The sequence below is a fragment of the Bradysia coprophila genome (assembly GCF_014529535.1).
Source record: "Bradysia coprophila strain Holo2 chromosome X unlocalized genomic scaffold, BU_Bcop_v1 contig_132, whole genome shotgun sequence".
Lineage (NCBI taxonomy): Eukaryota > Metazoa > Arthropoda > Insecta > Diptera > Sciaridae > Bradysia > Bradysia coprophila.
Genome location: NW_023503297.1, coordinates 258,375 through 402,553, shown reverse-complemented (window position 1 = coordinate 402,553; position 144,179 = coordinate 258,375). Strand labels below are relative to the sequence as shown.

General features: G+C 34.0%; 3 protein-coding genes and 1 long non-coding RNA gene across 15 annotated transcripts; all 4 read right to left on the bottom strand.

The window, feature by feature from the left end:
• Window positions 1-12,297: 12,297 nt before the first annotated feature.
• Window positions 12,298-14,058, bottom strand: LOC119067996 (transmembrane protein 45A-like). Its single transcript, XM_037171355.1, has 4 exons — window positions 13,959-14,058; window positions 13,664-13,895; window positions 13,203-13,589; window positions 12,298-12,689 (listed from the first exon to the last, which is right to left on the bottom strand). Exons 1-4 carry the CDS (start codon window positions 14,006-14,008, stop codon window positions 12,429-12,431), a joined length of 930 nt encoding a protein of 309 aa, XP_037027250.1. The 5' UTR covers window positions 14,009-14,058; the 3' UTR covers window positions 12,298-12,428.
• Window positions 14,059-29,385: 15,327 nt separating this feature from the next.
• On the bottom strand, window positions 29,386-136,800 carry LOC119067967 (cubilin). Of its 12 annotated transcripts, none has more exons than XM_037171299.1 (21): window positions 136,229-136,797; window positions 131,408-131,680; window positions 117,179-117,239; window positions 102,816-103,820; window positions 54,341-54,451; window positions 52,133-52,310; window positions 51,925-51,951; window positions 46,119-46,330; window positions 45,831-46,038; window positions 43,816-44,033; window positions 43,616-43,742; window positions 40,630-40,734; window positions 40,393-40,570; window positions 40,079-40,329; window positions 39,749-40,012; window positions 39,526-39,665; window positions 39,302-39,463; window positions 39,200-39,207; window positions 38,954-39,137; window positions 30,070-30,246; window positions 29,386-29,982 (listed from the first exon to the last, which is right to left on the bottom strand). In XM_037171299.1, the coding sequence occupies exons 4-21, from the start codon at window positions 103,810-103,812 to the stop codon at window positions 29,735-29,737; spliced, it is 3,795 nt and encodes a 1,264-aa protein (XP_037027194.1). In that variant the 5' UTR covers window positions 103,813-103,820; window positions 117,179-117,239; window positions 131,408-131,680; window positions 136,229-136,797; the 3' UTR covers window positions 29,386-29,734. The 12 variants fall into 12 exon arrangements, with proteins under 12 accessions (XP_037027194.1, XP_037027195.1, XP_037027196.1 ...); XM_037171300.1 differs by having other exon boundaries at window positions 136,300-136,797; XM_037171301.1 differs by having other exon boundaries at window positions 136,637-136,797.
• On the bottom strand, window positions 52,192-80,954 carry LOC119067969. Its single transcript, XM_037171312.1, has 2 exons — window positions 78,787-80,954; window positions 52,192-52,310 (listed from the first exon to the last, which is right to left on the bottom strand). The coding sequence occupies exon 1, from the start codon at window positions 80,472-80,474 to the stop codon at window positions 80,364-80,366; it is 111 nt and encodes a 36-aa protein (XP_037027207.1). The 5' UTR covers window positions 80,475-80,954; the 3' UTR covers window positions 52,192-52,310; window positions 78,787-80,363.
• LOC119067970 lies at window positions 84,768-101,465 on the bottom strand. Its single transcript, XR_005086070.1, has 3 exons — window positions 101,287-101,465; window positions 92,305-92,314; window positions 84,768-84,778 (listed from the first exon to the last, which is right to left on the bottom strand). It is a non-coding gene; the product is annotated as an uncharacterized LOC119067970 (long non-coding RNA).
• Window positions 136,801-144,179: the final 7,379 nt, after the last annotated feature.

The following is a 144,179-nucleotide window of genomic DNA, read 5'->3' as shown; positions in this document are numbered from 1 at the left end:
TTTTTTTTTACTTATACTTTGATCAGGATTTGAACTCGTTCACCTCGGTACCTCCGTATCTCCAGTCCTGTACTTTACCACTGAGCTATTGGGTTCTTAATCTTAGCAAGATTTATTTTCGAACCAATGTTGCGGAGATTTTGCTCTTTCAAAGATTGAAAAATAATCTTCTGAACGAAACTTTTGTACCAACTGAGGTAACCATCAGCGAGTTCTTAAACAAGTTCAAATTCTAATCGAAGGCAACATTTCTTTTTTTAATTTTTCTAATTATTCAATAAACTATTATCATACTTCATAAATCTGTATGAGCAACGATAAGGAAGTTGAGCCTGTCGAGCCTGGCAAAACTATTGAAAAGTACCATAAGCGTCTGGAAAATATTATAACAAAACGATATTTTGTACCCATATTTAATTGTACCATTGATTAAGAAGTATAACAGACCAGTTTGCATGGAAGTATTATTAACTTTTTTAACGATTTCTGTACTCGGAAATCAATATCCTTTAAGAAAGAAAAAAATTCAAGCATTTGTGTGTGCTGTGGCTTTTACTTTTGAATCGCTAACAGATGACATGGCAGTAGCTTCTAATCATAAACTCTAGATACCAGAACAACGAACTTTGCACAAAAACAAAACATTTTCGTGGCAAAATCTTTACTTCTCTTTGCTACTATCAATTTTAGTCATTTTAACCTGAAACGCAATCTATCGAAAGATTTAATTTTTGTAATCTTTGAAAAAAGATTGAAACGAAATCTTTCGAAATATTTAAAATATTCGTAATCTTTCTGTAGATTAAACATTTAATCCGACTTTTTTCTCTGTGTATGCACAGGGACTTGCGTCACTTTTACTCTTTTGAGTGTTTTTGACTGATATCAGTTCTTTTGGAAGGATTAGTAGATTGAAAAAATTGAAAAAAATTTAAAAAATTTGAAAATTTTGAAAAATTTAAAAAATTTGAAAATTTAAAAAATTCGAAAAATTTAAAAAATTTAAAAAAATTGAAAAATTTAAAAAATTTGAAAAATTTGAAAAAATTTTGAAAAATTTGAAAAATTTGAAAATTTTTGAAAAATTTTTAAATTTTTAAAAAATGTAAAAAAATTTGAAAAATTTAAAAAAATTTGAAATTTTTGAAAAATTTGAAAATTTTGAAAAATTTAAAAAATTTGAAAATTTTGAAAAATTTAAAAAATTTGAAAATTTAAAAAATTCGAAAAATTTAAAAAATTTAAAAAAATTGAAAAATTTAAAAAATTTGAAAAATTTGAAAAAATTTTGAAAAATTTGAAAAATTTGAAAATTTTTGAAAAATTTTTAAATTTTTAAAAAATGTAAAAAAATTTGAAAAATTTAAAAAAATTTGAAATTTTTGAAAAATTTGAAAATTTTGAAAAATTTAAAAAAAATTAAAATTTTGAAAAATTTAAAAAATTTTGAAAAATTTTAAAAATACTAAATTTAGGGGAAAAAAATGAGGCGAGCAGAGCGACCAAAAGCGAACAAATTCGTTCCCATCCACACACACACACTTAAAGGTGTTCTTATATGGGGCCTATATGGGAACTTCGAGGAGCCCTAGCTCCGAAACGAGGCCGGTTCCCCCCAATTTCTGGAATGTCTTAGAATGACGACTAGAATCTACTCCCAAAATTTCAACAAAATCTAAAGAAGACTTTAGAAGATAGGAAACACGGACGGACGGACTAACAAAGTAACGTAGGATTTTTTCATTTCGTTTAAAGTACTGAAATTGACCAAAATGTATGGAAATGGGGCTTCTTGGAAGATTTTTTGCGTGGCCAAATTTTAAGCTGCAAGAACGTGTGATAGCTCGTTGAACTCGTACGGACGCCTAGTTTTTTTTAATGGTAATTTGGAGTCATTTGTCTTTGAATTGAAGAACTTCAATATTTGCTGTATATATGGTTCTGCAGTCTACGACAAAAAAAATTTTTTTTCATTTTTTCTAGTAATAGGACTTGCGTCACGGGCGCTATGCTAACGCGGGCCATGATTTTGTAAAACAGGTTCTTTCTATCATGTGTTTCTACTCTGCTAATATTGCCGATACATCCGGGATACATATGTTAAGTTAATACGGATTGCGTAACTAGGAGTTTCTCAAAGATCGGCAGCATCGTTGGAATGTTTGGCTGAAAGTCATACGATGATTGAGATAAGCAAACGCATTCATACACTCTAATTAGTTAATAATTATGCATCAATATTGACCGACCGTTATGCAGAATATGCAGAATGTGCAATATGTTTGTTGCTCTATCGTTAATTCTGGATTTTGGATTAAATTCCCTGTTCGCTGTAGTATCGAATGACCTTATCACAAATTTTTTTTTAATTCGTTCTATTTTCGTTCTACATGTACTTCCTAACATCTGAGTTCAGCATCTCTTTTATATTTCTCAATGCAAGTATAAACCAGGTATGGTCTGTTCATGCAAACCGGAGGACATAGCGATTTCATATAAAGAAACTCACCTCTCATAAGAGACTTTGTTCAATCATTGTTTTTGGCGTCTCTAAGTAAGAATTAGTAAGTCATTTCTGCGTCTTTTCGTCGAATTCCCACCCACGGGAAAATTCTTACGTTAGTCCCTGCTTTATTAGGCTTTCCTCCGTTTGAATTCCATGCAGGACATATTTTTCACTTGTAACTCAAATTTTTTGGTATAATTTTCTTTCCAAAATTTTTTTGATATATTTTTTGTTGACAGAGCTTCGCATTTCGTTTTGTGTGCCAAAGCTGTATAAGCGTCACTCCCATCGATGTCAGTTCTTTCGTAAGTGGATAAAGGGACTTGCGTCACAATTCTATTGTAAGTGATTTTCGGTCGATACAAAATATCGAAATTTTATCGTAATTTGATTGACAGTGCAAGCAAACAATTCAATTCCTTGGACAATGGACTAACAATGAGTATACTCAATTTAAAGTTAGTAACGAGAGAGAAAATAAAAATATCACAAGTGATTTATAAGTTCATCTTACTGTGTTGTACATACGTAGGTTACATTCAATATAAAGCATAGGTGGAAAGATGGAGACAAGACACATAATAAATATTTGTTTGAAACTCTTAGGCTTTGTGTTGTGTTTTTATTTGATTTTTTTCCCGTTTGTTGTTTCGTTATTTTGTTGGATTTATTATTTGTGTACGACATGGAAAAATAAGGCAATGATTTGTGGTTCCATTATTTTTTCTCTGTTGGATTACAGTAATAATTTATCCTATAAACTGACTTATGCAAAATCAAAGATTAGCGTTGCTAGGATCACAATCGACCTGGATATAAATGTTTGTTTCTGTAGGTTATTTAGGTACGGTATTGTTCGAGCAATATTATATCCCCTTAATGGGCTACTTTCTACCTCCAGCCTAATCTTATAAAATAACAAATGCTAGTTTCCTGTATTGATTTCTACGAAATCTTGATGTGTTCTTATAAATTCTTATTGTGTCTTCTAATCACATTGGCTTTTGTGAAAGTAATTTTGTTTCATTCGAATAAAGACTCAGCTGTGTAAGAATCTCTTATTTCTCTAACAGGTTATGGGCCTAGTGACGTGTGATAGTATTTTTCGTCAGTAAAGGCTGAAAAATGTGATATAAAAATTTAAACCAAATCTGGAGACGTATTTAAATGAAGGCGAAATTATAGCAATGAGAACGTGATAAATCACTGGATTGCGACTGCACAAGTCTTTATAGACCGTTTTGATGAGAGACAAATAAAACCTAATTCGGACCAATCGATAGAGAAATGATAATCATTTGGGGGTGGATGGGGCTGACTGAGAGGTTACCATTGACTAGAATTTATGGAATTATTAGCCGGTTGAAATTCTTTAAAACAAAAATAGAATTATTTGGAATATAAATCTGTTGGCATGATAATCGATGGATACTGCATTAGATCAAAGCTTCTCATGTCCGTTTATGGAAAATACAATTCAATATTTTCAAACAATTATCGCTTCCGTTTTCCATTTAAATTGAAACTAAACAAGAGTGACCAATTCAAAAATAAATTGTTTATTTCAAAACGAATTTATAATTTAGAATTCCATTTCATCATGGTGTGCGTTTATAAAATTGAATTCAATTTTTATTTTTATTCAAATGGGAATGTGTGTAAACGTATTGCATAATTAGTGTACATTCACAAAAATAGTGGTTTTATAAAGGACTACAGCAGCAAGCTTTTCAAACTAACGGCCTTAAGCATAAGTGATTATTTATTCAAAAACAACATCCATTTTTAAAATAGTTTGCAACTCCATGTGGTATGACAAATTTTTAACTATGGGGAATATTAGTGTTTGCAGTACAAATACTTGTGATAGTAAACAAATAGGGTTATGGTTGCAATATGAAAAGTAAACTCATTTAAATGGGAAACTTCGTTTGCATTTTTTTTAATGTTTTATGTTCCGATAACGCTGTTTTCATTTGTTTTCTAGGAATAATTAATTTGCCAATTCATTAATGGTAGAATTTCTTTTTCATGTTAACAAAAATTGCATGTTCCGCTTTCGTAATTGAAATTTACACTTTCAAAGCTGACTCGCAGTTTAGTGAAGTTTTAGCAGCATTTAGCCGAAACGCAAAAATTTAGAAGACAACCCAAAAAACAAATTATCTGAAATTCTGGTGAAATTTGCACTGTGTGCTGTTGCATTGTTACACGAATTTGTGTTTTTTATGATTTGTTAATTACGCTCAGTCTGGTTGAATGTCTGTTGTGACAGACTTTTTTCGTTGATTAATTTAAAGATTTTTGATGTTTGTGACCAGGCATGAGCGCCGTCTGAAAATCGTCGGCGGCCGCTAGCCGAAAAAAAAAGTGTTGGCGGCGGCTAAAATCTCGGCTAAGCCGCGGCTTAGCCGACGGCTGAAAAATTCCTTTGAAATAAATTAAAAGAAAAAGAAAGTTGAATTTAAAAAAATCAAATAGCTTTAACTTGTGATTTATCAATTGCGCATGCAAAAACTTTGGTCTGCTCCCACTTATTTATGATTTCTTTGTGTAAAAAGTTTATTTTAAGTTTATTTTGTTCAAAAAAAAAATTAATTTTGAAAATTTTCCACCCACAATCTTTCTATCACTACCCACATTTTCAGCCGACTTTTGACCACCTCGGCGGCTGGCGGCGCGAATTACCTAAAAATGGTCGGCGTCCGGCTATAACGGCGGCTAGAACTCGGCGGCGCTCATGCCTGTTTGGGACCACCAATGTTTAAGTTTGTAGTAAGTTGACCGGTGATTAGTTTGCTAAGTTGTTATTCTAATGTGAAATTATGTATTTTAGTTTAGCATTGGAGTCACATATGACGAAGCACGCTTCTTAATTCATGTCTGAATTTATTGTATAAACATTAGTGGTATGTGTGTTGCTATACGATGTATTATGATTAAGTCCTCATGAAATTAATGTTTTCAGCCACTGATGATGGCATCTATTTGATGTCGAAGTTAATTTGGCAAAAATAAATTGATTTTGGAAAAATTGAGCGATACCAATTTTCACTACAAAAAATGAACTTATAACTTTCACTTAATACGTGGTTGACTTACAACTTATGACTTATAAACCGCTTGACTTAAAACTTCCAACTGACTCACTTATAGAGCGTAAGAAGAGAAGAAAAAAAAAACACTCATTCAACTGGTCTCGATGGGTGATACGTCAGAATTTGTATGTAAAAGTCCAGTTCACTAGGAATAAACCAGTTATCTTAACTGATCTCGATGGACATTCTCCACTATAAGTTCGGATTTATAACTTTACTTAACTTAAATACGTATAATAATATAAGGTGTTATACACGCAATGTATTGATGAACTAAAGTCTAGACCACATAGATTTTCGTTATGTATGCGTGAACTGAATAAAAATCAGTTTACGGATAATTTGACCCAGACTTATAAACATTCTAAAAACTTGTATAAATTTACATTTTTCTGAGACTGGGTCAAATCATCGTCAATTGTATTCTGTTCAGTATAATGGTGACATATTTAATTTGGGAGTCTGGTGTTACTTTTTTCAAAAATGTATTTTTTACAAAGAAAAATATTATTTCGATGTCCAAATGTGGACTATATTTAACCAATTTATGTATGTGCTGTACGTTCGTAAAAATAGAAATTATTTTTCATCCGGCTGAATTTATAATAAATTATTCGCTAGCGTTGGCACAAACAGGGATTCGGGATTGATATGCGACAATATGACGCCGCGCCGTAAGTCCGCTTAACATTCAAAATAAAATGTGTCAAACAAAACCACGACAGAGTAAAAAAAAAAAAACAGTCAGGAACGCTTGATTTGACTAGAGACCTGACTAGTAAGTCTTATATTTTGCGAATGAAATGAATTAACTTTATGTCAGTGTTCATTTGAGTTCATTTTTATTCAGTGTATTAAGGTCCCTTATTTGACATTTCAAAAATGAACCACTCCAGCCCGGTTTATTTTACTCTGCCGTAACAGAAATCAAACGCAGTTTAATTCACAATTTATTTTTAAAGGGTTATGCTCAAAACAAACGAGGCATTGAAAACGTGTTTTGGTCCCGTTTTTCATGGCGAAATTTTCGAAACTGTCAAATGAAGTTAGAACTTGTTCTATTCAAAATTGCGACTGCTGCATCTGTCAATGAAAACTAGGACCAAAACACGTTTTCAATGCCTCGTTTGTTTTCAGCATTAGCGTTAACCATGATTATTTTGTACATAAAAGTGATCATTTTGTACACAAAAGTGATCATTTTGTACACAGTAAGTTCGTTCTGTACACAGTATGTTCGTTCTGTACACAAAGAAGAATCATTTTGTACACAAATTTGATGATTTTGTGAGAGAGAGAAGAATATATTTATTCATCGACGTTATTACAATGTTGGCCTGTGGGAATCGGAATAATGCGAATTCTTATACATGTGCATTTGAATATTTAAAATTTTCAATGAGTAATCTAAATATTGTATTATTGTGTTATTAATTTAAAAAATGTTAGGTAAAAACATTGTACATGAAAAGCAGCGCCGCAGGCCGTGATTTAAAAAAAAAAAAAAAGAAGCGGGGTCGAGGGGCGGCAGCCCCCGCAGTGGGGGGTCAAGGGGGTACAGCCCCCCTTGCGGGGTCTAAGGGGCAGAGCCCCTAGCGGGGTTTGGGGCAGAGCCCCATGAACGTACGGCAGCCTGCAGGGCGTAAAGAAAAGCTCGCCGCAGGCGCGGGGGTTTGGGGCGGAGCCCCCGCACAAAGAAAATACATCATCCTACAGTAAAGAAAGTGTATGAAACAAGATGTAGTCCAATGACAAAAGATTGAATTAAGCAAATATACTTTTGAAAGACTACAGACACAAATTACACGTTCTCTTCTCTAACTGTATTACCTCTTTTTTTGGTGCCGTTGTTCTGTTAATTATTAACTTCTAGGAATGAAAGTGCTGCTCAATGCAATTTATGTTTATAATAAAAAAATCTCTCAAAATCAAAAAACACAGCCAATTGAGAACTCTCATTGTGATAAAGCTTCTTTGTTTTGTCACACTTGATAACTTATGTGCTGAGATCGCGTAAAGCTAATTCAAAAAATTGCTAGAAGCTTAACAAGATTTTGTGTACGAATAGTGTTTTCTGTGTACGTTGTTACGGTTTCCGTGTACAAAATCAGTTATGTTTGTGTACAAAATATTTTTGTTTGTGTACAAAACAGACCTTTTGTGTACAAAATAATCAATTTTGTGTACAAAATCTTTAATTTTGTGTACAAAATATTTTTTGTGTGTGTACAAAAGGGACGTTTTGTGTACAGAACGTACTTTTTGTGTACAAAATGAAATGAACCACTGATCCCTGCATTTTCTCGTTTTAATGCCATTAAGCAAGTTAGAAGTTACAAATCGTTTACTGGCTTCCCTCATTTTATGCGACAGGACACACAATGGTATTGTTTGATTTAGTTCTAAAATATAATGAGACTGTTTTTCCTTTTGTCAACGAACTGAGCAGGGTCGAACTACGTTTTTTTTAGATTTTCTCCAGATTAGAGCCAATCGAGAACAAAAATCACCAAGACGGTTCCTTGTACCCTAAACTTAAAAAATTAATTTTGGTTCTCTGCTAAATATAAATAAAGCCACGCTATTTTATCGAATTTTCTACTCCCATTCCCCCTGCGTCACGCAAAAAGGGTTAAAATTAGCTCTCTTATCAAACCTGGTCGAACCTCGAACGTTCACTTAATTATAAAAGTTCAACCCTGCACACCACGTGAGTTTCATAGTTAGTTTATTGCTAAAAAACCGTCCTCAAATGGCATTTTTAAAGCTTGAATTTCAAGCATTGAATCGACTTAAAAAAAGAAAAAATCTTACGTGCAGATGCCAAAGCTGCATATTCAGGATGTTCCAGATCCAATATTCATCTATTCCAAGAAGAAAAATGTTGTGACTATCGTCGATATTCCGATGGGTATCAACGTATATCATCTGCTTTGAAACACTGCACATGCACTTGTCCTTACTTTTGTTTACGCTTTGCTTTTACAACTATATCAACCACTTTCGTGTGTAGGCGCACATTCATCATTAACATTTAAATTCGTCATTTTTATTTACACTTTACATTTTGTAAACATTGCATTTCACTCGATTCGAGGAAATCCTTCTTAGCTGTTGCAAATAACAAATATTATCCTGTTCAATTTGTCTTAGATCTTTTTATTTAACACATAGGGTAAATGACAGTAATCAGGCTGTGCATAAAAGGTGTAATGTTAAAAGCAATCATGAAACCACATCTACCATGTTATAACTTAAAAACCATTTCCATTTTTGAAACGAGACGGATAACGAAATTTAGATTTTCAGCTAGAAAGATTTACCAAACGACAATCGTCATGTATCGAGTTCGCGAACGTACTGACAAACTGCGTTAGAATTATCTTATATCTACCGGCACCAAGAGTAAAGCATTTAACAGTAAAAAGCACCATGTGTCAAATGCACAAACGCAGAAATGAAATTTTGGATGTAGCTTTTTCCCAATTGCTGGAGAATCGGTTACAATAGCTGTGTATGTCAGCGAACGTTCGATATGAAAGCTCATCGGACTTTCTTGCTGAAAGGAGGTCGAAAGCTAATGGTAGCTGGGGAAATTGATGATTCTGCGCTCATCTCTTTTTGAGGTAAAGCGAACAATCGTAAATTTCATTGCGAATAATTAGAATAATTTCTCTGAGGATTTTCAAGTTCGTTTATAAGAAGAATTCCTATAGAATTTAGGGGGTATTTTAAAGGATTTGAGAGTCTTACTTCGAAGAGTTGTAATGTATTTCTTTTTGGTTACGCATCGGTTTTATAACGATGGTGACCAAAAAGACTGTTGTGTTGGGAGAAATGAAACCGTGTTGTTGTCTGAGTTTAAGTAGGTAACTGATGCACGTTCGGAATTAAAATTTCGATTTATTTTAAATTTATTGATAACTGAAGAAATCAGGACTTTTCATGTCAGTTCTTCAATAAAATACACAACAAACGGTTTTTCAGATGTTGTTGTTGAAATAGGGATTTGTAGATTATCAAAAAACGGTATCTGACGTTACGGTTCTCGGGCTCTTGGTTTCTGAATCGAAGTATGATCGTTTTTTATGTTCCAATATAGACACATGTCCCTTTAATTCACCTCCATTAACGACGCGTCGCTATTCCACTCGTCATAATTGGCGACGGTTGACGTTGAGGCTAAGGCAGAGAGTCCAGATAGTTTTTCGATATATTTTATTAGCTAGGCTAGAGTTCTACCGTTTAATTACCCCTAAAGCTGTTATCGAGAATTTCCAGCGAGCGTTGCAGTCTAACTTATAATAATAATAATCGACATTTATTTAGCAAAAGCTATTAAAATTCACAATTTTACATAAATACACTAACATTGAGACATTACATCAATAATCAAAAATTGTCTTTCACAAATTGTCTCAACTTATCCTTAAACGTCCGTTCACACTTTGTGTTTTTTACATCACCCGGTAACGCATTGTATTGTATCAATCCCCTATTGAATACTGAATTCCAACTTTTTACACTCCTCTTGCATTCCACCCTGAAGTCGTTCCTTGACCTTGTAGGATAATTGTGAATATCGCGGTTGTACGTCACCATTTCGCTGAGATATCGCGGTAGCTGACCATTTTTAAGTTTGCGTATGAATTTCATCGTTGTTTCGTGAACCCTTTGCCTGACGCTTAACAAGTCCAGTGCCTCCAACATACTCGCAATCGGTGTCAGTTTCTTGCAGCGGAGTATCGCCCGCATTGCTCTGTTCTGTAGTTTCTGCATACGATTGAATGATGACTCGTTGCTCAGATAAAGAATCGATGCACAATAGTCGAAGTGAGGTGCAATTACAGATTTGTAAATGCATATTCTTGCACCTATGGTCAAATTCCTAGCCAATCTTGCCAGCACTCCAACTTTCTTTGCCACTTTCTTGCACACGTAATCTACGTGGGATTTGAAACTTAATTTTTCGTCAAGCATGACACCTAGGTACTTGAATTCACGTTCAATTCCCAACACTTCTCCGTCCATCCATATAGAGTTTAACGGTGTAGTCATAGATGAGTTTCCGAGCACCATAACTTTCGTCTTACTCACGTTTAGCTTTAACTTATTTAGCTTCAACCACTGGTTAACCCTCTCGAGCTCGCTGTTCATATCATTTCGCATTGCATCAATGTCATTCCCGTGCAGATAAATTAAGGTGTCGTCAGCAAATAAGTTTATGAAAGCACTGCGCAGTTGGCTTGGCATATCATTCACATATAGCACGAACAAAATGGCGCCCAGTACGGATCCTTGAGGAACTCCCAGGTTATTTGCCATTCGGTCTGATGTGTATCCATTCACTTTAGTCTGTTGACTTCTTCCCTCCAGATAACCGGCGAACCAATTAATCACACTTTCAGAGCAACCCAGTTTTCTCAGCTTCTCCAGTAACCTTTTCCGGTCGATTGTCTCGAACGCTCTTTTCAAATCAAGGAATACCGCCAGAATTGTTTCGCCTCTTTCACCAATTTCTTTCCACTTCGCCAATACGAGGTTAAGCGCAGTCTCGCAAGAGTGATGCATTCTATAGCCTGACTGGTACCAAGATAACAGGTCATTTTCTATGATGTATTCGACCAGCTGATTCTTAACTACAGTTTCGACCAATTTTTCTAGTGTAGGCAACATGTTCACTGGACGGAATTCTTCAGCTCGTTTTGGTCTGACGGTTTTCGGGACAGGCACTACAGTTGTGATTTTCCAATCATCCGGCATTGATTCATCCAAAGACTGATTAGCTATATCCTTCACGGTCTCTCCAATTATCGGCCACGCATCCAGCAGTATCTTCGGACTTCAAGTGCGTTCTATTGCCAAACTCAATTATTTTATAATTAGAACTTTTCCTTATTTCGAATGATCGGTTGCATTACGTTTGGGCTTAGACATATGTATTCCTCATCAATGCAAATGTGGACGCCAAGTGGAGAAAAATGGAATACACGGATTGTCTTGTATATATAGTGCCGGTCGTCATGCTTGTCATAGCGATTTCAACAACATCATACACAGAGGTCTTCAATGTGCTTATTTTCCATCGAAATTAGAGCCGCCACTGTTTCGAGACAACGGAAAGAGAGCAGACGGTCTACTTTAATACCATGGAGTCATGGCAAAATGCTCGTATGGGACGCAACTATCCGTGATACACTTGCTCCTTCATATCTTCATTCTTCTTCGTTAAAGACGAGCAGTTTGGCAAATAGAGCAGCGACGGAAAAAAGAAATGATTATAAAAAATTGATATCGGACAACTACATCTTTCTGCCTTTCGCCTGCGAGACATTGGGACCATGGTGTGAAGAAGCTGTTAAATTCATCGATAAATTAGGAAAACTGATTCACGTAGTTACAGGGGAAAAAAGATCGAAGCAATACTTGAAACAGCGAATGAGTATTGCCATACAAAGAACCAACGCTGCAAGAGTAATGGGGCCGTTTGACAGTACAGCAAAGTTGGATGAAATTTTTTATATTATTTCTAATGATGTATAAATGATATTAATTGTTTGTTTGAATTCCCATTAAAAATTTCCCAACCTATCGAAATTTTTTTAAACCGGTAAACCGATATTACCGGTTTTCGCAAACACCCGTTAGATTCCCCAGTCCTAATCGTGGCGAAAATTCAATGAAAAATCCTTTATTAACTCAGATCACTACAGTAAAAAATAAATTACAAATTTCAATAAAACAAAAGATATCAGGTACTATTTGTGAAGCCGAAGCGCTGGAAGCACAAACTCTTTTTTCACTATCCATCCGTTACGGCATAATCACACGCAACTACATCGAATTCGCTTATAACCCACTTGTTCTCTACGGTTTGCTAAAATTCCAACAAATGCAGCTACACAGCCAACGAGGAGTATGTGCCAGGTGGAGATTGTTACAGCGTTCATTATCTCCATTTCCTCTACCATTATGATCATGTTTACGTCAACAATTTTTTCGATTGGTAAACTGCTTGCTCCGTTGCCTTTAATGTTGCGGTATTGATTTTCAGCAACGAATGGATTGTGGAATAGAAATGCAATCTGAAATGGAAATATAGAAATCAATGAGAATTAATCGATGGTAACAACGTACAAGGGTTTCAGATCAAAAAAATGGACGCTTTTATTTTGTGTTTCTGGTGATATCTGAGCAAAACTTTTGTTATGAGAGACAGAAATTGCGACCCTAGAGAGATCTTACTCGATTCACGGTTCAATGCATAATATTCGCATTTTGTATTCGGTACTCCACTCTCAAGATCAATGGACCTTTGTAAATTTGTAGCCTACATTTATGCGGAAAATATTCGTTTTTTGATGATTTCTCTGAACCAAAATCATTTTTTGAAAAAGTAAAACCATTAAAGCACGCAAAAATGTGTTACTTTTGAAGGATCAGTTGATTTGTGAGTGATAACTTATCCCACTTGGACAAACCTTTGCAGTTTGTGTAAATTTATGTAATTGTAGCGATAATGTCAGACATAAGTGCATGTAAGTGCCGGTGAATTCTATTGCGAATCCGACAGCAATTGATCATAAATCCAAATTTACCTGATAAAGCCAAGTGCCTGCTAGAGTGCAACTAGCGCCCCGAATTATTGCGACCACTGCATTCTTTTCGTATTTATACTGCATTAGCGTGATAACACCAATAGCTACAGCTAGTATTCCGAATTCTTGATGATAAAAGACCGAAATTTTGGTTTTGCCATGTGTATGTGAAATGAATAAAAATCCCATCGCTGACCACGCAACTGCTGATGCAACATAATCCATGCCATGAGGCATTTTGTACGGTTCCATACGGGAAATTATGTCAATGATTCCATTCAAAATGAAAAACACATACACAGTCATATGTTGCCATTCATCGACCAAGTCACCTCCATAGTATACCACTAACATATGGCCAAAAAGGTCGAAGGTAGCGTACGCTATCTGTCGACAACAAATTATTAATCGTAAGTACATCGTCCCATACTACACATAAGTAATGTACACAAGCGAGTTACCTTATAAAATCCCTCACAACAGAAAATGCTCGTTGCATTGCCATTGTATGTGGCAGGAAATGGTGTATTGCTGGCATAATCACTTTTGTCCGGACTTAACAACATATTCTCGGAATTTTCTGTGTAGTGATCGTTTTCCCTGTTGATTTTGAATGCGTTCCACATCCACCAAATTCCCATTATAATAAATGCAGTTCCGGGAAGTAGATGGCCAGGAAAGTGAAAATCGTGTCTAAGGAAGATCGGTATAAATACAAACAATGCTTTTTCTCCATGTAACTGATGCTCTACTCACCGCATTATTATTGCAGCAGCTATGATCTGAGATATAACGTGCTCAAACATTGTGTTCAATTAGTTGTGCCTCACCCGTCTTAAAGTTGTATGAATTTTAAACTGTTACTGACGGTATGTACTTCTTTATATTCAAAATATGCATCCTATATTATCGATCTTATGGGTAAATCCCACAATCAATCCAAATTATATGCGTCTTTTAGTCAGGGCACCTTAGGCATTCAACTCAATGCCTGAATGAATGATGGTGAAACGAATCGAATCGGCACAGTGTTGAAGATTGAACTTAGCATTCTCATAAATTCTAATTGAGTTAAATCAATCAAGTTGGCACTTGAGGAAAGACAGTTTTTATGTTTATTCTGTTAGAATCTCGGTTAGAATCAGCGATTGAATAAACATCACTTTTTGTATCACTGCTTTTATTCCTCACCGCAAACTGAAACCTCTAACAGGTTATGGGCCCAGATCGAGGATAGGGCAGTGAAAAGTAGAAGATGAAGATGGAAATAAAATCGAGAATGAAAGTATGCTGACATGGACTGAAAACAGAGTAGGATTTGGAATATGATTTGGAAAGGAAAGAACGTTGACGACGGGACTAAAAATGGACGAAAGAATGGATTGCGAGCAATGAAAGAACAAGAAACAAGTGTTATTTACGGCATCGACATTGGCAAAGTTTACCGGACGAAAGAAAAGAAAAAAAAAGAAAAGAAAGGAAAAGAAAGGAAAAGAAAAGAGAAGAAAGTGGAACAGAGTTTGAGCAACAGAACTTGTGCGGAGAGCAACAGAACTTGTGCGGAGAGCAACAAAGTTTGAGCAAATGAAAAAGGATACAAAAGAAGAAGAAAACTATAAGAGAAGAAGAAGACAAAAGAAGAAGAAGAAGATGGAGGAGAGGATGATAAACAGAACAAAAGAAGAAAACAGAAGGCGGAAGACGAAGACGGAAGGCAATAAGACGAAGGTGGAAGATTCATTGGGACAATGGTTGAGAAATCGGTCGCCGCAGAGTCGGTCGTTGGTGGCAAAGTTGCATGTGAAGGCTTCGATGTTCTTCGTCCGGCGGAGTGTATGGTTATGATGGAGAAGCTGGTTACGGCAGTCCATATGGTTCTGGTTAAGGAGGAAGTTAACGGAGACGAAGACTTAAGATAAAATTTGGTTTATTATGTTGTCGCTATGCAACGGAGGATGATATTTATTCAAGTGGTAGAATTTATGGGAATGAGAAGAAGTGTTGAAGATTGAACTTAGCATTCTCATAAATTCTAATTGAGTTAAATCAATCAAGTTGGCACCGCAAACTGAAACCTCTAACACACAGTATATAGACTAAACGAAATTACAGATTTCTTAAATAGATTACTGCGCCGGCTGGCCATGCTTCTGCCGTTTCAAACGGGCTAAATGATATTTCTGTTTAAAAAAATAAATAAATTGAATTTCGATTAAAAACAGTTTTTAATTAATTATGCTAGGGCCGGCAAAGTTATTCATATACAATCAATGACATCATGGTAGTCATGATCAATATTATTTATTTATCGATTTGTTGTTGTCCGTGCAATTTTACGACGTTAATGGGAGTCCCCTGAACTGCATAGATTAACGACGTTAACAGTGATAAAATGCATTGAATGCAAAGTCAACATCTTGTTTAATTATCATTTTGATTATCTTCAACGGTACTTGTTGTTTTGTTACTAATATCATGTACATGTTGGACATTTATTTCTAATCGGCCATACAAATATCCTACAATCATATGAATCTAAAAAAAAATGAGCTCACGTTCTATGTCATGTATTCCTCGTGAATCCATACATGATACCTGTTCTATATCTGATACATTGATTTCACCTGAGTGTTTTCTAAGAACTAAGACAATTCAATTGAATACGCTCACTGACTATGTCAATGAGAGTGACGTATTATATTTATCCACTGACGGATATTCCATCCGTTCACCCAATTGCACAATAAATGTTATGACGCGAAAACACGCGTCTTATAAATCTCTTCTTAGCAGACAAAATATCAACCGGTTGGTTTGCATTTCAATCATTACGTTTGGCTGTTTTTTTGTGTGTGTGTTAAAGAAATGTAAGCAGTACCGTTATGCTTTAACATTAGTCAGCGTAAATTGTCCACTTTTCTTTTCGTTTTACTCTCACGATAAATAAGACGATGATGTATGTCGGTATAAATATATACTCACATATATGTCGCGTCGCAAAGTTCTCCACCTATATATATTATAGCACACGTGCCGCGAATAAGCGTTCATAAGATCGATGGTATAATAAAGCGCTGAGAAGATCACTTACATCGAGAAATTTAACACCAGAGACTATTGGTAGTGAAATTCGGATATTCGTTTTCTTTGTCCCGTAGAGTAAATTGAATTAAAGCCAGTTAGTAAACTAAATTCAAAATAGTGACCAGGCCCGTAGCTAGAGCGAAATCTCAGGGTGGGCTCAAGCCCGATACAATTTTTCTTTGTTTGTAATTAAAAATACTTATAATGTGAAGTGCGCCGCAGGCGATTTTTTTGGAAACTACTTAATAAAACCACGGTAGATACAATTTTTTTCAGACGTCTATCCTCCAGGTGAAAATTTTTTTTGAATCGGAGGTGGTCACTTCGTAAAAGAATTTTTCCTTTAAACAAGAGGGCTCGGGCCGACCCTCGGAAAATTTGGAAATTTCAAAATCATGAATTAAAAAAAAAAATAATACACCAGAATTAAGTGACCAGGTCGATTTTGATCTACTGGTAGTTTGTAGAGAATTAGGTTCCAAACAATTTTTTTTTCTTTGGTGCAGAACATTATTATAAGATACTTTGCTTCGTATTATATGCCAAAAAAATGTTTAATTTTTTTTATAGAACACTTTGAACACGCAAAAAATCATGAAAATTCGAATCGGAATACACTCCGGAGTGTATTTCGTTTCGTCAATTCGTTTTTTTCGTTATTTTTTGGGTTTTCAAAATGGCTTATAAAAAAAAGTAAACATTTTTTTGGCATATAATACGAGGCAAAGTATCTTATAATAATGTTCTGCATCGAAGAAAAATAAAAAACAAATTTGTTTGGAACCTAATTGATGTACGTTTCTAATAAAAATATCGTCTGTTCGTAAAGGTTGTAACTGTGAGTCAGGATGAGGCATCAAAGTACAAATTTAGTGTTTTGTCAATGATCACCCTACGATTTTTCATTTTATTGGCTTAAATAAAATGAAGGCCTGCGCTACTAAATTCACATATCAAAACACTGCGATGTAGTTTTTCCAGTTTTTTCGAAAAATTAAAAAAAAAAGTTCTTTTGGGTGCCCACGTTCCAGAGATTTTTTTAAAGAAAATGTATGGAAAGTTTGATTGAAAGTTAAATTAATTAATCTACGTACTGGTGGCCTCTGATCTGGCGAACAATTATATGCAACAATTAGCACTTATTTTAACATCTTCACCTTGTTCATTTTATCACCATCGGGAAGATTCCTAGCCATGTCTACCTATCATTGGTTATAGTTTCAATTGCTACAATTGCTACTATATCTCATAGATATTCCAAAAATATCAAACTTGTCCTATTCGCTATCTGGCTTATATTCTTTACGATCTTAAATATGTGGGTAAGTCGACCTACTCAAAATGTCATTAAATGAATTTTGATGAAGTTTTAGTGCAAGGTGATATAGGTATTTAACCGAGAGTTGCGAGTGCTATCGTGAGATGCTTAAGGAAATTTACATGTTGAAAAAATTATCCCAATGACGGTCCACGAAGCCCGTAATTTGTACTATGACGTTTCCAACTATTGGTCTGTCGATTTTATATGAAATACCACAAGCCATAGACACCATAACGTAAGTCTCAATGTACTGACAACATTGAATGCAAGCAAAAATCTATTTAAAATTAATTAATTACTGTAAAAGTGATATTTGCTCTTCGAAATTGAAAATATTTCGATACTTCCAACTATCGGTCAAATACCTTATATTAAAGAAAATTCCCTGCCTGAAAAAACACGGCAGAGTAAAGTAAACCAGGCACGAGCGCTTGATTTGACTAGAGACCTGTATTATCTTTGTGTTTTGCGAATAAAATTTTTCAATTTATGTCAGTTTTCATTTGAGTTAATTTTCAAACAGTGTATTAGGTTCCTTATTAGACGTTTCAAAAATGAACTGCTCCTGCCTGGTTAATTTTACTCTGCCGTGGTAAAAATCATTTCCAAATTTTTCGTTAATGATAATTTTTGCAAACATCTAGGAATCCTAAACTAAATTTTGTGTACTAAACTTAAACTAATGGAGTATCAATTCTTCGCTTTTTGAAATGTTGATTCAACATTGTTAAATCATACATTTTAGCAGTGATTGCTATTTTGAGTATTCTACTTTTTTAGGCGACTTCATCATATTTGTTCAAAACTTTAGTATCGTACACTCGTCAAGACTAAATTTCCATCATTATTAGTTATTGAATTCAGGTAAGTTTTTGGTCTTGAGTCTTGGAGGTATTTTATGAGTTTAAAAGTACTATACTAAAGGATTTTAGCTGCTGAGGTTACGAAAGCAACAATGATAAAATCCACATTCTGTACTAAGACTGTTAACTTCTTTTAAATTTTTCCCAACTTTATTATTTTTCTCCTTCGCCAGGGTGGGCTCAGACGTAGTCCAGGGTGGGCCTAGCCCACCCCAGCCCACCCGTAGCTACGGGCCTGATAGTGACAGTGTTCATTAGAAGACTCTTGAACATAAAATTTTGAGTTTTTATACGATAGCAAAAACGCAGATAAGTGTCTGACCAGACTATACAGTTTGAAATGCACACGCACACGTCTATCGTTTAGGTCGTTTGAACAGTCCTTATACAATTCCCAAATTATTAGCAGCATCGAATGTATGTATTCTGGTTGACTGTCATCATAGCATATGAACCAAGCACTAGGACAGATTTTCCAAGAGCGGCCTGCGTATGCAACCCTACTATGTTGTCATTATAAATGATCAAAGTTGCCGGTGCACTATATTTTGGACACACATGCTCTAGTTGTTGAAAGTATTTTGGTTTCGATAAATAAATGTTTCATCGAATTGTTTATTGACAAATTGTCATTAAATAATAATATTTGTGCGAATTTCTATTAATCTGTTTGAAATGACCTACTTGTCCACGTTTTAAAATGAACTAAAAATTTTAAATTTGGGCCACTTTGGAGGCACTCATTAAATTTGTACTTGTGGCGGTTCAAAAAATGTTGTTTATTTTGTGGCAGATCATATTAGAGGGGCTAAATTTCCGTTACAAAAATCGGTTCTTGTGCTTGGTTCAGTGCTATGCTGCCATGAAAAAGTAGCATTTCACGAAAAAAAAAATGAAAATATTCATCCATGTAATGGAGCACTTCAAGGAGGGGACAAATTGCTGTGTAATAGTCAACTTTCGCATAGGACAGGCAGTAATAGTATATTACTTCCGAGGTTCCAAGTTGTGTATTTGACCCGAAGGGGAGGGCTGTATTCCCCACTTGTCAAATACACAACTTGGAACCTCGTAAGTACAATGCTTTACGTGATTAGGCAATGTAAATGAAAATGAAACATGTCGTAACACGTAAAAGTTATTACTCGTCCAAACAGTTGTAACTCATACATTTTACATGGCTTTCAACTAGACAAAATGTAAGTTTGCGCATGCATAATACAATCGAACAAGATAATTATCCAAGAAATGTACAGTACTAACATTCTAAAACCAGCCAATCTGGGAAATTTTTGATATTTCCCAGTGTCAAAGCACAAAGGGAGACGAAATTATAAACAAATTTGGCAGATTGTTTAAAGTTCTCATTCGTTATCGTTTCATTCATTACGACTGAATGTATGACCAGATTGTGTAACACTATATTATTGCGAATATTCTCGTATTATACTGGGTAATGGGTCAGATTCTTTGGCCGTTGAAGTTTTCATAACACATTTAAACATTCTTATTTTACAAGAATGGCTCAGAATGGGTTCAAAACGATTGCAAAATGAAACAATAAAATCAAAGGCAAAAGGTTATGAGATAATATCACAGGAAGTGGACAAACATTCAAAAATAATTAGCATTTTTAACTCTCCTATAAAACAGAAAGTTCTGACGTAATTATACACTCAATTAACATCTCAATTTCTGTAGTATTGATCAAGAAAAAGCACGGAACAGGTTAGATATCTGAAGGGTTGCTAGGAGTCATTCACAATGATTCACATTTTGACACATTTTGTATAAGGAAGATGTCACTTTGTGAATTATTGTGAATGACACGGCGCGAGATTCCCTAACACCATCTGAAGTCGACCTGAAAATACCTGAGTATGAACTGAACTGACCAGAATTTACCTGAAATCTGAAAAATTCGGGTAAGACTGGTCAGTGTTCAGGTATACCTAAAAAAATGCCAGATATACCTGAAATCTGATCTGATTTACCTGAATTTTTGTTGGTCTTCAGATTTCAGATATATTCAAGTCGGGTAAAAATTGTCAATTCAGGTTCAGATCTAATCCTCAATTCGGCCGTTTTGTATAAATGAAACCATGGAATGTGAAACAATTTTTCTTTAATATATAATTCACTCGTTTAGATTTACATACATTTTTCGGGTTAAAACAAATTTTTATCTTTACGTTTGATTAATATAAATGTTTTTTTTTCCTATTAATTGTTTTTTTTTTATTATTTATCAAATAAATTCCTTTTCATTTTATTTTTTATTTTTATTTCGTTAACTTGTTACAATCCTTGTTTGTATAATAATAAGTTAATATTAATAGGGTTTGCTCGTGATAAATTAAACGGAAGTTTATCATAATTCTGGTATTTACTTTGAAAAAGTCATTGCGTTTGCATGTTCGCTTTTTAGAAGACTTAGTAATGCTAAAAATTTAGATAAATTAACGGAAGATTGTGAAATCTTCTTAGAAGTTTTTTTTTTGGTTTTCTTTTGTTCATTTAAATGTTTCTATGGAGGATATTGTAGTTCTAAAAACGTAGTTCCCACATTCTATCGCTCCCCTTTATGAATGTTTACATTATCTTGTTAAAAACGCCCTCATTCGAATATCGGTATAATAAATCGTTGTTGTTCAATTTGAGGCTGTCGTTTGAAAACTGGTTTTCTTCAATAAAATATACGATTTGTGATTATCGTTTGTTATTGCTCCATTCTATAAATATTTTAAAAAGGAAAAGTGCGGGAAAAATTGGTTCTTGCCAAAAATAAACTTTTGAATTCAATTTGATTTATTGTCATTTACGTAGATGATATAGGTCAACATTTTTTGCTCTTATTTTACTTACAGTCAATCTGTTACCTTTTTTTTTGTTTGAAAGTGTGTCCTACTATATTAAACAAATTTGTAGCTGTTCAATACAGTCTTCGGCTCGTTCGGGTATTCAAGTGCACATCATAATATACAGATCATTTGATTCGAGTACACTCGCAAACATTCCGGAAGTTTAACCTGTTACGAACGGATATCATCTGTTGTCGCCAACGACTTCAGAAACAAATGCAAATGTCGAATGAGATCTGATGCAGCGAAAAGTATGTTCAACAAAAATGATGTAAAAGATTTGAAATCAAACGCTTCATAACACTTCGATCGGATAAAGTAATAGATCCGATAAACTGCTGAGATGTTTCCCATCCGTGAAAGATTAATGAAAGTTTGGTATAATTGACTTCACGAGTGCAGTTCCTGTATTGAATTATCAACGTTTAACGTAAGACACATTGTTCTCAGACAGAAAATCAGTAAATTCACGTTACCACCGCGCAACGTTTTGCCACCTTTTTTGCAACAGAAATGTTTGCACCAGATCTGTAAATGCCGTTCAGTTAGTTCAACATCGTATTTTACTTACTGAATGTTCATTTACAGGACTTATGCAGTATTAATAAACAATTTTAATTAGCCGTATTACGGAAGAGGCAACATTTCTACACGATCAATGCAGTCACGAACGATAATATCGTCCAGACAAGTTTCCATTTTAGATGTTCTTATCGTCCCAGGTGAAAATTTTTCAAAAGTAATATCGTTTTATCGTCTAGGAAACGATATTAACCGTGCATTTTGCTTTAAATGTTGTAGGAAGTAGGCACCACTGTACCCATTAGATTAAGGAATTTGTATTGCCCGTTGACAAGTGGATCGTTACCGGTTCCTGGTGGGTTTTGATTTTTATTTTTTACGTGTTACGGCATTGCCTAATCACGTAAAGCATTGTACGTACGAGGTTCCAAGTTGTTATTTAACTGAGTTGAGTTTACAGTAAAAATTCTATATCGGCCTATATCATTTACGTTATATTTGAGTAAATCAAATCAAAACAAAAAAAAATTAAATAAAATTTTGATTGAATTGATAAACGTCCGATGGAACAACATGAAAATGTATTTATAACAGAAACAATAGAATTGAAAATAAAAATATTCCGACGTCAATTCAAATAAAGAAATCAAATTCAACTTTTTGTTACACTGCAAAGGAAAATAAAGAATTTGTGTAATCGAAAATGACTCGTTTGTTTTATTATTTATTTATTTTTTTAAATATATGATAAACTTTTGCTACCGAACCATGATGTTCTCTTCACTATTATTATAACGAACTTTTTCACTCTTTTTCAGTATTTTTATGAATATAATTTTTATAACAGACATCTATTCCTAAGTTTTTTTTTCTCATTTGGTTGTTAGTTATTATTCTTCTTGCTTTTAACGTTTTTTTTGCCAATTTTTTATTTTAATTTTTTGTTTAAATTTATGATTTCGACATTTTTTGCGGTGATCATTTTTTGTTTGTTTTAATTTTAAATCAAGTTTTATAAAACATTGTGCTCATTTAAAATACATTTTTAATTATTTTTATGCCGTGAGTTGTTTTCTTTATCTTTTCTTTCATTTTTTTTTACTTTTAAATTTTAGTTTTAGTGTTATTTTGTGTATACAATTTATGAATTTCTCAATACATTTTACTTGCTTTGGTTTTCTGTTATTATTTTCTTTTTTGTGTGTTTTATATAGAATTTTTTATGTTTTTTTTTTATTAATATTTTCTTTTTAAAGATGCGCTTGCATTCGGTATTTTTACATCATTTTTAAATTGATCGGTTTCCTTTAATAAAAAAAATGTTTTTCATTTATTTACTTTTTTAGTGTTTCTCCTACATATGGTATTGTAAAAACATTTTCATTTCAACTATAAACTGGAATCAGAGAGATATTAAAAACAAATTATCGCGATGAAGACAATGAATATATTCGTTCGTACCAGGCATGAGCGCCGACGGAGAAACCTCGGCGGCGGCTAGCCGAAAAAAATTTCTCGGCGGCGGCGAAAAAGTCGGCTTGAGCCAGCTTAAAACGGCTCGGCTGGAGGTTCCTTTTAACTTTTTTTTTCAAAATAAAAACGTTTAGATAAATTCATGGAAAATGAACTAGTAAGCATGAAAATGAAATTGTACGGAAAGCGAAAATGTAGGTAGATTAGGTTGTTCAAAGTGCAAGTGGAACTGGTCTTGTTACAAGCAAGTCTCTAAGTCTAAGGTTCACTAACACGTCAAGTTTTATTGCCTCAAAACTTGAACTAAATGGAAAATCATGCTCCGGTACACTCATTTAACTCATTAAGAAATGGGTTTTCGAGAAGAAATCGAAAGCTCACGAAAATCAAGTAAAAATTGAAAAGAAAAAAAAAACGAGAAAATTCGCAAAGATCGACAAAGTTTTCTCAAATTTGTGAATTAACTGATTGTGCGCCTTCGGCTCGTTCCGCAAAGGTCATACTTGCCAAAACAACAAACTTAGAAGCGAGGACGTAATATACCATTCTGGAAAATTCATGAAAATTCAAGAAAATTCTAGAAAATTTTCTTAATTTTGAAAAAAAAATTCAAAATGTACTTGAGCTGCTTAGGATCAACAGGAATCTCGGTTTTCAAAATTATTTCACCCATTCACCTTTCGAAATCTTTATTTCATTTTCCAGCCGTTTCAAGCCGGCTTGAGCCGTGTTTTCGGCACCGGCTCGGCTGCGGCGCGGCTTGCTCAAAAATGGCCGGCGGTGGCGGCTTGATCGGCGGCTTATTTTCGGCGGCGCTCATGCCTGGTTCGTACGGAAAAATCAATAAATTAAATTGTCAAACTGAATTCGATTCAAACCATTTTCGGCAAAAGAAAATAAAATTTAAAGAAAATGCAGTCTTTTTCATCTTAACTAATTAGATTTTATCAGTGTGTATGTATGTGTGTGTCTCTTACGATACAACAGTTTTCTTTTTTCTTCTTCATCTTTTTTTTTTATTTAAACACCATCTTTTCACCAGTTAGGCCTCTTTTATTTATCTGCAAAAATGTTAACGCCAGGACGGATCGGCTCAAATTTTTTGTGTAAAATTCATACAGGCCAAACTACAATTTATGTTTTTTTTGTTTTGTTTTGCATGACAATCGTGGAATACTAATTAAAGGAAAAGAAACAAATGAGTAAAATCTTCATTACAATTTATGGGAAAATATCTCTCTAATTCCGATTTTTTAGTATAAGTGTATCACTAAAGCGCTTTGTGAAATTTATTTTATTTTTCGTTTTTCTTTTTTTTCATATTCTTCTTATTCTTCTGTTATCCTATCATTTTCTTTTTATTTCAATTTTATCTTTTAAATTCATAATTTATACAGTTCTAGAATATATTTCATTTTTTTTATTATTTTATTTAAATATATTGTTTTTTAAGCGTCGCACTTTTCGTATTCTAAGAAAACAAAACAAATTTTTTTAATTATTTTTATTTATTCATTTTTTTTTATTATTTTATTAAACAAACTATCATTTTTAAACGATTTCATCTCTGTGCCTAACAAATGTTTCGGTAAAAGGATTCAAACAAAAAAAAATGGGAAAGGCATTCATACAACGCGTCAGGTCAACCCTAGGAAAGAATTATTTTGACGGAGAGATTTGTTCCGAAACGACCTGATCTTCCTAAAATCTGAATTTCGGCTGAATCCAAGCAACGTGTGAATTTTCTGCCTCTTTCAAACTTTCACTGTTTGACTACATTTGTTTCTTTCACACTTGTGTAGTTGAGTTAATGCGCATAAATGTAATGTGGATAGCCAATATATTTTAAATTGGAAACGGAAGAAAATTTGTAATGTGCATAGAAATGCCACGACTACGATTATTGGTGTGAATGTAGTGACATGAAAATTTTTACGCCAAAGTCTCAGGTCATCCGATCATCCGTGAAATATGCCAGCTTAAAAAATTAAAAATTTTCACATTAAATCAGATCGCATTTTTCTAATACGAAATTGAGCGTTGACCTAACTTGATCAGTTGCACCTGATCAGGCTGGTAGGCCTTAGAATTATCGAATTTGCAAGCGAAAAAAACGCAACTACCTGATCGCGCGATTATAATACAGATATGTAATTGTACACGTTTACTCTCTTTATCACTAATTTTTAGTTTGTTCAATGGTATGGGTTAAAGACTCGTTTTGGTTTTCCTTGGCGTGTTTTCGTGTTGTTTTTTCTATTTTAAAAATGCTCAAAATGATCAACGATTTGAAGTATGACAACACTTCCTTGTGATTTATCTTTGATGTGAATGTTTTCGTAGAAACATTAATACCAGTTAGTGAAAATCTTTTCATCGGTCGGAAAAGATACTGAACGAATTTTTCGTCACTCCAGTCGAAGCGGCAAAAATACGAAAAAAAACACTAAAGTCGTTATATAACTAAGGAATGGCGAAGTCAATGACCCTGTCGTGAACGGATTTTCTGCCTAGTTATGTGTCACGCTGCATTAGCTAGAAGTGTCGCCAGAAGCTCTTGAACAACGCCATGAGACATTATTATTCACCGAGATGTTTTTACAAGATGTGTACGACGCAGACTGTGCACGCACAGTACAAGAGAGCTTGATCAGAAGTAAGTGGTCATAGAGTATAAAACTACTGTGAGCGGTAAGTAAATTTTACAATCCTAATTGGGAAAGTGCATTGAGAGACGAAATTTTCATCTGTAAGGCAAAACTTCGTATACCGAACCGACACAACAATTGTATGAGTGTGTTGGTTTGTCTTACAGAAGAAACAGTGGAAATTCAATGAAACCGGTCTCTTTCCTTATTGACAAATTCATAAAATCACTAGGACACACCATACGCAATCTTCATGTTTTTTAGGCTATAAATAAATCCCTAGTTTGAAAAAGGGACAATGTCCAATGGCGCCATATTTAAATAAATATTTAAAATTGTTTACCGTAAGAAATTATAGCAAATTATAGGCACAAAAAAAGACATTCAGGACTGCAGGACACACTGCCATGTCTTATTGTTTCTTCCTTTTTCAAATTCAACATTATAAAATGAAAGTTCCTATAATACACTCGGGGTCGAAATATACGTTCGCCAATTGCAAGATAAGTAAATGTGAAAGAAAATTCAAAGGAGTTTTCACGCAGGAAATTGTAAAACTAAATAACTCTTAATTTAGCATATTTCTTTTACACTCACTTAATGAGTTTATGAAACCAATAAATTTTTTTCTTTTTTTTTGTTGTTGTTGTTGGAAATTTTGACTTTAAACTAATGTTTTTCTTCTCCATGTCTATAATAATCATTAAATTATTGAATATAAATAATTGTTTATTGTTTATTTACCTTTAAATACATAATTGTAGTGATTAATTACACAGAACCTACGTTTTTTCATGTTTTTTTTTTTAATTTTCTTTTTTTTAATATTTTAACATTCATTTTTGTTTCAATTTTTTTTTATTTATTTAATTTCAATTTTTATTTTCATTTTGTTTGTTTGTTTGTTTAGACTAAGCCTAATGTGTTTTTCATTTTCATTTAATCATTTTTTTTAATGTAAATTTTGTTATTTCCTTTACTTTAACTTTTTTTTTTCAATTTTAATTTTTAATCTTTTTTTTATTCTTCGTTTTTAAATGTGGTGTTACATTTTATTCCCAGTGGTGGTTTTGTTAATCGTGACAATTGCAAGGAAGAAACCAATTTAACATAAAATATGTAACCAAAAATGGATCGGGGTTTTTCTGAGTAAATTGAACAAATTTCGATTTGTTGACGGCACTTTTCTACCGTATGATTGTCGCATAGAAGACGAAAATATGGAGTTTTCAACAATATTATGGCTCAGAGATGATATTGTCGAAAAGCGATCATTATCGCACAGAACACGATAATATAACACTCTGGGCGATATTATTGCCCAGAAATTATCACCCAGGGTGATTTTATCACACACAATTTTGTGAACGATATTATCACCTTCTAGGAAATGTTATTGTCCAGGGTGGTAATTTATGGGTAATAATATCGTCCAGTTGGTTATGGTATCGTTTCTGGGTATCGGTTTTTTCGATAGATTTGTCTCGGAGCGATTATATTGAACAGAACTGCATATTTTCGTCTTCTGGGAAATATTGTAGTTCGAGACAATAATTGCACGGTAGAAAGGGTAGCCTTCGTCGATTTCGTAATTTTTTTTTTTAACTTTATACGGAGGCCTATTTTTTGAGTGTATCAAGATGTGCTTCTTCTTTGTTCCTTTAATTGCAATAAAAGTTTTTTTTCTTTATTTTATTTTGGTTTTGTTAATTTGATTAATTTTTTCTTCTTTAAATTTTCAGTGCCGTATTGTTGTTGTATGTTTTTCCTATATTAGTGAATTTTTTTTTTAATCTTACGTGTTAATGGAAGTAGAGGTTTCATTATCCGTTCATATTATAAATTGTCTATTGTTACAAGATTATATCTCAACGGTGCTAGTCTTTTGTGTTTTCATTTGTTTGTTGATTCAAAAATAAAATTGAATAAACGCTAAGAAGTATCGCGAAAATTAATTGATCGATTAGTCAATAAGAAAATGGAAAGAATGCTTTTGGAATTGCTGTGGTTTTGCGAAAAATCATTTCAAAAGGCAGGCTAGACTTACGTGTGCACCGATTTCGAAACCATTTTTTCGAACTTCTACCACCAAGTCATATTAGGAGGTCGTTTAGTCACTCTGCTCTACGTTTCGTAATTCTACTAATGTGAACAGTAAAAACATTTTTTAAATGCTCAAACTATATCATTCCATTGGCCAGCAATAACGAAAATGTGCTAGTGTTTAGAAGGGTTTTACGACTCAATGTTGGCGTAAATGTGTCATCGACATCGACTCACGGAAAGGCGGTAAGACTTCTGAGGTTGGTTTCATTTGCACAAGTACATTTACACCATCTGAGACTCAGATGCAGCATCCGTCAAGCCCTTTCAATCTAATCACATGGACTATCATAAGTATTGGACTCACTGTATACTAGTTGTTGCTTCCGATCAGAAATTATTTGTGGTTTCTTTTCCGTACTTTTTCGATCATAATCAATTTGACTTTACCTGAAACTAATTTTTATCTGATAACGAATGAAATTACAGGTCATTCTGTGCCGATACAGATTCATCCAGGTTTGGTAAATACTACAGGTAAACGTTCAGATAACCTGAAAATTTGCGATCTAAAAATTTCAAGTGAATATGAGGTCGATCCGAACTTACCAAACCTAAATCCGGTTTCGGTCAAAGAGCTCTAACAAAAATATCGATTCGACTGGACATTGAGTGTAAACCAATAGTTGAATGCATTGTCTGTAAGACAGTGGCTGCTGTGAAGAATATTTAAAATATGGGGAAGGCATCATCGTTTAATTCGTGTTGTTATTGTTGAACTCAATCGTTTATGAATAATCTGCTGGATATTAATAATCGGACTAGTGTAGGATGAAAATGTAACGAAAAATAGGGAAAACTTAATTTTGGGGGAAAATAGGCTTTGCACTTAGCACACTGCGAGACATAGACATTAATTTCTTTCTTTTTTTTCGATATTTTGTGTTAATTTATTTTTTTGATTAATTTTAATTTTACTTTTAGAAAATGTTTCTAACAATTGTTTATTCGTTTATTACAAGTATAAAAACAACATCTCACCGTTCTATAACTTTTTAAATGTATAAATTTTATTTCATTTTTTTTATTTTACTTTAATTTTTATGTTTCTTTCGTAGGTCGATTTCTGTTTTTAAATAATTTTTTGGTTTTTTGTTAATTTTTTTTTGTATTTTTGTTAAGTTGTTTTATCAAAAACAAAACTCTTTTGTTTTACGTGTTTTAAATAGATTTTTTGTTTGTTTTTCATTAAATTTTAATTTTTAGTTTACTCATATAGCTTTGTCAATAATTTTATTACTATTTTTGTCTGCTTGTTGTTTGTTTTTTCTTTCCTTCTTGAAATAAAATAATTTTCTCATGTTTTCAAATTTATTGCGGGTTTATTTACTCAATTTTTTTTTTTAATTACTTTATTTCACATACGCCTCTTTGTTTTTTTTTTAGCATTAAACGAAATTTTGATGTCACAACAAAATTATTTCTACATTATACAACCGACCGCGTTTAAAAATGACTTTTTTTCTTTGTTTAAAAAACTTATATGAGTTTTAAAATCAATTTCTTTAACTAATCTTAAATCACACATTTTGAATGAATTGGAAAAATAAAATTTAAATTTTTTGTTCTTTTCGTTAACATTTCTTTTTGTTGCATTTTTTTTATCATTTTTTTTATTTTTAATTTTTACTATAAATTCATAATATTGTTACCACTGCTATACACTATCGCCGCTAGAAAAACGATCACCATTCATAAATAGATCTTCCTGATTATCATCGTCATCGTCATCCATCAGATCCGGTCCGATGCAAATGTGATCCGGTGGAACGCTGGTCGGTGGTAGCGGTGCCCGGGGTATTGTCATAATGTCACTGTTTATTCCGCGCAAACTGCCCGACAAACTACCACCCGCCTGCAGATGACGTCTGCTCGAACCTAAACCTGAGAATGAATTTAAAACTGCTTTTTGTACAAATTAAACTAATTCGATACGATTTTTTGCACGGTTGGTAGATGGATAGGTGAAACAATGAATTTAAAATGACCGACCTGTGGCACTTGTTGTTGAATCGTAGTGAGCGTTTCTATGCAGACCCAGTTGACGATGATGTCTGCGTTTTTTTCTGCAGTGACAAACTGTGCAGAGGAGACAAATTAGGAACGAGACGGCGGCCAGGCTTGATATTATTAGGGCGTCGTAATCTTCCTCGACTGCTTCCATTATACCTAATGGTGTTTATGTGGCCAGAGGTGGGAAAATTGAAAGAGAAGAGATTTTTAGTTGAGTACAGCTGTTGTCTAGATGTTCAATTTGGTGGTTCTCTCTTTTTGAAATTTGTATTTGCTTTTTTTTCAATCAACACGGGAGAAACTTCAACTTCGACAAGATTAAGTCAATAAATTTGAACGTAACTATGATAGTTGAGCGAAGTATGTTTTGCTATGTATTCAGAAATTACAAATGATTTCTTTTCTAATTTCTCCTGTGCTTTTTGTTGCATTTTAAAAACAAAATATTTTTTAGCTTATCGATTAGTTTGGGTCGTACACCATAGTAACTTAACTCACAATATTAAATTTTTTCCATGATTCGACAATGAAACAATGTTAAAACATAAAGAGCTCATATTATACAAACGGCAAGTGATTTACTACCGACACTGATTCTCGATATCCCTAGAGTTTTGGCTAATGTTCTTTTATACAACGGAACGGAAGGTAAAAGTATCGAAGTGATAGACTTTGTATCAAACACTGGGAGAAACGTAAACGAATGGTATAAATTGCAACGTTCCACTTCCATGTTAATGGTGATTAAATGATATAAAAGACTATTCTTATACAGTGAATTTAGTTCCTAATAAAGCGTTAATTGACAACGAAGCCTCTATCCCACATGGGGGCTCAACCGGGATCAGCATATCAAAATATATAAAACTCCCTAGCGAGCGACATGACATAGCAGCCCGGACTAGTTCAAATTCTGTTAATTATTTGATTTTTCTTTCCAAAATTTTTGATATTCAGAAATAATGTTGCAATTCGAACGCCCTGAACCAAAGAATTTGGCATTAGATTGTTTCCTTGTAAAAATATACCATTGTTCAGTTCGAATGATGGACTGTTTCGTCGTTAAATTGTATATTGTGAGACGATCTCTATTATGGCGATTCAATTTTTTGTTTCATAAAAAATATTTTATCTTTGTCTCTAGTTGTTTTTAAAGTGATGTTTCTTTAAACAAATTGATTCAGCTATTAATATTTTTGCATTAATGTTGCTAAAAGTGTAATGAATACCAGAATTGATTTACGTAAATTTTGAACATAAATTCACATGTTTAGTTGAGGACATCGTTTCAAATCGTAGCGAGAGGAACTAATAATCGATTATTAATTTTTCAATTTGCTGCATACTAAACATGTGAATACGAAAGTATAAATCGGTAGATTTAGATGAGTTTTTGTGTCTTTCAGTGAATTTGGTTGGCAATGATGTGTGTTGATTATTGAAATCGGTTTACAGGTTAGAATCATGCAACTAAAACTGACTTCTATGGGTTCAAAAAATTTTGTTTGGAAACGGCGCCGGTTCGTGCAAACATTTTTAAAATAATTTTTTACTGAAGTTGAACTTTGTAAACCGTAAGTATATTACAAGATCCTTGACAAAATAGAAAGAGGGGGATCGTTACAAAATACAACGTCTTAAAAGTGCTTTTCGAAATTGCAATTAAAAACAGAATGAACCTTTTTGACCTTCCTCGAACAACAACAAAATTCTTTGAACAATGTGAAGTATCTAATGTTCACATACTAAACAACAATGTAAAGCTTTTTACGTAAATAACATATAAAGAGGAAACTGGTGTACAATGTTAGTACAGACAACAGATCTTTCTATGTTACGATACATAACGATAGGGGAACGTAGACAAGTAACTCTAACACCGCATAGTCATTTACAAAACAACTTAGCAAACATAATCCTCAGAAGTGGTATTATTAGATGTGAGGAAAAACGTTTGCCGAAGGAATTAAAACTTCAACAAATGAATGGATCGCGAAACCTAAATGTGATGACTTTGGTTATAAAACTGGATCACTTTACTATGCAATTTTCATTCTGTTCTACACCAATCTGATGTTATCCCATAACTGTACGAAACAAGGTGTCTATGAAGAGATGATACTTGCACGCGTAATTCAGGCTGTAGAACATATAAACGGGCTCTGATATATAATTCGCACATTTAATTCACAGTAATACGTCAAAGATGGAATTACCGCACGTGAAAGGTTAAACAGAAATTGAGCGTTTTTCTTCGAAAAAATGCATTGAGTGTTCTTAATAGACTATTAACGTTTACAAAACCAGAATTAAATGAAATCTTTTCTCCTCACAGCAATAATTTCTTAGTGCCAATAGTATCTATCTGAAGCTTACAGTGAATAGCAACATTCTTGGAGCAATGGATATTCTAGTTCCTATGTTCGTAGGTTATCTGATTGAGTATTGCTTTGTGATAATGCTATCAAAACACTTCACTCAACAATTTCTAATTTTCAAATTCACTGGTACGAATGCAATCTGTTTTTTTTAGAATGGAAAAAGTTTGGAAAACAATCCCTTTTCTTGAATTTTCACACATTTTATTTATTTGTTTGTACACAAAACAAATAGTGACTTTGTACGTACACAGAAAAACTACAATTTTTTTGTACACAAAAATAAAAACTTTGTACGCAAGATAACGCGTGATAGAATCATTATTTTCCTAATCCAAGATACGGGGCGGTAGAATCAGTCTTTTCGTCGTCCAAGATACAGCGTGATGTTCATTTCATTTTGTACACAAAAGTACGTTCTGTACACAAAACGTCTCTTTTGTAAACACACAAAAAAGATTTTGTACACAAAATTAAAGATTTTGTGCACAAAATAGGGGCTCTGCCGCTTATACCCCGCAAGAGGGCTTCCGCCCCTCAACTCCGCTTTTTTTTAATTCACGACCTGCGGCGCTGCTTTTTCTATACAATGTTTTCACCTACCAGGCATGAGCGCCGCCGAAAATAAGCCGTCGATCGAGCCGCCGCCGGCCATTTTTGAGCAAGCCGCGCCGCAGCCGAGCCGGTACCAAAAACACGGCTCAAGCCGGCTTGAAACGGCTGGAAAATGAAATAAAGATTTCGAAAGGTGAATGGGTGAAATAATTTTGAAAACCGAGATTCCTGTTGATCCTAAGCCGCTCAATTACTTTTGATTTTTTTTTTAAATTAGGAAAATTTGCCAGAATGGTATATTACGTCCTCGCTTCTAATTTTGTTGTTTTGGCAAGTATGCCCTTTCGGAACGAGCCGAAGGCGCACAATCAGTTAATTCACAAATTTGAGAAAACTTTATCGATCTTTGCGAATTTTCTCGTTATTTTTTTCTTTTCAATTTTTACTTGATTTTCGTGAGCTTTCGATTTCTTCTCGAAAACCATTTTCTTAATGAGTTAAATGAGTGTACCGGAGCATGATTTTCCATTTAGTTCAAGTTTTGAGGCAATAAAACTTGACGTGTTAGTGGACCTTAGACTTAGAGACTTGCTTGTAACAAGACCAGTTCCACTTGCACTTTGAACAACCTAATCTACCTACATTTTCGCTTTCCGTACAATTTCATTTTCATGCTTACTCGTTCATTTTCCATGAATTTATCTAAACGTTTTTATTTTTAAAAAAAAAGTTAAAAGGAACCTCCAGCCGAGCCGTTTTAAGCCGGCTCAAGCCGATGTTTTCGCCGCCGCCGAGAAATTTTTTTCGGCTAGCCGCCGCCGAGGTTTCTCCGTCGGCGCTCATGCCTGTCACCTACCATTTTTTAAATTTATAACACAATATAATTAATACAATCTTGGATTACTCATTCAAAATTTTAGATATTCATATGCACACGTATTAGAATTCTCATTATTCCGATTCCTACAGGCCAACATTGTAATAACGTCGATGAATAAATATATTCTTCTCTCTATCCAAAGCACCTAGCAGGGTAATAGAGGATTTTACACGTCAAATAGAGTAGTTTTTTTTATACCAATAATACCATTATCAGCCTTAATGGTAATTTTGCAATGACATTATGAAAAAAAAAGGTATGGAAATATTCGCATACTTCGATTAATGTACTACCTAATTTTTTTCTATTACCCTGCTAGGTGCTTTGCTCTATCTCAAAATCATCAAATTTATGTACAAAATGATACTTCTTTGTGTACAGAACGAACATACTGTGTACAGAACGAACTTACTGTGTACAAAATGATCACTTTTGTGTACACAATTGACTTTTTGTGTACCAGAACGTACTTTTTGTGTATAAAAAGAAATAAACCGTGATAGAATTGGCATTTTCCTTATCCAGAACATAGGAAACCAGGAGGACATCTTTTTTGCGTACAAAAAAAAATACTTATTCGGTGTACACAAACCGTTTTTTGTGTACAAAATCGGGAAAATGTGGAAAATTGTCCAAAAACATGGAATTATGTTTTCCCAAAAATAGAAGGATGAGCTTTCAAGAAATCAAGATGAAACGAACAAGTTAAAATTTGTATTGGATGAGTGTCGTTACCGTCGATCGAAAAAAAAAATTCTATTCGAGTTGTTAAATACAAAGACTGTAAAAAGAAAAGTTCTAAAAGCAGTGATAATGCTGGTAATTTTTTTTTTGAGTGCAAACTAAAGAAGAAAAAAAAACTAAAATTCTACTATCAAACACATAGAAATTAGTTCATTTTTGTAGGTTTGTTTCATTATTCATAAATAAACTCACGTGATATAGATTTTTTTTTAAATATGGTAGTCGTCATACTGGCCTTTTCATGCAGTTTTACAGTTTTTATTTTTTCAACAGTAGAAGGGTAATTTTGAAATAAGCAAAATTGGGGGAAAACACTTAAAACTTTGTTTACAATGGGATGGGTTTTGGAGCTTACATTTTAAATTCAAAGAAAATTAATTGAACAAATCCATTTGTATTGAGAATTGCACGGTATTACATATTAAAATAGTGTTAGTCGCACATTTGATTATTGTACTATAAAACGTTAAAAAATGTTACACACCCAGTGTCGATTAGAACACATTTGCCTAATTAAAATTATTTATTAATGAAATTTGGCGACGTTGGGGACAATATGTTTTCCAACAACAATGAAAGGCATTTCCACACATCAATATTTTATCATAATGAATTAAAATAAGAAAACCATTCCACGCAGGCAGTCGCATTTATTATAGTTAATTTTGGAGCGAGCATGTATGCTGTTGATTGTGCCCATCGAAAAATCATACTGAACAGATATGTAATCGAAAATGCAGCTCTTGCGGTACACAATACCGTCTTCATAAAAAGATGCCATGTGCGGTTGTTGGTGATTATCAAGTCTTGCAATTCTCTATACAAGTTAAACTTGGTACATTTGACTAAACAGAAACAAACGGGGGGGTGGGGGGACAATAAAAACCATACGAACATAAAACAGAGAATTATGAAATAAAATCAAATAATGCGAGGAACACACTGGCCATTAACGCTATCATAAGGAGTTGATATCTTTGCATTACTGAAAGGCTATTTCCTCCACCTGATGGCGTTACAAGAAAAAAAAGAAGAAGATAATGTCAAGATGTGATCATATCATACAATAGTCGCAGGATTGTTCATAATAAATTAATTAGTTTTTTATACAAAAAAAAAGTTTACTATTATAGTGACAAAAGGTTGTTGCATTCAATAGAAATGAGTGTAAACCGTACAAACACAATATTTGGACAAGTCATTTCGACGACTTCAACTTATCAATAAGTTGTAAGTCCCATTTGTCTCGGCTTAGGGAAATATCAAATTGTGATCTAAGAGCGTACAAAAGACTATTGGATGAATCTTCGAAATTAGACATGGCCTTAAAAATGTGCGGTGATTTGCATAAAAGACTTATTGAAAATTTAAGCAAAAGAATTGTTTTGTCAAAACATTTCACTAAGCCTCTCATACAAATTACGGCGGAAATATTTTTGGTATCTTACGAGGTCCACCAGCCAAATATACGGTTGGTGGACCTCGTAAGATACCAAAAAGACCGAAGACGGAAGAGTGATAGTGATTTCAAGATAGAAGCTTCTAATTAAGATTTTACACTCGATTGGGCAAATGAGACTGTCCAGCTCACAGAAATTATTCAGAACGAACATTACTCCTGAATGAAAGCTATTGATATTCACGGTGTCCCAATGCAGAAAAACGTCGGGAAAAGTGGATTTTTTTTTAAATACAATAGCTGAGGACATATTTTGTTACATTTTTTCTTCGTAATTTTTGACTAGTCGGGAATTTTCAAAAAAAAAAAATTTAGATTTTAGAAATTCTTACTTTGACAACTTTTGTGAATTTCTAGAATTCTCAAGAATCACTTTCGCGATATGTCAGAGCTAAATGTGACACCTTGTACCCCTGATTTGATGGAATCGAAATATGTAAAAAAGGTGAAATCACAGTAAAAAGTTATGCTGAAGCTAGTTCCTGCTAGCCATCGAACTCCCACCTGCGATGTCTGGGCCAGACTTTTCTCGTGAAGAATCATTCTTAGAAGCTTTTTATTGATAGATTCAAATTTTTAATTGAAATAGCTGTTAGATGTCGTATAGAGACAAATCCCACACAAATACGTTCCCGCTTTTAACGAGATTCCTTCAACCTTTCGTCTTTTATTATGAATTATGAATGGTCTCGTCCAAATTACTATATTTTGTATGCTTTACACTCGATTTATAAAATTTGTCCAAAAATTGATTACTCAAAAATCAAACGCAATGATCAATATTTATTGTACAGGCAAAAAGTTGTTCTGGTTCCAAAAATTTATTTGGGATTATATAAATATTCAAATCTAATAGGGCTTTCAATAAAGATTGGAACAGTCCATGTATATTAATCGTGCTTCGTGCGGGTAAATAGCTTTTTTTTAAGAAAAGGAAGTTTTCATTTGATTTTCATATTGAGTTCGGGTTGGTATATCTGTTTCTAATTTATATTTTATTGTTAAATATTTAAGTTTAAGTTTTTTTTTTAATTAAATATATCAATCAATTAATCTAAATTTATTGAACGGACATTTTTGTTTTTGTTTTGATAAGTAAAGAAAAGTGGTTGCGAAACCTAGTTTCAAATGATAAATACAAATAAAAATTCGAAAGAATAAAAATTTGGAAATTAAGTTTTAACAACAAAATGTAAGAAAATAATGAAAAAAAGTGAAAAAAGAGTTAGGGTTCCCATTTGCAAATTTTGGAATAGAAGGCATTTTGGCATCAAAAAATTGACGAAAGAGGACACCTATGCTATCGAACAAGAGGACGAAAAGTACATTGCCAACGAGGAATTGCTTGGACTATGTCCAGGTCTTGTGTAATTCACACTGCAATTCATGTTGTAAGTCAAGAATTCTCATACAGTACAGTTAGACATTGAAATCGTGAAGATATTCTTTTCTTAGTCACATCACCCACCGAATATTACGCAAATATGGACTACTTTCTGCCCTATCAAATTGTCTTAAATGCTTAAATTTCTTTCCTGCGAGAATTTGGGAGTCCCTCCTGTCACACAATTTACAGTGTTTGTAAAATTTGTAACTTTGATATTCAAAGATATTAGATCAAGGTCATGTATAGTATAACGCGAGCGGAGCAAGTGGAATTTCCAGGTTATGATATTTTGGCACACAATTTGAAAATCCCTTAGCGAATTCAAATTTTACGCCACAATATCATATACTGGGAATCACCTAATTGACTGGGAACATCGATGAATTTCAAAACAAAAATTGGGTTTTCTAAAGGTGAACAAACCACAATTTTGAAACGTTCTAATCTTTGTTTCAACAGTGGCTGCCCTATTTCTCTGTTTACTATTTTTTAGAGCTAACCGTTTTTTTTAAAGACAACACACACAGTCAACGGGCTTTTTGTCTAACTGACTGAATGAAATTACCAACGAGCAATTATATAAAACACAAAGAGACGTTATCGGTACTAAAATCCAAGACGCAACCTAATAACCGATTCAATCAGATGTCATTATTGAGGACAACAACCCGATGAAACGAATTATTTTTGTTGCGGTTGGGTTTCGAACCCACAACTAGCAATTAAATAACTCAATGTTTGACTTACACACTGAGCTATTGAGTTGTTTACGGCTAACAACAAGGTTTGTCGGCTTAAAACAGCCTGTACCACCTTAACGTGACCACGCCTCGAACTGCGCAAAAACTCTCCGAGGAAAGTTAAGCATATAACTGATGTTACACCTAAATTACTGGCAGGAGATATGTATACAAATTCATCGTATTTACAGAGTGTGAAAATCGTTACATTAATATAGTCAAACGTTTCACCCGACCGATTTCACGGAACGTTTGACATATTCGTTAAAAACGACGCTGTCAGAACCTTTCCCTCAATGGTATTTTTGAGTCGACTTTGGAGCCATATTTTGATCCAATTCGTTTTAAGGTGGTACTATCCATGGCTTACTACCGGTAATTTCATTTACTAAAAATATTTTTCGGTACATTTTTGGTAAATTCAGCAAATTTGTGGTAAGTTTTGGAATTTTTCAGTTTTTCCTAGATATTATCCTCTGGAGAGTCTCTCTCGTCTGTATATTTAACTTAGAATCAGCTAGTTAAAAAAACAGTCCTCATCGGGAGCCCAAATAACCACAGTAAAAATGTGGGAAGAGTCAATCATCGGCCTTCCAATTTATCATCAACAAAAAAAGTCAAAAAGTATAAGTTAAGATGACAACCAAAAACCAAAGCAAATAAGAATTACAAAATTATAAAAAAAAATGAACTGAACCGTTCGACTCACTCACGACTCACAGTGCATTTCATCCGAATCGTCACCAGGTCCACAGTTTTTCACCTTATCACATCTTAGCTTTTCAGCTATGCAAAAGCCAGATGTTTCACACTGGAATAAAAAAGACGATTCACAGTGATGGGTTATTGAGGATGGCGGTCCCGGTTGAATATCTTGTACAGCCGTCCACACCACTCGGAATCCCTGCGTACAAAATGATCAAACAATCGAATTGGAGAACTGATTTTTATACACAACACACTTACCGGTGCACCTATTAGTTTGTTTGTGCGCGGCAGAGGAAAATATGAAAAAATTGAAAATTAAATTCTCGTGACGAAAATGAACAATTTTCGTATTTTGCGAACCTATAGTTTTGTCGGTTGTAGTGAAACTTATTCTAGAAGATTGTCCAATGGACACATAGTGCCAATTAAATCCAGCAGCTTTTTCGCCACATAGTTCAAATGGAGCTTGTTCAGTATCAGGAGCTGTCCACACACGTAGCACTGCGGCTGGACATCCTCGACCTAATCGAATCAACATCGACAGTTAAGAACCGAATTTGAATTTAGCTCCGAAATTAAGTCACCTTCTGGATCACCCTCGACGTGGAAGAACTCAAAGTGCATCAGTATTTTGTAACCATTTCGAGCACTCAAATACCAGTTACATGCTCGAGACGCAAGACCCTTACCAGGACCGTCGTATTTAGCCGGGTAATTTGGTGACCTGAATGTAAATGAGTTTCAATCTCGTACTATTGTCACGCCTAAACTGCTCAAGTCAAGTGGATATGATCGGTACACACTTACATAATAACACCCGATTCTTGACCGGAAAAATTCCCACCACAATCACCAAACACTGATTTCGCCACTTCAAATATGTAACGAGCTTTAAATCCACTGGCTACACTCTCCTGGTCAGTGTGCAACAGAATTCGTATACCGACTGCACCACGTGGACTTTCGACTGGTCCCGGTGCAGTCAAACCGCAATATCGACCAAGGAATCGTTCACTGCCATCGCGGAATATAACATACATTTCCAACCAATCTTCCACGCATACAGTCAACCTTAAGAGTAGTATATTAAAACAGTCAGCGGGAAGAGAAAGTAAAATAAAAGTTTGCTGAGCATACCCGTACGCACCGCCCGTAGTATTGGCATTATCTGCCTTTATTTTGAAATGATCGAAAACGATAGTCACTTGTTCATTCGGTGTTGCCATGAACATATACGAACAGTTCGTTTCGGAAGGGTAGTTCGATGGATATCTTGGACTGTTAAATTCACCTTTCTTTCGTGACGTACTGCGATACGTGAATGAACAAGAACCGTCAGGAGCAGCAGTTCCCGGTATTTTATATTCGGTTTCGAATGTGTATTTTGCCTGGACAGTAATTGTTTCGTTAGAAAAAATGAATTAAATTTCCAGTTCAACGAAGTATTCCACCTTAAAGCCTCTTGCTTGAAGCTCTCCCGAACTAAAAACCATAGCCAGCCGAGGTCCATCACTCACTACTGCTGGAGGAAGATCGTAACCGCACAATTCATAATCGAATTTGTCGTATGCGTCTTGCGTCTCTTGACCTTTTAGGAAGATTTTCAGATAGCCATCGGTACAATTCGTTCTGGAAATATAATGCGTGTGAATCACAATCGACGGGTACATTGACGGACTAAATCTTACTCTTTATCCTTGTCTTTGTGTTCGCCTTTTTGTATCTCAAACATTTGAAATTCTAAACGTACTCTTTCTAAATGTTGAGCATCTTGCATACCATAAACAAAGTACCTGATAATTGAATTGGATTTTAGGATCGGCTCTAGGACAAAATAACTCCGGACAAAATAACTCCGGACAAAATAACCCGGACAAAATAACTCCCGGACAAAATATCCCTCCGCAAAGTTTATGTTGACTTGCAAGGGGGGATACTCCTTCCTCGACCCCCCTCAGCGGGGGCTGCCGCTCCTCGACCCCGCTTTTTTATTTTTCATCATTCTTCACGGCCTGCGGCGCTGACACTTATGTCAAAATCATGATCGTATTCTCACTTAGGATTTTCTACTCATGTGTATTGACTGAATTCCAGTACAAAGTAGTCACAATTATAGTCGATCTGAATTCGCTCGATATACTCAATATACTCAAGAAATGTCGAGAAATACTCGACATACTCGAATGTAGTCCAGGGCTCTAGGACTTATTAACCCCGGACAAAATAACTCCGGACAAAATAACCCGGACAAAATAACCCCGGTCAAAATAACCCCGATCAGGTCAGGACAAAATAACCCCTGGACTAAATGATGACGACATTGAAGGGGGGATACTCCCCCCTTCACCCCCCTCTGCGGGGGCTGCCGCCCCTCGACCCCGCTTTTTTATTTTTTTTTTATTTTCCACGGCCTGCGGCGCAGCATATAATCTATTAAATTATATCAATTATATACTTGAGTATATTCGAACATATCGACTATATACTCAAGTACATTCTAATATATCGACTATTAATTTGAATATATTGACTCTATACTCGAATATGTCTACTATCATCGAATATATGGACTACAACTATGTACTCGACTATATTCGAATATGTTGACTATATACTAGACTATCGTCGAATATGTCGACTAAGAACTAGACTATACTCGAATATATCGACTACATACTAGACTATCATCGAACATATCGACTATATACTCGATTTCATTCGAATATACCGACTATATTCGCATATATCAAATATAAACGACTATATTCGAATATATCAACTAAGTACTCCACTCCACTATATTCAAATATATCGACTAAGAACTAGACTATATTCGAATATATCGACTACATACTAGACTATCATCGAACATATCGACTATATACCCGATTACATTCGAATATACCGACTATATTCGCATATATCAAATATAAACGACTATGTTCGAATATATCAACTAAGTACTCCACTCCACTATATTCAAATATATCGACTAAGAACTAGACTATATTCGAATATATCGACTACGTACTAGACTATCATCGAACATATCGACTATATACCCGATTACATTCGAATATACCGACTATATTCGCATATATCAAATATAAACGACTATATTCGAATATGTCAACTAAGTACTCCACTCCACTATATTCGAATATATCGACTAAGAACTAGACTATATTCGAATATATCGACTACATACTAGTATGTATGTATCGCCTATATTCGCATATAGCAAACATGATCGATTATATTCGAATATATCGACTATATTCGCATATATCAAATATATTCGACAAGATACTCGAATATATTCGAATACATCCACTATGTACTCGACTATATTCGAACATATCGACCATGTACTCATGAATATTCGAATATATTGAGTGTATTGAAAATATTCGAGTAACTATATCGTTTTTTTTATTTGGGAGTTATTCTGTCCGGAGTTATTTTGTCCGGGTTATTTTGTCCGGGGTTATTTTGTCCAGGGGACATTATGTCCGGATTTATTTCGTCCGGGGTTATTTTGTCCGAACGCCCCTCGAATATTGTCGATGTCCTAGAATATTGTCGGTGTCCTCAAATATTGTTGATGTCCTCGAATATTGTCGATGTCCTAGAATATTGTCGGTGTCCTCGAATATTATCGATGTCATCGAATATTGTCGATGTCATCGAATATTATCGATGGCATGGAATATTGTCAATGTCCTAGAATATTGTCGATGTCCTCGAATATAGTCGAGAGACACTCTAATATAGTCGAGATATACTTGAATAAAGTCGAGATATTCTCTAATATAGGCGATATACTCGATTATAGTCGATGTCATATAATATAGTGGATGTCCTCGAATATAGTCGACGTCCTCGCAAATAGTCGATGTATTCGAATATTATCGATGTCCAAGAATATTGTCGATGTCCTCAAATATAGCCGGCATCCTCGAATATAGTCGATGTCATCGAATATAGTTGATGTTCTCGAAATATAGTCGATGTCAGCGAATATAGTCGATGTTCTCGAATAGACGATGTTTTCGAATATAGTCGATGTTCTCGAATGTAGTCGATACGTACTCGAAAATATACTCGATACTCAGTATACTCGAATATGGTCGGAGATATATATTAGATCTGTGAAAGAGTTATGTACACTAGTGGTCGGAGTAAATAACATAAAAAGATTCTAAAATTTTTGTTTTCTTATAATACGACTAGTCATAGATATTCGGTGATTGGTACACTGACCCTACGCCATATATTCTGCTAGCGGGTGTTATTCACAATTTGTTTTTAAAATATGTGTTTCGTAGTTATTTTGTCCGGGGTTATTTTGTCCGGGGTTATTTTGTCCGAAAGTTATTTTGTCCGAACGCCATGTCTTCATGTGGTGCTTAGCCCACAATTTGCGGACAAAAAGTTCAATTTTTCGATTTGATTTGTACAGTCAGAGGCAGTGGTAATTTCAGATGAATTTGCTTCAGCTGATCCACACATCAAAACTTATACGTCTTTACCATTACTAGATTACCACGCTCGTGTGTTTAGCAGCTTCAATCGTATCAACATCTGAAGCAAATTCACGCTCAAAATTCACTGCCTCTGACTGTAATGCGTTCCTGAAAATATGTCTAGTTCAAGAAACGGTTGCTTCCTTACCTGCATACAGTTTTCGGCAAGTACGGATACGGATAATTGGGTGAATACACCAAACCACTGGATTCTTTTTTCGATAAAATTTTTTGATCGCATTCAGAACCTCGTATATGCATTCCATTGTTTTCACCTAAATAGAAACACACAATTCAGTCTCGACCCTTTTGCCATTTTATACAAATGGAAATACTCTGTTTACTCACGTATAAAATCTAACTTAACAAAACCCTCACTAAATTCATAAATTCCTTTGAAGCCACGATTCTGTGTGTGCGCTGTCCTTTGCAACGTAAAGAAATGTACTAAAAGGCTTGATTCACTTGAATAGAGTACGAGATTCCTTTGTTGACCGCAATATGTGCCGATTAGTGCGGATGTATTGTCCGGACCATCATATACTTTAACAAAATCAAATGGGCAACTGGAAATAGTGAAGGGAAAAAAAAACATTTTTTTTTTGTTTCATTTTGTCATTTGGTACAGAGGTCGCAATTATTACGTAAACAGCTGCAATTGAAGTCAGCTCAGGTTAAATGATTTCAAAAATGAACATCCAAAGATATATATTTGCTGCATATCACAACAAACGACAGCCATATTCTGTGCAGATGTTAAGAATCACAGGAAATGGATTTCATTTTAAACAAGAGACCGATAATTCGATGCAAATCCGTTTGAAAAGAATTCGAAATTAACATTCATCTCGGAAAATTCGTTCAACTTATCCCATCCAGTGAATTTCTACTTGAATAGCATTGCAACGTCAAGAGCCTGTTAACTGTTATCTGTTCAGAAGCGACAAACAAACAGCAACAAAATGGGAATATTGATTTCTTTCAGTTGAATGAATTTTTGAACCTTCTTATTACATTACAGTCAGCTGGCAAGTTTTCTTATCATTAAAATTTTTGATTATATTAAATTGACTTTACGATGGAACGGCAAAATGAAGAGAGCTCCTTAATGAAAGGAGTTTCAATTTCATAACATTAGATCTGCTACAGTGACTTAACGTTCACGTTATAATACCAGGCGCTTATTATCGATATATCCATCCAATTAATTTTAAGTTAAAACGCAAAACTAAAAACCATTCCACTGTAATGTTTTCGTCGTTTACAGAATTAATTGAGAGGATTTTTCATTTTTTTTTGTTGAAAATAATATTCGAACTCTCGGAGATTTTATTTAGGTTACGGGTTATATACGTATCGTATATATACACCACACTGCATCAATTTGAATAATGTCTTCTTTGATGGAAATTTAATATTTGAACGTACAGTGAAATTTTGTTAATTATTTCAATAAACTTAGATGAAATGTTGTTTCGGCTAAATTCGCCGAAAATATTGTTGCATAAATTTTCCGGATTATGAAACAGTCTGCACAAAATGTTGACATGCATTAGTTAGCAATGAAATTTAAATAATTTTCTTCATAAAAATTGTATCGAAGGAACAAGGTTTTCGAAAAAGTTTCTTGTTTTACGACGTGATAAAAATGATATTAAAATGGAAACATTTTTGGAAAATTCAGAAAAATATAGAAAAGAGTGGAACGTGGGAATGCAAAACCGGACGTGTTTTTCTTCAATACAGGTATTCGGTATTGGTAGTTTCAATACCGGTATTTTCGGTATTTTAATATAAAAACAAGCTATCAGGCACTTTCAGCAACTCGGTTTTATGTCACGCTGATTTTGAAGGTTTTCGACGAAACTTGGTTGGTACATTTGCACGGTTCTTATGTGCCCAAATATTGAAAAAACTGAAAGCGTAACGTAAACGTAAACGTAACGTAACGTAAACGTAACGTAAACGCCACGTAAACGTAACGTAAACGCCACGTAAACGTAACGTAAACGTAACGTAAACGTAACGTAAACGTAACGTAAACGTAACGTAAACGTAACGTAAACGTAACGTAAACGTAACGTAAACGTAACGTAAACGTAACGTAAACGTAACGTAAACGTAAACGTAACGTAAACGTAACGTAAACGTAACGTAAACGTAACGTAAACGTAACGTAAACGTAACGTAAAATATATGTGGTGTGCAGGTCTGTCATTGAACTGAAATACCAGTTTAAAGGAACTAAGCAACAAATGTGTTTCCCAAAAACTCTGGTATACAATTAATGTTATTCGACATTGACGCTGGTATTGCATTCCCTATACGAGACACACCAAAAAACGCGTGCTACAAATACTTACTGTGGTCCACCAAAAAATAAATCGAAATCTCGAAACTCCAGCCGAACCCGTTGATTTGATTCTCCAATGAACTGATATGTGCAAGACATATCTTTCGGATAGGCACCTGGGTACGTTGGTGAAATAAAAACGTCGGATTTATTTTTATGTGGTGTAATTGTAAATGAACACGCTGATCCAGTGACTGGTGTACCAATTTCGAATAGTGCTGAAATTGCAATGAAAAATATTTTTTTGTCGTATTTGATAGTGGTGATCGGTGGCAAAAAAAAACGGCATTTTATTTACAAGCATTGACAAATTGATACCGGCCACCGAACAAATCTGTAGATGTTTCATTTTTGCCGGTGAAAAACGATAATGCTACAGCTCTGTATAACGATATTCGACGACGTGGTGGTATGGGTCCACAATAGCGTCCTCCAAATGGTGAATTAATTAGGTCAGCTGGGTCCGATGACTGTACTTCAGCATAAATGTCCATATATTCAGCACCACAGCTGTTAATTATTTTTTATGTTTTGTTAATAAATTTCTTTCTTCTCCTCTCATTCGAAAATAAATTGTTAAGTGAATGTCTATTTCATTTCCATTGTATGAATCTGTATTATTATTCCTCTCATAAAGGGCAAATATCTATTCTGTACGTAATAGCATATTGAATATGCTCACACTCCATATACGGGGCAGAGGGAGGGGATGTGGAAAATGTATTATAATTTGCATTGTATTTAAAGAGGAGACATATAGATGAATGGATAGATAGATAGATGTAGGGATAGACGATTATGTTGAAGTAAATATTCATCAGCTCTATGATGTGATGTTATTCACATTAAATTTTAACAAAAAGAGCAGCGAAAAAAAGCTTTTTTAATTAATCAAAACTTTTTTTTTCTTCCTTCTCTCTGTTCTTAATTGGATGCCACATTACAAAAGGATTTAGTTGAAAATGTTTGAGGGAAAAAAAAGTTTTTGCGGTGGATTAAGATTTGTTAGTCTGTGTGCTCTGTTTGTAAGTTCCTAAATTTAATTTGTTTTGTTGGAAATTATTGTGCTCGCTATAAGCTTAGTGCTTTGTGGATACTTAAAATCGTTTCATGAACAACTAATTTTTCTTTTATATTTCCACTCTCTGTTGCAAACTTCGTCCACAAATTAGTTTTTAATTCCGATCTTTAAACTTTTTAGTTCTCAAATCATTTACACATGCGATACGAAGCTACTTAATAGATCATTGTACAAAGCAATTCGAAGAACTCATTCCGGAGTCCAGTATAACATTCGTGACCCTTATATTGCCAATCAATATCTTTATGAATAACACATTTTTGTAGAGGTCAAAACAGCAGATTTTTCTCAGAATTTGAAACTCCATAACTCCCAGCATCCTTACATGTAATTTATGTTAATGTAAACTATATGTAAGAGTAACATAAGTTTCGCATCTAACTATTCGCTATCATTTTCTGAATTAATAGTTAAAAAGTTTTGGTATGGAAGCACGGGAGCATATTAACACATTGTTCTAAATAACAATCGACACATTAAAATCCACGAATGAGACTTCGACAACTTTATCGGGAATTGTTCACAACATGTCTCACGTTTTAATCCTTACAAATGTTTTATTCCTTGAAAGCCGACCGTTCTTGAGCATATTAGTGTGTTTTGTCTCTTCAAAGTACCTGTCTGAACGATCCTGCGCAGATTAAAATTAGGATTAAAATTTTAGGTCCGTGTGGGATTACTTTTGATTTGTTAGCGACGGTAAGGGATTGAAGAACATGATTCAAGGGGGATTATTTTTTAACTGTAACAACGGTTCGAAATAAACGTCTGACGGTGTGACGATTTTCGGCTGAATCTTTAAAAAGATGTTAAAACAACTCCACCAAAATATTGTAAAAGATTTAGATAAATCGCTTTTAATGTTAGTAAAATTCACTTATAGCAATTGGCGAGGGGTTGCACACTTTTGGGCAAAACTTCCCATTTGTTAGGAAAACAACCATTTGAGCTCGTAGGCCTATAAATGAAAATAGATGACTACATAGACTTTTAGAGTTAGACAAATCCTTAGCATAGTTTCGTTTAGTGTATATTATGACACATACACTGCATAATATAAATATGTGGGAATAACGTCACAATTGAACTCATTTTTTTATACCAATTCGTACATCAACTAATTTGTAACGCCTCGATGATGAATTAGTCTGTCATCGCATTCCATTTAGCAAGAAATATCAACTTCGAACGGTATGAATGGTGGTACGATTTGTCATACTTTTTTTGACATTAAATTTGACAAAATACACGAAATTTCTTATGAACATTTACAGGGAGAAAAAAAAACATTTTTCTTTCGATGAGTTTATTTTGAAAACAAAATTGATCTCCATACTAACGACGAGGTTTGTAGAGTCATACACTTATAAAATACGTATCACTTTGTTCGGGCTACAAACCGCGAAATTGACTAAAATCAACCGTCCACAACAGATGCGTATACAACTTTTCATGTAAGGGGTCGAAAACCCGAGCTGAACACACCTGAACATCAGTTTTATATTGTACCTTTGTCAGTCAAAAATCCTTGGAAAATCCTTCAAAATTTTAAGAAAGAAAGTTCCCAATTCTTTAAAAAACGGAAGAAAATCCTTAAAAATTGAAAAAAAAGTCCTTTGAAAATCCATCCAGAATCTTGGAAAATGGTTGGAAAATCCTCACAGTACTGTTTTTTTGAAAATCATTGTCAATGAAATTTACAAATATCGGCCCCTCGATTGTGGTCGTTCAAACTATGTTAATTTTGCCAATAAAATCGATTAGAGTGGACGCAATGTCTTTCTAAATTAATTTTAATTCTATTTTGCTATTAAATTTTTGTTTTAATACAACTCTGTCCTAAAATCAAACTTTTCCGTTAATTAAATTCCTCTTTTTTTCACGGTACATACGAGAACGAAAAGTACCTCGTTTAAAATACAATTCAATCAACCCAATAAAAATAATTGAGCTTATAGACACATCAATAATAAATAAATTTTGTGTTCTATTTCGGCTTTCTTGATATTATAAAATCTCGTTTCCACTCGAATATTTTTGAGTTTAAATATCCATTTTAGCTTTGACGAACGAATGCTTTCTTGTGTGTATGGATGTGTGTGTATAAAATCAGGAAATTTTTCAAATAAAACGAGAAAATTTAATTTAAAAAATAAATATTTATTGGTAAGGTTTTATATAGTATGTGAAGACTGGAAGATAGGAATTTTTTTTATAGTACGTATATGTATGTGTGTGTTGGGAGTGTAACGAACGAAAGAAAAACGAAAACCCAGAAAAAGTTTTTCGCAAATTTATTTATTGAACTTGAAAATGGTTTGAATTTTATGAACATCAGAGAACGTAAAATGAAGATAAAAAAACTTAATGTGCTTAATGACAGCTGGGTGCGTAATATTATTTTTTATTATGTTGTACAGATTTAACTGACAAGTAAGATAGAGTTCAGCAACGTATAAAATTGAAACAAATAAAAACAATGGAAACGTTTACCTCAAACAGAATAAAGATTTCGTGACCATCATTTCTAAACAACTGAAATTTTCTTTACAAATTTGTCGATTGAAAAAACAATCAGCTGATAATTTCACGGATTGACACAAGGGACTGGACTATTGGTGTTGGTTGTGAAAAATTTAATAATTTCGGTTTCAACAAAGCATCGATTCATATAAAAACATTCGTCAAAACCGAAATTATGAAAAATTCATGCTGGTCAATCATGTAAACAGACAACAATATTGTCGTTTGGTGTGATGTTAGTCGCAAAAGAGATGTATTGAACATAAATTCGATCAATTATTTTACTTTTTAACGATTGCATTTTCGGAATATTGAGCCAATTATCGTATCATTTAATTACCAATTCAATTCAATTCAATTGCCAATTGCCAATGACATTTAAGCCGAACTGCGAAAAGTTAGCTGCTAAGCTTAGAACGAGAAATAATCTATTACGCAAATTAGCGGGGATCACATGGGGTGCACAGACGTACTTAGAACGACGACACTAGCATTGGTCTATTCGTATCGATGTTGCACTTAATGAAGCGCTCAGAATAGTAACGGGCACAGTAATGGCTTAATGTATTGGCCAACATCGAGCGTGGCTCGGTCCTTCTATAAGGAGGACGAAGGCGTTCGTTAAAGAGTGGGAAAAGCAACAAAGGGCGACGAGTTTGCCAATCCATGTAGACCTTCTTGACCTGCCAGATCGACGATTATTGTCTAGAAAGCCGCCATGGATAGCAATAAACGATATCCGCCTACCGTTTCAACCGGGCGGGGAATGGAAAGCGTCTTGGAACAACGGTAATGTGAGTCTCTTGAAGTAATTGTAAAAAGTAGTTGTAAAAAAAACTGAGTCTGGCAACACTGCAGGCAAGGCTAGATTGAAGGCTAGATACGTTTTTTTTTGCAACTGCTGTTGCCACTATTTCAGCTTTTTAGCAAAAATCCTGAAGTAGTTGTAAAAGAAGTTGAAAAAGGGTGGCTTTGTGACTACTTTTCCAACTATAGCTGGTTTCGCCACTACTTTTCCAACTACTTTTTATGGCAAAAGCTGGTCTCAATATTAGCCGATATTTTTGCCGCTATTTTTCCAACTACTTTTACAACTACTTTTGCATCTACTTTTCCAACTACTTTTGCAACTACTTTTCCAACTACTTTTTGTGGCAAAAGCAGCTCTCAATATTTGCCGATATTTTTGCCGCTATTTTTCCAACTACTTTTGCAACTACTTTTGCTAAAGTGGTTGCAGAAGTAGTTGCAAAAATTTAAGAACCGATTTTGTAACAGTAGTTGTAAAGTAGTTGTTCTCAAAATTTGTTTTCAGTTTTTGCTATGCGCCGCAGGCCGTGAAAATAAAAGCCCACAAAAAAAGCGGGGTCGAGGGGCGGCAGCCCCCGCAGTGGGGGGTCAAGGGGGGTACGACCCCCCATTGCGGGGTATAAGGGGCAGAGCCCCTAGCGGGGTTTGGGGCAGAGCCCCAATTATGTAAGGCTGCCTGCAGGGCGATTAAAAACTCACCGTAGGTGAATAAAAAAAGCGGGGGTCCAGGGGGCGGCAGCCCCTTGGTATATAAAAATAATTTGTTGTTGTCACATAAACACACTTCAGCCAAAGTAGTCGCAAAACTTTGAAAACTACTTTTGCCTCTACTTCGGCCAAAGTGGTTGCAAAAGTTTGAGAACTGCTTTTACCTCTACATCAGCCAAAGTAGTTGCAAAACAATTTTTTTGCCACTACTTTGGCAACTACTTCAGCTTTTTAGCCCATATCTTGAAGTAGTGGCAAAATGATTGGCAAAACGTATCTAGCCTACAATCTAGCATTGACTGCAGTGTTGCCAGACTAAGTTTTTTTTTGCAACTACTTTTACAACTACTTCAGCGGGGTGGTAATGTGAGGCATGTGGCACGTGACTGTGGCGCACCGGACCAAACTATGGATCACATAGTGAACGACTGCCCGATCAGGAAGTTTTTAGATGGCCTAGAGGGGCTAAGCCGTTTGGATGAGGGAGCGGTTGAATGGCTGTTGAATCTTGGCCCTAATGTTTGAACATTTGACGATTCTTTTTGATGATTTAGTTTATTACAACCTGTGATATGTTGTTGTGATATGTCAATTCAACAATAGACACCGACAGTGTTCTTTTGCATTTTCGTCAACTAATCGTTTTGCGCGAAAACAGAAGTTACATTCCCACACAAAACCGTATAATAAGCATTATCTCGAGCATTATTCACCTTCCACAAAACTCTTCAGTCGTTTAATACTCCGTATAAAGATACCACGGTATGCAATATAGTATATGCAATGTACAATGAATAACTAAAGTTCCATTTTAAACTGAAGAACCAATGAGGTACATACCTGATATTTCAAAGTTAAAATTGAAGGGCAGAAGAAGTGTGAAAAATGGGATAGTAAGAGTTTGGCAACAACTCTTATACATTATTTCATTACAAAAATTACACAATGAAATGAAATAGATCTGAAAAAGAAGTCTACTTACGCTGGTATCTCCCCAACAGCCGATCCACTTTAAAATGTATAAAAGAATAAATTAGTAAATTTCACAAGCACGAATTATACCAACTGCATCAAGTACCAAATTCGTTTAGTTTTTTTTTTTTTTAATATAAAGACAATGTGCTAGCATTCAATTGTGTCTTTTTGATTCAACCAAACGTGTCACTTGCAAACAATCAGTTTATACTCACTCAGGTGGAGATCCTCTCAAGTTAAATGATGTAAACTGCACTTCTACACGTTGCCCAGGGCCTGCTAGGAATATATAAAGGCATTGTCTTGAATGATTCGTTGGATTTTGTAATAATGGTGCGGTAAATGTTCCATTTTGTGGCCCACCAATTCGAGACACAAACGTTTGATCGCATTCTAGAAAGATGTAAAACACAAACGTGTTATTTTATGATGAACTATCGGTTTCACATAAATGGACATACAGTACATTTATACGACATTAATGAGTATCCTGTAAAATATAAAAAGTCCGAACGAAAGATGAATTTAAATTTGGTTTTGTTGAGCAAATGACTTCACCGCCTCAATTGAGACGAATGATGATTTTTAAGGTATTGACTGTAATGAATGGAATATAGCAATTGATGAGTAACTTAGGATTTGGATTAAGTACATGTCAGAAAAATTGAAGAGAACGAATAACATTTCATGCGATACTTGAGATGCTGCGATCTCCCAACTTAGTAGTTACGACTTTGCTTAGACATTTTCATTTTGTCCAAACAAGGACGTAATTATTATTGCTCTTGAAGTCCTTCGGAAATGAAATTTTTCGTAATTGTCATCAGGATGAATCATTTTCGTGGGATGCTAAAATTTTATTGTTTTGACGGCATCGGGGAATCTGGCACACGGTACAAAAAGAACGCACTCTTGAACTACGTGAAAGGTGAACTCACACGCGCAAATGTAATGCTGCAACTGCTTTTTAGCCCTGACATCGACTCCTGTTACAAAATATTGGTATCAAAAAATCGTGTGTGCGTTTTACGTAGTTGAAAAATGCATTGTTTTAGCACCGTGTGCCAGATTACCCCACGCCGTTCTTTAACTCGTTAATTTCTTGGTAAATGAAAATTACCGCAAATATCATCAGTCATCCATTCTCATGAGATTTGTTGAGATGCATGAATTGTGTAGACAACAAGATTGTATCAAAAATGGAAAAGGGAAGCATGCAAATCAGCTAATCGTCAATATTCTTAAAACGATGACCGTCGGTGGTTCAAACTATTTCCATTTATGATATGTTAGATAACAGCGATGGCAATAAGACTGTAAGATGTTTGCTTTATTAAACTTTCAATTCTATTGTAGCCTACAGCTTCATAAGTTTTGAAATTTACTCCCAATTTTCTTGAAAGTTTAGCCGATCTAACGGATTGTTGCCTACATTAAATTGAATCTTCTCTAAAAATCAACAATGCCGAATTAGTATAATGTACGCGGAACTTTCTGTCCTTAGTGATTCGAGATGTAATTCAGTTTGCTTGCAATGCAAACCTTGCAAAAACAACTACAGTCAGAGGCAGTGAAATTACAGCATGAATTTGCTTCAGCTGTTTTTCAAATGATCCACACATACAATCAAAGCTATTTATACTTGTTTGTTTATAAGGTTTCGCCTGCTAGATGTACAGGCGTGGTAGTGGTAAAACCATATAAAGACGTTCTAACAGTTTTGATTGTGTGTGCGGATCGGCTGAAAAAAATATGAAGCAAATTCATGCTGAAAGTTCAATGCCCTCTGACTGTATTATCAGTAGTAATTTAACACTATAGGATTTAGCCAATAAATGAAATGAAAATTTTATTGCTGTTCTATGAATAGTATTCCTTGCAATCGAAGACAAAAAAAAACCCAGAACACGAATCGCATTAAGATTAGCATCGTACTGAAGTAGTATCAAACTTTGTGAACAAACATTTTGTAATTCAACATCTATGAGATGATAAGAGTGATCGACTTATGTATGGCGAAAATATGAAAACAGTACATAAATGAAAAAAATATTAGCTACTGTACTATAAGTCTTACACTGAACTTGTAACCGCATTCTCTGACTAAAACTTTATTTCAGTCACTACTTCCAGAATTTGGAATGACAATATAATTTAGCTGAGCATTTCGTTTGTAACCATGCAAATTTCTTACGTTCTTCAATTTAAATTTTCTTTTGGGTAAAACAACAGCAACAACAACTTTTCTAATATTTACTAAAAGCTAATTAACCAATGAATTTCTACAAAGAAGCTGTATAACGGCCTAGTTACTGACCAAAAAAAAAAAATCAACGCATCAACCGCATCTATAGCTTCCGTTACGCATAATAAATAAACTACAAAAACAACATCAAGTATCTTGTACTTCTTAAACATCATACTTGGTGCCTTTGTTGGCCTCGGCAGAGGCTCCAAATATGCAACAACTGGAATCCATGGTTGGGGTTCTGGATGAGGACCCCTTACTACAGAAGCGTCGATATCGGACGCCACTGCCGAGACAAAGAGAAAATGAAAAATGAATTTCATAAAATTGTTTTTTTTCTTTTTCTAAATTAAATTCTATTTTATCAATGCAATGATCGCTTTACTGTCTATAATGGTAAACAAGATAAAAGCGTTTCCGATTGACTATGTTGAGGGCGTCCGGTAAAAACACATTAAGACCAACAATATCTATTATAACTGAAAATTCAAATGCATCACACGGTATCATCAAAATAAGAATTAAAAAAAAAAACTTTGAACGGGAATTTTTGTATTTTATAATGTTTTTGCAATGTACAATCTCTATTATTGAAAATTATTATTCAACTCTCTACCGAAGTGTTGCTTTTATTGTATTTCTGTGAGATTTAAAAGTTTCTTGATTTTCTACGTTGTCTGCATAAACGGCAATTTTAGACGTAGATCTGAAGGTCTACAAGTTAAAAATAAATATTATGCACGTATGACAAAGCGGTCGAGGCTTGCCGAGACGGCTTGTCATACGTGCATATTCTTTTTTTATCGCATAAGCGAAAACGAGACAACAAGATATGCGAATGACACTTTGACAATTTACAGAAGTGTAATGTTTGTTTATATATCCTAGGTGAATAATTTTTTCGGGGAATCACACCGCGTATGCGATAAAAATATTTTTACATAATTCTTGTTTCCCTAGGGTTGAAAACGGTGGAAAGTTGAAAGTGACTGAAAATTGAAAATGGCTGGGTTCTAAACCCCGTTCAAGATAATGCCAATTTTTGTGTTGAAAATTTTTGTGCTTGCACAAATTATTTGTGCTGTCACAAAATTTTTGAAATTCGTTCAGTTTTTCGTTGCAACACAAATATTTGTGCCATCACGAATATTAAGGCTGACCACAATTTTTTTTAGTTCGGTTCAGTTTCATCCAATATCTTACAAAATTTTCTAGTTGTGCATGTATTTCGAATTTTGTAACTTTCTTATTTCAGAGGGGTCGGAAAGTTGATTTACGAATAATCCGACGACTTTCATGTCACTTACAGGAAAGTCACTTAAAGCAGCTAAATCTGCACTCGAACCGTAAATAATCATGATGATCTCTGATGTTATCTCCTTTTCTCAACTTATTTATTTGTTTTATGTCCAGAACCCATTTTTTATCTTTCTATGGCAAACCGAACACCTACCTAATACAATTTATTGAGGGGCGAATTCAGTTGCCGTCTATAATTTGGTCCTGTAAATTTAAATTGAGTTGAGATATTGGATGAAACTGAACCGAACTAAAAAAATTGTGATCAGCCTAAATATTCGTGATGGCACAAATATTTGTGTTACAACGAAAAACTGAACGAATCTCAAAAATTTTGTGATAGCACAAATAATTTGTGCCAGCACAAAAATTTTCAACACAAAAATTGTCACTATCTTAAACGGGTTGGAACGAGGTCCTTTTTTTCTGTATAACCTACCGTTCGTCCAAATGGTTTTTCTATCCATCAACTTTGCTAAAATAGATAATAAATGTCTATATCTAGCCTTACATTCGGTATGGTTTGGAAACGTGAAAATCGGTTACTATACTTGCGCTACGAGTGTTAGATTTATATCAATCGCCACTATTTCGAAACAAAAAGTGCACTTTAATCAGTTTTATTCATTTCCAACAAGATATTGTATACTTATCGACTGTACACGATGTTCAAATTAAGACAAATGGCCAACTTATTACGACCTATATATTTATTTAAGAATGTCTCGAGGCTATAAACATAAATACCATTACGTTATATCGTGTTTAAGTGTATGTAATAAAATGAATGCTATTGTTTCTCAAGTATATATACTATATACTCTGGAAAAGGGTAGCTCGAGTTTGAGTTATAAAATGAGATATTTATTTCAGACAGAGAAGAAAATGAATCTGTAAAAAAAACCTCGACGGATTACATTCCAGGAAAAGTTTCAGAGAAATGAACCTACGATGTCGAAGTCAAAAATTATCCCCTCCCCCCACAAAAAATAAGAATACATGACCGGACAGGACACCCACTACGGTCACTTTCTTTTAATTGCGTTTAATGTCTATAAATAGCGATTCCTTTTCAACTCTAAACGTCAGAAACAGTCAGCGATTTGGTAATTGTTTTAGGATAAAAATCATTCATCGGTGACCGTCGTCCATAAAGAAGAAGTTTATTAAACTATTAGGATGAAATGTGACTGGGAAAGCGATGTTAAAATTAATTTGGGACATTCAATTTAACTCCTGCTTTTGGTGACATAAAATCCCACAAAACCTCGATGACATCCTTTTCGAACGCTCCCTTTTGTATTGATTTCGACTGGAATGAGCTGCACAAAAATTCGGTGTACGTTTTTGCAGTTATTTAAACTATGGAAATGAACACAAAATGAACCATCCACAAGATTTTTCAATTTCTACCCAATCCGGTCTACAATTTATGTAGAGTTTTTGATGTATAGTTTAGAACAATTAGAAGAAAACCCAAACCATAAATTCACTGTCTCTATTTTGTATAGATATTGTAGTACCTGTACTACGTGATATATATGAGCTTTATATCCATATATTTATACATTCACATATGTTTCAATATCTCGTCGTTTGCACACGGAACAAAAAATTATGTGGTTATATAATTTAGTCTAGTAGGTATATAACCAGCCATAAGCCTTTTCTTTGCGCATTGATTTTGATTGAGGATAAGATACCACATATTCTCATGTTTGATATAAAGTAAGGTCGACATTACCTCAGAGAGTATGTCAAGTGGGAACTGAAAAGTGGTCTTACCTACTGTTCATATATATACAAGAAACATCGCTGTGCCAATATCATCATATAATATGCTGTCGACTGTGTAATATTGTTGTTTTTTTTTCCGTAAAATTTGAAGAAAACCAGAAGGAAAAAGAAAATCATAAATATGGAAAGGATAGTTGAGGATTGTCGACTACAATATTGGCATGTGTGGAAGAGACTGCATATTTGATTATAACTTGAGTGTTTTTTTTTCTATTTTCAATTACTTGAAGAATATAATTGAAGATTGCGTATGAACAAATTGTTAAATTGGAGTGAATTTCTAACCCTATCCTTGGACTTAACGAAATTACGCCCATCCACATACTACAATAGATGGAAACTTTCAATTAGATATTGTTTGATACACCGAAATGTTCAGACTGAAAATTCAATTATTCAAGAATTTTCCTGGGTCGATGAAAGCTTTGAAGTTCGTTTAGGAGATATATGGGTAAATAGAAGTGAATACTTTGTGATTCGATTACGTTATAGAAAAAAAACGACAACAAAAGTTTGCGACTGTGGACGAGACTGTGGAACAAATCTTAACTTTGACTTTCAATAGATTAAATGGTCTCTTAACAAGCAGACGCAGTACATAAATATATTATTAAAACATTTACAGACGGAATCCAAATACGATGAATTTGTGTACATCTGTCTCTAGCCTGCATTTAGGCGTGATTATCAACTAAAAGCACCTAACTTTCCTCAAAGAGTATTTGGAACCACTAGCATCAGATCGAAGCGAAAATTCATCCGAATTATAAATTTTTCAGAAGAGCTTCATAAGTTATAATGAGTAAACGACCTATAATTTGTATACACCATTGCAGCCATCAAATAAATCTATAATAATTTAACCTTTTTTTAACAGATCTACTCCAGACGAATGATCCTATACCAATATTCAGACTAGAAAAATGAATATGAAATTTAATATGAATTCGATGACCTCTCCCGTGATGAACGACATTTCGTTTCAAAATTTCATTTCGTTTATCTCAGATCCTAGAAGTAGCGTCAAAATTCAGATGAATCCAGAATGCTCTGGATTTCGATCTATTTTGGTTACTGTTGGAGTTACAATTTGATTGTTCATCTAAGTCGGCTTTTTAAAAGAATTTGTTTTGTATAACCATCTCAGCAACTCACTTACATTAAATAATTCTTCAGTTACTCCCGACATAGGTTGCTTCACACTAATATGAACTTGAAAATATACGCTAATTCGGTGCTCAAGCGAGAAAAAAAACGTTTCCTCTTCACAGTTGCGGTTAAAATGTGACCTTTTTTTACATGCATTACACATCGCAGAGGCAACGAACTCTCAATAAATTAACCCAATTTTTCTGACTGAAAATGAGCCGTTCATATTTCAGCATGGCGTAACTTTTTATCACTTTATACCCTCATCTGTCCATTTAGCGTTTAATTGTTAAAAATTAATTACTTTTTCGGCGGATTCGTTCAAGTGTATAAACGGATTAAAAATGAAATGTAATTAATTGTTCTGATTGAACCGCAAAAACTGAACCTGCCAGAAACATATTTGACTATTTATTGTTCGTGGAATGAAAAATATGTTTTTTTTTTAAACTGACTACTTGTAATGTCCGAAAAGAGAGAGAGAGTTATTTATGATTATCATTTTTAACAACACTGTACGAAGCTTAAATTTAATTTAGTGGATTGTGAATTCGTTCATGATTTTTTTTTTATTTTTTTTTTCTTTAAAGCGGTAACTGTACGCAGGCTGTAAAGAATGTCGAAATAGAGAGGATGAACTGTTAGTAAACGTTTCTTTTTTCGTTGTTACTATTTCGACAAGAGGGTGTCTATTATTATGGCTATTAATTCTCTAGAATGATATATGCACAAATCGATATTTATCAACAAATGACACAGAATAGTGGTTAATTATAACAGAAATTATTTCTGAGTACGCTACACTGAAAGGTCTTTAATTTTTTCTAGGTGAGGTCATTTTTCAGATCAAATTATGGACCTAGACGGCAAGGTTTTAGAAGTCAAAAGCGGTGAGTCACCGCCGGTGATATTAAAATTTTATTGTTACCCCACAATCGGCTTAAAACAGTTAATTTTATGTATTACAACTTTTATATGGATAATTTCAACTGAATCGCTCAACTTTTAATGCCTCGACCATCAAGATTTGCGTCGTAGTTTTTCGTTTGGCCACAGACAAAAACGTTATAAGTTTGGTTACATGCCCATTGTTTTTTACTCTGTACAGAAAACGTCTTAAAGGAAAACGTTCTTGTTTTGTCTTAAATTTCGTTCAAAATTTCATGAATAAAGATCTAGGAATTTTTGGGAATCTTGGGAATTAATTTTCAAATGAGCAAATAATACGATGTGAAAAAGAAACGCAATTTTTTACCGTGAAAATAGCTAATAGATCAAACACCTTCTTAAAAAGTTCTGCGATGTCTATTCAATTGCTACGAACTTGTAGGGGGGGCTTCATTCAACGGCATGTCTTTAAATAATTTGTTTATTTTGAAGAATACCATCAATTTTGAAATTTATGTCGGATGTTGCATTTATTTATTGTTACACTTTAAATTTTATTTTATTTATTTTAAAATGTTTGAAACATGTCAGCAATAGTTTACGTTTTAAGAGGCCGTCATCTGCAAATGTTTAAAGTAAACAGAAAACATGCTCAAAAACTTTTATATTTTTATGTTGAACGATTAATAAAATAACGGATTATATGCATCCGACGTTGTATATCAGTCTTTGTTTTTTCTAGCTAACATTTTATTGTGCTGTAAATTATATGAGTGAGTTAAGAGAGTGGGTTGAGTGTTATTCAACAATAAATGTATTAAAATGTTTGCAGAATAAGATGATTTGCTTTCGACTTCTTATTTAAACTTGTTCTTCCAACAATGAACGAATAGAACATGATTTCTAATGAAAGAAGCTTCACATTTGAAGCTAGATTCTGAAAGAACTGGATAACCCACTTCTGACTTAATCATGAAGGCAGTGGCAGCAAAATTTTCTATTAGCTTCTCCATCGACTTAGAGGAGTTCGTTTTGTGTGCTAAGAATCCACTGAAATAATCAAATTAAGATTTACGGCAGACTTTATGTTCATTTCCACAATAAATGAATGAAATAAGTTCGAGTAAAACGCTCGTTGAATACAATTCACTCTCCCGATATTCTCACATACTTCAAACCGATTCTTATAGGAGAGAAATTCGAACTGGAAAATCTGTTTGAAAGTCCAGAAATCAGGTACAAGCATGACTCAGTGGTCGTTGCGAAGAGCGACGTTAAGTATCTTGTGCACAAAGATTTGGAATGTTGAATTTTTCAGCACTAGCCCAAATTTTCCTTATAAGACCATCCTCTGAGGTTTTTCAAGGATTTTCATATCGTTTTATAAGGATTTTTTTTCCTGATTTAAAATAGATTTTTTTTTTTTGATTTTCTTGATCTTCTTGAAGGATTTTCTATAAATTTAAGGATTTTGCTCGAGGTCTGGGGTTCAAAACCAGCGAAAAAATGACGATCCCACTGCTTGAAGGATTTTTATTTCGAGAAATACTTCGAATTACTACTTTTCAAGTAAACTGACCAAAACGGCGCGGAAAAAAAACAGAGTGGTAAAAAAGACCAGTGAGGAAAACTTACATTTCCACACTCAAATGAGTTACAAAATATGTCGCATTGTGACATTCGGTTACAGAAAATATCTATTTTGCTAACTAGTTAGTAAATGAGATGTTTTGCGCAATATGTGTGAGTATACGTAAAACCCCCAAACTTACTAACGTGTCAGAAGCTAGATTATATTTACAGCAGCGGGATCCTCATTTTTTACAAACGTCAATTTACGCACTAGTGTAACTTTTTAACTTTGTAAATGGCTTAGGTGGGCAGTCAATGTATATATATATGTCCATTATCGATATTTGAACTATTTCCATTAATTGAAATCAAATTTAAAAAATGATTTGCCATTGTACAGCTCATGTGACAAAAATGGATGAAGAAATCACTGCCAAAAGCGCATCTTAAAAGCCAACACAATCACTGCAACAGCATCGATTGCATTATTTTGTTGAAGTCGCACATCTATACCAGTTTTTTTTGGGTCAAACTTTACTTCAAATTGCTTTTGAAAATTATTATAGTGTTTCTAATCATAACTGTCAGCTTTCAATAACCTTAATTTTCAAGGTTTCATGTACTAAGAATGGAAAAAAAATCACTTGCAAGAAGCACAGAGAGAGAAAGAGAGAGTGACATGTAGCTACGGTTAAAAAATACTGCATTTCATATCATTTGACATTGTGTTTGTTTTCTGACCTAAAAAGCTTTACATGGAATATCAAAAGCGATGCTTTTTTCTTAACTTAAATAGTATCAAGGTAAGATTATATGCATGCAATGTTAAGGACTCAAAATCAAGAGATTTGCTGTTAAAAAGTGAATTGAACTTGACGTGCATGCATAATATATATATATAAAAAAGCATGGTTACATTTTATGATTACATTTTGGATTTGGAAATGAATTATTTTGCTATTTTTGAGGTTTTCGATTTGTGCCGTTTATGTATTGGAGGAGATGACGATTTATTTCTTGAGTTTATCTATGATTTTCCATCGATAATAAGTCTTTTAGTAACATTTATGAGAATCGAAAGTTAATGTGTCTGCAACCAATACGAAAAGCAAACTAAGAGGACGCGTTGCATGAAATAGACGAAGACAATTCGAAGATCTATTCGATCTAATATCTAATTCGAGCAGATTTCACAGATTATGACACTACATCAATCGAGACATCAATCTACCCAACAAAAATAAGACTCGAAACTTTTCCCAGAATTGATAAAAACGAAGAAGAAAACAGCAAAAGAGTTTATGTTCAAACGTGCCTGGATTCAGCGAAATAAAATGCATCAGTGAAATGTCTGCTCTAGTTGCCCATGCCCATCGTATCCTGCGCAACTCTTTGTGTAATATTTTGTATAAATCAAACGAGTCAAGCACACTCATCTCTCACAAATAACGTCCGCCTAATAACAAATTCTACAACACTACGCGGCATTTGAAATGCACGTGGCAAAACTCCTCTTACATTTCAAAATATTATTTGAAATCTAAGTGTATTTGAATGTAGAAACATAAAATACGAACATGAACGGACGAACAAACATTTTACGATTACACCATTGTGGCACAATGGCTTTCCCGGATAGCGCATCAATTAATCATTCCCCAAAAAATTAGCCAAGTCTTGCGTTAAAATGATATAAATTAGATTTGTCATTGTCAGTATCACGTAACATTTTGCGGTCTGATAAAGTGTCCGGCTGTATAAGTTTTGAATTTTAAAGGTATTCATTTCTGTTGTAGTAGGTATTTTAAAACGGTTCGTCCGCCAGCTAACGAAATCAACCAAAAATATCGTGTTTCATGCTTATTCTTTCTTCCGCACGGTCGTCGTAAGCGCAAAGTGTTATTGTAATCCAGGGCACTATTCAGACTATTTGAAGAAAAAAGTCCACGCAGCCGGGGGCGAAAATTGCCATAAAACTATTAGAATTGATAAGAATGGATTTGCAATACACAAAATGAACAGAAAACAATTCAAATTAACCCGACGCAACCGGATATAAGTTTTAAAAAAGTAATTTCCGAAATCCGACAAGTAGTAATTGAATCGAAAGTGCGAGTAGTAACGAGAGTGATGTTTTCAAACTTTTTTTTCGACTTGTTAAAAATTCCTTACAACCACTTAATAAAAATGTTGTGAAATTTTCGTTCGTTTTTTTTTTAGTAAGTAAGGAATTTTTATAAAGCGATTAACAAGTCGCCAAAAACTAGCAATTCTATTTGGTCAAGTAAAACGACAAAAAACTAATAACAACCAAAAATTGGTCCCTTTTCAGTTTGGCCATTCCTAAAATGATGGATGGAATAGAAACAACGGAAAATTACAGTGAACGACATCTCAAATGTCTCACTGTCATTTTTTTCAGAGAATGTCATTGTCAATTTGCAATGACACAATAAAATTCTCAGAAAAATTTGACAGTGAGACATTTGAGATGTCGTTCACTGTAGTCATTTATTTGTAAAGTGAAACTCCGGAAACGAACAACATTCAATAATTGTTTTTTTTTTTAAATGATAATAAACAAGATTTTTTACTTCCAAATAAATAACTAATTTTCGGTTGTTTTAATCCATCACTTGAGAAATGGTCAAATGGATAAATAGATGTTTTTGGTTGATTTTGATCGTTTTACTTGACCAAAAAAGAATTGAACAAGTTTTGGATGTTTTTTTCCATCCATTTTAGGAATGACCAAACACTAGGTCTTCTTCACTATTTCGAAACGACGTTAAGAAATGACTTAAAAATTTGATTAGTAAATAAATACAAGCTTACTATACGTAAAAATTTTAAATATCAAATAATATGGCTGCACAGTCCATACTGTAATAACAATGCTTCAAAACGAAAACGAATCATACCACAAGTAAAGTTAGCACATCAGTAGCATAGGTGTCAGTTAGTTTCTCAGGTTAAGCATCAATCGGCGCGATTAGTACTTAGGTGGGTGACCGCAAAAAACATGAAAGATGCCGAATTTTTTTTATTTTTTTTTATATTTACGTCAGAACATGAGATGTGTACCCATATTATAAAGCACACAGCTATATTATGTGTCTCAGGGCTATAAGAAGTAACGCTATAATATAAGTAGTACAGCCATGTATATCCGGCATACAGCCACATATATCCGGCATACAGCATTTTTCACTACAGTTTTTCCAATATGTGGCACACAGCCTCGGCCAAAATAAAGACCGTGCAAAGTCCACTTATGGGTACCACAGCTACATTATTTTTTTCCGTGTAGTAAAAAGTACGAGTAGCGAAATGAAGACTATTCGCACGAAGTCCCAATAGTCTTAATTTCACTGATTGAATACGCAAAGGTCCGGTTATATTTCGCATAGGGTTACAGATTCATTATGCATACATCTACAGTTCAACTAAGCCATTCATCAAGGCATTTGTGAACCAAAACAATTTCACTGTACTTCTTACGAGTTTTATTTGCAAGAGTCATCTAAAGGAAAATGCTACAGCAGAAATTGCGGTTTGTTTAGTACCAAAAAAACTGAACCGTTTCTAAAGATCTCGAAATATATTCGACGTACACTTCAACAATGTGTTCAAATAGATCTCAGAATTTATCAGCACACACAACCCGTATTACTTGATCCAATGGCATAATATTGTGTTGTAATGCCCAATATAAATTTTCCCATTACTTATTTTGATACATTTTGATGACAAGTGAGTTTCACACCCACTTAATCGAAATATCAATTTATAACAAATCTGTTTATGACATGTAACTGTTGTCTGAGTTGTCAACATTTCGTACCGAAAGAACGCTTCACAAAGAATGAATTTATATAATACACTTACTGCTATCGTACATGTTATACTACAGTCAGAAGATAATATTTAACCGAAGGGGGAATGAAGAAAACAAATAATGAGGCAAGGTCTATTGGTATTTGCAATCAATAAACAGTGAAAGTCAGTGAATTCGTCGTAGTTTTAATACCAATGAACCAATGACAATTTTCGGACATAAATTGTTTGTGTACTTTCCCCCTCACGTTTTACCGGATACAAGTGTTGGTAAAATATTAGATCCACTCCTCATACACTACTGTTTTATTATAAACACGTAATAATAGACATTCTTACCCCGTAATACGTTGTGAATTTGTAAGAAGACACAAATGACGACAGTGAATATATTCTTCTGAGTCGGATAAAAAAAGAGTACAGAAAGGATAATGTGAAATATAAACTGGAAAATTGTTACTATTACCCGCATGCGGGCTCTTCAATTTCCTAGAAGTTAACTGTGTTACAAAAATTATCATATTATTATATATATATATATATATATATATATATATATATATATGAAAAACGGCAGCTATCACGTGGGAGTAGATATGCCGTAACATGGGAGTAGAGTTTAGGGTTATGCAAAATTATATCCACAATTTTTTTCTTTTCTTTTTTTTTGGTTTTCACATAATTCATATACCTCGCACTGGATATACTATAGTATGTATACACACGGCAGAAATATTTTCCATTATTGATTTATTTTTTTTATGTTTTCTTGGACATTTACAGGTCCTCTAAAGGTTCTTAGATATCATCTTCAATCATTGTACTTTATCCTTTATTTATTATTATCTATACATCTTCTATGTATATACCGAGGGGCAAATCAAGCGATTACTTGGAGAAGAATTACGGCTGTCTTTCTCAACTCAATCGCAGTCTACCGTTAAAATGTCAAACATGTTTGTGCCTTTGGTAGAGAAAAACACTATGAATGTGGAGAAAGTAGGACATTTGCAATGATTTTCTCTATGAAAGGCACTAAAATGTTCGACATTTTAACGGTTGACTGCGATTGAGTTAAGAAAGAGAACCGGTAGAGAATGACAGCCGTAATTATTCTCCTGAGTTAACCGAACCCTCTGACAACTTTGAATAGCGATCAAATTAACGCAATTCACGCAAAAGTGATTCGAGTGACAGCTGTCAAATAGAGTACTATTTTATTTGAAAACATTTGCCAAATTTTTTACAGTGCCAACATTTGTATGATACACTTTCCAGTTTCAGCACTCTTATTTAGAGAATTACTTATACTTGAAGTTCGTTGATCAAATGCTTGTTTTAATTACCCCGTTGACTTTGATCCGTCAAATTTGTCAAAAGCTAGAATAATAAAAGAAAAATTAAATTTTGCTTCTTGCTCACTGATTTTTGAAAATCGTTGTAAGTGTTACTCTTTTATCGGTAGAAAGCCTATCGGTACGATTGAACTTCAGGAACGTTGATATTGGTAGTTTATTATTTCTTTATCGGTAAAGTATATTGGTAAATTATTGGAAAAAAAACGAGCAAATGAGTTGCAAATCATGTGGTTTGCCCCTCGGTCTATACCCGAAGCAGATTCTGCGGTACATATTTGTACTTCTCCTTCTAACAACCCGTGTTATATGTTCCGTTATACGTAAAGGTATGTTTATATTATGTCAGCACTACAGAACAAATTTTTATTTAAAATGTTAATGGAATTACTTCATCTACTTATTAGGATTGGAAAAGTTTTAACAAACTTTAGTTAGAAATATTTAAAGCGACCCGTTTCTCATATTTACGATAAATGCATCCGGATAATGCAATACGGATAATGGAAATTAAACTTTATTTTTCGATAATGCCGTAGGTTGATAATTAATGATATGTTGGAGTCTTTCAGACCAGCCACTGCTTTAGTAAAACTAGACTAAATTGTTAAAATTTAAAACGACAACCTCTTCAGTCTGTAAGAACTCATATAAGCTTCACTTGTAGTTCGTAACTATCTATCCATCTAAAAAAGTTTTAGACAGAAGGTTAGACGGCCCGATATAGAAACGTATTCTCAATGTAAAAATGGAAAAAGAAATTTAGAATAAAGTATTCTGAAATAGAATCATTCCCATAACACAACGAGTTTAACAGCGACCGACGCCAAAAATAAGCCTTGAGGTCTTTTACATAGCGAAATGTGCATGTTAAGTACTAATTCACTTGACTATTAAGTCAGGAGTCTTACGTCAAAAAATATGTCTTGATGTAATTCTGTACCAATTTGGAAAAATTTATTTTAATAAAATTCCTGAGCTCAATTTAGATCCCAATTGATCTGGAAATTATTCCCAAAAGAATTTTTGATGGCACAAACGCAGGCGTACTTTTTAGCCGATGGAGGAGTAGTATTACAGCAGTCATTTTCCATCCCCTTCTACTCTACAAATAGAATGTGCTTCGCTACTTCGCCAATAGATTTCGTTGCAATTAGCAATTTAGAGAAACTTAATGTCACCTCCGTTCTGGTTATTTTAAAGTTACTTGTGAACAGCGAAAATAAAGTCCAGGTGGACGACAACAAAACAAAAATTCTCGTAAAGAGATCAAGGGAAGTAATTCCTAAATATTCCCAAAATCGATTCTCAAAAATTTTCAAAAATTCTCAAATAACAGGCCCTGCATTTTAGCAAATGAGTGAATTCAACATAACAAAAAAAAAAGTTTTTTGATTATTTGATAAGCAAAAATTTCTTCGTCCCATAATAAATCCATAAAATTTTTTCATTACCTCTGTAGCCTCTGCCTCGTGTATAATATACGTACACAATTACAAAAGTAAGAGGTGAAAAATTGAACTTTTATCTGTTTAACAGTCATAAAACATACAAATATATCTAGATCTTTTGTTATACAACTACTAACTTTTGCTCCGGATACTAAAAATAGCCGAAAAACGTAGGTATTTTTCTTTCCAACATCAATATTTATTTCCCTCCTTCTTTATCAAACCAAAAGATTCGAATATTTTATATATGTTCTTTATGTACATTTCGTACAATCAGACAATGCTAGTAGCGAAAACATCTACACAGCACATAACTGAAAGAGCTTCATCGATTTATGGGACAGACGTGTTCACGTACATTTGCAGTACATATAGCAGAAACGAGGCTTTACAAATTACATAAAAAAAACAACAAAAATACAAAAACATATTAATCACTGGTGGATGGTGAATTTTCCGAATACATTCTAACTCAAAATGAATTCCATTTGAACGACGTAAATAGTTCAGTAATTACAACAGCAATTTGAACGTAAACATTTTGGATTCAAGCTATGGCAAACGTAGCTGGATGCAACGTCTTTTTGCCTTAAATGTAAAACAGAAAAAAAAACTTTATACATAACTTCAAGAACCGCACAGATTCCAACCGAAAAGTTTCTCTGAATGTTATAATGCATCTCTCGCGTGTATTTTATGTACTCCAGATGCTCGAGATCTTTTAAACTTATGGACTCGACAATTATTATCCACTCCAATAGCAAATGACTTAGTTAAACGATCTAACAATTTAATACTCAATTATGGAACTGTTCTATGGAAATCTCCATTTGACTGTAACCATGTGTTGTGTACATATATGTATGTGGCAATGCAGAAATAGCAATGAGCTTATGGGTCTATTAAGAGGGTAGAAGGAAGTCAGTAAATTGGTTTTTAAATCGATTTAATGTGAGCGATGGAAATTGATTTTCATTTACAGTGAAGATTTTTAGTGAGACACAGATTAAACAATGAAAATTACACACAAAGTTGATTGTAATGGAATGGTATAAGTCAGTTTAAATAAAGGAAAAAATGATGCTCGAGAACTCTGTTTGCGAGAATGTTTATACCAACTGGGACGTTCCTTCAACTCGGGCACACATTAAATGAAATTTTCATTTGATAAAAAAAGAGTTTTAGATATTGTCTACAATTTGTTCGAGTTCGATGCATCAACACAAAACATTAGACAGGATCTTCTTCCGCCTAATTAATTGTATTTGACATTAATAAAAAACATAGCTAACGCCGACCCGTACGAAATACCTATTCGTATCAAAAGCCTTTACTGTGAAACTCTTCATTTCTTTTACTTCATTCTCTACTGAAAAGCTATTCGCCCTTTAAAATCACTTGCATTAATGCATTATCCACTCTTTCCCTTGTTAGCATATACAAATAAATAGCCGGAGGCAATATAGACAGCCCCGTACGAAGTCAACTTTCATAAATTCCTATTTAAACAGCTATATACCGCTATATTTACCTATATTTTCCTATATTTTCCTATATTTTCCTATAAATAAACATTTCACAGATGAATATGCTATTATATAGCTCTATATGCCTGTATATAGCTCAATATAGGTGAATATAGATATATATATAGATGTCCATATATGGAATGCCTGAAACACCCACACACATAACAAATTATTTCCATGTTAACAGAAACACTCTAAGTACCATTTTTCCCAAGATATATCACTTTTATTAAAATCCAATATGGCCACCGGCAGCCATTTTGTTAGGAGACCGGATATTTTACCGACGCTTTACATTCGTTAATACCTTTCAAACAAAAAAAAATTCATGAAATTCGGTCAAAATTTACTCGAGATATTGACAAAATACTCCACGTTCACTGTACGGCCGAGTAGCCAGATAAGAGCTCACTCCAAGAGACCTAGCTCACGCTCCGGAGAACATAATTTCAAAAACTTTTTTCCCTGATTGGTACGGTCAATACCTATCTAATAAAGCTAAAACAGACGAAATATGTTGAAATGTGGCCGACCTACAAGCAAAAAATGCTTGCCGCCCTGTGCCTGTTTCACACCAAGGGGTCTAACTCACGAGTCGGTCATCCGATTTCCATAAACTTTTTTTTGTTGATCGGTATTGTAAATACCTTTTATTTGACGTATCAGTCACAAGTATAACGTTTGAATGTCTGGAGATATCTTCGAAAAACCGTAAAGCACTTATTGGGCCACAGCTCGGGAAGGGTCATTCCAAAATCACTCATCTTCGAACTAAGCCTGTCTTTTGACATTACCAAACGGGGGAAAAAAAATTCAAAATCGGATGCGTTTTACTCAAGTTATCGTGCAGACGGACAGACGGACAGACGGACATTTTTTTTCCACTGATTTGGCATCTCTAGACAACCACAATAGGTTTCCCCTTACTCAGGGAGTCCAATTCGACGTGTTACGGACGTATGCGTAAACGCATAAGACCTCAGTACTTCGTACGGGTCTAAAAACTACTTGTAAGCCATGGCATATAGTTGTTTTGCAATCAGCAAAAAAGAAATCTCTTGGTAAAGTAAAACTTAAACGTGTAAGTAAGTACCATAATTCCAAATGAGCCCATGGTTGTCAACTGAATTTTATGTAATTTAGTACGGCCTACATCCAACAGTACACATTCCATAATTTATTAATTAAATTCATAAAACAGTTCCCTAAAAAGATAGCGGTGCATTAAAACTGCATCACTGTCAGAAAGAACTCGTAGGAACAAACACGTAAAAATTGAATTAATTTCACTCTTGAAATAATTCATTAAAGAAATTTTATGCTGTTGAACTCATTGTTCTTCTTGTTAGTAGCTCGGTTGAGTAGCTTCTCACTAGTTTCAGCGTAGCTTGTGAAAGCTGTAGAGTGTGTATGATGTGCATTAATTAAAGAACGTCATAAAATCATGATATCAATCCAATTTACGCTCGGCAGGTGTTAAAGAAACTCGTGAACAGCACACAGCACAACAATGAAACAGTTCAGATAACATGAAAAATGTTCACATATTATACGATTCAATTACATGAACTATAAGCACGTTATCCATATAAGCATACTATATATGATTGGGCCCCAGTTTTCGTGAATGTACGTAGATATGACTCTTCAAATGTCTTACAAAGAAGATAAATGCATGCATAATACAAAGCAAGTGTGGAATTCCACATACAATTCAAGCACCTTTATCGCATTTCCATATTTGTATCTGGTCGAAAGGTCATTTTACGGATGTCGGAAAAAGTTTCAGTGTCCCTTTTCCCATAAGGGCACTGTGGGCAATTGCCATCTAAGCATAGAAATGTGTTTTGAATAAAATGACAACACAAGACAATAGTACATTACTGTCTCGCTGGAACATTTTTTGGTAGGGCGTGTGGTAGAGTTGTATTTCGAATCAACAAAAAATGTCCCAATGAGATAGTACGGTATTTTGTTGTCTTGCAGCCAGAAAATGCGAAAAACTGAAGGCAACAAGAGTATATAAACACTAGGGTGGGTCGATTTTAACAACTTGAAAATCCACACCTAGTGGCATGTGTAGCTTGCCAAAACTAGTAAAACTGTATCATTACTTTTTCTTTTCCGAATACTTTTGAGTACCGCACAATAGATTGAATGGGTCGGTCAGGCTTCTTTGAAATTTTCATAGAAATTTTTTTGAAAAAAGCTTTGGAAAGCCTTGCAGAGGCTGTAATAGACTGAAACAAGCAAAAACAACTTAATTTGAAAAAATCGGTGCAGTCGAGGTGAAAAAATTTACATTTTCTATGTAATATTGGGGGTCTGTCAACTTTGTACCACCATAATGTACAATAAACTTCCTCAAATTTGATTAGATCTTTCTGTTAGAGTTAGAATAGGTAAAAACGACAATTATGTATATTGTCGAAATGTCTCACATTGATTATTTCCGAAGTAATAGTTCCAGATGTCGAGCTACTCTGTTAGAAAAAAATGTTTATGTTAAAAACGTCATTTTTCGAAGTAGTAGATTCTGATGTTAGAACGAAAATGTTCCTTCGAATCTACTACTACAGACTCTACATAAATGCATTTCAGATTAGTTTGATATTTCCAAAGATCTCTTACACAAGGTGAGCAAACATCGAAAATCATGTGCGACATGTAGAGAGTATATCTGGGTTACGACGATAAACTTGCTGATGAAAACAAAAGCGAAGTGTTGGAGTTTTTTGTTCCTGATATTGTACATGAGGCTCTTCTAATTTGGAAAAAGACACGAATTCCAATTTTGTCAGAGAAAGGCGTTGAAAATTAAAAGACTGATTGAGGATTACAAAAAAAGAAAAGGAACAAGAATCGACACGGCTTTAAAATATTCTATGACGATGGCGAAAAAGTTTTTGATACTGCTCGCTGTAAATGTGTCAGAACTTCCTGAGCCAACCATGGAAATTTCTACAGATTTCCTCGCGACAGAAATAGAATCTGTAGAATGTTTTACATTTGAACACGCTCCGAAACGTATCTACAGCCGACAGAAACCTATGCCGCATTTGACGACTAAATGTGATCAGTACGGTGTATCCAATCGAGTCGCCGCAGCTTTAGTATCTGCTGCCTTTAAGGACTACGAAATTCAAGAAGCAGGCCAGCCAGTTATTATCGACCCCCAAGCAGATTTCAAACCAAATCCGCCTTCAGATGATAAAGCTCCCCGAGACGTTGATTTCTCGCTTTGTTCCCATACTATTTCGTGGTCGCACATGATTTTCGATGTTTGCTCACCTTGTGTAAGAGATCTTTGGAAATATCAAACTAATCTGAAATGCATTTATGTAGAGTCTGTAGTAGTAGATTCGAAGGAACATTTTCGTTCTAACATCAGAATCTACTACTTCGAAAAATGACGTTTTTAACATAAACATTTTTTTCTAACAGAGTAGCTCGACATCTGGAACTATTACTTCGGAAATAATCAATCTGAGACATTTCGACAATATACATAATTGTCGTTTTTACCTATTCTAACTCTAACAGAAAGATCTGATCAAATTTGAGGAAGTTTATTGTACATTATGGTGGTACAAAGTTGACAGACCCCCAATATTACATAGAAAATGTAAATTTTTTAACCTCGACTGCACCGATTTTTTCAAATTAAGTTGTTTTTGTTTGTTTCAGTCTATTACAGCCTCTGCAAGGCTTTCCAAAGCTTTTTTCAAAAAAATTTCTATGAAAATTTCAAAGAAGCCTGACCGACCCATTCAATCTATTGTGCGGTACTCAAAAGTATTCGGAAAAGAAAAAGTAATGATACAGTTTTACTAGTTTTGGCAAGCTACACATGCCACTAGGTGTGGATTTTCAAGTTGTTAAAATCGACCCACCCTAATAAACACTGTGCATTGCACAGAGGTTGCAGATAATTTTTTCGAATTTTAAATGCAGTTGCATCGTTGGATCAAAAATAATAAACAAAAATCGACCGCGGCCAGCCTGACATTTCTAAGACAGGTGACGTACTCTCACATACCTTAATGGCTTATTTCGAGTACGTTTTGCTTCTAAAATCTCAATGTGCCAGTGGAGCATCAAATTTAACGACGGCACTGACAAGTTTATTAGCTCCAATGGAGCTTTAGAGGCAACAACAATATAGTATCTTTAGAGGTTTCCATAAAATCTTAATATCTTTTGAACATATTGTACAATCTCTGAGGACTTATGCACATCCTCTCAAATGAACATTTTGCCAGACCCTCTTTTCCTTTTAATCAATTTTCACCATCCGACAGTTGAACTTTTTTTTTTGGTTTTCATTTCAGAAGAAATCTGCGATTTTTTTGAAAATAGTGAAGTCATATGAAAAGACTCAGATTCGTCCTTCATTTCAATTTTTAGCCAATAACTCACCGATAAGTGATTAGGAAAGGACGGTGATATCGAAATGAAGTGCTTTTTATTCAAATTAAGTGAATTTTGCAAAGAGTTTAACGAACACTTTAGCCAGAATCAATAAATACTTCGAAAGACATTCATGCTACAGTTAACAACAGCGATAATTTTGTGACCGCGTTCAATCGATAAAATTTATGTCTGATGCCGATCAATTGTAATATATTTAAGCACTTTAAGAAGACATGACAGACTAATAAAAATTTCCGTTCTCTGGTTCCAGAAAATAGATGTGTAGTGGTAAAAAAGTGGCAAAATTGTATACTCAAGTTTTTTTTTGTTATTGTGCAAGTGCCCTCTCTCTCCAACGAAATTAGATGAATCAGCTTTTAGGTAATAAAAGAAATTTATATCTAATATATACCGATTACGTTAGAATAATGTATCCATAAATACATTACGTAGAATGCAAAAGTATAAAATCGCTTCATCATGCAGAATGAAAAACATTTCGATGAGAAAAAAAAATACCTCACACCCTCTTTTAAATCAGATTAGAAACAAACATTTGATATTCATTAAAACGAGACTTCACGAGAATGGATATCACTTAGATTAAAGCTTACGCATGATGAAAAAAACAGGCTTTACTGCGGTTTATGACCTTTTTCAAAAGTTGATGTCTAGACTTTCGTGCAGAAGAAAAAATGTATTCGAGAACCTAAAACCATATAAGGCAGAAATTGCATTTGAAATGCTCAACGATTAATTACTTTTTTTTTTGTTGAAGAAAAACGGTTTCAACTTTTATATTCTACAATCTAATCTGTTCACGACTTATATCACCACAAAATTGGGTCAAAATATTCCCGGGCGAGATAACCGGCCGATGCTCTAAAACCCACTACCGTTAATTGAAAAGAAACACGCAGCTGCAGCTATCTGTCACATTTTTGAACACGGTTTAACGCAACAATTAAAATCATTGCAGAGCCTTTAATCGTGGTTTAAATTTGTGCTTAATTCAATAAACGCCGGTTTAAAATCTAATTGACAATGTTCATTTCATGTGGTAGAGCCAGGTGACTGTGGTTTCGAACTGGACAGATTGTTGAATGAAATTGTTTTAAATATTTATTTTTTTGTGAATAGCTAAATGAAGGGCAAGGTTACGGTAGCAAACTTAATCATTAGCGTCGATTAAATATGAAAGACATCGCTAATAGCGACGACAGTCGGAGCCAGTGAAATTTCAGCATGAATTTGCTTCAGCGGTTTTTTAGCTGATCCACACATACAATTTTAACGTTAGCGTCGCTAAAAAAATTCATTAGCAACAAAAACCTAACCAACCCAGACCCTATGACACTGAAAAATTCTTTCAAAAGGTCGAGTATGTGTACGAAATTTTACAGTTTATCCAATAATGTGAAACTAGAAAAGTCTTTCGGGTCTCTGTCAGGTGTGCAGACTTACATTTCTATTAGATTAGTGTTGCCCACCCAAATCAAGATGATTTTTTTTTTCAAATAGTCAAAGTAAAACTTTTTTTGTGGTTGTTCAAGTATCAAACATGTTTGAGATAGTGCATTGCTTAACTTAGCTGAATTTTCAACTAGTACCTTTGAGGACATTTGGATTCGGGACGCATTTTTTCACCTCTCTTAAATTACAGAAACTTGAGTGAAAACATCATCGTCAAATGTATACCTTCGTTTACCTGGAATTTTTAATTAATTGCTCGTTAATCGATATTATTTACGTAATGTATAGACGTATACACGGCATGTATAACAATATGGGTCTGTACAAGTAAAACATTAATCATAAACAAAATTTAGATATAAATTTTTGTGTTTGTATAATAAGTATTTACCTTACGGTAGATTAATTTCATTACACTTATAAAATTACTTTGATGTAATTAAGTTACGATCTTGAACGTACCTGAAAAGAGAAGAAATTTTTCTTTTGTGAATAAAAAATGTAAATTTGGAATGAATTGAATGTGGTTGTGGGTACTCTTTAAGCAATGTATTACTAGTGTACCTGTATATACTGTCTGTATGTATTTAAGTTACCTACACTTTGAACATAAAAATCAATAAAAAAAATTGTATCTCCAAACGAAATCGTCAAATAAATAATTGGAATTCGATTTTTACATTTTTTTGTCTCTGATCATAGATTTTGCAATATTGTAATTGCATCATTGCAGAAACTTTTTGCAGACAACATTTAATTGTCAACGAAAAGACGATATAAGCATATTTTGAATAAAGGTGTCCTAACGCAGAGAGTGGAAAGTTAATATTTTTACCCACGCAGCTTAAAAGGAACTTCTTGAATAGATGGCAAAATTTGACTATGTCAGATAGCCACCTCAGCCAAGGGGAAAACAGGATTTTCATGTTAATAGTTTTAGCAGGGACTGCGTTTGGGTATACACTTTCCCATATTTACTTAAGTTTTCCAATATTCTCCCAAAGAAATGTTCATGGGAAAATTTGGAAATTCTAGGAAAATGTGTGAAAATTCAAGAAAATATTGGAAAATATCGGAAAATATCTTGAGTTTTAATGAAGTGTGGAGCTCTGTACTTTGTGAGTAATTGCAGATTATTTTTAGGAAACAGATGAAGAGTTACATTTTAGCATTAGTTCACCTGGTCAGGAGAATCTATTCGAAATTCTAACTCGTCATTTGTTAAACAAACTCCCAATTTTAAACCACACAACAGAAATTGTCCCGGATTTCACTTTTCTGCGATTGTAAAGGCGAAGTTCTTGAAATTACATTCTTGACGTATTGCGTGTTTTACAAAAATTGAGATTTAGTAGTTTCAATAAGACTGAAAACTCTTTTACAACTCGTTTCTCCTCGTGCAACTCATTTAGAGCCGTAACTTATGTGTTGCATCAACATATCATATTCGTTTTCATGCTTCAAGAAGAGGTGAGGTGGGAATAATGAGACTCGGCTGATGAAGAATCGTTAAAAAAAAGCCTTCGGTGTTCGTACTACTGTAATTAAAATTGAGTAAACCAATTAAATTGTTAAAAGCATCGACAAACAGCATAAATTATTTTGAATGAACACATATTCACATTAAAATGTTTTTCCTTTGAATTAAATATTTACCGAGCCAGACAAGTCGGTGAAAGCTACGGATCTCTTGGTACATGTACACATATTTTCCATTTTTCAAAGGAAGAACCGTTATATGCGAAACGAAAACCTTGACGGTCATAAATCGTAAAAGAAAGGAACATACTCATGTAAGTCGTATAGACAAGTCGGTATCTTTCCGGTTCAAATAACAGTATTAAATATCAATAATTCAATAACTGTAAAGGAATAATACCATAAATTATTAATTATTAGTCTGCATAAGCGAAAGAATACACTGCTGCTGCTACTGCTTTATGAGATGTAAGAATACAATAAAAATTAATTTTGATTATACCGAAAGCATTATATCGGATGAAGATATATGTATCTGATTAACGTCGCTTAGTCTTCATGAAAATAAAACTTTTGTTGAAGGCTAAGCATATCTTCACATCACTATCACTTAGGGTTCATAACATGTGACACGTGTAGGCCAGATTTCATATTGTTCGGCAAAATTAGAGCACAAACGAATTTCAAGTAAGTTCAGAGTTATTATTATTTGTGGCATATAAATAATTTGATAGCATTGCATTATATTGAGTTAACCTGGTTTACTGTCAGCTCTTAACAGGGCTTAGTATTGGGAAACAAATTTTACAAATTTACAAATTTTCGGAATTTTTTAAGAATTTTCGGAGTTTTTCATCATTTTGGAATTAAATTTTGTTTTCAGAATTATGTCGGAATTTTCGGTATTTTTAATTTGAGATTTTTTTTCCGGAATTTTTCAGAATTTCTGAATTGAAATCCCTAATACTAAGCCCTGACTCTTAACATATTGTTTGTGATGATGTTGCTAAAAACTCGATAGTTGGTGAATATAAATATAAATCAATAGCAACATATTTGAGCAACATTTTTATCATAAAAAAACTTTTTCTATTTTGTGATAACATAATGTTTATGGCCATGAAAAATTAATCTGTTAATGAAGTTGTAATTGAATTACACACACTTCATATATAATATAATGTAGTTCCGTGTAAAGCGAAATGATTATTTTTTATGGAATGTCTTCCCACGCTTAGGATTTAGGATACACAAAATTATAAGGCATGAGGTGTGTTATACCCATGAGTTATTGAATGGTACAAAAAACGTACACAATGTGTACTTACTTCCCATGTCGTAGTTATATAAGGATGCTACTTACACACGAGTGCAGGAGAATACTTGTTTGAATAACAACGATGTTTGTGAAGCTGAAACAAAGTTTGAGATAGTTCGAACAAATTTACCATATTCTTAGTTAATATGTACGCTAGACTTGGAGACATTTTTTCAGCAAAAGAAGCAAAATATTCTAGGGATTTTGTGATGACACGCTTGCCGTTTGTATATTGAACATTGAACGTTAAAAATCCTGTCGCGTGGGTCTAGTGAGTAAAAAAACTTACGTAAACAAGAACGTAATCTACGATTTACATTCATGTAGCTGGCTGTATATTTTGAATATTCGGAGAAGAGTGTACGTGTCGACAAAATGTTAATTTGAATTGATCGATCATAATGATTCATTTTGCCAACTATTTGGATCACTAGTAAAGTCCTTATTATGACGTTCTTGAAAAGAAAAACGAGCATGGCCAATTAGATTCCATAATAATGATTGGTGAATAAATTGAAATATTATACAGCAATTTCCGGGGATTAAAGCTGAATCCAGAAGAAACATGAAAGTATGCGACACGATAAGCATACGTAATAGAAAAATGTTGACTTTTTCCCTTGCATAAAATAAAATGTTTCAAATAGAAATCACCCATCAAATATCGATTTTTAAAGCTAAACTTCAAAGAATGTATAAGGAGTGCGGGTGCGTAAAGAATTCCAGCAAAGTGAAATATGTTAAAAATGTTACGAATGTTAAGATGGTTAAAAACATGGTTTTGGTTGTTAGAGAAATTTTACAATACAACGTCTGTACCGCTGCATAGAGTGAACTTGTGAATGAGTGTTTGAACTTTACGGGTGAGGATGAATCATCGGCAATGCCGGACTGGCCATACGGTGACTTCGGGCGATTCCCGATGGGCCTTTTGGTTTTTGTATGAACATTTTAGATTTTTGGGCCTTTTACAAATGATATGAGGCCCTGGTTGTAAGAGCGATTTTACTAGAGTTTTTATGTATACGTGAGATTGAATATTGAATAATTTGTAAAATTACCTTCTCATAGCTTTATTATGTACGAATTAGAGACGCTTAAAAAACAATAATTCAATTGATTTTTGTGATGTTGTTGTTTTTCTTTGGTATTCAGTAAATATTTCTATATGTTATTCGTTTAAAATTTCTTTAACTAACATCATTGAAAGTCCATTTATAAGTTAAATTGTTCACTAAATTTATTAAAGATTAACAACTGCTAATATTTTAGTTATTAAAAAAAACGCGCAACACTATGTTATATTATGTAGAAAAAAACACACTTCAGTCCAGTTAATAACAATATTTGTTTTTATCTTTTCCAAATAGTTAACTACAAAATACTTTTATCTTCATTGGTATTATAATATTTTTCTTTAATTATTTAAACATCACTAAACAGCCAACAGTTATTGTTTATTTTAACTTTTTTTTTATTTATTTCTGTTTTTTTTTGTGTTTTATGTACAAAACATTACATAAATATTATGTACAACAAGTAACTAGACAATTTCATTTTATCTTTTTCTTATTTTTAAATGTTCTTGAAATAACTGTCCCTTTCTTCCACCCATAATTAGGTAGAATTAGTTATATATATATATATGCTTATATAAAAAAATGATATATTCCTTCTCTGGTAGTCACATCCTTTGCACAATGTTGTCTTTCAATTTATAAATCGTTTTAAAACTCTGTTTTATTTTTGTTTTTTTTTTCTGTTTCTGAAAATCCGTAGAGCGTGGTGTATATCTAATATGCTGTTTAGTATTCCAATCAGTATAATTTCTGCATAGATTGGTAAACTGTTTGACACTCGGCGATTCCATGCTAGTTAATTTCTGTTTCACTGAGCATATCGCAATACAAACAATTTTGGTTTACTCTCTGCTATGTTTAATTAAGAGTCCTGAAGACAGGAGCATATATATATATATGTGTGTATAATGTGGTAATAACGAACGGTATATGTATATTATATATATGTGTTTAGCATATTTTCATATATGCAAATTACCAACGAAAGGTTCTTGTGCCTCTTTTGATCAGGTAATTAATTTTACTTCAGTGAATTTTCTTACATTAAACGATACGTACAACGTTTCTGGAAGCTAAAGTCAAATTCAAACGATAGATTCTTGTTTCTTTAAATATTATCTGGCATCATAGTTAATAACATTCTTATAAATAATTCATAAAACATTCGACGATAACATTTACATTATATAACATGAAGTTTTTCAGCATCACTGTATAAGCTATCCCCCATTCTTCATTCTAGTTTTTCTTTTTTCTTCTTTCGCCTCTTTCTCATTTATAAAGTCTTTTATTATGTTTGAGAGCTTTTCGTTGAATTAAATTGCACACATTATAAAAGTCTTTCAAAAGGTTTTTAGTTGTTGTTGTTGCTGGTTTTTCTCGCTAAAATATTATACGTCGTTTTAACCGTTTAACTTTTCTATGAACACAATTTTTTTCCATTTCGAAAGAGAAAAAAAAAACAATAAATTAACTATCATAAACCACTAATGCTAGCAATTTGGGGGGGCCCTTTGCTATCCATCCGGAAATATTCCTGGGCCCAGCTGAAGCTTATCTCACTTGGGCTCACCCATCGTTTGTCCGACCACAATGATGATGACAATGAATACGGCCAATAAAACTAATATACAACAAATGGCTACCGCCACCATTGCACTATTGCTCATTTTTGCGGTAGTGTAATTGAATACGGAATATCAAAAATAAATATTTTTTAAATTCGACGGGGAATTTATGTAACACTTTGCGCTTTGCGTAACACACAGAGATTATTATTTTTTTTTTCTTAAATCACTGTACGATTTACCATGATTTGAAAATGTTTTATTTCAATTTTTTAATCGTGTTTCTACTTTTTGTTGCTGGCTCTTTTTTTATTAATTCAAATGAATTTTCAATTAAATTCTCACTGAAATTTCTATTTTTTAAATATTTGCTGCATCCGCTGCTTGCACATGGAAATTTATCAATATGATGCGAATGTGAATAGGAACACAAATCAATAACTCAAATACTTGAGCATATGCTAGAATTTATGTCAATGATGTCAATATGTCGATGTTGCTAGTTATTATATTTTTATATATATATATATATATATATACGGATGGTACGATATGGAAGCAAACTGAATCCGAACCATTTTTTTTTGTACAAAAAAAGTATTTTGTCTGATGTTTCGTTTTTTTATGCTCTATTTTTCAATGTGAATATCATTGCTGTGAAAATTGGATCACGAGGAATATACCTTTAAAGCTATCGATTTTATTTATACAATAAATGAATGTAAAAGTTTCCACTCCCGCAGTCCAGAACAAGAGCATTGATACGTAATGATGAATGAGAAACAGATTTTTTTATTTGATTTATATCATATTTCAAGTGTGAGATATATCATTGAACCAAAGTGGAGTGAAATGCCTATTCAGGTTATGACAAAAAAAAATGCACAAGGACAACCCAGAAAAGTAGTTCACGTTATAAAAAAAAGAATTTCTAAACCACTGAGGTGTGAATTAGCCAGTTGCAATCTACCCCTGATTTAATCTCTTCATGCCAAAATGCAGAATGCACATAATCTTGTTAACATTCCACAAATGGCAGATCTCCGCATACAAATTTAATGGGTTTCCTTTTTTGGTTTTAAGTATCTCATTATTGTAACAATCAAATTTTTTCTTTCACACGCAGACAGTGTGTTGAATATAGACATTTTCACTTCCGTGTAAGTTTATTTGTCTTTTATTAACCTCTGCTAATCACTTGTTTAATCATTTGTCTTATTGTTGACGTCGGTGTCTACAACAAATGATTAACAGAAGTTAATAAAAGGCAAATTAACTCAAACGAAATTAAAAAAAGACAAGCAACTGGAAATTCTTATTCTACTACTCAATATACTGTGTACATTAAAATCTATTGTTACACTCGCTGCGAAAATTTCTTCATCTCTCAGTGACATTAGTATTAGAAATAATTTTCAGAGTCGTACTTGCGTGTGTTTATAACTACATTTAACTGTTGTTAATTTGGCTGGTGGAAATATCATAATAATAAAGTTATCTTAAATTGTTCCATCGTACGTGTAGTCATCTCAATCAAACAACTTTAACTACAGATATGCCTGATATTTAGCCTTAAACCCCAGATGCACTGTAATTTCACACAACTGCTTCGCTGCAATGAAGGTTCGTACTTCGATATGGTTCCCATTAAATAATTAACCCGGGGCTAGAATTCCAAATCAATTGGAATGATGAACAAAATAAAAGTTCTCCATTGAAATGGATTTTAATTAAAATATTAGCGGAAATATTTACTTCAATTCATTTGGATTGGTATAACAATGCTCACATACATACTAACGCAAAGTGGTAATAGTACATTACAATCGAGCTCATCTAAGATCATTATGCAGCTGTAACGTTTGCGGAATGTGAATCTTGGCGAGCTGTTGGTTCCAGTTTGGGACACGTATAAAAATAATGAATTTATCCATATTTTACTGTGTAAGGAATATTAAATTTAGCCTTACGCACAATAGCAGACATATAAATTCAACCGTCACTAACTAAAATTTCAATTATTCCAAAGCGAATCTGGGGAGTGTCTCAAATTAAATTGTCGTTGCTTTCAGTGACGCTTATATGAGTACTGCATTGCAATGTGTAATTATATAGCGTCCGCTGTAACATAATATTTATACATTTTCTATTGTATTCATTGCATGCACTGCACACTATAGCTACCATTTTCAGCCCCGTACGAAGTACTGTGGGCTTATAAGATTAATATGCCGTTTGTAACATGTTGAATTGGAAGCAGACGGTAAGGGCAAAGCATTTGTCTATGTTCATAGATAACGAATCCGCAATAAAAAAAAATGTCCGTCTGTCCGTGACCCCTCTAGCTTGAGTAAATCACAACCTTTTTTCAAAATTCTTTTTTTCCCCGATTGGTATCGACAAAAGTAAGACCAAGTTCGAAAATGGACATGGTAGGGTCGGCCCTTCCAGAGCTAGGGCTCTATAGGTGTTTTTCAGTCTTTCGACGATATCTACCGAAATACGCACACAATAGCTGCTTATGATATATCAAATGAAAGGTATTGACGAGTAGAACAAAGTTGCTGAACATTTTTTTTGGGTAAGATGCAACGCGGGCTTGTTGGGAGGGCTCAAAGGTCGTTACTCGGCCCTAAGTGTTTTTTGCACATAAATCGAGTAAATCTCATCCGATTTTGCTAGTTTTTGTTTCATTTGAGAGATAAGTGAATGCCGAATAGAATGATGGCAAAAAAAGTTTCAAATTTGCGCCCTTGCACTAAGGCCGCTACTCGGCCCTAAGTGCTTTTTGCACATAAATCGAGTAAATCTCAACCGATTTTGCTAGTTTCTGTTTCATTTGAGAGGTAATTGAATACCCAATGGAAAGTTGGCAAAAAATTTTGGGTTTCTAAAATAATGTCGTAAATTGTTGGTTTTATTTGAGAGGTACTTCGTACGGGCTTTCGTAATTGCGCTATGCGCAATTTTAAAAATGAACACTTTCAGTAAATTTGAGCATGCCCAACTTGACTTGCATTCTGGTAACAGACGCATTAGAGGGTTGTAGACGTATTAGGGTTCCGGGCGTATTACGGCTACGGATGTATTATGGTTGCGGACGAAATAGGATTACGGGTTGTACGGGGCTAAGTCGCAGCAAACGCTCCGACTGTTCTGATGCCTTGTTTTTGATATGAAAATGCAATCTCTAGCGTTATTGGTAAACGAAATATTTTATGTGACACCCGCAGCCGGGACTTAATAAGTTCCAGGCATATACATCAATTTTTTATTGTTTTTTTTTTCGTCTTCAAAATAGATGACTTTGGTTTCAGTTTCAATGTATACCACTTAGTACCCACAAATATAAAAAAAACAACTGCGGGAGAAGTAAAAAAAAAATTATTAAATCCTCAATTTCTTTTCATTTCCCATTTCACTTTTTACGGTCGTCTTTTATACATTGTTCGAACCATCGAATCGCGTATAATAAAATAGAAAGTTAAAAAAAAAACAACAAATCCATAACGGAAAAGATTTATGAGTTTGTTTTGATCAATATTTACATTTTCCAGTCATTGTAACGGCTGAGACTGTATATAATAGCTGAAAAACCGAACATTTTTCCAATCTGATGCCCTGTTATTTTCGTCTTGTTTGTGGGAAAAGTCAACATAAACATCATTTATTTTATCTCAATTTTCATTTAAATATTTATGTGATAGTTGATGCGAGGGCCGTAGTTGTATACGAAAAATGAACGCTTTTTTACCCCTCACCAACCGAATATGCATCACTCTATTCACTACACGAAATATTATATGTAAGAGGCCTATAAGCCTGTGTACAATACAGTGTCGGAAAGTCGAACCACTGTGTTTTCTAACCCAGTTTTTCAAATTGATTAATAACAAGGATTTCTGATGTCGTTTCGTTTGACATTTATTAAACATATCAATTATTTAAATAGGTAATTTTGTCGAAAGTTAATCACTCAGTGTTGTGTGTTAAACACTAATTATTTAGTGTTATTTCACTGGCAACACGGTGTATTTAACACACGCTAAATGGTTTATATACATCCCGTGGAAAATTCATTTGAATACATTTTTTTGTTCGTCGTTTCATCTGAAATGATCACTCACACAGAAACCATTTAGACGGGGGAGGTTTTATAAGAAAATCCAATAAAATGGGATAATGGAAATGGAAACAGTGTTGCTTGCTGCTGCTGTTGTTTCACTTTTAGTACGATTTTTACATCAGATAAATTACATGTTCGTGAATTATTGCTATACAGGAAATTCGCGTTAAATTTGTGACTTGCAATTTTTCTCAACAGTTAGTCGAGCGAACATAAAACACGTCATACTGTCAGGGATAAACGAAATACGACATGTGTTTGGTTTCCATATAAAACTAGTCTGTGCATTGGATTTTTGATGTAAAAAGTTCATCGAATTAGAAAATAACAAGACAAAGGAAACGATTGTATGAAGCCATCGTTATTCAATGCTGGAGAATTTGCTGACTGTTCATACGACACTACCATAAAAAGGATGTACAACTTTACTTAACATTTCACAGTATTACTTCATTTGATCTGAGTATTTTCATCAGATTGGCTTTAAATATTTTACTAGCTAGGACGTATCGCCTATTAAGTAATTAGCTATTTGCCGAGGAATCAGGAACCAGGAGAATTAATATTCTCCTTTCAATTATGACAATACCCGGAAAGATACATGGGTGAACAATTCGTAATTTCGTCCAGTAATTCTTCTTCCTTTGTACCGCTCCGTTCTTAACTAAATGTAGTAAACACCAGCTGAAACACAACATTGCAAGGGAAACCAGGCAGGAACATTCAAAGCAAATACATTCCAAGAAGTGACCTACATCCCCTTAAAGTCGTTCACACATTCGTTTTATGCATTTGTATCGGTACTAGTTCCCTTGACTGTAAGTCATGGGTTTTACGAAAACAAATACACCGTAGGTAACACGTTCGCTATGATTAAAAATGTATGTAAAAATGTGATGAAAAAACGTTAAATGTTAAAATTTTGTGCCCTTTGTTAACACGATAACTTGAGTAAATCTCAACCGATTTTCAAAAATTTTCAAGAATTTTTTTTATTCGACGAAGTATTGAAATCCTCAGGTCAAGTTCGCAAAAGGGTTGTTTCGGTCCAACCATCTGGTGGTAGTTCTCGAAAGAATCCTTATCTGCTCTTTGTTGACACGATAAATGGAGCAAAGTTCAACCGATTTTCAAAAACTATTTTTAGCCCCGTACGAAGTACAAAGGGGCTTATAGGATTACGATGCCGTGTGTAATTGATGGAATTCGAAGCAGACGGTAAGGGCAAAGTGTTTGCCTATGTTCATAGATGACGAATCCGCAATAAAAATTTTGTCTATCCGTCTGTCCGTCACGTCGATATCTTGAGTAAATCAAATCCGATTTCAAAAAAAAAAAATTCCCTGAAAGATAGTCAAAATAGTGAGGCTAAGTTCGAAGATGGGCATATTTGGGTCGGCCCTTCGTGAGTTAGGGCTGCCTAAGTGCTTTAAGGTCTTTTGGGGATATTTACGGCAAAAAAAAAACGTTGGAAAAAAAAGTTTATTAAAATCGGGTGAATGGCCCGTGAGTTAGGGCCCTAGAAGTGAAAGGCTACTCGGCCCTAAGTGTATTTTGCATATAAATCGAGTAAATTTCATCCGATTTTCCTAAATTTTGTTTCATTTGAAAGGTAATCGAACACCAAATAGAATGTTGTTGGAAAAAAAAAATTTGGGTCCTTGGACTAAGCCCGCTACACGACCCTAAGTGTATTTTGCATATATCTCGAGTAAGTTTCATTCGTTTTTCGTAATTTTTGTTTCATTTGGAAGGTAATCGAAGGCCGAATATAATGATGTTGAAAAAAAATTAAATTTGGGTCGTTAGACTAAGGCCGTAACTAGGCCTTAGGCCTCTCAATAAATTAAAATTTTAGGTCAACTTGAAATTTGTGTTACATTTGAAAGGAACGTCGTACGGGGCTTCGTAATTGCGCTATGCGCAATTTGTAAGATGTACACATTTCATAATAATTTAACTTCAACTAGGGTGACAGACGCACTAGGGTCACGTGCGCAATAGATGTACGGGTTCGTACGGGGCTCAGTCGCAGCAAACGCTCCGACTGTTCTGACGGCTCGTTTATTCGACGAAGTATTGAAATCCTCAGGTCAAGTTCGAAAATGGGTGGTATCGGTCCAACCGTCTGGTGGTAGTTCTCGAAAGAAGCCTTATCTGCTCTTTGTTAACACGATAACTGGAGCAAAGTTCATCCGATTTTAAAAAAAAATGTTTGGTGGAGAATGGAATTAATTCCTGATGTTAGGTTCTAAGATATATTATGTTGGTCTAACGAACAAGCTGATATTGCTAACAGATTTTTGTATCTATTTCAATAGTATTTTTCTTGTTATGTGACTTTGCCTTGTAAAAAAAACCGAATAAACAGAACCAAAATTAAAGAGTGTGCAGTTTGAAGTGTGAGTTTAAATTTTATTGAAAACATACGTCATTTTTTACCGGGGCTTTTTATATACAGAACATTTATAAACAGAATTAAATCATAATGAGTGATTTATTAGACCGTTCTAGTAGTTCTTCTTCTAAATGCGTTTTTGTGGCCATCAACATACAAAATTACATTTCATTGAAATAGATCAATAAATCATTGCCAATAAAAATACATTTGAGAAGCTCAGACCAACAGTCAAGGGATCTGACCCACCCAACAGGTGGGACCTAGTGAATTTAGGGTACTCGTCAAATCGACTGCTGTTGCCTGGTTTACATTACTATGTCGTGACCAAAGGCATAAAAAAGAAAAGAAATTTTAATGAACAAATAATCAACATTGATTATATTTATACTCAATTGAAAATGTTATATTATGTTCAATATATGCCTTCAAGGCAGAATGGTTAGCGACAATGATTGATGGATTTTATTTTGTGGACTCGCAGTCGGGGCTCAGAATTCTACTCGCAAGATTATTTATTCATACTGGTCCCATATAGTCCCAAGACGTTCCTGCAACAATGGTTTTTGTAACTATAAAGAAGAGTTTCCTACGACAAATGTGATTAATAAACAATTTTCCTTCACTCTGGTAGTTTTGGTTGAATATTCGTTGGTCGCCTCTTCGATCCGTTTTTTCAATGAGATGAAAATGAGCAAAATGATTTTTTTACGGATTGTGTGCTACAGTCCGGAAAAAATGCTAATTTCCAACCAGGAATTACATCTTTTTCATGCACTATGTCCAGGTCTTGTGTAATTCACACTACAATTCATGTTGGAAGTCAAGAACTCTAATATCTTTTCGTATATCAACCACTGAATATTACATTTTCAGCCTCATCAAATTTTCTTAAATTTTTTCTGCTGCGAGAATTTGGGTGCCCTCGCTAAAAATGTCTTACAATTATTGCAAAAAAGAAGAACGATACGAAAAAAGGGGACATATCTTCTTAAAAGAGGACGAATGGCTAGGGTTTACGTTTGCATAAATATGTTATCGTGGATATTGAATGTAGAATGAATAACATCAATTGGATTGTAGTCGCCGACTTCTTTAATTTATGCTACCGTAATTGAGTTTCATTTCTTTCTTTTTTTCCGTTTTAGACCTGCGTCACGATCCCTCACTAAAGTCCGTCAATGTGATAAATAATTTATCAGTTGAATCTGACTAACTTTCATTCATTATTTAATATTGAAAGACAAAGTACTGGTGGACGTAAAGGCTCCTCAAAACAAATTAATGAATAAAAAATTTTCCCCGTAAAAAAAACCAGAAGAAAGAAACCGAAAATTTGAATTCGTTCAATTATTACCAACACGCACAATTCTAAATTTATTTTTCGAATTAATTTGCCCTTTTCCGTTTTTCTTCCTTTCTATCCGCTAACGCTATTCTCTACAGTCATACAGTCATACATTCGTACATAATAATAATAATTTGTCCCGCAATATAATAAAATTCGTCAACTCCATACGTTAAACGATACTCATTTTCATTTCTATAGACACTTCTAAACATGAAAAACCCTCTGAAAAATAATTCTCCGTTCCTTTATTACAATTTGATGTGAAAACTGGTGTGAAACACGTTGTGACTTGTGATATTTTATTTAAACTTTTTAATTTGAAAATTAATTGAATAGGCTTTGGCTACTTAATATGTTAAATAATACACATCGTGCGTATGGGCCTAATATACGAAATCAGAACTTTTGTGCAGAAGTTTTCATTAATATTAAATTTGATTGTAATAACATTGTTCTCAGCAAATATTTGTGAAGTAATAAACGATGCTCTTCCGCGAAGACTGAGCACTCCAATCATCAAAAGTATAATTTGAAAAAGATTTTTTTTAAGCGTTTTTATGCGTTAAGGACGCACATTCAATTTAAACGCCAAAATGATTTTTTTTTGCAGAAACTTTTGTGCTTTCTAAACCTAATTTCATAAATATTCATAAAAACTTTCTCAAAACGTCCAATATTATTGTACGAAGGCCAGCTTTCAGCACTCATGTGTTCGAATACTTAGAAGAAAATATGTAAAAAATTTGCTCTATTTTAGCATCACTAGGTGCAGTAAGCCGAACGAGAACAAAGTGTTCGCCTGAGAATAAAAATGACTGGAAAAAACAACTATGAACAATATTCGTTGTTTGTTGTTGTTTTTCTCTCATAACTGAAAATCCCGTATCTCGATCTAACACTTTTTAAATACTTTTTCATCCCATGTCAGCAGTACTTCGCATTCTGGCCGGTACAATAAAATTGCTATGTAAAATGCTGGAATACGAATGTGGGTGGAATGTGGTGGTACACACCGAACAGTTACACTTAAAATGAAGGTTTTAAGTTATTTTGTGTAGGCACCATGCTGTGTTTGTAGATAGAAGTATATATATACGTATCGTATGAGGTATGAGCTTTTCATGAAATTCGTAATGTGTGGAATGTGTAATGGAAAAACTATTTTCGTTTTGAATTGGGTCTAGTTAAAGGGTAGAGTTATTCGTGTGGAATGGGTATTAGTAGTAATATGTTTCGTATAAGAGTCAACACTCACGACAAATCTGAAATTGGGATGGTTTTTGTTTCGAATTTCTCCGTTAAACTGATTTCATTTACAAGTTATCTTAACAAATTATAACTTTACAATGGTGTACAATGGAAGGAGATGAAAAATTCGTTCGAAACTTGTTTGAGTTGTGGTAGTGACATTGCTAAAGTAATAAGCAACAATGGCTGATCAAGTTTTAAAAATGCAAATTCGGATATTAGCCAATCGACTATGATCGTTCTAAAATGAAATCTGACAATGAAATCTAGTTATCGCTGCTTTGCGTTTCCGAAAACATTTCAGCGTTTCTTGTATCAATTCTAAGTCGTTGAATATGTGTTATGAGAATGATGTCCACCGCAACCGGGAAGCGAGGTCTCGCTAAAGTGGACACGACATGTTTTAATAAATCTCGTAAAACGACAGCCATTATATATCGGAACTGGTAATTGCCAAGGATTCAATGAGTCAGAATTTGTGTTACTTTGGTGGGCTCACAAATGACGATTAGTTCTAACAATCGATGACTTGTAATTATATGGGTAATTCCAGCTAAATAGTGACTGTTCGCAATATTTTCACCAATTGATATGCGATTTCGACAAACTTTTTTTTCCTTGAAAGCTGTTGACCAGACGCGTCGTTTAAGCCCCATATTAGGTCGGTGGCCGAAAACCTCGGGGAGATACAACCATAAAAATGTATGCTTGTTTTTAGAAAATTTTTGAAAATTCTAGTTTATTTCACGAAACCTGAACCGATTTCACTAAAAAAAATTTTTGCTGAAAGCTATTGATAAGACGCGTAGTTTGACACCAATATGAGGCCATTGTAAAATGACGTCTAGGGGAGATATGACAAAAAGTGTTTTTTTGTATTCGACATTTCGAGATATTCTCAATAAATCTCAAATGATTTTTGTAAATTTGTTTTCCTGTAGATGTGAACGCTATAATTCCACAATTGCTCCAAATGACACGAAATTTTTTTTTTTTGAAGATTTTTGGTTCATTCTGCTTCGAAGTAAGGTAAAATCACTTCGACCCAAACGTTGCCGAAATTACATTTTTTCAAATAAAAACTGAAGATCGGTGTCATTCGAAAGCTACAGCATATGACTTCACGAGAAAAATAACTTTGGGTCAACCAGGTTAGTTGGGTGAGTGACGTAGGTGAAAACAGCTTCCCAGTGGTCATAAGTGTCATCCTCGAATTTTAACTGGTTGAGGTTATCTCGAAAAATTTTGTAACCATTTTTACAATTTGTTTTGAGCCAAAGCAACAGTTTCTGTGAGGTAACAACCACCAATTACGAAAAAAAAAATTGCTGGCTTTTAATGACCTCCGAGAAATATAACTTTTATTGACATATCTCCCACGAATTTTGGGCTACCAACCTCATATTGGGCTTAAACTGCGCGTCTTGACGATAGCTTTCAGGGAAAAAAAGTTTACCGAAATCAGTTTTTATTTGGTGAAAATATTTCAAAAAGTCACAAACGTGTAACGCAACTAACCGCCGACTTGTGAGATCACACAAGTCACACTTCGCAGGCTAAAAATTCCAATTCTTGTTGGTATGAAAGCACTGTGTCTCCTGAGTATTAGAAAATTTGTAGACTGATTTGTTACCGAAAAACATAGCCAACACAATTAATTTTATGACCCACAGATAACGAAATTTGTAACGCAACTAACCATGGAATTACCCATATAACAGTTGTGAGACTCTAGAAGCTTTCTGTCATTCGAGAAGGTTGATATGGAAACTGTTGGCACCGACAAACAGACACCCATCCGTTTCTATTAATAAAAATAGCTACTGCTGTTTGCTTCATAAACAGTAAAATTTAGTGTCAATTGAGGTGTTGTTTCTATTTTGTTGGTACAATAAAATCTGTGGAATTTGAAGGAAACCGAGTCAACTCTAAGCTTATTTATGTTACATCAATGCATTGCAATGGGGAATTCGAGTGTGAAAATATGAAAATATCGAAAATAATCGTTGAATCAAGGAGCGGATACACTACAACGAGATTAAATATTTACGAGATTATTTTGAAATTGAATGTGTTTCTGTTGTACAACAATAAATAAAATCAATATCAAAACTGAAGATTTTTACCCGAAAAATGTTTTGTTTCGGTGAAAATGTGCTGTGAAAACTTGCGTTCATTATCGTTCCAGTATGTGTGTGAAAAACTGATTTTTGGAATATGTCCAACATTAAAACAACAATATTTTACATTAATTCGGTTTCCATTATAAATTCAGGAAATTACATATACGATACGTGAATGGTGGGTACGTGCAGAGCGACGAAGTGTACCTAAAATGAATATAACTAAAATTATATGCATAGATTTCTGTACATCGTACACCAAAAACGGATTTTCCGCTTCAAAAACACTCCACATAATATGCCGAGTTATGTCAACGATATGAAAAGAGACGAGCAAATCAGAAGTTTTGTATCGTTGATGTAAGCAAATCAAAATAATTAAATGTACGAGAGGAGTCTGGGAGAATGAGTTTTGGAAATTAGAACACAAATTTTAAATATCGCAGATATATTAAACAGACGTTTATGCAATAAATTAGTAATTAAAATGGTAAAAGAGATAAAATTTTCGTTGAAAGTTTTGCGGTTCTTTTGAATGTATGGCAATATAATGTATGCCGTTTAGATAATTTAGAGGTAGCTAATTTTTCCTTTGAATATTCTAATTACGTTTCATTGTAAATTTTCGTTGCTAAAACATGGCGACATGTTCAATCGTAATGAAATTAGACATTGCAAAAGGTAACGAATATTTAGCTATATGACAACATAAAGCTAAGCGAAGGGTTTTCAACGGCGAGAAAATATGAAAGTGAAATTTTCAGCATAAATAGTAGGGGATTGGGCTTGCGTGACAGCTTACTTTATTCCGATAAAGGATGACTGTGCGTTATAAAGTATAAATGAATGGTTATTAAGCCATATTTCCCTTTTACAGATGCCGTACACCACTGACGTTTGCATGCAAGTACTACATTTATAGTATCACAATGGGTAAGCGGGATATCAACACAGACAGAACCTTTATTTTTCATTAAAATTGTAAGATTTGTTATCTCCCCCAAGCACGTATACTTGTAGAATGTTAGGTTGCTACAGTCGATGTTCTAAAAATAATTTATCCTTCCTTTCGCAACTGTTTCCAATTTTCTCGCAGGACCGAACATAATCTTAAGAGTCAAGAATTGTTTTGAAGTAGTCTGCACACTATACACAATCGAGAGTTCGCGTCGAATTGGCTATCAAAAGGCGCTCCTGTAAAATGTAGGAGAAGGAGCTTACTTAAAGTGAAGAAAGAGTGCCAAAAGGGCGACAGTACAGCAAATTAAATAAAATTACAAAAGACACTTCTTAGTCGCCTCATCCGGCCAGTCCGGGCCTGAAAGTATGACGAAAAGGCAAGACTGCTTATACAAAATCTTTAATTTTTGGCGTAGTTTTTTTGGCGGCCATCTATCTATCGAGGATTGTTGGTTACATGCACAAACAGTGATTGGCTTTAATAGTTCTAAGCCGGTTCATTCTGATTTGAAATACACTTGGTGACTAGTAAAGAATGTCTAGATATTGAAATATCGCGTTTGTCATACCTACGTAACTGCCGCAAGAGATGATGAACTGGATGTACAAGTGTTAATGCTTATTCGACAGCTACTGTCGACTACAGAAGAAAAATATGTTTTAGGGGGCCATTCAAATAGTACGCACGCTGTTAAGTAGCGATATTTGAGTCCCCCTCGCCCCTTGTACGCCTTTTCACGTTTTTCAAAAAACCCCATTAGAAGTGCGCACGAATTTTGTGTTTTCTGAAAGCTCAAAAATCGTTCAAAAGCAACACACTCTAATAACAGGCACAAGAACAGATTTTTTTAACTGTGGTTTGGCCTCTATTTTTGTATGGAACGTCCGTAACGCATTCTGTTCTCGAGCCTGTACTTGGAGTGCGTTGTCAAAAGTCGACCAGTAAAGCAGAAAACAAACGAGACGTTTCAATTTTCGATTCCACTGTTTCTGTGACAGTTAATTTTGCGAAGCAGCGTAAAATACATAGATATCTGAAAATATATGTATATGCCATTGAAAATGTGACATACGCATACGTACGAAATGGAAAAATTTGTAATTCGTCAGAATCGCCGTTTCCCGATGTCGATTTTCGAACTGACCAAATTTTTTTAAAGAAATTTTCAAAATCGGACAATGATACAATAATTAATCTGGAAAATACAGAGAGCGTGCAGTAATTATTTTTCGTTCAGTTAATCGTCTGGTGCTGTCAAATTTCACTGAGAGTTAACTTTTCCAAGGTTCTCCAAGAACCTTGAACTTGTCTACCCATGTCAGCGATATGAGTAAAGTTGTGAGAACTGTCACTTATGTTTTAAGAGCACGAACAGTTATTCTTCGATAACATTCACTGGTGCATTTTTGACAGTTTTAAAAAAGCTACCCATATTGCCGACATGGGTAGAGGAGAAAGATAGATAGTGAACATGACAGTTTTAACTGAACGAAAAGCAGTTACTGTACGCTCTCTCAATGTAAGAAAATTTAAGAACGAAAGTGAATTGCTGAACGGCTGAATGAAACTTGTCATTGTCGTCTTCATCTCGTTGCTCCACATTTCCACTTCAGACTAGTCTTATTTTCGCGTTTTCTGAGGTATAACGAACTTTGCAAAGTTTCTACAGCCAAAAGAAGACCTAGTCTGAAGCGGAAGAGCGGAGCTACGAGATACAGAGAGTCTCCTCTTCTTCTTCTCCGATGAAGAATAACTCAAAATTTCAAAATGAAACTAAAATCATTTTGCGCATGCTTTTTGAAACCACCCCTTCTTATTGTGCGTACGCACTATTTGAATGGCCCCTATCTAGATACCGGAACATATTGGTGAATCGAAAGAGATTAGGAGAGCCTTCCAACGATAGCCCTCATGCCATAGTTGTGGGCATATTAGATCTTCTCTTTGATCGAAAAATTTTAAGTTTTCGAAAATTGAAAAGAGAGTGATTCTGGACTATTTTGGGCCAAGGCTGTTTGACCACATTAAGGGATTCTTTTGAATTTCGACTGACCGAAATCGGCGCTATTTTTTCCGGGACTTTTTTATATATGCCTAGTTAGGCCTTGGTGCCTAGGCCCCAAAACCAGTCTCAGATATTTTTGATCTTCCATACCTGGCTGGTTGTAAGTGGGCAAAAGTCGAAAAATGGGGTTTCATGGTCCGGATTTCATTTCCGAAAGGTGGCGAGGACATGGGCGTGTGTGGGTTCGTTGGAAAGCTAAGGTCAAGTACTCCTGGGGCAAATATTAACTTCATAAAATTTGATGATAATCGGCCGAAAATATGACTTCCGCAAAATTTCTCAAAATCGATGTAACCTCGGTGAACTTTGATGAGAGCTGTGACCTCACTAATGCAATTATTTGATTAAATTATTACTTATTATGAATGTGGAGGACCTCAGCTTTACACCGATACCCATATTTAGTAGTTAGGCACTTGACTTACGCAAGAGATGAAAACTTTGTGTTTCACTCCGCCAAACTACTAAATACGGGTAGCTGAGGTCCTCCACATTCATAATAAGTAATAATTTAATCAAATAATTGCATTAGTGAGGTCACAGCTCTCATCAAAGTTCACCGAGGTTACATCGATTTTGAGAAATTTTACGGAAGTTATATTTTCGGCCGATTATCATCAAATTTTATGAAGTTAATATTTGCCCCAGGAGTACTTGACCTCAGCTTTCCAACGAACCCACACACGCCCGTGTCCTCGCCACCTTCTGGAAATGAAATGCCGACTATGAAACCCCATTTTTCGACTTTTGACCACTTACAACCAGCCAGGTATGGAAGATCAAAAATATCTGAGACTGGTTTTGGGGCCTAGGCACCAAGGCCTAACTAGGCATATATAAAAAAGTCCCGGAAAAAATAGCGCCGATTTCGGTCAGTCGAAATTCAAAAGAATCCCTCATTACCTTTTATGCAGCAGGAAAACATCTCCGACGGGGGAAACTCTGGCTTCAAGAATATCACTCTACGCAATTTTCCATTCTAATGAGAATCAGTCGCAGCGTTTACATAAAATAACTTTTAAGTCTTCCATTAAAATTGAAATTTTAACTTAAGAATCAATTTGCTCTTTCGCTTTCTCTTTGCCTAATTGATTTACGGTAATTTTGAATTTGTTGGTATTTTTACTTGGGTGTATCGGCAGAAAAACCAAAGAAAAAACGAAGTTTATTGTCGCAATATTTCGCTCATTTATTGAGAGCTTCTTCAGGCTGTAACAATATAGAAAAGTAGAATTCTAACTACTCTAATAACTAATTTTGAATAATCGCGATTAAAAAAATGGGTAAAATATATAGCATTTCGAGCCAGTAAATCACTGCAATCGATTAAAATGATTTATCCGCTGGACTCTCTCAAATATCACTAAGAATACGACCTGTGTATGTCTTACATATCCAATCAATTAAGTGTTAACATCCATCCATAAATTCCTCCCTCACCATAGGCTAAAAACATTAGCGAATTATTGCCTGTGCTTGCTTAATTATTTAAAAATGAAGCTACGAATGGTAGCACAAAACAAACGAACAAAAAAAAACGCGAAAGTGTTGAGCTGGCTAAATCCAGTTCATTCTCAAACCAACGCACAGGTCATCACATAAACCGCGTTCCGTTCTGAATGGTGGGAATTCAATTTTCTCCAACATCGTATTACATTCTCGGAAAACAAAGTCTCATTCACTTTTGGAAAAATTTAGTTTTTTTTATTTATCAGTTGATGAATGAACGTTACCAAAGATTGTAACCAGCTTTGCTATGAATTTTTAATGGATTTTCATTACATTTTCATTCGTATAACCGAAACGAATTTTGCCTACATAATTGATTTGATTTTTGTTGTGATATGTGAAAATGTGTGACAAGCTGTCCGTTTCATAAACTGTTTGCACATTTCTGATCAATTTTACAGTGCAAATATTCAGAGTTTTGATATTTTCATCATTTTAATGAATTTTCCGTTAATGACCGTCGAATCAGGAGTGAGTAGATGGTTGAGCGTGTCAGAAATGGCATACATCAAAACTATATAATACATATCATGACCAGCCACATCGGGGGGATGAATATATGATTTAAAATTTTCAAGACTAGCAATATTATTCTCCAAAATTCTCTCCTAATTCCTTGGGAAAATATTTACTTTTAGTTTGGGTACATTAATTCGAGCTAATGTTTGCTTCCATTTCAATAAAATTTGAATCGACATATCGACAGAACATTGACAGAATCTATCCAAACCAAAGAAGAATGAAAAAAAAACCTTTTTCTTTATCTCTCTCTCTCTCTCTGTTTTTTTGATGGATTAGAATTTAATTCAAAAATCCTTTCATCAATTTCTTTTTTGGCACAATTAGCATTAGCGATAAAATGTATATGTAATATCACACAGAGCACTACACCACCTTAACAGATTAATTTCGTGCACTTTCGGTGTTTAAATTTATGTGCAACTCATTTACATAAAACACCAAACAGATCTTCACACACATCACAAACATATATTTTTATGGGTATGCATATATATCGCACAATAGTAAGCAAGCACCACGTGGTAACATAAGTATTCTTGTTTACAATGCTTTTAGCTCGGCCGACACGGATCGACTGAACATGGTAAACTGGTAAAATGTGGGGTAAACTAAAACGCCATCCGAAATATACGAAAACTTTTTGAAGGACATTTTCGATGAGTTGAAGCGATGTGGTGGGTGGTATACGATGTTAGATTGGGGAAAATTGCTAGGAACCGAAGAGATGATCTGTATAAATATGAATGTGTATGGCACGATGATGGTACGGCGCAAAGCTGGATGGATAGATGGATGGTATGAATGCTCTTGAATAGAAGTTTGTATTTTATATATATATGTTTGGGGGTAGTTGTATGCACATATATCGCTCGCAGGAAAATGATATAAGAAAATAAAATATCGAGAGAAAAAAATGGCAGTCGCACGTATATTCCCAGTATCGTACATATGTACTTACCGTTTTATGTAGTATTTTTCTACGAAATGAAGCGTCTGAATGTATGATAATCGAAGTAAACGTAAAAGGTGTATGGAGTTGTAGATTAGATAGGGGGAAAGTATGCCCAGCATTCATACAGAATATATATGAATATGAGAAATGGTTACTATGCAACAACAACAACAAAAAATTTATCGAAACTGAGTGAGATTTGCTTAAATGTCCGTTTCTGCTCAATGAAAAAAGTCGTCGAACGGAAAATACCTATAAACGTGGCATAAACTCTTCACAAACGATTCTTGATTTTACTCTTGGATATGTGAGTCGTATTATAAAAGCCAGAAATGAAATAAATTTATTTTATTTTTTTTGCGTCCTGTCCATTACGTCTTCTGTTACGGAATAGATTAAAGTTTAGTGTTCTGCATGATTTATATTTTCGGGACGGTTCGTGAGGGGTGGTTTTAATGGAGATTTATTTTGTGTCGTTTTAACTGGTTTCAAAAACCTTAATAATTTTACTTTGTGTTCGGCAATTCAACTGGCTGATGTGACATGGATATTTGGATCAAAAAATATTTTTTTTTGTCTTTGTTAGTCAGAAAAGTTAGATACACAACGACGACGACGACAATAAACGTTGCAAATTTTGGGTCAAATAAATCGGAAGGTCTTTGCGATACACTCAGGGATTAATCCATCCTGAGATGGAATTTCATGTAGTCGTTGGGATTTGGAACGGATGAATGCTTCGATGGTTGTAAATGTTTCATGGGCCAGTTATCTGAATGGTTATCTCAGATTATATTTGATCGAATATATATGTTTGAATGCAAATACACTTCAAATTATCTGGAGAGTTTAAATGTTTTTGTACTTTCAACGAATTACTATCATTTGATTCAAATGACAAGTAACAAAGGATGTATCCGATTTTCATTTTCATTCATTAACACTAATTCGCCTAGCCTAAACCTAACATTTAGAGTAAAAATAACATCAAGACGCTGACAAAACATCTTCCCATTTTCCCATCTCCCTCTTTTAAGAGAACATGTCCTCTTTTTTGCGTCATTCTTCTTTTTTTGCAATAACTCCAAGAACATCACTTTTTTCATAAAATATTCTCGTTGGTCCTCTTTTTTGCAAAAGAAACTTCTTTCATAAATAAATCTGACACAGCTCATACCCACAGAGCGAAAAATGTTCAACTAATGGCCTTTTGTAAAAAGGAGTAACTAATACAAGAAATTCTTTAGAGAGAATCAAGTCCGTCCTCGATGTACACTACCTTAGTAAGGAATTTTATAGCACTGAAAATTGTCTGAGGTTTGAGAGACACCCAAATTCCCACATGAAAGAAAATCAAAACAAAATAGAACAGAAAATAGTTCTCCTTCGCATAGTATTCGGTGGGTGATATCTCTAACAAAAGAATGTCTCCACGATTTCAATGGCTAATTTTGTACAGAGATATTAGAATACTTGACTTACAACATGAACTGCAGTGAGAATGACACAAGGACTTGACACCGTCTTCTCTTTCGATAGTAGAGGCGTCATCTTTTTGTCGTCTTTTTCCATGCCGAAATGCCATCTATTTCAAAATTGGAATCCTCTTCTATTTAAACAACTGTGGTGGCATCGAAACATTTTATATACTAAAGCGTTTATTAAAACTGGGAACAAATTTCTCAGTGCCCACAGACAACTCAATTTGGAGTATCAAATTACGTGCCTACATTAAAACAGTAATCTAATAGCCAATAGCCATGGATAGGCATATGCACAAAAAGGCGCAGCAAGTCCAGGAATCCCTGCGGAATCAATTATGTTATTTCCTGAAAACTAATGAAATTCGAGACTCTCGTACCAAAGCACTTAAAATATAATTCAAATAAAAGATTGGATATTTGATGACTAATATTTCATTTATGCTGACTAACATCTTCCTTGACCCTTGACATATGCATTCCTGGCAGGAAATATTAATTTTGCTATCTGTGGTAGTATATCTTAGTGTTTCATACGAGCAATATGGAACTCAGTTTGTTGTTTTCAACTAAACGTCGACAAAAATGCAAAATACCTAGTTGCACCGCCCGATCGAATCAAAATGTACGATTTAGCCCCCGACGAGTTTGTTCCGGTAAAATCTGAATAGACCGTGTGAAGTATAAATAATTTACTTTTAATTGATGTAGATTATTATTCTGTAGAACAAAAGTGTGAACAGAATATCTGAAAAATATCTGCTTGATTTTATATCTCATTTTAAAAGCTGTAATTTGAATGAAACTAAAAGGATATTCGAACCATTCTAATTCATTCTAATTGGATTGGATTGGATGGCATCGGGATGGGATTAAATATTTTTTTCAATGGTTTTCATGGTAAATCTTCTTTTTATTGAAATATGAAACTCTTTTTTCAAAATCGCACACGGTCTATTTGCACCACATTGCACTGTTACGTTGTAATACTTTTCAAATTCGAACTGAATTCACTTCAATAATTTAAAGATCGATTTTGTACGATAATGTCCCTTAAGTTTGCCTGCATTTTATGGAAACTACCATCCAATAGAGTAAAGTAACATTACAAATTGAAAACTCAATGTGCTAGTGACGTTTTGTTTATTTATTTATTTACAGAAAGCAAAAACAAAAGAGCGCGAACTTCTTAATAATCCAATGTTGTCCTGCCATACGCTAATGCCAACAAAACAGATATAAATATTAAAACAGAAAATAAGTCTAACGCAAAGTAAATTGATTGCAAGACGCAGGCCAGGATAATCTCTTCCAGGAATATATTCTCAACAGACTTATAGAGAAGCAATTGACGAGTTTATTTGGGGAACTTAAATATTGATCAGTCGCGTCGAAGATTAATTAGCCTTATGAAATTAGAAACGTTTATTCATTTCGATAAATTGTACAGTGTGTATTCTGTAGTATTAAAATGTTAGCATCTTGGATATAATTGTTAACCAGGCAACGAAACGAATTAATATTTTATTGATTTACGCTTGATATTTTCGACTCTTATCGAATAGTCATAGGAAAAACAGTTCACTTTTTTACGTGGAATCGCCCAAAAATCACTTACAGTGAAAGTGTGACGCAATCAGGCACGTAGCTAGAGGCATATTCCAGGGTGGGCACTGCCCAAACAGTCTTTTCAAAATATTAGTGCAGATAGTAAATTAGTGTTTTATTCCTCGACAACACTAGCTATGTAAACACAAATTGTGGTGAAAACAACATCACCGTCTTTCTCTCATATAACCGAAAGTTCCGTTGGGCATGTAGTTTGTGAACATCTGTAAACGTTTCCTTTATGACATACAAGAATTGAAGAAGGGCGAATCACTTTCTGAAATTATTTGAATAAGTTCATGGGATTTGTTTCATGTATTCCAAGAGCAAAGTTTATGGAACATGGAGAATACAAGATGCTGTATTGAAAAGTCTAATGATTTCGAGTAGTTACTTTTAGAAAAGAAAAAAATTGCGAGCGAAGCGAGGAATTTTTTCTTTCCATTTTTTCCCTCTGCATGAATTTTTTTTTGAGTACTTGGTTTGGACGATGTTTTTAAGCTCACTTCGTTCGGGCTACAACTCGCGAAAATGCATCGTCCAAACCAAGTACACAAATAACTGTAGAACGTAGACTTAATTGGTTCTACACAATTCACGGAGGCAATTAGACATGAGCATTTTCACCTTTTTGACGCAGAACGACATTCTCAGTAAAAAACTTGTTCTATGGCATGCCTCAAAAATGTGTAGATTTTTTTTAAATAAAATTCATTTTGTCAAAACACCCCATTTTGTCATCCGCTCAAAAGTTGATTGTAGTCGCGATGAAAAAAATTCTTAGGTGCGAGAAGCTACAATCAAAAGTGTAATAACCAAAAGTATGGTTCCGCTATTTCGTAATTTTTAATGAGCGGCTGTCCGTATTGATGTTTAAGCGAACTTGTATCGGTGCATTTTTTGGGCAATCCCTGTAGAACAATTTGTTCTTTAGAACAATGTTTTTTATCATTCAAAAATAGCTTGTCTTGTTGCCTTAACACAATTTAACTTAGAGGGATTCTTCTGAAAAACAGAAGACCGAAATCGGACGCATTTTCTATTGGAATTTTTTATATGTGCCCAGTAAGGTATTCGATCCCAGAAGCCAGAACCACTTTCAAAAAAATTCTTCGAAGCTTGTATGGCTGGTAAGAGGTCATGAAAAACCGAATACTTGCACTTTTCTTACAAAAATTTCTCCAGTTACACAAGCCGTACAATGTGGGATGTCCTTAGAAAGGTAATTGCATGTACTTCCGGGGCAAATAGGGTCTGTTTGGGTTTAAAATTCATTCACACTGAGATAACATTCAAAACAATTCTAAATGTTCGATATATATTCTATGACAGAATTATCGATGAAAGTATACTCTATAGGTATGGTCTATTGTCAAAATTTGTATGGAACGGAGGGATTTCATATAAAGAAACTCACCTCTCAAGATTTTCATTGAAAGGTGAGTTTGTTTATATGAAATCGCTATTTCCCCCGGCTTGTATGGTCAGACCTTAGTATGGTTCCATAAAGCATAAAGTATGGTTCCTTAGTACCACGGATTCAAACGTTTATGTATGAGGACTTCATTGACGTTCAGGAGAACGGGATGCCGATTACAAATTAAAAAGTCTTCTTAGAACTCCGTTGCTTTTACTTGGAGGCAGGACCTGCATCAGGAAAATTGATTTGTCAAATTTGCTAAAATTTGTCCAAAGTTTTCAGCAAATGTTGCAAAATCTTAGCAACATCAGCAAATGAATTTTCCAAAAACAGGCCCTCAAAGTTTGGAGTTTGTTGAGTAGAATAATCCAGCAGGTGAAGATAAAGCAAACATTTAGCGTATCAATCATATAAATTGCATGACCGGGTACCTCCTTTTGGGTGAATATTCGAGTGCAGCGTAATATTATTTTCAGTTTAGCACATTCGGTGAATAGGTAAGTGCTACACTATACTATACATAACGCTGCACTCGAATTCAGTCGGATTTTTCTTCAGATTTACATTGTACTTTCGGGATAATACATTGGATTTTACGAGACTTTAACGTTACATTGCTTTCAATAAATAAAAAAAAAATCAAACGAAAAATTGATTCAACAAACATGCCAAAACTTACCTGCATATAATAATGGAAGCATATTGAATAGTAACAGGATTGGCAAGATAGCTCGTACAAATTTCTGCAAATCGTTGAGCAGCGACAGGACATTGATTCGTACGATGCTCTTTCTACGCCAATGATCCACAAAATGTGGTAAATAGGATTCATTTTGATCATCGACATTCGTTGGCCGAAAACCCGTATGGTGGCAGCAACATTTCTTGGACACATCATTGATTTGGCAACAATTAACATGTTCAACACGGTCATAATTACAAATGAAAACATAACTATCATTTTGGCAGCAAAAGCTTTTTGCATCGCATTTAGATGTAAGGCCATCAAATTTATAATCATATTGGCAGCAATTTTCAGGAATTTGTATGTTGTCTTGATTTCTGGTAAATATTTTTGTATTAAAAACGAGTTGATTGATTTTGGTTTGATCGCTATTAGTTGGTAGGGATAGTTGTTGTTGTTGTTGTTGTTGTTGCTGTTGTGAGTTGTGTTGCAAATGATCTTGTTGCTTATTCGTGAATATGAATTGTTGTTGTTCGGATATTTTATTGCTAAATGGTAACGTCGAACCATTGCCAATAATTCGTTCGAATGTATCATCGTTTTCCATAAGCCACTCGTTTCGATATATTCCCTGTTTTTTAAACAATCCAATTTCGTGTGTAATGACGCCAGATCGTAACCATTCGCACGTCTCTTCCGTTCGATTGTTACCACATTTCCAACGATGCTTCTGGAATCTTTGTCGGATGGTGGACACATCTGTTTCTTTGCATTCCATTGAATCGGCATTGGTTTGAATGCATCGATTTGATTTTGCTGATGTTGCTGTTGCTGTTGTTGTTGTCGGTTTGCTGTTGTTGTCTTGGAACAAACACTTATTTCGGAGTAAATGTGATGTCGTGTTTGAATTGGTTTTAAATTTGTTATTGGATTGGCATCGATGAAATTGTAGCGTACATGTCGGTTGATTGAATAATACTTCTGAGGCCATGCTGTGCCCTGTGGAAATAAAATAATCATTAGTGAGGTGTTGCATCGCAGACACATGAAATGATTGTACTGCCGACATTTTTTTTTTCATGTAATTTCGCACTGTGGCAAGAAGGAGACACGAAATCTATTTCATATAGTTAGATCCAAACGTTGCTGCAAAGTTGATGCTTCAATTAATTAAAACGATTAATTTCAGACTTCGTACAGAGAAAAAAGTATTAAACAAACGCTTTTTGAGAACCACTTTGTGTGCTTGCGTAATTTGTGAATGGCCCCTTGTACATATTCCGCCTAGATTTTTATCATAATATGTCAAATAATTTACAGGAACAGCATTTACACGCATTATACCACCCGAGCAATGGTAAAATGCTAAATTTCTACTTGACGCTCTTAATTTGTAAAGATTCCACCGAAAAGCTTTTTGCGGTTTTCTTTATTCATCACAAAGATCTTACTAATGCAAATGCAGCAGCTATGCCTCTCATTTAGTTAAAATAAATTTCATATAATTGGCATAAAAGTACAACACAATGAAGTATATATGTACAAGACGTGTATGTACATGAGTGCCAAGGCTTAATAAAATCACCAACATAGCACACGTGTAATTATGATTCTATACATGGGTTCCAGAATACAATTAACAAGAGACTGGTTTGGCACACATTATGAAGAAATACTCATTTTCACCATGGAAAATATTTTTTTCTCCACCGACGTTCAGTTGTCATGCAATACAACGTTCAAATATTCGTTCGCCTGAACTAAAGTTTTACAAGTTGACAACGCTAAATATTCCTCACATATGTGACTGTTTATTGTAATATTCGTTTTGTATTGTTCCAAATAATGTGCAACGACAAATTGACTTATTCTCCGAAATGAAAATGATTGAAACCACCAACGAAATGATCTATAAATTCTCAAACACTTAGTCAAAACCTGCTTTAGTAACCGCAATCTCTCATAGAAAGGAACTCATATAATTGGATTTAATGAGTGGACGAAAAGGAATTCTAACAAGAAACTGAATATTAGAAACATTTGCATCGAATTGAATGTTTGTGCACAATGTTTAAGTGACAAGACTGCATTCAAAACGTTCTGAAAGTTTTCATAGAGGAAAATTTCATTTTCTTAAAGCTTTTCCGCTAAATAACTTTTCTTTACTAAAAACTGCAGACCTTGGTTCTAATTCGATAGCTTTAAAGTTCTACTGAGACAACAACCTATCCGATTCTTCACACAAAAATGTATGGAGAATCCTTCACACAAAAATGTATGAACGATTCTTCACACAAAAATGTATGAACGATTCTTCACACAAAAATGTATGGAGAATCCTTCACACAAAAATGTATGAACGATTCTTCACACAAAAATGTATGAACGATTCTTCACACAAAAATGTATGAAAACGAAGACTTTTTGAAAAAGGTAACACCTTGTACCGATATGATTACACCAATCACTCTCACTGACGCTTTTATAACTGCCGGTACAAATATTGTGTGCAAGAAAAACCAACTTTCTTAATAAAAAACTGAATTTTTGGCGCTTAAAGTTTTATACCGGTGCTAACTTAAAAGCTTGTAAAGTTTCAGTGTTTGATTTCTGAATAAAAGTTTAAACTGTAAGCTTATCCAATACAAACTTTCTTCTGGTATTCCGAAAGCTTTCATAACAGCTTTCAATGCAAAGCTTTTTGTAACATTACAATAATCTCAATTCTTGCCACTGAAATTTTACTGTGAATATTTTTGGAAATATTTTGTTTCGATGATGAAGAGGATGTGATGTGATGTGTCGATGTTCGGTGTTATCGACATATTGGCTGGCTTATACTTATGACAAAATCGTTTTACACCTGTTTGAAATTTCCTGTTTCTGGAACCACCAAGGCCCAAACCAATTTAGAATTTGGGATGGTAGTACTGGAGTCTCATAGTTAACTTACCAGCTATGTGCCCCAGAACTTTTGTTGGACAGTGAAAGTTATAGAGTTTTTTGCGGATAACAAAAGTTGGGAAGAAAGGTCTCTCCAAGTCTCTCCATCCAGAGGAGCTACAGGTTAAAAAAGCGTTAGACATGGAATCTCGGGATTTTTTTTTGAAGTGACTACATTCCTAAGGTCGACAATTCTTGGATTTTGAGGGTTTTTTTTAGGTATTTATGGGCTCCATTCTGGGCTTTAGAGATCATCGACGTGGTTGGTTCTGAAAATTCAATGGTCCATTATACCCAAGGCTTTTGAGAGTTTCTCGGGTTCCATTCAGGACTTTTTAAATTATTGACGTCCGAAAGTTTTCTTTGTTAAAAGTCAAGGCGCAAGAGCTTGCGTCGCCTTCTACCTATAAAAGTCTTTTGACTTATAGGATTCGATAATAACAAGGCGAATAACCATGGCTGTTTTGAATCAATAATTATTTCCGTGTTTGTCATATATATATATTGAACACCGCACTTTGCAATAATTAAATAATCCTAGACTTATTTGGATAGTCTGGATAGTCAATGTATTCTAAGAAGTTATGGATATGTATTTTGTATTTGTCTGCTCATGTTCGTCATTAAATAATTTAGAAATTATTGCCGAGATATTTTTTGCCTTTGTATTGGCAAAGTCCATTTAGTCTTATTATGGTACAAAACTAGCAAATTAAATTTAATATTGTTATTCAGTCCGGTCTTATAGTTGCAGTTATGGGCTGTAATTTCACGACAATTTAAAAAGTCTTGCATAAATGATGTTAATTGAGTTTACAATGTAGGTCAATCCATGCCTCTTCACTAGGTCAATTAGAATTCATTAAAAATATTTGGTGCAATTATTAAGTTGTTCCACTTCATGTAGTCCAGTCCAAACTATCGGTTTTGACAGAAAATCATTGGTGAACCATTAGAAGCACATTAGTTTGTCTCTCTGACACTATTTCTCGTAAAGTGAGTATATTCCGGCTATTTCACTAATTGGTCGATTTTTCAATCAGAATTTACACAAAACCGTCTGTCCAACCAAAATGAAAGTATTCTCGAGTGTAACAAATCTTTGGTATCGATTCGTTAAAATCAACGATGAAATGCCAATAATTTCGCTCATAAAATGCATCTACTGATCGCTACTTCACAGTTAATGCTATCTCTGTCTAGCATTTTAGATGAAAGCTTTTTGCCTAAATTGAACTCATCGTTAGATTTTATTTTCTGTGGATTTCGTTTGTTTCTATCGTTCTATTCGTTCCACTTGCATTCCATCGCATAGGAGTAACGCTTGTCTTAGCGTTTCTTCAATTTTACACGTACGTGTGAGTGAAACGACTCTCTTTACGTTTTTTTTTTGTTGACAACATGTGTAACGATGTAGACCGAACAAAGAAACGACATTCAAATATAATTTTAAATTTACCAAAAAAACCGAAAAATGCCGAAATTTACCAAAAATTAACCGAATTTAGTTAATTTAACAAAATTTTGGTTTTCTGAGTTTACCAATGATTTCTCTGCTCATCCGGAATTTTCAGAATTAAAACTCTCAATAATAAGCCGTGGTCCTGCTAGTAACTTCATTGCTTCATTCCGGAAAAATAACGAACCTCGTTAGCAATACAAACCGTTAAACTAATTTGCATCCTATTAAATACCGCTAAAAATTTAAAAGACCAGAGATTAAATGGTTTAGTCACAAGCTTACCGATCTGGCTGCACGTAAAAAACAAGTTTCATATTTCAAGACTAATTTAAGTTGGTCGAGCTGGTCGACTACATGCCACAATGTTTTCCGCATATGGTGGTTACGTTTGATTTTTAATTTTTGCTTACGCTGTGAAACATTTTGCCGACACAAATTTATTCGTTTCTGCAGAATAGAACACGAAAACTTCGGATACGTTTGAATGTACCTTTGATTTTAAAATGTAGGAAAAAAAAGTTGTGAGCCACCATATCGCATATTGCTACAGCATGTGCAACAAAAATTCTTTATCAACTCTGAAAAAAATCCTTTAACCTAGTTGTGTAATTATTTACATAAACAGTGTTTCCCATTGTATAACAATGGCACTGAAGCAATGATACGATAAAAAGTCGTTCTCTACGTATAATTAACTTTCTCAACAAGTTTTTTCTTGCGTTCATTACCATAGAAGTGGAGTCTTAAAATGTTGGTTTTAACTTAGTTAATCTTTCAATCAAACAATTATCACAGTTTCCTGCTTAGAATTTTAGTTACATGTTGGAACATTTGTAACGCGTATACCTATCCCACGTAACTTACTCTTTCCAAGACACAAAACCACTCATAATTAAAGTAATCTTGGTCCCATTTCATGTAATATCTATCACCTCTCTCTCCAGTACTCTTTACACAAAAATCCACACCCCCATCAGCTAAAATGTTCTAGATTTCAATACATTAATTAAGTTTCGTGTTTTCAAAATTTGCATACAGATTAAGTACATCCGACCCTTAAATGTAGATTTTTGTTTCGGAGTTGAAATATTTTAATGGAGAACATTTTCTTATGTTGTAAGGTTATTCCAATTTTATGTGTAAAATACCGGAGTTTATAGATATTCGTTGTTTTAAGCACACAAAAGTCAGAACCTAGCTCACATCAAAATGTATTATATGGGATTTGTACTACGGCTGTTATTCGAATAAAGCATAACGGAAAAGGTAATATTTTTGGATGCTGATGAAAAGTGTGTGTGAGAGAGAGACAGACTGAGAATATCTGTGATTCTATTCATGTTCGATGCGGAACTCGCGTAGCTATGCCCACATTCAGTTCTGTTCATGTGCGTCCGGATATGTCGTTTTTATCTTGTTCTTGGCAGTTATTAATCGACTATTATGGATACATGTTTCGTTGCGTCTTACAGTTATCTATCAGCGACGCTTGGCGGTTTACTAATTATGCATAAATTGAAGGTTGAGAAAACGTTCTTCTATGTATCATACGATACATATGATGAGCTAAACTGTAAATCAGAGAACCAACAGTCCGAAAGAGACGAAAAGTGTCGAAGAATATAGCGAAACTCTATGCTAAGTGTCCTCTTCTGTTTTACGGCAATTATAGCAAAATTTATAATTTTACATGATTCAGTCCCTTGAATAAATTCGTCATTTAAGAGCAATTATTTCAATGAACATCTCTCAAGAAATTAAATTCATGTACTGAACGCCCTCTTATGTCTGATGATCATTTTCTCGTACCTTAACAGAGAATGACTTCGTAAAATTTAGCATCTTTTACAATACCCTTCTGAAGAGTTAAAAATTTCGGGAAAGATTTGCAACTATTAAAGTTTTGACACATAACGATGTCACACCACACGAATTATACTTAGCATTCGTGTACAAAGTCAAGTGCCACGAAAATATGAAATTTCTACCATGTAAATGTCGTCCGGGACGATAGTGTCGCCCAGAAGACGAAAATATGCAGTTCAGCGCAATATTCTCGCTCACAGATAATATTATTGATATTGATCGAAAAGGCGATCATTATCGTCCCGACCACGATAATAATGTCCAGATATTATCACACTGGACTGTAATGTCACCCACAGTTTTTTGTATTGGCACTGTGCGATAAAAGCAGTAAACTTTAGCTCTGGGATGTATTATCACCCTGGACAATAATAGAGCATTATGCGTAATTGTGTGCAATTCGGCTGGGCCAGTTAGCTTCCTTGCTGGGCAAGTGTTGACAATGCGTCAATAACTCGAGTAAATCTTAGGCAATAGGGCGTATCGAATTTTGCAAATTTTAAGGACCGCGATAGCCTGTGTGCGGAAAACGTAGATAATCGAAAACTGTGTCCGGGCATGTGGTTGATGAATCCGATGGAGCCATGGAAAAAGTCCCCCCGGGCGGCTTTAAGTTTCCGATGGTCATAATTCGGAAAGTTGAGAGTATTTTTGAAAACAATGTTCTAGCGGGATGTAAAGCTTTGAAAACTCTACAAATCTACCGAAGAAACCGATGGTCCAAAATAACAAATATTTTGTGAAAGAGTTCAGCTACTGTCATGGAATATTATGCATACTTACTGGCCAAGGTGTCCTCGACTCACCAGTACCGGTTGCAGTGTCCGCACTTGCTTCGTGGGCGACGTGGCCACTCTTAAAAATTCCATTCACAAATGTTATAAAAGTGATTTCAAGAGTATATACGATCGGGACATGCCTAGTGTACTGGAAGTGCTCGACCTCCTCTACCACCTCATACCACAGGCTAAACAAAATCATTTGTCTCTCAGGAAATATAAGTCAAAAACCAAAAGGTCACATTTTCGATGTTAATCAATCTTGGCAATGGCACCTTTTGGACCATCGGTTTCTTCGGTAGTTTTGTAGAGTTTTCAAAGCTCTACATTCCGCTAGAAAATTGTTTTCAAAAATACTCTCAACTTTCCGAATTATGACATTCGGAAACTTAAAGTCGCCCGGTGGGACTTCTTCCATGGCTCCATTGGATCCATCAACCACATGCCCGGACACAGTTTTCGATGATATACGTTTTCCGCACACAGGCTATCGCGGTCCTTAAAATTTGCAAAATCCGATACACCCTAATAGGCAACTCTAATAAATATTCTTGTTTCGCAAGCCTTCGCATAAATTCTACCAGGAGAAATGTTAAACTTTAATGAACGGCAAATGTATAGCGATATGAAAACTTAATAGCACTGTTCTCATGCTGGAGTTGATATTTTGGAAATGTCCTTTTCCAAATAAACCAGGCATTTCTCTAAAGTAAACTAAGGGTCAAAAATCAATTATCGTAAAAAAAAGTTAAACACAAACAAAGTGAAATTACAAACGTGTTGACTAACAAGTAGTAATAACTTAAGCTTTGCCAGCACACTAGCTAACAACAACGAACAGCCTAAAGAAATATATCTTCGTAAAGCCCAAGTAAATATGTGTGTCAAAGAAAGATATTAGACATTTTATGTTTGCACAAACACAAGTTTCACTCATTTTAGTTGTAGATAAGAGTAAATAGACAATGGATGTGCTAGAAAATATGAAAATATCATGTAAATACAAATAGCTTATACACCGTTTCCTTCAACATATTATCACAAATACGAGGACGAGAATATGGAAGGAAAATTTACACTATTATATGCATGGGAATATGCTTGCCATTAACTCCTAAGCAATATTGTAAACTTAATGTTAATGTTTTGCTGTTTTGTTCGAGCGACCTAATGTTTCAATGTCTTAAAAGCGAAATATACTCGCGTAAGCGTAATATGTTCCGAAACAGTTGGAATTATTTTATTGTATTGTTTCATGCTTGGAATGCACGCCTCTCCTAAAAAAAAGAAGTTTTTCCGAAATGCACCCAAAAAACTAAGAACGCACATCGATTCAGGGACCTATTGGGAGCTCAGAACAGCATTCAGTAAAATCGGAACAGCTCCTTCCCCATACAAAATTTTTCATTTCATGAAATTTCATACACCCCTCTGAAACCGTTTTGTCACAAAAGTTCCCTGAGTGTACATATTTTGATCGAAGTTAATTTTTATGTTATAGTCAGAGGTCATACCTTTCTTATTTATTTATTTATTTAAATCACTTTGTTGACTTGAAAATTGTCGTGCATTTCATTCAAACATTCTAGGGTATTTTCCGGCAGTCAGGGTGTTAGACTTACAGTCAAGGGAATAATAGTTACATATTTATGCCACTCAGCATCATATTACGCAAAATTTGCAAACTTTACATGCCTCTGTGGCATAAAACCTTGTATGCGACTCGATGCAAAGTACTTTATCTGTGTAGAACAATAATTTTTCACTTATCCTTCTAGAGCATTTTTATTTATCTCGGTAAATACAGTTACCCAATTATATTATGACTACGGTTGTGGGATTCATTCCTTTTACATCCTACACACTTCCCACATTCAATTGAACCAACGAATTCAATTTCATTTTTGATTTTGTCGATTGGCACCATTGTCATACAAGTGGTTAGTTCTCATTATCTGCTTGTGGTGGCACCATATACTTTGCGTGTCCAAGCAGTTAAAGAAGTATTAGGTAGCGTCAATCAAAATTCTGAAAGAACAGTTTAGATCAAATCTGATTTGATCGCAAAGACAGTAAGCAATTTAGATGGTTTTTTTGTGCATTATATGTATTTTACATGCTACATGCGTCGAAAACGGTACTTTTCATGTTTCACGCACTAATTTCGACTTCCAAAGCATGCAAAAACCACTCGGGATAAAAAGATGAAATGTCTCGTTTTCGCGTGTTTATTGACCTCGGCTACGCCTCGTATCATCAAAATTCACACGAAAACCATACTTTTCATCTTTTTATACCAAGTCATGTAAAATACTAATGCTTTTCTGATCTTTCAAACATGAGAAGGAAATTCGTGTGAAATGTAAAACGCTAATGAAATACATGAATGGAATGAATTGGATGAAAAAAACCAACAAAAACGGTAAAAACGTGTGTTGATTGTTGAGTTTAAATTGGACAAAATAGCAAAATTCTAATCATAAGATGTTGTGCAACAAAATAGCGATCGGCTGTACCTCTACCGTTTTTGATATCCGCCTTCTTGGTACATAACATATGCAAGATTCTTTTCATAACATTTTCATTGTTCATTTGTCAACAGATTGCGAAGTGACATTTCAGTAATTTTTAAGCTTTTCGTAATATCGCAAAAACTGCAGGTTATTTCATTATCTTTGGGAACACGGGTTCCCCAATTGAAATGAGTGATAGGTCGTCGGATTCTTCTTTGAATTCTAGAGAAGTCACATCTTTAATTTTTTCGATTAATTTTGTTTGTTTTCGGTGCAAAGTGTTCAAAAGTGAAGGCTTGTCAGAGGTCTCGTGAACAGTTTTTCAGCAATAACTCAAGAAATAATTATTTAAAATCATTGTTATGCTGTACTAATGTCGGTCTTGGAAAGACGTACTACAGGTGGAGTGTATGCACTGGTTGGTGCAAGTACGCCTCCACAAGATTTATGACCAAAAATATAGTGTTCGCCTTCTCTGCAAAATTGATGTTTCACGGGACTGGCTGTGTAGTGTTCTAGCCTGCCTCACCCACTATCGTTTCACATATATAAGATCCCAGGTCTTCTGTGTGGCAAGCCTACAGAAACTACAAGTCTTCGGAAAAAGGAAAAAAGTAGATAAAAATGACTGCACTTCCAGACGCTGTTTCAGTAGCAGAGAGCCCCTAGAAAGAAAGTTAAAATTTTCAACTTTACAGTAACCTTTTTCCGAAGACTTGCAGGTTTTGTAGGCTTGCAACACAGAAGTACTGGGATCTTATATAGCAGTCTTTTTTTTCGCTTGTCAATAAAAAGAAATAAAACGGTAAAACGTTATTAGGTCCAAAAAAATGCGTTTGTCATAACTTTTGTGGAGGTATACTTGCACCAACCAGTGCATACACTCCACCTGTAGTACGTCTTTCCAAGACCGACATTAGTACAGCATAACAATGATTTTAAATAATTATTTCTTGAGTTATTGCTGAAAAACTGTTCACGAGACCTCTGACAAGCCTTCACTTTTGAACACTTTGCACCGAAAACAAACAAAATTAATCGAAAAAATTAAAGATGTGACTTCTCTAGAATTCAAAGAAGAATCCGACGACCTATCACTCATTTCAATTGGGGAACCCGTGTTCCCAAAGATAATGAAATAACCTGCAGTTTTTGCGATATTACGAAAAGCTTAAAAATTACTGAAATGTCACTTCGCAATCTGTTGACAAATGAACAATGAAAATGTTATGAAAAGAATCTTGCATATGTTATGTACCAAGAAGGCGGATATCAAAAACGGTAGAGGTACAGCCGATCGCTATTTTGTTGCACAACATCTTATGATTAGAATTTTGCTATTTTGTCCAATTTAAACTCAACAATCAACACACGTTTTTACCGTTTTTGTTGGTTTTTTTCATCCAATTCATTCCATTCATGTATTTCATTAGCGTTTTACATTTCACACGAATTTCCTTCTCATGTTTGAAAGATCAGAAAAGCATTAGTATTTTACATGACTTGGTATAAAAAGATGAAAAGTATGGTTTTCGTGTGAATTTTGATGATACGAGGCGTAGCCGAGGTCAATAAACACGCGAAAACGAGACATTTCATCTTTTTATCCCGAGTGGTTTTTGCATGCTTTGGAAGTCGAAATTAGTGCGTGAAACATGAAAAGTACCGTTTTCGACGCATGTAGCATGTAAAATACATATAATGCACAAAAAAACCATCTAAATTGCTTACTGTCTTTGCGATCAAATCAGATTTGATCTAAACTGTTCTTTCAGAATTTTGATTGACGCTACCTAATACTTCTTTAACTGCTTGGACACGCAAAGTATATGGTGCCACCACAAGCAGATAATGAGAAATAACCACTTGGATGTCAATGGTGCCAATCGACAAAATCAAAAATGAAATTGAATTCGTTGGTTCAATTGAATGTGGGAAGTGTGTAGGATGTAAAAGGAATGAATCCTACAATCCCATAGTCATAATATAATTGAGTACCTGTATGCCGAGATAATAGTAGATTATACAACTGTGGAATATAACGAACATTAAGCTTCAGTACAGAATACACGAACGAGCGACAGCGAGTGATGTATATTCTGTACGTAAGCATAATGTGAGTGTATTCCATAGTTTCATATACTTCTTTATTGTATTGGCGAAACCTACACACATACTGTGGTTTGTTTTGTGCAATCATCATAATCAACAACACAGCGGTGTGTATAACGTAATTCAACACGCATCGTTATATACGTTATCACTTAAAATGAAACACTTTATGACATATGTCATACCAAAATCTTCACAACAATCACACTACTTGCTTCCATGTGAATGCTCAGTTCAATCAACAAAATAAGCTCCACTGCCTGGTGAGACGTGGCGAATGTTGACAATTTTTGTACTCCGTTAGCATTTGCATTGCACTAAGTCTTCCAGGATCAAAACGGTGGTCTGTGCTTGGAGATGTTCGTTCTGCGAATGTCTTCAGCATATGGTAGGCAACTTTTTTTTGAAATCATCACAAAAAGCTTGTGGAGGTTACAGGACATTAGTTGGTATTTTTTTGATCGAACTGAGCATTCACATAGAAGCAAATTTGTGGTTGTTGTGAAGATTTTGTAAAGATCAGAAACAATTTCTAATAATAAAGTGACTCGTCGCTTTTTAAGGCCGAACGGAAGAATTGAAGAGCGGTTTTTTTAAGGTACTCTTTGCAGCACGTTTGTTCATTATGACTGAATGGAGAAGTTAGTAGCGTAGTTTGGATGTACGCAAGAATTCCCCGGTTCAAATCTCGTGTGTGTTGGGTTGAGTTTTTATATTTGAAAATTCGATCATTTTCATTATTACCCTAGAGGTCATAATAAAATTATTATCCTAGGTGCTTAACTACTTGGAATAATGTTGGGTATAATACCTCGAAAAACAGCATTTAATGTCGATATATTCACGCCAATGCAATAAAAGAGTGTACGCACCTCTTGCCAAAATTGTTATCGAGACGTGTGGGCATTGCTGCTCGAGCCGAAGGCGATAATCTTATATTATTAAGCTCACGATGTGTATGCGGCCTCCTATAATTACACATCTAGAGCCTAATACAGTACTGTGCACCTTGATTACATAAATAAACTATTATTGTTTATGTGGATCAGCTGAAAGACAGCTGAATCAAATTCATGCTGAAATTTCACTGCCTCTAATTATACTACCGTAGCGTGTTGAGATTATTGTTTTTTGATTTGATTGAATTTTGATTTTCAATATAAATGACAAAAAAGAAAAGAAAAAGAAGTGACCTCTGACAATGAATAGTTTTATTTCGCGAATTTAGTATGCTTAAACGAATGAAGTAACAAATTTTATGATTTTATGATGTAACAATTTGGTGAAACTTCGAACAAAAGGGATAAATTGATTCAACGATAACATCATGATAGGTGTTCCCTTTCTACCTACAGGGTAAAGATAGTTACCCGACCGAGTATATATTTGCATGGTAATTAATGAGCGTTTTAAGCGTTAAGCGCAATTTTACCGATATTTTCATGAAATTGGTAACATAATAATGGACTGTGTTAAAATATTTTATAAATGAGAGAATTGCAGTGGTCATCCGAGAAAAAATCATCACTCGAGTATAATTTCCTCAAATTTAATTTACACTCTTCCCTCGACAATACGTATCACCAAACTGTTAATGTTTGTGCTGTGCCTTAAACAGATCCGGAACATTGCATCAGCACCATGTTGTATTTTTCCGTCGCCGGAGAGGAAAAGTTTCTCGCATTTTGAAAATTTGAAAATTCAATCATTTCGTTCGACAATTTTGTTTAAAATCATTTTGTTGTTAACTGAACCAGTAAAAAAATGAAATCCAGTTTTAAAAAGTTAACGTTTGTACGGAAGCTTTTCATGCAATTTTAAGTTTTGAGCATTTAAAGGTATAATACGTCCAATACTGATACGAGTCACTTTTGAGGCCATCAAGAAAGTGAAAAAAGTCGAAGTTGTGATCCAAGGTAACTGTTTTCGTAAATAAGCCCAGACACCGCTATTAATCAGACACATAGATGCAATGAAAATTCTATAAGGGTTAGGACAATAATTCTATTGCATTCTTAATTCGTTTAAACCACATTGTGTTAAAGGTTCGGAAAAACCTAATTAAAACAGCTTTTGAAGAAGTAAAAGAAGTAAACAATCAGTAAGACCCCCATTTTAAAACTCCGTTTATAGAAATGTTAACAAGATCATCAAACAATTAAAAAAGTTTCGTCGAGAGCTTGTTTGGGAATCGGAGGAGTTTGACGAAAGAAAAAAATTCGGCTTTTAAAGGATTTCGATATTTGTGGTATTGGTTAACCTATTGTTTACATAAAATATTATTTTAATGATTGGGCACTTTGTCCCATCAGTCCAGATATCAATTGTTTAGTCAGCAGTCAACTCACGTGCATGCTGATTCGAAAATTATCACCAAATTACATAAAACGATTTTCTCAATAAAGCTAACGAAAGTTTTACTTTTCGACACTGAGTTGGATAACCAGATGATAAGTAGCGTTTTCTTGTGAATTTTTTAGATTCGAGGCGAAACCGAGGTTAATAGACACACAAAAACGAAACTTTTCATTTTTATTCCGAGTTATAATGGATTTTACATGACGCACGTGTCGAAAGTAGGAAATGATTTTCGGTGTAAATTGTTTTTTATCTGTTGAACGTGTGCAAAGCACTATGGCTTTATCAGAAATGAGATGACATTACATTCAGAAATTAACTTACCATATCGTCTGATTCGAAACGGTAGATTGATCAACACATAGAAAACTCTTACACAGGATTTCTGAAATGAAAATTATTTGAAAATGTCATTAGTGTTGTAAAAATAAGAATTTAAGTGTGATGACGCAAATAGTATTCATTGTGATTTTAACTAAATAACAACTACTGTTTGTATTGGCTACAGTAGATCGGCTGTGGTTTAAACTTGGCTCCGTAGCGGAAATTGAAGAGCATTTTAGACTTGAGCAAGAACTTAGTGGCATATGGTTGGTATCATAAGAAAGCTAAGATGTTTAACAATTATACTAAGTAAAATATTTTCCCCCCTCACAGTACTAAAATCATCAAGAGGCTTTTCAGCATAGCACTTTTTGTCTGTTATAATACTTCAGATGCTAAATAACATCAGTCAGTCTAAAAATAATGTAAATCAAGATGTTTTCTATGATATAGTTCAAATTTGGTCGACGACAGGCGTCAATTTTTTCCAGTGACTAATTTGAGGAAAAAGTTTTTCTATTTTTTCCCAATTTTTCCTACATTTTCCCACTTTTCCTTAGATTTTTCCCTATTTTTCAAAAAATGGTTTTTTGAAAATTTGGGAAAACGTAGACCATTGAGGACAAATTGGAGAAAGATGAGAAAACGTTTTCCACAAAATAGTTAGTCCCTGTTTTTTCCCAAGACAATTGTCCTGAGAGCAACAGTACTTAGGTTAATATGTGGTACAATAGTCCAGCTACAAAACCCCATAGTCATTAGTCAGTGCCTATGTAATATTCAATAAAGTTCCTTGGAAGTTCCATTTTGCAGGCGAGCCGGACTCACTGAACATTTACCATTTTTGGTCATATCTCTCTGAGGTCCGCCTGTACCGATCGGTCGCGATCGGTGCATATATTCCACTTGTAGGTCTATCAGCGCCCGACATTGGTATAACATTTCAATGTTCATCACATACTTCGATCTCGAATTGTTACTAAAAACAAGGCATCAGAACAGTCGTAGCGTTTGCTGCGACTTAGCCCCGTACGACCCGTAATCCTATTTCGTCCGTAACCATAATACGTCCGTAGCCGTAATACGCCCAGAACCCTAATACGTCTACAACCCTCTAATGCGTCTACAACCCTCTAATGCGTCTGTTACCAAAATGCAAGTCAAGTTGGGCATGGTCAAATTTACTGAAAGTGTTCATTTTTAAAATTGCGCATAGCGCAATTACGAATGCCCGTACGAAGTACCTCTCAAATAAAACCAACAATTTACGACATTATTTTAGAAACCCAAAATTTTTTGCCAACTTTCCATTGGGTATTCAATTACCTCTCAAATGAAACAAAAATTAGCAAAATCGGTTGAGATTTACTCGATTTATGTGCAAAAAACACTTAGGGCCGAGTAGCGGCCTCAGTCCAAGGGCCCAAATTTGAAACTTTTTTTGCCATAATTCTATTCGGAATTCAATTATCTCTCAAATGAAACAAAAACTAGCAAAATCGGATGAGATTTACTCGATTTATGTGCAAAAAATACTTAGGGCCGAGTAACGACCTTTGAGCCCTCTCAACAAGCCCACGTTGCATCTTACCCAAAAACAACGTTCAGCAACTTTGTTCTACTCGTCAATACCTTTCATTTGATATATCACAAGCAGCTATTGCGTGCGTATTTCGGTAGATATCGTCGAAAGACTGAAAAACACCTATAGAGCCCTAGCTCTGGAAGGGCCGACCCTACCATGCCCATTTTCGAACTTGACCTTACTTTTGTCGATACCAATCGGGGAAAAAAAGAATTTTCAAAAAAGGTTGTGATTTACTCAAGCTAGAGGGGTCACAGACGGACGGATGGACGGACGGACGGACGGACATTTTTTTTATTGCGGATTCGTCATCTATTACCATAACCAAATGCTTTGCCCTTACTGTCTGCTTCCAATTCGACGTGTTACAAACGGCATATTAATCTTATAAGCCCCCAGTACTTCGTACGGGGCTAAAAAATGGTGTTCCTACCACCTTCTGACATACTTTCATTTTTTACATAAAAAAATTAATCGAAAAATTAAACGATAGGAACGAGCTATGAGCCATCACGTAATTAAATCAAAAAATATTTGTTTCTTAATTTACTAAAATGACCAGAAGAATTCGCGTTATCACACTCAGTTGCCAACTATACAATCAAAAAACATTGCACTGGCTGTGAAAAATTTTACTTTATCGCTACTGTTGATTAAAGAGGTAAAGTTTCAGTCTTCTCTCAGACTTTATTTTTTGCATGCCTATGAACGTCAATACTGACCACCTTGGATGATGTTTTTCATATTTATATGCTGCAAGTAAGTATAGAATGTTGATGCTTGCTAAAATATTGCTGCGACAAGTGAGTTTTCAGCCCTTGTGTAACGTACTATCAATTTCCAATTTATGTAACTTAATTTTACTAATTGAGCTAACAAATATTGTTGCGTTAGTGATCATTATCTCACAAGGAGAGGAAACATTAGAGCTTGATTTGGTTGTAAGTCAAACATGAAATTTATCGTACGATTATAGTTGTTTGATTTGATGTACAGTATGCAGCAAGGTGTTATAGTGCTACAATATAAGTTCATATGCAATTTTCTTATGATGGTAACTGCTGTCTCGTTGTTTATATATATACCATAAATTATTCATTTTCATGATTTGGTTGGTACGCAAGCCTGCACGTATGTATTTCAATAAATCATTGAAATAATAAATTCATGGTTGAAAGGAGTAGAAAAAAAAATTCCATCACAATTTGTGTCTTATTTAACTGAACAACATTTTCCATTTAATGTATTCCAGTACTGGGAGTACGACCTCCACGGTGTAATTTACCTTTATTAGAATCGGAGCGATTTATTTATTTTATGAGAATTGACACAAATCGCCAATGCTTCATCACCTTTACTTGATTATTTAAATTGTTTGAAAAATATATTTTCAAATTGGAACTGCTAATCCAACAAATAAATTGGGTAATCATTCGGCTTAAATGAAATTTAATTTTTCCGACATTTATCAGCTTAAGTGAATGTAATATATAGCTTGTTGTCGAGCGGTTTTGTTATTGTATTAAATTTGATTGTATAATGCGCAACTTTTTGAATTCGTTTGAAAATGTTCGTTCTAATCTAATTTTCTTGAAGGTAGAAACGAATATAATATAAACACCAGACGTCCAAATGCAAACATCTCATATTAATTTAGTAATTTAGTCTATAGCGTGGCATAATCAACTCGTATTGTGAATGTGAACAGTGAAAACTGAAATGAATTTCATTCGTAACATTTTTCAGTCACTTTGCTGTACGATGATGGGATATAATTATAGGTATACCATGGGGCGATGGTAGGACGAGATGTAACTGATACTTTGTTTGCATAGAAAACCAAAATTGCCACGGCAAGTTTTACTTTTGAATTGACGACGAAAGCTTCACGTGCACTCTTACTTGTATACGCCGTTTCACCCATTGATATGATGTCAAAACTTTTAATTAAAACAAATATCGATGTGACTTTTAATTAATAAATCAACTTTATATGTGTTGGCCTCTCCCGTTATTGATAGTCTGGTCAAACTTAGCTGTGCTCATATAATATTATATAATGTGCGAAGTAGAATGGAGATAAATTCTTCTTCTTTTTTTTCAGTCATTTATTATTCCATCATTTTAGCATCCGAATCAACAATGGCAAAGCAAATATATAACTGCTGACATGAATTGCCCTTCATTGACAGTGAATATATCTTATCTATAATCAGTAGAACTATTATTTGAACCTAACTCAACCCCGAGATATCAAATCGAAGTAAATGTTCTAATAAATGTATGGGGTTTGAACAGATACGTTTAATATTTACTCTTTCAATCCCATGTAGGATGATTGGGAGAGTTGATTTTGTATACATATACAAAAATACAGAAGAAGAAGAAAAAACGAGCCGTCAGAACAGTCGGAGCGTTTGCTGCGACTGAGCCCCGTACGAACCCGTACATCTATTGCGTACGTGACGTCGCCCTACTCTTACCGTAAGCCTACTGCGTCCGTAAACGTCAGTAAAGTGAAATTCTTATGAAATGTGTACGTCTTAAAAATTGCGCATAGCGCAATTACGAAGTCCCGTACGACGTTCCTTTCAAATGTAACACAAATTTCGAATTGACCTAAAATTTTCTCAGTCCTAGGACCCAAACTTACATTTTTTCAACAATTAACCTATATTACCTGTACCTATAAATAAACAATTTACTGATAAATATGTTAGTATATAGATCAAAATAACTATTCATATTGTTATATAGCTCAATATAGCTGTATATATTTATATAAAGACATCCATATTTGGAATGATTGAAACACCCCACACACTTTGTGTAGACTTTGTAATTATCATTTTCACCGATTTATATAGTTTTTACAAAAATCCAAAATGGCGGGCGGGCGACTGCCATTTTGTTAGGAGATGGAAAGTAGAACGGATGTTTTACATTCGTTAGTACCTTTCAAACCAAAAAAAAAATCATGAAATTCGGTCAAAGTTTACTCGAGATATTAACAAAAAACACCACCTTCACTGTACGGTCAAGTAGCCACATATAAGCTCACTCCAAGAGACCTAGCTCACGCTCCGGTGAACCGAATTTCAAAAACTTTTTTTTTCTCCGGTTAATACGGTCAATACCTATCTAATAAAGCAAAATACATCTAAATCCGTTCAAATTTGGCCAGCCTACAAGCAAAAGCGACTTGCCGCCCTGTACCTAGTTCACACCAAGGGGTCTAACTCACGAGTCGGCCATCCAATTTTTTTGTCAATCGGAATTGTAAATACCTTTCATTTGACGTATGACTTACAAGTGTAGCGTTTAAATGGCCAGATAAATCTTGGGAAAACGTTAAAGCACTTATGGGACCCTAGTTCAATCTTCGAAATTAGCCTCACTATTTCAACTACCTTTCAGGGAAAAAAAATTGAAATCGGATTTGATTTACTCAAGATATCGACGTGACAGACAGACAGACATACAAAATTTTTATTGCAGATTCGTCATCTATGAATATAGGCAAACACCCTTACCGCCCTTACCGTCTGCTTCGAATTCCATCAATTACACACGGCATCGTAATCCTATAAGCCCCTTTGTACTTCGTACGGGGCTAAAAACATCGCACAGAAGAGTGTACTGGCACAAATCTATATCTAGATATTGTACCACGAGAATATCAATGATATCGACGATACATAAAATACTGTGCTATTACACACAAAAGCACCATCCATAAAAGCAACTAGAAATTGACTTGATGAAATATTTTGTGTGTTAGATACGGACTGATTGTTGGTTGGAAATCTATACAAATTTGTTTTAAAACATCAAATTCGTAATGTACATATCGCAGATACTTTTCGAAGAGGTATCCATCCACTATTTCTATTGTTTAAAATAAATTATTGGTTTGCGATGCGACTACATAAAAAACGAGTCGTCAGAACAGTCGGAGCTTTTGTTGACTGAGCCCCGTAAGAACCCGTACATCTTCCAATGTAACACAAGTTACAAATGGGTTACAAATTGACCTCTTATTATAATTTATATCTGACAGTGATCAGTATAGCAGTCAAAAATTGTTAGTTCAAAATAGACGTAAGGCCTCGCCTTCCTCTTCTAGGGTTCCAACGCACGAGCCACTGACCCGATTTTATTAAAAAAGAAATCCTTAATCAGTACCGTCAATACATTTCATTACAGAAGGCAAGCATATGACCAGTAGTATTATCGAGTCCATTACTTCCATCGATCAATAGTACATTTCATGCTAGTTGGTCAATGTTTATTTTGACTGCAGTCACGCGTGGTCTTGAACGAGGAATTTACTATATAGCACGAGCCGAAGGCAAGGGCTATAATCCCACAAGTCAAAATAAAAATTTCTCAACTAGCATGTATAATGATTTACGTGTTACGGCATGTTTCATTTCCATTTACACTGCCTAATCACGTAAAGCATTGTACTTACGAGGTACTTTGGCTGTAACACCCCACTTATCAAATACACAACTTGGAACCTCGGAAGTAATATACTTTTACTCGCGAAGGCACCGGGAAACGAGTTTTAACGTTATTGTCCGTGCAGTAAAACGAGTTTCCCAGAGGTATAGCGAGTAAAGTATTTTTAATAGGTTGATTTCAAATCTTGTACTTCATTTTTTTTTAAAACATGCATTTTACTATATAAAGGACCATATTACCCAGAGCTTGTCATTATTTTTGTCGTTGATATAGATAACAGATGGATAGCCGTATTTGACAGGTTAAATTTTGAAATCTTATCAATTACACACATCATCGTATTTCCATAAGTCCCTTGTACCTCGTACGGTACAAAAAACAGTGCGTATTGTTAGCTTAAACAAATTGATCGAATTTTCTCAGACAACATTATAATTGAAATGGAGTGAAAATGGCGACGTATTCCATGGCACAACCATAATATTCGCTGCCGACAAAACAACTAACAAATGAAGACATTCAAACCACCATCACCTCCTCCAGAAAACATCTCCAATAACGATGAAGAAGAGAAAAAAATCAATTATCGAAATTAATTCGATTAAAAATTGACTTCGGTATCCCATCAATCATTCTCGAATTAAATGTTGCAGAACTTTGTTCACAGGAACGTGGACATAATTCGGAGAAAGAAAAGTACAATTAACAGAAAAAGAAGTTTTAATAAGGATAATGAGGTAATAATATTAAATTACCGGTTACAACAGAATAGACCGTTGCAGGATAGTATATATGTGTCTAACTTCTCTCTGCGTTTAAATTATTCAAGCCGTAGTAACGGTCGTATGCACAGGGGTGTATCTTAGCACAATTTCTATTGTCGCTGCTTAGAACATTTTTGATTTTTGTACCAGCCAGCCCTGTTGAATGTCGTTCAAAAACATCGACTCGTTTTTTAATTTTCTGAATGTTATAGTTTTCAGCGATTTTCTGTTATTGTAACTTTTAATTGTCTTCGGCAATTGCCTAAAATCGATGGTATTTTACGACAATTTGTATGGTAAAGTGGTAGTACACCCATGGTCGTATGCCAGCTAAATAATAAAACATATTGGTGCATCTTATGGCTCTACCATTCATTCATGTTTCCGTGATAATTGGGTCAAGCGAAGAAATAATTTTTTACGAAAACATTTTTTTCAATGTCTTGCACGAAGACAATGTTTTCGTATAATATCCAATATTTGGGGGGGGGTTCCGATCTTACTGTATAATCCTACATTTGGGGTCTTCACATGGCTCTTTGATCATTATTTTTTCTGTCTAATATCCTGAAGACAACTTCAAATCAGGCATCAATAACGTTATAACCGAAATGATTTCTGTTACTCGAATAACGTTATTCAAAAACCGAAACTAAATCAATTCGGTTACTCAAATAACGTTATTCAAAATCACGAACTAATTTCGGTTAATTTATCACAAATGCATGCAGATTAAACTAAAGATCACTTCCAAGGGCTGAAAAAATACAAACTCAAACTCACAGACACAATTAATCGATCTCTGTGGGTCGGGGTCCATTTTTGTATGGAAAAGTTTGGGGCACTCTCCGGTACATTGTTCGTTTTTAATCTCTGATCGATAGTGTACAAGGGTGCCACTCCATCCTCGTCCTAAACGATTTAGGTCGCTCAATGGCGAAATGTGTAACAAATGACAAATTGACGAATGTGGAATCGACATTTCTCCAAAATTACACATTACTCGCGTAAGGATAAGTTCGGTTTTTTCTCATCAGGATGTTCTCAAAAGAAGGATTTTTGGGTTTATATGTGTATCTAGGCGATTTACTTGCTGCAATTAATGAATATAGTAGTCATAAAACTAGAATTCAAGCCATTTCAGGTACCCTCGTCCAACTTTAGGAAACTGTGGAAAGCTCTCGGGAAGGTGTATTGACATTTTTCCGTTATTGTAGAAAAGTCTAGACCCTAACCTTCAAAAACTAGTATTTTTATGGGTCTATTAAAAATAAAAGTTTTGTAGAGAAATAGTTATTTTCATCATAAGGAGAGAAATCACGAAATTACAGTATACATACGTTACGTATGCAAAAATAATTCTCGTTGGATACGAGTTCACATACATAATGTGATTGAGTGTGTTCTCTCCATAATGAACAAAAGTTTACACGCTTTATGATTCGAAAAACAGAAAAAACAAAAAGAGCAAAAGAGAGTGATAGAGTTAGCTCCGCCTTCGTATATATCAATTCAAAACCAAGCGAGTATAACATCATTTTTATCCCTAGACCTGTTTACAAGGTCTGCTCAGAGAGAACCCAAAAAACTATGGTTTCCGATAACTTTCAGCGCGTGATTTCGTCTGTTTTCGTATCATGAAGCGTGTAAAATATATGGCAAGTTTGTTTTACTCGAAAACTTAGTGACGTATAAATAATTTACGCTGTGACGAAACTGTAATAAATCATGAACAAGATGAAGCAGTGCTCAGAGAATTTTAACGAGTAATAACTAGTAATAACAGCAGGTAAATCGCTTAGAAATATATTCACAAAAATCCTTCTTGTAGAATTTCCACCGATTTTCGTCGTTTGTTGCACATTTCGCCATTGAGCGACCTAAATCGTCTAGGATGGAGTGGCACCCTTGTACACTATCGATTAGAGACTAAAAAGGAACAACGTACCGGAGAGTGCCCCAAACTTGAATTTTTTCATACAAAAATGGACCCCGGCCCACAGAGATCGATTCATTGTGGCTGTGAGTTTGAGTTTGTATTTTTTCAGCCCTTGGAAGTGATCTTTAGTGTAATCTGCAATAATTTGTGATAAATTAACCGACATTAGTTCGTGATTTTGAATAACGTTATTCGAATAACCGAATTCATTTCGGGTAATAATAACGTTATTGGGGATGCCTGCTTCAAATTCCATTTGTCATTTCTCAATTTTTTTAAATCGATAATTTCGATTAAGTTTGGAAGTGTTTGGTTTTCAAACGTTTTGTAGAGTTTAATAAAAAAAAAGTTTGAGAAAATGTAATTTATTATTGAACAAATATTGCGAAGGTAGACGAGGAAAAAAAATCAATTGTACAAAACAAACCAAAAAAAAAGAAGTTTCAATTGTGCTACTTCAGTTTCGGCAGTTGATCGGAATATATATAGCAGGAAGTGCGATGAAAGTTTCTTTTTTCTTTCAACCGAAAACTTAATGAACTAAGCCAAATAATCAATTTTAATTAAAATTCTCGCCATATTCACAGTATGCTTTTAAAGATCTATTACTAATAAAAAAAATCTGAAACTTCCAAACAACTGTAATGAGCTTTTAGTTATTACCTAAGTGAAATATAATATCGACCGAAAAAAGTTGGATCTGGTGACACAATTTTTTTTCTTCTTTCAATTTTTCTCTATTTGTGTGCAATGTGCACTCGACAAACTTAAAATGAAATTTCATCCAATTTCATCACTTTTGTGCACACTTCACACAAAAGTCAACTTCTTAGCAAATTAAGCAGGTGTGTTCAGTTCAACTTGTTTGTTTTGTTGTTGTTTTTTAAACATTTCTTCTGGTCTATTTCGTCTGTGAAAAATGATAATACCTTGAACAAAACGAAAAAAATCAACAGAACACCTGGTCTGGTTTTGTATTTGGTCATTTGTTAGTCAAATACATAGTATTAAGAGCATGAAAATAGAAAATTACAATAGTCGAAACGAATTCGACACCGTTCCAGGTTCTTCTTCTAATTATGTTTTTGTGGCCATCAAAAATACATTTCAAAACGATTGAGAAGTTTGAACAGTCAAATGAGCTGACCCACACAACAGGTGTGACTTTGTTTTAATTTCCTCGGAAGCTTCACGCAAACGATTGACGCCGGCGACAAGTCGGTATTCTGTCATTTCATGGTCCATGTTTTCATGGGCAATTTAAATTTACTACCAAATAAACTGTTTTTTTTTGAATTTTGGAGCTCAACAGACCGACTCACAGACTGCGCTACTGCTGATATTTGTAGTTACGATGACAATTCCCACAATCTATACAAACAAAAAATGAGTACGAGCTTCCTCATCCAATTTTATAAGAGATGGCAAAAGTTCCATGTGTCAGATTATGTTAGGGGCCATTCAAATAGTTGCGATATTTGAGTCCCCCCTCCCCCCTTGCACGTCTTTGCACGTTTTGTAACATTTTGTAAAAGGAAGCATGATTGCATCACATTATTTAAAGGTTTCTTGCATCACATTCTTTAGAAGGTAGCATAAGCTCCTTAAGTTACCTTTTATAAAAGGAAGGATAAGTTCCTTGCGTTACATTTTGTGAAAAGGAACATAAGCTTCCTTTTCTTGTACCCCATTCTTTAAAAGGGGCATGCGTTACATTTTGTAAAAGGAATATTAGCTATATGTGACACATTTTTTAAAAGAAATGGTAGGCACTTTGTATCACGTTTTGTAAGAGAAATTTAATCAAAGAAATTGTTTTTTTCATTACGAAAACATTGATCACCGATAATTTTCGTAAAACTTTTTTAACGAATTCGATTTCATGTCTAATTCATTAAAATCCTTTAAACATGCGTTGGGAAAATACCTATTTAAAAATGAAAAAAAGTTTGCGGGCGAATAGTCTATAAGTTAAAAAGAGTTGCAAATCGAGTGGTTTTTTCCCCTCACTAAATGTACAACTTATAATTCTATTTATTAATGCACATGATAACTTCACTCATCACACCCTAATATCCTAATTCTCTTCAATGATTTTATATAATTTTGTATTGTTGCTTCACACACTCTGATCTGAGACTTAGTCATTATAGTTCACTTTCGAATTCCGATCTTCCTATTCTGTCTGTGGAAATAGGTGACAAAAGAATTGTTTTTAAATAATGCCAATTTAAAGCGTTGAATCGAAATTCGTAGATTCAAAAACAACTTGCCTTGATAATGTTGTGCTTTTGAGCATTTTAAAAATCATTTAAAACCATTTAAAAATCAAAACTCCATTGAAAGGCCAAACCCCCAGCTGCCCCCCCAATCATTAATAACTATTTTCTTGATTATTCTTAGCAGGTGCAACGCATCGCAATTGAGAAACGATTTTACATCAGTAAAGTGTGCGGGTTTTTTTTCTTTCGTCCAAACTAAAGTTTTATACGCAACATCAATTTATTGAACTTTCGCCTTACAATGGAAAACAGAATGCGATTTTATAATAAATGTGCACAATGCGGATATAAATTTCGAAATTTACGTGCATAAAAGAAAATTCATAGTACTACACACTCATATGTGTATGTGTATAGATACACACAGCCGACGTTGAATACTATAGAAGTGTTGCATACGTGTTTAAAGCCTCGTTTAAAGCATAGATAAAACGAAAGAAAGAAAAAGAAAAACTTTATTGAGCAGGTGAAAATATGTGGTATAAATAGTTTATGCATAACATATATATATACGAAGAAAATTCGTATTAACGTCTATATATGCATATCATATGCCACACGTACTCCAAACTACACTACACAGGATACGCGAAATCTTTGTGCTTTGTAGTTAACACCGAAGAGACTCATGTAAGTTTCCATGTAGATATATACACATATAAATCGCTATTAAAATAAAATGATAGGCACCGGTGATGTAAGGATATGTTAAAAATTTAGGTCATAAACGTATTTATGTAATCGTTTCGAAAATATTCTCTTTTCAACAAATTGAATTAAAAATTGTTTGGTATTCCCATATTCACCGTCAAACAATTTCCCAATATTCAGCGACAAGAAATTTTTACAATTTTCTTTTTTGCCTAATTCAATGTTATGTCGCAGAAAGACACCAGTTTCTTCTTAATAGTTTAGCTTTGCATTATTTTGAATCTCATTTGCTAGTTGACAGAACGTTTTTCTCCTGCTTTTTTATCTTTCGTTTTGATTGAAATTTTCTTTGTGATTAGAGTAACTAGATTGAAGTCTGTGTACCTGGTAGTGAATTTCAATGCTTGATTTTTTCGGAAAATTTATGAACCAATCACCGGTCTCTTCAGTTTAATATTCTAGCACTCAAAAACATACAAGCGAGTATTGTACTAATATTTCACAAGTCTTCGTCGATTCGCGGAACGAATTACACACAATGGTAAAGAAGGCGTGACACGCAATCGGAAAACATTCGTCGGGGTTGTAAATTGACAACTTTCAAGTTTCATTGTCAATAGGAGGAAACACGTCAAATTGATTGGGAAAGCAGGTCATAGTGTCATAATTGGTACACTACCTACCCAACGACACCCATAACTTCCAAGTTTACTAATGTAAGTATTGTTAATAGACTGTCCAAAAATTTTATCCTTTAAAATAGCTACTGCATCCCATACACCACAAATTTCTAAATTTTCATACGGCCAACATATGCGTCCTCAGCACCTCTACCAACGGTCGTAATTTCAGATAAATGTGTTTCGTATTGTCGGAGATTATGCAACAAAAACTATTTTGGCCACCCTAGCGCAGACCATTTTCTCACGGCGTCTGACGTGAAAACGAAGGGTCTTGTTGCAAATGACTGAGGAAGGTCCCCTGAATCAATTGCTGCATAGCTTCCAAAAATCACAGATGCCTTTTTCAAGACTCTTAAAGCGCTGAATAAAGAAATGTTTTCATCGGAAAACATAATTTTCAGTTTCTTTGCTTGTAATTTTTCTTTTAATAACATGTGTTACATAAATAACTATAATTGAAAAGGGTAGAAGCAACATCGAATATCGAAAATATGGTAAACCAAATAAGAGACAAAATTTCATCAGTTTTATTATTTGGGTTTCGTACACATACAATCTACCAGTGACACATCCAGGAGTATGCCAAAAATGACATGTTTCGAACGTTGTGGCCTGTTTCCCTATCGAAGTAAGATAACAAAAAGTGTGAGGCCGGCTTTGGATCAGGGCCTATTCAGAAGTGTATGGTTCTGCCCTGGAAGAAATGCGTCCAATTTCGGTACAGGGATTAAAAAAACAAATCACGCCATCTCGTTTCAACGCATCACAATAACAATAACACAAACAACAACAACATTGTGTAGAAAATACACAGAGAAATTAGTAATTATGTTAACTCTTTTTTTTAAAACTTGCTAATGAATCTTTTTGAAATTGCCCAGAGGCAGTGTATAAAATTGTAATACACAGAAGCATGCACATAAAGTGTCCACTAATGAACATGGATTAAAAAATTATTTAGAAAACATTTTGCAGACAGAGTTTACTCAGAAAAAATATCAATGTCAATATGATATGAGGATTACAATTGATTTTATCAACGGTGATTTACTTCACAAAGCGGTTCTACGCTACATTTATAGGCTATACCTTTAACGGATGGCCTACGGGTCTACCAACGAAGAGTAAGGTTAGATTCACTGACGGCTCGAAAACTCCTAATGGGACAGGGGCTGGAGTGACTCCGAGATGTTACTGTGATCTGTGATCTAGAAGAAGAAACGAATGTAATATGCGATTGCCCAAAATTTCTGCAACTAAGACGCAGGATGCTGGGAGACTATGAGGTGGCTTTCCTCAGAAATTGCTGTAATATGACCTGACGTTCTAGACATGTTCCTAGCGGCAACAGGAAGGCTACAATAATTTACATGACGATTGGGGAATGGAAGCAAAAGATCAACAGATCTGTCTTTCGAGATCTTTACTGATTGTCAGTGCCGGACTGGCCCTATGGGAGTTCGGGCGATTCCCGAATGGCTTTTTGATTTTTGTATGGATAATGGGCAACGAAGGGCCTTTTGAACAATTTCTTCATACAACGCCCGAAGGGCTTTTTTGAGCCAGTCCGGCACTGCTGATTGTCCCGACCTGATAAATCTATACACAATTGATTTTAAGCAATACACATTTCAGTAGCTGCTAGTCATCCGCTCGCAACGATGACGAAAATAATAAGTGATGAGCTGTGGCTTACGTTGTAGCTATGTAGCTATGCGATAATTTCAATAAAGAAGTAGTAGATTTAATGAATACATTTATATCATGACACGCTTGTCGTTCGTAAGAAGGTCAATTAATGATGGTAAATTGCTTACAACTAAAAACAAAACATTGTAGAAAAGCTGTTAAAACTTACCCCTGGTAGAGTGGAATGTTAGAGTCCGGCATATTATTTGTTCGTTTGAAAGTCATATTTCATCTGTTTTTCGCGAAATTATTTGTCGTAATGAGAGATGAAATTTCTTAATATTTTTTTGTTTATTTCACTTTTATATTTGGTATTCACTTCGAAATATTTTAATTTCGTCACTTCGTCGTTATTATACGTTTTCTGTGCATGTCTATTTTATTTCGTCGTGTTTGCAATATTAAAGCTTTTTTTGTTGTTTGTTTACTTACTTATTTAAATCTAAAATTCATTCCATTTTGTTAGTGATTTAAAATGAAAAATGAAAAAAACTTTTTGTGTCACTTTTAGATTATTTGTATTCAAATTAATCACTGGGATGGGATGGTTAATATTTTCTGTCTTCCTTATACGAAAATAGATCCGAGGATCGAATAAAGACAGAACAGAAAAAAAAACAGAATCATTTACAAAAATCAATTTGTTTATCTCAATTTCATGAAGAATACACAGACAACATAAGATAATTTTAAGCCCCAACTGTAATTAATGAACTTAATTTTTCAGATCTATCTTATATCAATTTACAAAACATAATCCGAACATATATTAACCAAACACCGTCCTGAATACATTATATTTTAAAGGAGGGCGTTACCATTTGCGTTGCCACAAAAAGAAAAATGTATGAGGAAAATAGAAACTTCTATGAAAGTCTTACATATAATCAAACATTTAAATCAAAGTAATTGAACACTTTGAATGTGGAAAATCTTCGATAGACGAACAACCGAGCCTATCCGTTTAAGCTATCGATGCAAATATTATTTAGCCAATACATTCACTCACAACTAAATCTAAATTTTCGTCACATGACACCGATTTGTATGTACACAAAAAATTAAAGAAACAATATGACAACGTCCGGACGTCAAATGGCGTCGGAAAATTCAAACCTAAGTTTGAACAACTGGAATCACAGATACAAATAAACGAGAGATTTTTTTCTTTCTCATTTGTGATCAAGTTATAGGGTGTTCCATAGGGTGCGCCAGGATACAAATTTTGGAAACAGTGACATGCGCTATATAATGACGTCATACTACTACCAACAATGTTACTCATGTTAGCACCGTGTTCGTATTTGTGTAAAACAATGCTGGTATGCGAAGTAAAATATCAAAAAGAAGAAAAATGTGTAGGAAAATGTTGGCAAAAATTGTTTGTGTAGTGTAGTATGGCAAGTGGCGACCGGGTGTCTTGAAAATGAATCTTGTGTACTCCTTTCGGGAAAAATAAACAAAATTAAACTACATTCATGTTTGTTGTTTTGTGTGTCACAGAAATATGTGGTCCTATGTGGAATAGAAATGCATATAATATTGGCAATGATGATTTGCGCGGTCAATGCAGGCAGGAAAAATTTAAAAAAAATTATTCTTTACAGTATAATGCCACACAATGTATGTATAGAGATATGTATATGCTGCACAAACAACACTAGTTTGTATATTCATAACACGGTTGAGCTACCGAAAGCCACACGAAAAATATTATGTTTGCAGTTTACGAGATTGCCAATGATGATAATAAATCTGAATTAAATATATAAAAAAAACGAATCATTCGTTTTGCCCTGTCACGAAAAAGACGATGGCGATTACGTTAAGTATATTGATATAATAAATACGATAGAATCAATCTATTCAGCAAAATTCTTACGCTGGCCAAAAAAAACAGAGAGAAGAGTTTGACAAAAAAACATCTGTTTTTCGTTACAATAAATATGAATAAGGAAATCCGTTTCTCTAATGAGACTCGGAGTTTACGTTACTTTCGACAGTATTGAGGACAGCCAAAAAAAGCCATATCAACAGAAAGACTTTGGTGTAGTAGTGGAGTCGTTGATGTAGGCATAATGAATTTAAATTGTATGCACTTCATCAACAATTAGTATTCAAATATTTTACTTCAACGGACGGACTAGACACACGGCTAAGAAAACTTTTCAATTTTTGTTTTCTCTTTCTATATGAGTTCAAGGGACTACTTTTGCAAAAACATTTTTTATGATAGGAAAAATTTTGAAAAATTGATTCGTTATACAGCAAGATGAATGAAAAAACTAATGAAGTAAAAGATTTATTATCCATCACTAAATACCAGAAGTAACAAATTAAATTACGCTGTCGAGTATCAGTGCCATTTGTAAAAGATTAAATTTCAACTCGCCAGTCTTTGAGATGTTTCTGCTTCTTGGCCAGCAAAATGCTTTTGACTCTTTGTTCTCCGTGAAGTTTCTTTGTGTACTGGCTATATTGGACAGACGAACGTTGTGAAACTTTAGAGTAGAATAGAAGAAACTGAACATTTCATGTATTACGATAAAACGAGTCCATTAAAAAGATGAGATTGTTATCAATCGACGAAAGAAGAGCAATAAGAAAGTGAAAGTTGCACAATTATTTACTGATGCATCGACGGATGCAATTTTTCGATTCATCAAAATTAGATCCATACTTTCGTCAGCTGAGTGTAAACAATGAAAGCTCAATTCTTTTATGACACGAATTCCTTTCACAAACTAACACAAAATTGGAAACCTTTTACCATCGTTGTCCAGATGAGATGAATAGTCTTCCGTATGAGAGATTAATCGGAACATTATTTCCATTTTCAGCAAAAGTAAAAATTTAACGACGAAAGTAAAAACCCTTAATACTACGGATGACTCACACATCTGCTTTAGCTGTTGTATTACAACAGATGAATGGTAATTTCTAAAAACATATTCGAGTGAAAGGCAACTCGGTAAAACTGTGTCACATCCGTCACATTGTTTACTCTTGGTGTAAGAACTCATTGACCTCTTTGTATGACATTTATCCGTCATTTACACGTCGAAATCTATACCGAAATTCGCTAAAACTGTGTCTAAATTTATTCGAGCAGTATAGTAGATGTTGATTGTTTTAAGAATTATGCGGAAATGTCGGAAATTGTTGAGTGACAATAGGATATTAAAAGTTTACGAAAAATTACTTATTTTTGTCAGGTGTTGCGAAATTCCGACGTTTCGCTTTTTACGTAATTCGAAGAATTTTCGTAGAGCAAAAGATTGCTTGGAATGAATACATGTCCTATGACCTATCTATCATACGAATTTCCGTTTGAGTTTAGTTTTCGTGAATCAAAATTGTCCAACTCAGAACAATATAAGGCGAAAGAATTTTTAGAACACTCAGCGATTCTACGAAATTAATGCAAAATATTTTACTTCATTAGTTTTAACGTAAATTGTTCTGTATTGGTTCTTTCGAAATGCTTCAATGATTACTGCAAAAGAATTAAATTTTCAATCGTACTCATTCCACAACGTTTTCAGTCATGCATGCACGTAACGCAATGGTGGTATCTTATGAACAATTGGCTATATTCGGAGCATTCGGAACATTTCTACATGGCCAATATCGTCAGGAACGATATTATCGTTCTTAGACGATAAAATCGTTTTATGAACGAAAATATCGTTTTCTGAACGATATTACTGTTCAAAAAACGGTATTATCGTTCTAAAATTTGACACCCAGGATGATTATGGGGCTCGAAATATAATTGCGTCAGATCATTGGCGCCATATATTTCTTATGGGCCAATTTTAGAGCGAATGCACCATATTATCATCCAGACAATATTTTAAAAGTTTACAATTTAGGCGATGTGGGTGAAACTTTTTCGAAATATTCAAAACAAAAAACGATATTATCGTTTAGAAAACGATATTAACGTCCAAAATTTTTTATAGTAAAAAATGATTGAAGATTGACGATATTGACCGTGTAGAAATGTCCCGCCAACTCTATATTTATTTTCTTCGATTAATCTTTAATTTATGAGACCAAATCGCCAAAAATACTAACAATACATGCAGTAAGTCGGCGTCGGATCGCGATAGACTATCGGGAGTGTCCATAAATGACATCCACAGATTTTCCATATTTGCAGCCGTACCGCCTCTCTTTTAAAGTGGACGTCATTTGTGGGCGATCCCTTCGATCCAGTGAATAGTTGATATACGATGCTGAAAGATGAAAATTATAATCGGTTTGCTGTTCAAACATAAATGCTTGATATGAAATTATACTTCAAATAAAAACCATTTGGGAATTGTTAAGCAACTGGTATGTGTCTTAACTCAATTTCTCACTGTACTTCTCTAAAATTATGATTTTTTCCGATGGAAAATTTACTGATAAAATTTATCAAAATATATACTGGATCGCAGAGCAATAAACGTGAACAAAATTTCTTGGAATGAAAAACAATATCTTCGTAATCAATCATTTCATCAATTTAATTTAGAGCGAATTTTTTTTTTCGATAATCAATCATCTATATCTGAAATTACCTGGAATTAGTTTGAAAATTGGGATAGATAGAAACAGTCTTCATAAAGAAATTCCTAACTGGGTTGAACCGAAAAACTTTCTTATCGTAACTGAGACAAAAAAAAGGGAGTAGCACATTCAGGTCGTTGTTAACATCTAATTTATGGAATCATAATACTTCGTTTTATGTTCACGAATAAGGCTTATTTTGGCTACAAACACGGGTATACCTTAAAAAAAACAACAAAGAATTGACTGGAATGATTTCGTATCGACTAGTAACTATTTTCTGATCGTTCACATTAGTATAACATCCTACCGCTAATAACATTTCCAATAAAAGAGAAGGATTCAAAGTAAAAAAAATATCAAAATAAATTTGGCAAAAAAAAAACAAATTTGATGTGAAAAAGAAACAAATATAGGGAAATGTAATACACACATTTTCAATGGATACATTTATCCATTTACTTGTGCAAAGAATCCCAAAATATATTTATTTTTTTCGTATACTTCAATTTATGTTAACTTTTTTTTTGTATTTTATTTATCCACTGAGCACTTAATGAAATTTAATTTTAATTTTATTTTATTAGAATTAGTTTTGAATATCACAAAGTCCACTCAATTGCATCGATTGGCGAGTGAAAAAAAACACAATTCAAAGAACAAACGTTTTCTGTACATTTTTTTCTTCCGTCTTATATATTTTAAAAACAACACCCTTCTTTGACTGTACGAATTTTCTTTGCGTTTTTTTCTTCGTTCCGTCCATCGAAAATCATCACATCCACATCACTGAACTGTTTTCGCAAAACAAAATAAAATGTACACCGAATCGCATACTCACTTTAATATCAAACGCAAAATGTCCTCAATCGAATTCGATTTGATTATTTTAAATACATTTTACTAAATAAATTTCCTGTTCAATTTGTAATAAAAGTTTAGCGCGATGGTACAAGAAGATACTTTAATCAGACAAAAACCTGATCTCGTTTTATAGGGAGCGGCTCCTCTATGATAGTAAATGTAGAAAATGATTTTGCGCAAGCCTTGGGCAAATATTTTTCATCTGTATGTTATTTGTATTTTAAAATGAAATTGCGCAATATTCCTCTTAATCTGCGGTCTATGTGTGCGTTTTTGTAATATGTTTTGGTAGATTGGTGGATGTATAATTCGAAAAAGATGTTGGTAAATATACAAGTACGACTTGGGAAGGACATGGTGCCACTCGACGATAAATGAAAGTATTTAAAATCAGGTCTGAATTCCACTTATTATATCTATGTATCGGCATCTCATTGCAATTACACAAAATTTTGAACGAATTTTGAGGGTTATTTCACTGTATTTCCATCAAACTTTACCATTACACCAGTTTTTTAGTTTTTTAAATTTTTTAGATGATCGGTCAATTTAGTGTTAGAACTGACTTTTACGAGCATAAACTGAGCTTGTGGTGATCACAGTTTGCCATTGAATTGTCAAGCATCAAGTAGCCTGTAGATCTGTATTAGTTGACTGTAGACTTTCTATATGGTTGAGATTAGTTCCCATAAGCTCACTCACTGGTTCGGGTATAATAGGTTTCATGTTCTTATGTAATTCATGTTTAATAAATAAAAGACAAATTTATTTGTCATAATACGAACACTCAAATAGTTATGCTATGTGCGCATATTATATGGACCAAAGCATGTACCATAATTATGATGTATATGCGAGGGGAGAGTATTTTTTTTTATAATGAGGTCTTCGTCTTAGTTATGCACGTGGTATGGCACAGGGTAATTCACAACTTTTGAAGCAAAAAAATAAATAGATAACGCGTAGAAGCGGACCGGTGTGATTGGTGTATGGATTGAATGTTCTACTGTAGGAATATTGTGGCATTGCAATGATGATATTGCTGTTCATTCATTCAAGTCAAACAAATGATTCACTGCTAGTAAAAAAGTAGTGTTGACAACAACGAAATGCAATTTATTCATGGAATTTGTAACGAAGCAAACATTCTACGATAAAAAGAAATCGAAAACACATAAGACTCGGCAAACAAGCATCTAATTTCAGAAAAAATGTAAATTTTTTTTGTTTACCGTCGTACGAAAGTTTGCACTGAACTTTTATATTAAAAGTATTCGTATACGGTATCTCCCTAGGAGTGCACCTAAATAAGTAGTTGTGGTACTGTCTGGTGTCAACATTCTTTAAAAGATCAACACCGTTTAGTGTAAGCGCAGCTTGGGGTGGCCAAAGAATATATTGGAATAATTTAGAGATGGTAATTGTAATGCATGCTAACTCTTAATGAGTTTCCACAATTTGGATCATAGATTTCACTTCTTTAACAGTATTTTAATTTGCCATACCGAAATTAGTATGCAAGAGCAGGTGCAGGTCTCGATGGTTATATGATTAATTTTAGAGAGTTTGTGAGATTTTTAAGGATTCTTGGCAATATTAAAGGTTTTTCTTATGAATTTTTCTTATTTTATTTCGGAGTTCGATTGTTGAATTTAGCGACGAATAAATCAAATTTTGACGACCTCACAAAAAAGATTTTAGTTGAAGTAAAGACTAGCCTGGAGAGCTTTCGCACTAGGACAAATACCGAATGAGTAACATTTTCATCTCCATACTCGAAGATTCCAATGTCCGCGAGACTATCACTGCTAGCTCACAAATAGTGGTCGAACAGTTTATACCTAGAGCTCGTTGGAAAGTGTGTTCCATAGACTATCTATTACACAAGCACTTTCGAACGAGCTTAAGGCAGAAAATGCAAAACAGGCTATCTATACACAGGGACGTGCTAGCTGAAAGACAGAAAAAATATTTATTAAAGAAAACCCGATTTTTCCCAGTTGCCAGGGCGATTACTAGTTCGTGAGCTATCACGTTATATCAATGGAATCATGTGGTCTGCAGAAATTTTAGTCTGTGTTTCACCATTATTACTATTTTAAAATGGTCAAATTCACTTCCTACACAATTTAGCACAAGATATTTCTTTTGCGATCAGATCGATTCGATTCTGCCTTTGTGGTGGTACATTCATTGTTGGGTTTTTTAGCATGTAATTGTTGAGTCCTTATTTCTTATTTCCATATGTAATGTGAACAGTCTGGATTGATCACGAAGAAAGTGGCATTTAAACTTTCCGTGAATAAAGTATATGGAATATTGGAATATATTCACCGAACCCTTCAAATTTAAGTGCCAGCTGAATTTGTAGCTTAGTTCAGAACATAGAGTACCACAGACCTTTTATAAACGGCTAATCATCAACAACGACGTCAACGATGAATGATGATATCTAGCTAGGGTTTTCGTGGCACTTTTTATTCAAAAAGCGAAAAAATGTAACGTCTATATCAGTAGAGCGAGACGTATATACATGCTAGTGTACGTTGTACGAACGAAATAAAAACCATTTGTAATGTCAATATAATGGAAATTGCCAGCAAAACGTATAGTAAAGCGAATGAAGTACAAGATTTGGTGTCAAATATTACTCAATAGTTAAAACAAAAGAAATAACATATTGACTCTTTACGCTATATGTTGCTGTTTCAAAAACTTTTTTTATTCGATGAAGTATTGAAATCTTCAGGTCAAGTTCGAAAATGGGTGGTATCGATTCAACCATCTGAACCATAGTTCTAAAAAGAGGCCTTTTCTAATCTTTGTTAACACGATAACTCAATGGACTTTAAAAAAAAATGTTTGGTGGAAAATGGAATTTCTGAGGTTAGGTTCCAAGATAGATTATGTTGGCCTAACGATCTAGCTGCTGTTGCTAACGAGTTTTTGTATCACTATTTCAATAGTATTTTTCTTGTTATGTGATTTGAATTGTAAACAAAGCCGAAGAAATAGAACAAAAATTAACGAGTCTGAAGAGCGAAGCGATGGCCGCAATTCAGACGAGTTTAAGTTTTATTGAAAACATGCGCCATATTTCACCAAGGCAACGTTTCGAAGATTTTCAGTGAAACTAAACAGAATTAAATTATTAATGAGAGATTAAGACCGTTGTTGACAAAAGCTACTTCGTCTAAATATGTTTTTGTGGCCATCAAAATTACATTTGAAATAAATCAATAAATTATTATCAATAAAAATGCTATTGAGAAGTTCAGACAGTCAAGAGATCTCACCCACAAAACAGGTGGGATCTAGTAAGTCGTGTCTAAAGACCACTCACATTTAATGTCTACTACCTGAAGCTTATTTTCGCTGATCACAAGTGACTTCGGAATAGCCAGAGCGGAGGTGGAAGCACTGTGTTTCGGTAGGGTTTGAAATTAGGTTTTTCTATGTTGCACACAATGCAGTCATTTACCACTAGAAACCGGTGGCGAGGCGATCCACTTGTCAACGGACAAAGCCGAGGGAAACTACGCGTGTAATTGATTACCCACCCTCGAAGAAATTGCCGTAGTATGCGGTAATTAATAGGAATTGACTGGAAATAAGAGAAATTGAGCGTAAATGAAAAGAAATAGGGATAATTATGACGAACGAAAGAACTAAACGAATGCAAGAAAGAAAGGCCGGTTTCCGGTCTTGGCTATTTGGTTTGTAATATACGGTTCATGCGCTGATTGTTTCCTTTCGTTTACTTTCGATTTCTCGTATGTCCAGTCAATTCCTCGTAATTCATTGTAATTACATCAATTCTGTCAATTTTAAAGTATTTCGTTCAATTCCAATTAATTATCGGATACTTCGGCTACTCCGTAAATCCGCCAAAATGGAATCAATGTGGTAATTAGGAATTAATACGGCAATTGAAGGAATTAGAAATCGACCTGCCACTTTTTTGGCCAGTGTTTTACCCATCAAATTCCTTAATCTATTGTCACGGAGTAGGCCGAAAGAGTTACGTATTAAGTTTTATATGCTGCCTACTGAGGACGAAAGTTGAATGTAAAGGCAGATACACATTAAGCTTTACTTTCGTCGTATTCCCAACAATTTTGCACCAAAAAAATACGACAATTTTGAACGATACGATAGTTAGATGTGTATGTGATATGACACACAAGATACCGAAGCCGAATATATGAATAAAGTTGACATAAGAATCAGCAAAATACTGAATATTCAGAATTCTGCGATTCTGCATATTTCGCATGAAATGAGAATACTATTTTCTCTCTTTCGTTAAATATTGCGAAATATTGCATTCTCAACTGACACTAGATGTGAAAGAAAACGATTTGGGAATTTTTGGAATTAATTCAACAAATAATAGGCCGTAGACTGAAAACGTTACCTCCAAGGTGCGAGGGACGAGCGAAGAGAACTGTACAGAATAGAAAACATTTCTTGTTTACTTTGAAATAAAATATTTTTATTAGGGATATTTAAATGAGATAAAAAGTTTGAAAGTTTCACAAAAATTCTATAAATAATTTTTCTCTATTATAAATTTAGTAAAATCATTTATTTCATTTTTCGTATTTTGTTGTCAATAACTTTTTATTTAATTTTTTTTTTTAATTTTAATTTTATTTCATTCTTTTTTTTGTGTTCATTGTATTTATTTCCGTATTTCAAAATTCAACCAACTATGTTCTTTAATTATTGTTTTTTTCATTTTTTTAATAAATTTTTATGTGTGTCTTATTTAATTAAACAAAAAAAAACGAAAACAAAGATATTATGTTTTAAGAAAATCATATTAATTATTCTAGGAAAGTAATTCAAAAGAGAATTAAAAACTATTGTATTGTTGATGTTTCCTTTTGTTGTTGTTGTTGTTTGTTTGTTAAAAGTGAATAGCTGATATTAAACCCAATGTTGGTTACAGAAAAAGGTTACAGAAAAAAAAAACTTTAAAATGTAGGTAAAGTAAAATTAAATTAAAAGAGAAAAAAAATCATTATTATGGTGAAGTGCTCTACGTAAAAAATCAAAAAAAAAAAATCAAATTTATTGGTTTCATTTTATGTTAGTTATAGAGGGATCGATCCATTTTTTTATTTAATTAATTAATTTATTTATTAAATTTGAATAGGCTCAAATGATACTTTAATTAAAAATTAAAATTAAAAACAAAATGTAAAATTATTTCAATCAGTTAGGCGTCATATTTTAATTGTTATTTAATATAAAATATCCAAGTTGTAGGACTTTATTTACTTTTAATTTTTCTTTTCTTTTCATTTCTTTCTCATCATTTCTTTATTTAATGCTATGGCTGTGTGACAGAAACCTCTTAACACTTTATTTTTTTTAAATTATTTTGTTTTTTCGTTTAACTTTTTTTTAAGAGTTTTCTAATTAATAAGTTGCATGTTTGTCTCCAAAACGTAAGGGGAAATGGCAAAGTTTATTATTTTTTTAATTAATTATTTTGTTTTATTTATTGTGTTTTCATTTTATGTTTTCATTTCTCTTTAGTTTTCAATGATTTCATTTAGTTTTATTTTTCTTTTCTTTTTATTTCATTTGTCTTATCTATCAAATTCTATTGACACCCACAAAATAATATTAAGGAACATTTGGTGTTTTTATTTTTATTTTTTTTCGTTAAATTATGTTTTACTTTTGATGTTATTTTTTTTTTCAAATTTGTTGTTGTTGTTGTTGTTACACTGTAATACATATCTTGTGAAAGTCGATTAATCCATTTTTCTTTTATGTTTTATTGCTATTAATTAATTAATATTTTTATTTTATTTATTTTTTTTTACTTTTTTCTTCTTTAATTAAACTCAAAACTTCTTAAAAATTTTCTTGTTTTGTATTTTTCGTTTTTTATATTTAAACTTATATAATTTTATGACTAACGTTCTTTCTGTGTGTGTTTTTTTATAATAAAATAATTATAATTTTCTTAATTAATTAGGTAAATTTATAATAATTAATCATAAAAAAAAACATAAAATTTACAATAAAATATGTGTATAAAAATGTAATATTATTGTTGTTTCATATTTTTTTCATTTTATTTTTTGTTTATTTAAGAATCAATTTCATTTTTCTTTAAACTTTTCATTCGTCACTTTATTTAAATTCAATTTTTTGTTTTCTGTTTTAAATTTAATTTTATTATTTTTATCATTTTTCCGTTAATTATTTGATGGTTGTTGTTGTTATGTTCTGATTAATCATTATCTAATTCATGCAAATGTTTTTCAATTAAAAGTTTTTTTTTTTCGTTTGTTTTAACTTTCCGTTCACAAAGTGGGTAAATATTTTGTCCTTGTTTTTCATTTAATATTACATATACCTACACCTAAACGAGCAGCGGTATAAAAAAAGTCATTGAGAACGCATTGAGATCTACCAGACTTTACGTCAACGTTTTTAATATTTTTTTTGTTTAATATTTAATCGCATAAATGGGTTTTCAATGCACTACAGTAATTATTTTAATGATTAAGTATGTTCTAAACTTTTAATCTCTAGGTTTGGCTACTGTATATTGTGCCATGGTTGTCTGGTATTTAAATTGTTTGGTTTTAGATGTGTTTCACGGTGTCAAAACGTTTTTGAATGAAGAACTGGTTGTATATATGTGTGTGTGTGTGTTTTGTTGTTGTCTCGTTTTCTTTTGTAAAGGGTGCGTTATGATATTCCACCCCGTACATAGTGTTATACCACGTTTTCACGTTCAATAACAATTAATATGTCATTCAAATAATAATCAACAAAAAAATCAACCATTTAACAAGAAAAAAAATATTTAAAAAAAAATTGTAAAAGGAAAATGAGAATCTCATTTCGGTTTCGTATTACAAATTTTATATAGAAAATTATACAAAAGACACAGAAACATTTTTTTTTACTTTTAAAATGAAAATAACTAACAAAATAAAAATAAAAAACTGGACAAACATAAAAAGGGAAAAACTTTTCAATGGAAATCATGAAAACTCCTGGCATAATGTTAAAAAGTCGATTGACTCTAAATTAGTCTGTGTGAAGAAAAACAACTACATTTTAAGTATATTTGGCAAAAGTGTTCAGTTTATAGACGAACGTTCAAACTTTAGGTTTTCTTTTTCTTTACGCAATTGCCATGAATTGTCGATGAGTCATTTCATTTGAAAAGGTAATAGGGCAACTAAGTCAAAGCAAAAAATATAGAATACCATTATTGACATACGTTCCACGCACCAGTTAACAAAATTGCCGGCTATTTTGCGCTTTAATCGCTTTAATTGACGGAAACTTAGTCGGATGTCTATCTGAAAGTGAGTTTATCCATCGACTGAATATGTTTTAAAATAGTGGGTATGCAGAACTGCGCCGTGGGGTACATCAAGTGTGTAAAAAATATTTTACATTTTTTGCTAAGAATTCGATTCCCTATCACCTTTCGAAATAAAAAAAGTTTTTTTTTCTTCAACATTTGTTTTTGAAAGAAA

Coding starts and splice junctions, on each gene's coding strand:
- LOC119067996 (XM_037171355.1), bottom strand. CDS start 14,008: ATGTTTGAGCACGTTATATCTCAGATCATAGCTGCTGCAATAATAATG. Junction 13,590..13,663: donor GTTGTGAGGGATTTTATAAG/GTAACTCGCTTG, acceptor TGTTGTCGACAG/ATAGCGTACGCTACCTTCGA. Junction 12,690..13,202: donor CAGGCACTTGGCTTTATCAG/GTAAATTTGGAT, acceptor TTTCCATTTCAG/ATTGCATTTCTATTCCACAA.
- LOC119067969 (XM_037171312.1), bottom strand. CDS start 80,474: ATGAGCAATAGTGCAATGGTGGCGGTAGCCATTTGTTGTATATTAGTT.
- LOC119067967 (XM_037171299.1), bottom strand. CDS start 103,812: ATGGCCTCAGAAGTATTATTCAATCAACCGACATGTACGCTACAATTT. Junction 43,743..43,815: donor TGTTAAGTTAGATTTTATAC/GTGAGTAAACAG, acceptor GTTTCTATTTAG/GTGAAAACAATGGAATGCAT. Junction 29,983..30,069: donor TTCAACAACAAGTGCCACAG/GTCGGTCATTTT, acceptor TTGTACAAAAAG/CAGTTTTAAATTCATTCTCA.